We start from the raw sequence: 144179 nt of genomic DNA on the forward strand, positions 1-144179 counted from the left end.
TTCAATATTAAACTCTTTAATTTCACACACGAAAAGAACAGCTTACAATTACCCCTTAACACCACTACTCAGTTCCCCATAGGGGTGGTTTAGCACAGTGGGCTAAACAGCTACAATCAGCAGGGCATAGAGTAACACTTGCTTTGCAAAACAGATTTGGGCCCCGGTTAGAACCCCTGCAGACTCTGGCTGAATGACTTCAAATAGCTCCTTTAACTGGGTTGTTTCAGCCTTGTCTTCAAACAAGACAGTTTTGCTTTAAAATATTGTCACTCATTAAACTGACTTTATTTGTCGACTCTGTGGTAGCCAGATCAGACGTCAACTCTTCTCCCAAAAGCATTATCAACAATCCCTGAATTTCTTAGCTCCACTCAGCAATGACATTATCTGCCTAATCTGAAAAACAAATAAACTTTCCAGGGACAAAGAACACATTAACACTCCAGGAACTGTCCCCAGTCAAACCACAGTGCATTAGCATTCAGATTTCAGACACTCTTCTTCAATTGGATTGGTTAAAGAGACATTAAATTGTATTTTTTGATCCCCCAGGTCTGACATGCTAGGTAATTGGCCGTGTGTTGTTTGGATGTCCCACTGACAAACTCATGATGCAAAACCCCATCGAACATCTATGAGTAAAAGCAAGTCCAAATCTAAGAAACAACTGGCTCCATCCATCTGCCAAATTCAGCCGTAAATGAAGGGAGTATCAATGGTCCCACTTATAATAATAATAATTTTTATTAGTGTCACAAGTACGCTTATATTGACACTGCAATGAAGTTACTGTGAAAAGCCCCGAGTCGCCACAGTCCGGCGCCTGTTTGGGTCACAGAGGGAGAATTCAGAATGTCCAATTCACCTAACAGCACGTCGTTCGGGTCTTGTGGGAGGAAACCGGAGCACCCAAATTTGAGAGAATTTCACTCCTGTTCAGCTCTACAGTTACAATAAAAACTTAACTTGGAGAAACACTCACAGAGAAAGCCTATCAGTTGCGGAGGAGAAAGCAGAGGCTCCAACTGGGGTTTTCCAGAGAGAGAGACGCCTCCTTCAGGGAGAGAGCACTGTAAGTTTGCTTCAGCTCCGTCCGAAAAAGACAAAACAAAAACTAAACACACAGGGTGGGGTTCTCCGGTCTCCGACGCCGAAATCATGGCCGGGATTCTCCCCTACCCGGCGGCACGAGGGGTCCCGGCGGGATGGAGTGGCGGGAACCACTCCGGCGTCGGGCCGCCCCAAAGGTGCGGATTTCTCTGCACCTTTAGGGGCCAAGCCCTCACCTTGAGTGGCTAGGCCCACGCCAGAACCAAAGGCCTTTCCCGCCACACCAGCTGGGGCCGAAAGGACTTTGCCGGGCGGTGGAAGTCCGCGCATGCGCGGGAGCGTCAGCAACTGCTGACGTCATCCCCGCGCATGCGCAGGGCGGTGTCTCCTCCGCATCGGCCATGGTGAAGATTGTGGCCGCAGCGGAGGGAAAACAGTTCCCCTACGGCCAGGCCCGCCCGTGGATCAGTGGGCCCCGATCGCAGGCCAGGCCACCGTGGGGGCACCCCCCGGGGCATGATCGTCCCGCGCCCCCCCCCACTGGAGCCCACCCGCGCCGCCTCGTCCCGCCGGGAAGAGAGGTGGTTTGATTCTCGCCGGCGGGACTGGCATTCCAGCAGCGGGACTTCGGCCCATCGCGGGCTGGAGAATCGCCAGGGGGGGGGGCCCGCCGACCGGCACGGCGCGATTCCCGCCCCCGCCGAATATCCGGTGCCAGAGAATTTGGCAACCGGCAGGTGCAGGATTCACGCCAGCCCCCGGCGATACTCCGACCCGGCGGGGGTCAGAGAATCCCGCCCCATGTTCGGCAATCAGCCAGAGAATCCCCGTTGGCGGCAAAATCGGGAGCAGCGCCCCTTTTGCGATGCTCCACCCCCCTCCAAAACAGCGTACACGTAGAGTACTCCGCAAGCCTTCGGGACGGCCTGAGGACGTTGTGGTGTTGGGTGCTCTGGTGCACAGATGAGCCAACACAGTTGTATGTGGTACAACTCTATTTTATTTTAACTCTTGTATACAGTTCGTTCTGGATACTCAGCACCTGCTGTCTCCCTGAGTGTGTCGTGTAGCAGGTCTGTCCTTGTCCTTGTCTCCAGCTAATACTGACCACCAGGTGTCGTGTTTGTGCTTTTATATCTTTCTGTGATTGGTTGTGGTGTTGTGTGTTCTGATTTGTCTGTTGGTGTGTCTATCATGATGTGTGTGTTTGAATATCATGACAGACGTCACCTGTGGCCGTCGCCTGATGCTCCGCCTCCAATGGGCCGGGTTCCCGATGTCATCAGGCCCGTGTGCTTTTTTTTTCTGGGTACCCAGCATGGCGGCTGCGGACTGAGTCCAGTGACGCCACAGTCGGGAGGGAGCCGATCCGCGTGCAGGGGGGAGCTTTAGCTGTGGGCACTGGTGGGGGGGGGGGTGTCCAGGTGTGGCACGCCTGGCCAAAAGGGGGGCACTATTTGACAGGCTGGGTCCGCACGGGGCCAGTACCATGTTGCCCTGCGCGGCTGCTACAGGTGCCGCCTTGCGCATATGCGCCCAAGCACCAGGCAATTCTCCAGCCGTACCCGCATCTAGAACCAGGGGCTCTGCGCTGCGTGCCTGCTAGCCCCCCATCAGACAGAGGATCAGTGCAGCTTTTGCACCATTTTCTCGGGCGTGAAACATCACTGTTCCCACGCCGACATGAGCCCATGGTCTCTCAAACGGATAATCCAGCCCACAGAGTCACCCAGCAGGGTATGCCAGAATAAAAAGCACCAATCCGCAGCGAGGATCTGCTTAGCTCCAGGATTACAATGGAGTTGATTAGTTGCGAGCGAAGTCCATCAAAACGACATCACGGACTATGCCACAGGGCATCAAGGGGGAGGCCTGGGCCAGTACATTAGACCAGGAGTTTTCAGTTTGACCAAAATCTACAGTTTAAAAGTTATTTTAAAAGATAAAGCTTTTTGCTGGCAGTAATAAGTTAGAAAATTGTCACAATCTTGCTTCTTCTAAGAGTCTGGAGAAGATTCAAGTTCTCGATTTGGACCTGGAATATTCAATAGTTCCAATTCTCTGCCAGCCTATAATGAATGAAACACATTAATTATTTGCATTGATTAAACATTCACATACAAACAATGGAAACATAGACAAATGAAGACATGTGGATAGTACAACGAGACAGTAATAAACAGACAAAGAGAGACAGAGTAGCAGAGAGAGAAAAATGAGGGAGAAAAAAATTTAATTATGTGAATAGATCAAACAAACAATAATCTGCTGAGCCTGATACAAACTGGAAGAAAATGTCCTGATTATAGTAAACCCATAAGTTAAAGGGCTGACATGTCTTGGCGTAGAAACAATTAAACAATAATCAATACTACACACAAAAGAAATCCAACAAACATTTATGCAGCGGCACAAAAAAATAGCCCAGAGGCCAAATGTTACTTCAGGGGCGTCATCCTCCGACCCCCCGCCGGGTCGGAGAATCGCCGGGGGCTGGCGTGAATGCCGCCCCCGCCGGTTGACGAAGTCTCCGGCACCGGATATTCGGCGGGGGCGGGAATCGGGCCGTGCCGGTTGGCGGGCCCCCCCCCCCCGCTGGATTCTCCAGCCCGGATGGACCGAAGTCCCGCCGATAAATTGCCTGTCCCGCCGGCATGGATTAAACCACCTTTTGAACGGCGGGACAAGGCGGCGTGGGCGGGCTCCGGGGTCCTGGGGGAGGGCGCGGGGCGATCTGGCCCCGAGGGGTGGCCCCACGGTGGCCTGGCCCGCGATCGGGGCCCACCGATCCGCGGGTGGGCCTGTGCCGTGGGGGCACTCTTTCCCTTCCGCCTCTGCCACGGTCTCCACCATGGTGGAGGTGGAAGAGACTCCCTCCACTGCGCATGCGCGGGAAACTGTCAGCGGCCGCTGACGCTCCTGCGCATGCGCCGCCCCGAGATGTCATTTCCGCGCCAGCTGGCAGGGCAACAAAGGCCGTTTCCGCCAGCTGGCGGGGCGGAAGTTCCTCCGGCGCCGGCCTAGCCCCTCAATGTTGGGGCTCGGCCCCCAAAGATGCGGAGCATTCCGCACCTTTGGGGCAGCGCGATGCCCGTCTGATTGGTGCAGTTTTGGGCGCCAGTCGGCGGACATCGCGCCGTTTCGGGAGAATTTCGCCCCTCTGTGTATGTTTATGCCAATTACATCTTAAATAGTGGCCAGGATTTTTTGAATGGAGAGTTTCCCTTTCTACCATCCAAGTGTCAGTGTAGAACACATCCCTAACGTGGCTGGCTCCGCAGCCATTTAACACTCCAACAAGCATTAATTAGCTTGAGGCGGGCTTTTTACACTCCACTTGGCAGGAAGCCCTGCCTTAGAGAACTGCGGTCAATCTGATAGGCCAAGAACTCTCTTGTACCTGCAGTGCCGGAAGCTACAATGGCCAGGACTGGGACTGCAAGCAGTCCTCAGCGCCAAGGCCTTGGATTTCAGGGCCAGGTATGTACGGAGATCTTGGGGCAGGGATGGAAGGCAAGGCTGAGGGAAGTAGGCAGAGGGGGTGGGGTGTTGGCAGAGAGGCTGAGGTGGAGAGAGCCCCCTGGAGTCAGAACCTTTGAGGGGGCAGCCTATGTTAAAAGATGTACTGCTGGTGGAGGCCCCACCCCCTCATGTAGATACCTTGGAACATCACCACCTGTAGGTTCCCCCACAAGCCACTCACCATCCTGACATCCTGACTAGGAAATGTATCGCTGTTCCTTCAAACTCCTCTCACCAGCCTGAAAATGGAGACTGGGAGCAAAACTGCTCTAAGTGGTCAATGATTAGCCCCTTGAGGGCCACAATTGAGGCCAACCAGTTGAGGCCTCACCTGCCAATCATAAAGTTGAAGAGGTCACAGATGGGAGCCCAGTTGGAAGGCCATCCAAAAAATGTTCCAGTCAGCACCATTTTCCAAACTCACCGGTTGGAGATTGTGAATCTCTGCTCAGTGGGAAGACTTCCTCATTTTTAACAATAATAATCTTTATTGTCACAAATAGGCTTACAGTAACACTGCAATGAAGATACTGTGAAAAGCCCCTAGTCGCCATAATTCCGGCACCTGTTTGGGTACACAGAGGAGAATTCAGGAGCGAAATTCTCCTACCCGCCCCGCCACATTTCTGCCCCGACCCACCGGCGGGAGTCTCCGTTACACCGGCCGGTCAATGGGGTTTCCCATTGTGGGGCAGCCCCACGCCGTCGGGAAACCCCCGGGCGCTGGCAAAACGGAGACTCCCGCCGGCGGAGAATGACGCCCCAGAATGTCGAAATTACCAAACAGCATGGGCGGAATTCTCCGACCCCCCCCGCCGGGTCGGAGAATCGGGGTGGCGCCACGCGAATCGCGCCACGCCGCCCCGACACCAGGACGGAATTCTCCGCAGTGTGGAGAATCGGCGCCGGTCGGGGTATGCGGCGACTCTCCAGCCCGGGCCGGCACGAGCCGGCGCGCCGATTCTCCGGCCCGGATGGGCCGAGCTGCCCTCACCAAAAAGCCGAGTCCGAGTACCGCCGGCGCCGTTCTAACATCCTTGAGCTGGCGGGACTTTGGCGTTGAAGGGTCCGGGGGCGGCCTGTGGGGAGGGAGGGGGGTCCGACCCCGGGGGGGGGGGGGGCTCCATAGTGGCCTGGCCCGCGATCGGGGCCCACCGATCGGCGGGCCGGCCTCTCTGCCCTCCAGCCTCCTTTCCACCGCGCTGCCTACTCTAGCCCTTCTCCATTTGGCGTCGGGGCCGGCGCGGGGAAGGCCACTGCGCATGCGCTAATTGGCGCCGGCCCAACTGCGCCTGCGTGGAACCGGCGGTGCCAGGTTCAGGCCGGGCTCTCCAGCGCCGTCCTAGCCCCCTGTGGGCCGCAGAATGGGGTCCCGGAATGGGCGACGACGCCGGAGTAAAACACTCCCGTTTTTACTCCCGCGTCGGCACTTAGCCGCCCGATGGGAGAATCCCGCCCCATATCTTTCTGAACTTGTGGGAGCAAACCGGAGCACCCGGAGGAAACCCACGCAGACACAGGGAGAACGTGCAGACTCCACACAGACAGTGACCCAAGCCGGGAATCAAACCTGGGACCCTAGTGCTGTGAAGCAACAGTGCTAACCACTGTGCTACCGTGCTGCCCACATGTGTGTGTATCTGTGTGGTATATTTATTAAGAACATTGTAGAAATCTACATTGATAATAACATACTTGCTGTTCTTGATGGTTTTCGGCTCGACTGTTTCCATCTTTATTTCTGCCTGTAATGAATAAAATAATCCTTTGTAAAATCCAGACACCTGCCAGAATATTCTGAGACTTTCTGTCTGTTTCATCACCAGAACTGTTAAAAGTTACAATGGCCTCTGATTTGCCTCTGAAGCAGGTTTTGTGCATTTCTATGGGGCCCTGACAATGTGAAAAGACGAAGCCATCGATGGAGAACACAAATTTTCCCATCTGGTCCCTCAGGAATAACCGCAGGGGGACTTTCATTCAGTGCACATCAGGAAGCTGTGCAAACCTGGCCTGGGATTTTACCGGGATAGAACTCCCTGAGCTCAGAGGACGGAGTGTCCGGCTGCAGTCTTCAAATGTGCACTGGGAGTCAAAATGGAGAATCTGCTCACTCTTGACAAATCCGCTCACAAATGTTGAGTCTCCCTGGGAAAAGTCGTTGTGGGATTTAATTCATAAGAATTGTGCTCTGGGGCGAAAATCTCCGGAAACAGCGCGATGTCCGCCGACTGGCGCCAAAAACGGCGCAAATCAGTCGGGCATCGCGCCGCCCCAAAGGTGCGGAATGCTCCGCATCTTTGGGGGCCGAGCCCCAACCTTAAGGGGCTAGGTCGGCGCCGGACGAATTTCCGCCCCACCAGCTGGCGGGAAAGGCCTTTGGTGCCCCGCCAGCTGGCACGGAAATGACATCTCCGGGCGGCGCATGCGCGGGAGCGTCAGCGGACGCTGACGGCATTCCCGCGCATGCCCATTGGAGGGAGTCTCTTCCGCCTCCGCCATGGTGGAGACCGTGGCGAAGGCGGAAGGGAAAGAGTGCCCCCACGGCACAGGCCTGCCCGCGGATCGGTGGGCCCCGATCGCGGGCCAGGCCACCGTGGGGGCACCCCCCCTCGGGGCCAGATCGCCCCACGCCCCCCCCAGTACCCCGGAGCCCGCCCGCGCCGCCTTGTCCCGCCGGTAAGGTAGGTGGTTTAATCTACGCCGGCGGGACAGGCATTTTAGCGGCGGGACTTCGGCCCATCCGGGCCGGAGAATCGCGGGGGAATGCCCGCCAACCGGCGCGGCGCGATTCCCGCCCCCGCCGAATATCCGGTGGTGGAGAATTCGGCAACCGGCGGGGCGGGATTCACGCCAGCCCCCGGCGATTCTCCGACCTGGCGGAGGGTCGGAGAATCTTGCCCCTGAATCCAATCTTTCAACTGAGACTGATATTTCCACATTCCAGCAGACCTTGTTGATAATTTTCCAAATATTTAAAATGAACAAATGGGGAATCTTGTGAGGGCTCATTTTCCAAGTTCTGATAATTGCTCCCATCCATGTGGACCCCCCTCCGCTACACTAACCATTGTGTGTGCGTGTACTGTGCATGTCCGTGTACGCCTGCACACGTGTGTGCATCTGTTTCAGTGTTGTCACAAGAGAGGCTGTCTCGAAAAATCCTTCAGCACATTTCATCTCATTATCCCAGGATCCTACACCCCTACCACTTGCCCATTTGGGGGAATTTATTTACATAAACTGGCCATGCCCATCCTTCCCTTCCTGGTAATGTTTCCAAAGGTTGAACTTTGTTGCTCTTTTTAGCCTTAGTTTTATTACCTCTGATTATGTCACCTTTGCTCACGGGTCGCCGGGTATCTTTCTGATACCGCCACGTGGTTCAAGCTCGAGTTATGATTAATAAGTCAGCACACCGCTTAATAAGATTGAAATCAACGGTCATTTATTATATACAACAATTAATGCTTACACAATAAACCTACTATCTCGAAACCTACCACTACTGGCCAATACTTAACTTTAGGAAGGGCCCACCAGGTCAGGGAAACGAATGGCTTATCGAATCGGATCTGGCCCGCGGGATTCAAAAGGCTGATACGGGTCGATGGCTAGGAGTCTTTATCGGGTAGCGATCGCTGGAGTCAAACTTACGGTTCTTTGTTGAAGGTTCTTGCGAAGGTCGCGAGCAGGCGAAGAAGGGAGAGAGAGAGATCTGAACTTGGCCCCTCACTTTATAGGGCCCAGGGGCTTCCCGCCTCTCGGGGCGGCCCTTGACCCTGAGTCCCAAGTGATTGGACTTGTTCCCAATCACTGGGTTCGATATGCTCCAATAATGGGGCGATTCCTCGATCGGGGGGTGGTCGTTCACCTGTCTTTGTTTCGCCACTGCAGGCGCCGACAGGTCTGGCCCGGCATTCAATTGCTAATATGTTGCAATTGTTCCCGGGGATAACCGATTAAACTGCAGATGTCTAGGTTGATGGGCTGCTAATAGTCCTGAATGTAACTGCAGATGTCTGGGTTGATGTGCTGCTAATAGTCCTGAGTATCGATCTGGACCGACTTCCCCAGAGCCGAATACGCTATTCTGTCTGCAGCTGTCCGTTTGTGTCCTGTTGGCTGCTTTTCCCATCAGCCTTTTCCGTTAGCCATTTTAAATCGGGTTTTGGCCAAATTAATAGGGAATCAGCCATTTTAGGTGGCTACAACTTCCTGTGTGAATTAAATACTTCCTGACATCTCTTCTAAATCTTCTCTTCACAACACAGAACGTGCATCTTAAAGGAATGTTGCACGTTCACTACATTGGAATTCATGCAGCACAGTAGCAAAAGTGGATAGCACTGTGGCTTCACAGCGCCAGGGCCCCAGGTTCAATTCCCCACTGGGTCACTGTCTGTGCGGAGTCTGCACGTTCTTCCCTTGTCTGCGTGGGTTTCCTCCGGGTGCTCCGGTTTCCTCCCACAGTCCAAGGACGTGCAGGTTAGGTGGATTGGCCATGATAAATTGCCCTTAGTGACCAAAAAAAAAGGTTAGACGGGGTTATTGGGTTATGGGGATGGGGTGGAAGTGAGGGCTTAAGTGGGTCGGTGCAGATTCGATGGGCCGAATGGCCTCCTTCTGCACTGTATGTTCTATCAAGTCCCACCTAAGTCACCAGCTACTAGGCTGGCAGCCCCGTGAGACAATGCTGAGAGAACTGTTGACTAATCGCACCTTCAATCACTATCAGATTGTCCACAGCAGCCCCATACATGACATGAGGAAAACCCCAGTGGTGGAGAGATTTGGGAACCAGTTGGGAATCTCATTCACTTCAATCAGGTCCCCGGAGACATTTCTCCTTCAGGTTCTGCTCACTCACATTACTGCACACAACAGCATTACCCAAGTCAGTACAACCTGCCTATGCTTTCAGCCTTTACCTTATACACAAAGATGTGAAAACGAGTAATGTACTCATGAGGTTTCGTTTGCAATTGTTCCATTTGAAAAATTTCGGTGATTGCAAAAATCAATGGTTAAAGCTTTCATTATAAATGAACTCCTTAGAAAGTGACAAGACTAGTGAATCCTTGGATGGATTTGATACTCACAAAACCATGTTACAGAGGCCATCGACAGGATGATAACAAAGGTGACCAGTATTGCGCCTAGTATCCACCAAGTTAAATAGACAGCACGGCAACCTTGATCTGAAAATGTACAACAATGAATGCAATTAGTTAATTCACACTGTTATGGGCGAGGCGTTTTCAGAACCCCAAAATGTATCATGGAGTTCAACCAACCTCTCCCTTTAATGTATTTGTTGCTTTTCCTGGCGCACGGCTTTTCCCTAGGTGTGGAATTACAATCATGGACACGTGGTGTTTTAAACACAAAACACTGTTTATTCCATGAACTCAACTTAACATCTCAAATAAACATTGGATCTCTTGACACCCCTTACTTCAAAGATAACTCAGAAAATATTGCAACAGTAAATAATTCCTTAAAATGTTCTTTCAAACTTCCAAGAGACTTAACACCTTAAAACAAAATCACATCAGGTTAAAGGCTTTACTTTAAATCACCCAAATGATCCAGAGATGGTCTTTTATGGCAGACACCACAGCAAATCCAGCTCACTGCAAAACACAGACACTCACAAGCTCTTTTCAAACTAACTGCAGCTCTCTGGAAACACACAGACACACACCTGGGGCGTCATTCTCCGACCCCCCGCCGGGTCAGAGAATCGCCGGGGGCTGCCGTGAATCCCACCCCCGCCGGTTGCCGAAATCTCCGGCACCGGAGATTGGGCGGGGGCGGGAATCGCGCCGCGCCGTTTGGCGGGCCCCCCCCCGCTCGATTCTCCAGCCCGGATGGGCCGAAGTCCCGCCGATAAATTGCCTGTCCCACCGGCGTAAATTAAAGTACCGTCCTGAGGGGGGCGCGGGGCGATCTGACCCCGGGGGGTGCCCCCACGGTGGCCTGGCCCGCAATCGGGGCCCACCGATCCGCGGGCGGGCCTGTGCCATGGGGGCACTCTTTCCCTTCCGCCTCTGCCACGGTCTCCACCATGGCGGAGGCGGAAGAGACTCTCCCCACTGCGCATGCGAGGGAAACTGTCAGCGGCCGCTGACGCTCCCGCGCATGCGCCGCCCCGACATGTCATTTCCGCGCCAGCTGGCGGGGCAACAAAGGCCGTTTCCGCCAGCTGGCGGGGCAGAAATTCCTCCGGCGTCGGCCTAACCCCTCAATGTTGGAGCTCGGCCCCCAAAGATGCGGAGCATTCAGCACCTTTGGGGCGGTGCGATGCCCGTCTGATTGGCGCCGTTTTGGGCGGCAGTCGGCGGACATCGCGCCGTTTGGGGAGAATTTCGCCCCAGCTCTTTTTCAAAACTGCCAAAACTAAACTGCAAAACTAAACTGCAAAATGGCTGACCTGAGCTTTGCTCCACCCAGTCTATGACATCACTGTTTTCTTAAAGGTATATTGCTTAAAAATCCAGTTCTTAAAGGCACTCTCGCATGACAACACAGAGTATCCCCCTTTCCAATTTGCATTTATACAGAAACTTAAGCATAGTAAAACATCCCAAGATGTATAATAGGAGTGTTTCCACACAAATATTGTCACAGAGCTATAACAGCTACACAGAAAAACTAAGGTGAACAAAGCTATGAACCCTGCAGAAAATAACTCAACCCTGACTCCTGAATGCCTGACCACAATCTGCAAGATGGATGGTCAATTTTCTTTGGGATGTAAGTAGTAGAATAGATAGGGGTGAACCAGTGGTTATGGTGTATTTAGATTTTCAGAAAGCTTTTGATAAAGTCCTACAGAAGAGCTCAGTGTGCTAAATAAAAGTGCATGGGAGTGGGTAATATATTGTCATGGATTGAGAATTGGTTAGCAGACAGGAACCAGAGCGTAAGAGTAAATGTTTTTTTTCAAAGTGGCAGGCAGTGACTAGTGGGATCAGTGCTTGGGCCCCAGCTATTCACAAGATACATCAATAGAATAGACAGTGCAGACTGAGGCCATTCGGCACCGACCCTCCGAAAGAGCACTCTACCTAGGCCCACACCCCACCCTATCCCCATACCCCACCTAACCTTTTGGACACTAAGAGGCACCTAAACTTTGGACTGCGGGAGGCAACTGGAGCACCCGGAGGAAACCCATGTAGACACGGGGAGAATGTGCAAACTCCACACAGTCACCCAAGGACGGAATTGAGCCCAGTTCCCTCCCGCTGTGAGGTAGCAGTGCTAACCACTGTGCCGGGATGCTTTGGATGAGGGAACCAAAAGTATTTTAAAGTCTCCTAACAACATGAGACTTGATGGAAATGAGTGGTGAGGAGAATGTGAGGAGTCAATATGATTTAGAGTGAATGGGCAAATATATAGTACCTGCAGAATAATGTGGATAAATGTGGCATTTATCCACTTCAGATGGGGAAACATTATTTAAATGCTGATAGATTGGGATATTGTGACAAAGAGGTTGGGTGTCCTAGTAGTCCAGTCACTGAAAGCAAGCGTGCAAGTACAGCAAACAGTTAAAAAGGCAAATGGTCTATTGGCCTTCATTGCAAGGGTACTTGAGCACGGAGAGAGTGCAGGGGTATGGTGCTGTGATAGAGGATCAGGCATGGCCTTGCGGAATGGTGGAATAGGCTCGAAGGGCCGAATGGCTTACTCCTGCTCCTATTTTTTTTTAAACTTTTAAAAAAATTTAGAGTACCTAATTCATTTTTTCCAATTTAGCGTGGCCAATCCACCTACCCTGCACATCTTTGGGTTGTGGGGGCGAAACCCACGCAAACACAGAGAGAATGTGCAAACTCCACACGGATAGTGACCCAGAGCCGGGATTGAACCTGGGACCTCGGTGCCATGAGACAGCAGTGCTAACCACTGTGCCACCGTGCTGCCCCTGCTCCTATTTCTTTTAATGTTTCTGTGTGATGGAATACTCTCCACTTGCCTGGATGAGTGCAGCTCCAACAACACTCAAGAAGCTTGACACCATCCAGGACAAAGCAACCTGCTTGATTGGCACCCCATCCACAAACATTCACTTCCTCCACCACCTTCGCATAGTGGCAGCACTCTGTACCATCTACAATATACACTGCAGCACCTCATCAAGGTTCCTAAGGTAACATCCATGACCACTACCATGCAGAATATCAAGGGCAGTAGGTACATAGGAATGCCACCACCTGGACCTTTCACTCCAAGTCATTGACCATCCCGACTTGGAAATATATCGCTGTTCCTCCACTATCGCTGGGTCAAAATCCTGGAATTCCCTCCCTAACAGCACTGTGGTTGCACCTACACCTCATAGATTGCAGCAGTTCATGAAGACAGCTCCCGACCACCAAGGGTAATAAGGGATGGGCGATAAATGCCCACATCCCGTATATTTGAAAAAAGGTTTTAAAGGAGGTGGAGAGATGGGGAGGTTTAGGGAAAGAATTCCACAGCTAAGAATCCAGAAAACTGAAATCACGACGGACAATGGCGCCATTGACGCCAGCATGTTTGGCGCTGCGCTGGTCGCAGGCCGCTCTAAGCGGCTGGCCCGCCAGTTCTCGGCCCGGGATGGGCCAAGCGGCCGCAGTTAAAATGCTGAATCCCACCGGCACCATCCACACTTGCTCGCAGCCGGCAGGAACTCTGCGTGCAAGGTTCGGGTGGCGGCCTGTGGAGGGGGTGACTTCTACCCCAGGGCGGGGGGCCCTCCGATGCGGCCTGGCCCGCGATCGGGGCCCACCGATCGGTGGGCCGGCCTCTCGCTCTGCCGGCCTCTTTTCCTACGCGTCGGCCCCTGCACTCCTGCGCCATGTTGCGTCGGGGCCGGCGCGTTGAAGGAGGCCACCGCTCATGCACGCGTTGCCGCCGGCGCCACTGAGCATGTGCGCGTTGGGGCCGGCGCCACTGCGCATGCCCGGATCCCGCGGCGCACAGTTCGCGCCGGGATCAGCAGCTGGAGCGGCGTGGACCACTTCAGCACCGTGCTGGCCCCAACCTGCCAGCGGCCCATTCAGGCCGTCGTAAAACGTGATGCCATTTACGACGGCATGGACACTCTGCCGCGGGATGGGAGAATCCCAACCATGATCACCACAAATTCAGGCATCACTGTAGGGATTCTATTCTATGATTTAATGGTATATAAGAACTCCAAAAAAGGAATATTAAAGGATACAGGGAGCAAGCATGAGAATGGGACCAAACTAAATGAAGCACTGTTACTGATGTAAACTTGATGGGTCTTTTGTGCTGGGATATTCTACAATCTGACCAGCCCTAGGATGACTGAAGGCAAAATATATTTTTCCTGCACATCTTGCAAACAAAGCCAGTGTCAAACATAGTGTTATGGATTCCTTTGGACGCAAGTGGGGAAATGTAAGCTCAATTTGTGTTCCTGTGTTTGCGTGTTAAGAAAGGGTCGAGAACTTGGGGTATGGTTTCATTTCTAAAAAATGTTGCCTGTACGTCTGTGGGTCTGTTCAGCTGCATACATTCAGTGAGATTTTTACAAATACTAAAACAAGCACAGTGTATTTAAAAAAATTAGGCTGTTGCTAGGCACCAGGGCCTGCACAGAAACGCCAGAGCAGTTTAGTCAGCGGCGAGAAGATGGCCCAGGAGTAAGCAGTTCTCACAGAACCTGCTGTAACAGGCCAGGCATGAAAAGAAAATGTTGCAAGGACGTCCCAAGCTAAAGAACAGCAAGTCCAAGAAGCCAGGGAATAGATCAGAAGAGTGTTCCCGAAAGACTGTGAAGTCAAAGGAACAAAGAATAGGCTGGAAAAGGTGCTGTTCACTGAAGTTGAGTGAGGAGCAGTGAACCACTCATTAAAAGACAAAGCTGAGCTCAATAGCTTCACAATGAGGGCTGTCAAGAAACCGATAGCAGTGAATGAAATAACAGAGTTTTACTCCGCTCAATTTTATTCTCCATTGACTTCAATGCGCGATGAAATTATCTCTCCAGAACGTCACTGAATGGCCATCAGGATTGGGAATCCAGCCAATTTTACCCTTCCTAATTTGGGTTGGAAGATGGTGGAGTGGGAGAAGGGGGCACCGAAGTTTAATTGTATCCTCCCTGCTATTGCCCCAATTGAGACTTACTTCTTCAACACAAACCTGGGGCCTTCCTATTTATTCTACATGGTTCAGCCATTCAATGGACAAACTTACTGAAAACAGACAGGTAACACAGAAGAGAATTCAATTGGTTGAAATGTTAAGAAGAGTTGGGAAGCACTGTGGTTTGCACTGCTGCCTACAGCGCTAACGACCCGGTTTGATCCCGGCCCCGGATCACTGTCCGTGTGGAGTTTGCACAGTCTCCCGTGTCTGCGTGGGTTTCACCCCCACAACCCAAAGATGTGCAGGATAGGTAGATTGGCCTACCTAATTTGCCCCTTAATTGGAAAAAAAATAATTGGGTACTCTAAATTAAAAAAAGGGAACAAAGAAAAAAAAAAAATGTTATGAAGAGTAATGAAAAGTTTCCAGTAAACTCACTGTTTTGCTGAATTTCTTCTGCTAGGATGGCGATTGAGATGGCAATCACAATAAAGGGACATGTGGCACAACTTGTATCAAGTAAACCTCGAAAAGCTGTCAAGTGCAAACCACACAATGATTTAGGTGGTGCAGTTTTCATTTTTAGGATTGGAACTTTATCGGATATAGAAAGTGTTTTTTACCTGCACACTTCAGAAATGCTGTAACACATTGATGTTTCAAGCTCCAAAGTGATATGGTATATGTCAGAGCCAAAACTAGCAGGCTAACCACAAAGATTAAAGCCATCACCGACACAGAGGCAGCACCTGTACAATAGATTCAAAATAATGGTAGTTAGTCTCATCTAATGGCAGACTAAGAGGTGCACAAATGTTTTTGTCCAACACTGGCTCGTATATTAATTCCCCATTCATTTTTAAAAATACATTTACAGTACCCAATTCATTTTTTCCGATTAAGGGCCAATTTAGCCTGGCCAATCCACCTACCCTACACATCTTTGGGTTGTGGGGGCGAAACCCACGCAAACACGGGGAGAATGTGCAAACTCCACACGGATAGTGACCCAGAGCCGGGATCGAACCTGGGACCTCGGCGCCGTGAGGCAGCAGGGCTAACCCACTGCGCTACCGTGCTGCCTGAATTCCCATTCCTAATTGATATGAGAACATAGAGGTGGCTCTTCTACTAGAAATGCTGTTGCCTTGTTCTGATGGAGCTCTGTGTTGTTAGGTAGGGAATTCCAAGCTACGAACCCAGTGATGTGTCTGTGCTGTTATTGTGATATTGTTCTTATTAGGAATGTACATGCTGATATTGTGATATAATCGTTACTAGGAGTGTACATGTTGATATTGTGATAATATTGTTACTAGGAATGGATATGTTGACAAGTGTTCATGCTGATATTCTGATGTTACCATTATTAGGGGCAAATGTGTCGACACAATGACAGGAACTAAGGAGCCACAGACATCTCTGCTGGTGTATCTGATTATTCAGCATTGGGAAGACCAAGGCTACCACTAAAAACAGGGTCATCAGCCGACAGAACCCAAGATGTACCTGCACTTCACAGAGGGTTATGTGGGCCAGGACCACAGTAATCTGCTTTTTACAGACCACTATGTATTGACTAAGCTGCTCATTCTTTTTGAATTACCCTGCAGAATACTAGCTCGCTTCATCTTAACTGATTATTTTCACATAAATAAATCGTTTTTTCTGAACACATACCTTTAATTGCTATCCAGGAAGCGAGAGCAACAACAATGGCAACAAGTGACGAAATGTTACTAAACAACAGGATCCGAAACACTTGTCTGCCATAGTTCATCGGGGCTACAAGGAAAGGAATAATAATTAAAGCTATTTGCCATCCAGTTTAACCTACCTTATAACAATACTACATAAGAGAAAGTGAATTGTACACACAGCATCTGGACAATGCATAACTGGTAACAATGGTGATCTCTGGGTTGGACGTGCTGCAGGTGTTACCGGTATTACAGTCGTGGGGTAAACCAATCACTCATCAATGACCCACATTAGAGCAGTAGATTGAAGAAACTCAATGAGCTGACTTTCACCAGAGCCACCAATGAGAGCCCAAAACAACATATGTCGTTCAGAATTTCTGGACACAATTTACATTTCAGAGCCAATTTTGTAAGGTGCGCCACTAAGGACGCCCCTCGCCCAGAGAATGAAATGGAGGATATGCCATCAACCTTTCCCTATGTATGTCAGCATTGGATGAGGCTCCCTTTTAAGCAAAGTCCACTGCAGGTGCAGACCTGGCCTGCTATATTGACAAAACACAAATTTCTTTACCCGTCGGTCTGGCCTCAATAAAAGTCGAGATGGATTTGCAGGCACAGCATTAGTTATTTTATTTGACTTGCAAGCCTGATTCATTTCACAGAGGCACAGGACACAGGACTAGTCTCCTACACCCCGGGAAAGCGAATGAACAAGGAGACAAAGGGATTTCTGCAAATACATTCAAATGGGGCAGCACGGTAGCATGGTGGTTAGCACAATTGCTTCACAGCTCCAGGGTCCCAGGTTCGATTCTGGCTTGGGTCACTGTCTGCACGTCCTCCCCATGTGTGCGTGGGTTTCCTCCGGGTGCTCCGGTTTCCTCCCACAGTCCAAAGATGTGCAGGTTAGGTGAATTGGCCATGCTAAATTGTCCTTAGTGTCCAAAATTGCCCTTAGTGTTGGGTGGGGTTACTGGGTTATGGGGATAGGGTGGAGGTATTGACCTTGGATGGGGTGCTCTTTCCAAGAGCCGGTGCAGACTCGATGGGCCAAATGGCCTCCTTCTGCACTGTAAATTCTATGAAATGGTATCAAGTTTCACATACACGATTCCCATAGGTCATCCTATACCCCTCCTGACCTGGCCATACATCCTGATTGGCTCACTTCTCATCCCTTCCTCTGGCCGCTTTATTCCCCAGCATCCTTTTCTCCTCCTTTGCTGGACACACCTCCTCCTTGCTTTTCCATGCGGTCCGAAATCCTTTGTCTGTGAACTCGCCAGGATGAGACTGGCCTATCTCTACATTACAGTAACTAATATCTCTAAAGTAACCATTTTATATCACATTCATCAATATCACTCTACTGCTCGCGAGGCCTAATATTTATATCGTTGTGAATAATATGGGGCAAGTGTCTACAGTACTGGGCAGCACGGTAGCACAAGTGGCTAGCACTGTGGCTTCACAGCGCGAGGGTCCCAGGTTCAATTCCCCACTGGGTCACTGTCTGTGCGGAGTCTGCACGTTCTCCCCGTGTCTGCGTGGTGCTCCGTCCGGTTCCTCCCACAGTCCAAAGACGTGCAGGTTAGGTGGATTGGCCATGATAAATTGCCCTGAGGGACCAAAAAGGTTAGGAGGCGTTATTGGGTTACGGGGATAGGGTGGAAGTGAGGGCTTAAGTGGGTCGGTGCAGACTCGATGGGCCGAATGACCTCCTTCTACACTGTATGTTCTATGTTCAACACTGCAGCGTACAAGATTGTCCAAATGGTCAGAGCCTAAAACATATACGTTAGAAAGGAGCTCCAAATTCAAAAATTAAATATTACAGACACTGGAAATCTGAATGAAAACCAGAAACTATTGGTAACATTCGATAGGTCTGGCAGCATCTGTGGAGAGAGAAACTGAGTTAAGGCTTTGCATCCATAATTTCCACACTGGGAAGACAAAATGTAGACTGTGTGACCAGTTTATGTAACATCTCCACTGGGTGGAGTCATACCTGGCACAGAGGAAGATGTTCCAGGAAGTGGGGGCCAATTCATCTCGGATGCAGTAAATCGCTGCAGGAGTTCCACACTAGGATAGCGCCCTAGTTTAATAAGGACGTGGGGAGTCCACACAGAGTACAATAAGAAACAAAGTTTTATTTATACAAACAATATGTACACTAACCGGTAAATCCCTGCCAGTTTCTAACCTGCCTTACTGGCCGACCTTATATATAATGATTATTGAGATGCGCCACCCCTAGTGGGGGGGGTCGTAAGGAACACGAGGAAGACAAGCATCCCCACCCCGTAGGTCCGGTGTGGGATATTATATCTAGAGCCAACAATCTTCATCTGCTTTACCAATGATCTACATTCTGCCAAAAGGTCAGAAGTGGGGATGCTCGCTGATGATTGCACAATGTGCAACACTATTCGCGACTCCTCAGTTACTGAACCGGTCGATGTTCAACTGCAGCAAAACCCGGACAATATCCAAGCTTGGGCTGACACGTGGCAAGTTATATTCACGCCACACAAAGTGCCAGACAAGAACAATCTCCAACAAGAGAGAATCAAACCATCACCACTTGCCATTCAATGGCATTACCATCAGGGAATCCCACACTATCAACATCCTGGGAGTTACCATTAGGCTTGCCAAGTAGCACCAGCAGTGCCAGCGTACCATCCGGCCCAAATGGTACCTAGGGGCCTCTGATCCCCTGGGAGACCCCCAGAAGTTTTTTTTTCAAAAAATATACTTTATTCATAAAATTTATGATAAACATTGCAGAACATTTTGAATTGTCTTGACTGTACATTTCCATCAGAGTTAAACCTTCACCTGACTTTCTTCCATTCAATTGGGATGACATTACACACATATCGCTCTTTACATTACAATTCCTTCTTAAACATTTACATTGTCATGTTCTGCCCCAAGCTTGAGTGCGTCCCTCAGCACGTAGTCCTGGACCTTGGAATGTGCCAGTCTGCAACACTCGGTCGAGGGCAATTCTTTGCACTGGAAGATCAGCAAGTTTCGGGCAGACCAAAGAGCGTCTTTCACCGAGTTGATGACCTTCCAGCAGCAGTTGATGTTTGTCTCGGTGTGTCCCCCTGGAAACAGTCCGTAGAGCACAGAGTCCTGCGTCACAGGGCTGCTCGGGATGAACCTTGACAAATACCACTGCATCTCTCTCCAGACCTTCTTTGCAGAGGCACTTTCCACAAGGAGATGGGTGACCGTCTCATTTCCCCCACAGCCACTCCGAGGGCAGCGTGCAACGGCGCTGAGCCTCCGAGTGTACGTGAAGAATCTGACGGGGAGGGCCCTTCTCACCACCAGCCAAGCTAGGTCTTGGTGCTTGTTTGTAAGTTCTGGTGATGAGGCGTTCTGCCAGATGACTCTGACAGACTGCTCAGGGAACCATCCAAAGTCCTCTGCAGTCTCCTTTTACCTGAGGGCCCCGAGGACATTACGTGCTGACCACTGCTTCATTGCCTTGTGGTCAAAGGTATTTTTCTTCAAACATTTTTCCACGCGGGACAGGTGGTACGGCACGGTCCAAATACTTGGAGCGTTCCGCAGCAATGAGGCCAGGCCCATCCTTCGTAACACTGGGGTCAGGTAGAACCTCAGTATGTAGTGACACTTGGAGTTTGCATACTGGGGGTCCACACACAGTTTGATGCAGCTGCACACAAAGGTGGCCATCAGGATGAGGGAGACGTTGGGTACATTCCGCCCTCCCTTCTCCAGCGGTTTGTACATGGTGTCCCTTCGGATCTCCAGATGAATTTGAAGAAGGCTCGGGTGACTGCTGCGGCGTAGGGTTGGATAATGGGCCAGACCTGCTCTACGTACAGTAGCACCGAGAGTACCTCACACCTGATGACGAGGGTTTTGCCCGCAATGGAGAGGGAGCGTTGCACCCACCAGCCCAGTTTCTGTCTGACCTTGGCAAAGCGCTCCTCCCAGTTTTTGGTGCACGCCCCAGCTGCTCTGAACCATATCCCCAGCACCTTCAGGTAATCTGACCTGACAGTGAAGGGGACAAAGGACTGGTCGGCCCAGTTCCCAAAGAACATGGCCTCGCTCTTGCCGCGGTTTACCTTGGCTCCCGAGGCCAGTTCAAACTGGTCGCAGGTGGTCAAGAGCCTGCGTACAGACGCAGGATCCGAGCAGAAGACGGCAACGTCGTCCATATACAGGGAGACCTTAACTTGCACGCCTCCACTGCCTGGGATCGTCACTCCTCTTATACCCGGATCCTTCCTGATGGACTCGCAAAAGGTTCTATGCAGCACACAAACAGGGCCGAGGAGAGAGGGCAGCCCTGCCTGACTCCAGATTTGATCTGGAACTTTTCTGAATCCCACCCATTGATTAAGACTGCGCAATAGATGTCTGTTGTAGAGCAGTTTGATCCAGTTGCGAATTCCCTCCCCAAACCCCATTTTGGAGAGCACATCCATCATGTAGGTGTGCGATATTCTGTCAAACGCCTTCTCCTGGTCAAGGCTGATGAGGCAGGTGCCCACCTTCCTGTCCTGCATGTAGGCGATCGTATCCCTGAGTAGCGCGAGGCTATCGGAGATCTTCCTGCCGGGTACAGCACAGGTCTGGTCAGGGTGGATCACCGACTCCAGAGCAGGCTTGACCCGATTGGCGATGACCTTGGCTAGAATTTTGTAATCCACATTCAACAGTGAAATGGGTCGCCAATTTCAAATTTCTTCCCTTTCCCCCTTCTGCTTGTAGATGAGGGTGATGATGCCTTTCCTCATGGATTCTGACATGCTGCCTTCCAGGAGCATACTCTAGTACCCTTCCAGCAGGTCTGGGCCCATCCAGTCCCACAGAGCCGAATACAACTCAGCCGGTTAGCCGTCGTTTCCGGGAGTTTTACTCGTCTCAAAGGACCTGACGGCCTTTGTCAGCTCGTCCAGAGTTAGCGGTTTGTCCAGGTTTTCCCACTCACTGTCGCCCAAGACCTCTGTGATAGACGACAGGAAGGTCTGGGAAACAGTGTTACCTGTTGGCTTCAGGTCATACAGTCTGGAATAAAAGGATTGGCTGATCCTCAGGATGTCAGACTGCGATGACTTTACAGAGCCATCTTCTTCCTTCAGGCTGCTGATCACAGAGGTCTCTGTGCACCTTTTGGAAGAAGAAGCGTGAGCACTTTTCGTCCTGCTCCACGGAGCGGACTCTGGAACGGAAGATAACCTTGGAGGCCTCCGAGGTGTAGAGCGAGGCTTGCTGGCTCTTCACCTCTTGGAGATCCTCCTTGACATCAACCCCCATCGACTGCAGCTGGAGCAAATTCTGCATACATTAATGGAGCCTGGACATGGCCTCTCGCCCCTCTCTCGCCTTTTGAATGCCTTTGAGGATGAAAAACCTTTGGCTGTTCCCCTTGATTGCTTCTCACCAGAGATGTGGAGACTCAAGAGGGGTTTCACGGTTCTCCAACCTTTGTAATCCCGTTTAAGTTCCTCGAGGTTCTCTGGAGTCAACAGTTTTACATTCAGTTTCCATGTCCCCCTGCCCGCCCACTGGTTTTCCTGCAGGTGGCAGTCGGCCAGTAGGAGGCAGTGGTCAGAGAAGAACACCGGCTTAACGACGGTGGACCTGACCGTGAAAGCACGGGACACAAAGAAGAAGTCTATCCTGGAGCAGAGACCCACAGAAGTGCCGTTCCATCTGGTCCCCATTTGTGGAGACCAAGGTCTCCAAGGCAAATGAGCTTGATCCCACGCCTTGGTAACTCGGGAATCTGCACATTACAGTGAGACTAGCTATCTTGCTCTAATATGCAGATGTGCCGAAAAGTGATCCCTCCCACAATAGGTGGGATTTACATTGCAGGGGTGGACAATGGTGCAGTGGTTAGCACTGCTGCCACACGGCAACGAGGACCTGGTTTCAATCCCGGCCTTGGGACATTGTGTGCAGTTTGCACATTCTCCCCGTGTCTATGTGGGCCTCACCCCCACAACCCAAAAGATGTGCAGGGTAGGTGGATTGGCCATGCTAAATTGCCCCTTAATTGGAAAAAAAATGAATTGGGGACTCTAACTTTATAAAAATAAAAAATACGATTTACATTGCAACGTCTCTCAAGAGATAGCGTTAAATCTCACAAGGTGTTGCGACCCGGGTAGATCTCGGGAGCAGCGTCTCCCGGCTTCTATGGGCCGTGCTGCTGTGACGAGCTGCTTTTCCTTTTGGGTGCATGGCCGTTCGATCGCGCCCACAATCTACTGAGGAATCATAACGCGAGTGAGCGAAAACTGCCAGGAGTGGGTGTTTAACCCACACTCTCCCTTCACAGCCAGATCAGGGAAACCCCAGACTTAATCAGCTCTTTCTTTATTGTTAACTTGAAGTGAAAACCACACGACAAATTTTTTAAAAGTTGGATAATTGGGATAAAATGTTGCGCTTATAGGGCAGGGGAATGTGCCTAGGTAGGGCACTCGTTTTGGAGGGTCGGTGCAGACTCGATGGGCCGAACGGCCTCCTTATGCACTGTAGGAATTCTATGATAATTGCACTTTGCAGGGCAAAGGGATGGGGTGAAGTTGATTTGTCTCTTAATTTCGATTCAGTAAGCAGAATATTTGTTTAAAAATCACTTAGAGGAAACTATAAATTAATATTCATGTGCATTCTTAATGTTTATTAGATCTATTGACACATACCTTGACGCAACGGTTCCTTTGAGCAGCAAAGAAGCATTAATCCCAGCAAAGATACTGGAGAAAGCACCAATCCTGCGATGGCTGCAACAATGATTATGATCTGCTCTGGTGGAATGCCTAATGAAAAGAGCACATAATTAACAGCACAGCACACATGGAACCTCAGAACATGACATTAAAGCGATCAATTGTCGCAACCCAATATTTCACGGATGGCCTTCGGAAAAGGAAATCTGCCTCCCCCTACCTCAGTCTGGCCTGGCCTACATCGAGCCATACAAAGGTTTATGGTGCGATAAAAGGCCATTCTGCCCATTATGTTTGCACTGGCCAGAAAAAGAGAAAAAAGAAATGAACCACTCATTTTAATCTTAAGACCATTTTCAGCTCCTGGTCCGTAAACGTGCAGGCTTCAGATGCAGATTCAGGTACTTTATAAATGTACTTTATAAATGAATCGAGTATTTCAGCCTCAAGCACCAACTTAGGTGGTGAATTCCAGGTGCCCTCCACCCTCTGGGTGAAAAGATTTTTCCACATGTCCCCTCTAATCCTTCTACCAATCTGTGCCACCTGATACTTAACCCCTCGGGAAAGCCGGGGCGGGATTCTGCAGGAATCGGCGGGGCGGGTAACTCCGGCGCAAAGGAGTGGCGTGAATCACTCCGGCGTCGGGCTGCCCCAAAAGGTGAGGAATCCTCCGCACCTTCAGGGGCTAGGCCGGCGCCGGAGTGATTTGCGCCGCACCGGCAGGCGGGGAAGGGGCTTGGCGCCACGCCAACCGGTGCCGAAGGGTTTCCGCCAGCCAGCGCAAGTTGGCGCATGCACAGGAGCGGCAGCATGTGCTGGCGTCATCCCAGCACATGCGCAGAGGGGGGGGTCATCTGCGCATCGGCCATGGCGGAGGACCACAGTGGCCGACGCGGAAGAATAGGTTGCCCCACGGCACAGGCCCGCCCGCGGATCGGTGGGCCCCAATCACGGGTCAGGCCACCGTGGGGGCACTTCCCAGGGCCAGATCCCCCCCCCCCCCCGTGTCCCCCCGAGGACCCCGGAGGCCGCCCGCGCCGCCAGGTCCCGCCGGTAAGTACCTACTCTAATTTACGCCGGCGGGACGGGCTGAAAACGGGCGCCCACTCGTCCCATCGCGGGCCGGAGAATCGCCGGGGGGGCCGCTGCCGGCGGCCGCCAACCGGCGCAATTCCCGCCCCGGCCAAATCCCCTGCGCCGGAGAATTCGGCAGCCGGCGGGGGCGGGATTCACGCCGCCTCCCCCAGCGATTCTCCGACCCGGCGGGGGGGGGTCAGAGAATCCCGCCCCAGATCTTTCCTGTCTAGGCTCCTCAGTTTTGTACACCACAATGAGGCCGCTCCTTAACTTCTGCCGTTCTGAGGAAAACAATCCGAGTCTGTGCACTCTCTCTTCGTAGCTGCAATTTTCAAACCCTGGCAACATTCTTATCAATCTCCTCTGCACTCTCTCCAGAGAAATTATGTCCTTCCTGTAATATGGTGACGAGAACTGTACACAAAATCCCAGCTGCGGCCTAACCAGCATTTTGTACAGTTCCATTATTACATGCCTGCTTTTGTATTCAGTACCTCAACCAATAAAGGAAACCATTTATAAGCTTTATTGATCACCTTGTCGATTGGTCCTGCCATCTTCATGGACCTGTGGACATGCACTCAAAGGTCTCTCACTTCCTCTACCCCTCTCAGACTGACCACCATGTAGTTTTCTGGCCTGTCCCCTGCACCTATTTTACATAATGGTGCAATGTTTGTAGACCTCCAGTCTTCTGGTATCTCGTCTGTCTGTGAATATTGGAAAATGATCCTCGGAGCATTTGCTATTTCCTCCCTATTTCCTTCAATGGCCTGGGATATAATTCATCTGGTTCTGGTGATTTATTCACCTACAAGGATGCCAGTTACTCCAGTACTTCCCCTCTCTCTGTGCCTGCAGTATCTAATATTTTGCAATCCTCCTCTTTAACTAGAATTTCTGAATCATCCCTCTCCTTAGGGAACACAGAGACAAAATACTCATTGAGAACCCTGCCCACATCTTCTGAATCAACACACAAGTACATCTCTGATAGGCCTTGCCTTTCCCTTAGTTATTCTCCTGCTCTTCACGTATTGGTAAAACATCTTCAAATTTAACTTGATTTTACGTGCCAATCTTTTTTCATCTCCTCTCTTTGTTTTTCTAATTTCAATTTTTTCTTCATCCCATGCACTTTCTATACTCTGAGGCTTTCTACAGTATTAAGTCTTTCGTGACTGTCATAAGCTTTTTTTTCTGCTTTTAACTTGGCCTGTATTCTTCTGGATGACCGAGAAGCTCTAGATTTGGCAGTCTGCTTTCTGTGCCCTCAGCTCAATGGCTTTATTTACCATGCTCCTTGCATTTACATATACACCTATTAACACCACTGTGGTAATACCAGGTATTGCAGTACCTGAGAGGTGGATGCCCATTGGCTAGACCTAGGAGTCTACCATTGGCTAACATACATAGCTCCGCCCTGAGAGGCGGGGTATAAGAACCCATGCCGTCCCAGCAGCCTTCACTTTCTGTATCGAAGCTGCTGGGTACAGTCCTAGCTGATTAAAGCCGATTAGTATGACACTCCTTGTCTCACGAGTAATTGCTTGTCTTTCAGAACCACTCATTAATCCTCTATCTCCCATTCCCTGCTCTGAATTTGCCCTCAGCTTTCCTTCCCTCTGCTAAACTAGCTTAAACCCCGACAACAGCACCAGCAAATTTCCCTGTGGGATATTCGTCCCAGTTCTGTTCAGGTTATAGAGTCAGGAGTTTTTACAGCACAGAAAGAGGTCTTTCGGCCCATCAAATCCACGCCAGCACCGATTAACCCGAAACCCATTGTCCAGCACTTGGCCGGTAGCCTTGTAAGCTATGGCATTTTAAGCGCTTATCTAAATACTTCTTAAATATTGTGAGAGTGGTTCTTGCCTCTATCGCCCTTTCAGGCAGTGCATCCCAGATTCCCAGCGCCCTCTGGGTGGAAAGGCTTTTCCTCACATCGTCTATAAATCTCTGCCAATTACCTTAAATCTATTGACCCCCTCCACTAAGGGGAAAAGCTCCTTCCTAATCACCCTGCCGATGCCCCTCTTAATTTTATACACTTCAATCAGGTCCCTGCTCAGCCTTCTCTGCTCCAAGGAAAACAACCCCACCCTTTCCAGTCTCTCTTGATCGCTGAAATATTCCAGCCCAAACAACATCCTGGTGAATCTCCTCTGCACTCTCTCCAGTGCAATCAGTTCCCTCCTATCGAGTGGCAACCAGAACTGTACACAGTACTCTAGCTGTGGCCGATCCAGCATTTTATACTGCTCCATCATAACCTCCCTACTCTTAAGTGCTTTGGTTAATAAGTATCCAAAATTCCTTTTTAGCCACATTATCACCCTGTGCTGCTGTCTTCAGGAATCTATGAACATGCACACCAAGGTCCCTCGGATCCTCTGTACTTCCGAGAGTCCTGGCATTCATTGTATATTTTCTTGCCTAGTTAGTCCTCCCAAAATACAGACTATCCATCTTGCATTGGTCCCGCCTTCCCCATAACTGGTCCCAATACCTCAGAAATCTGAAGCCCACCCTCCTACACCAGGTTCCCAGCCACACGGTGCAGATACACACACACTGATGGACACACAGCGGGACCAATCAACACATACAACACCGCAGCCAATCACCAGTTAGAGCACACTCACTATAAAGACAGGGGGCATCAGAGTTCCCGCTCATTTGAGATGCAGCCTCCTAGTAGGACAGAGCTTACAGCTTGCAGCACAGATCTTCACCATGTTCTGAGTGCATAGACTGGTTAGGACAAGGCATAGGTCTTTAGTTTAATCTAACATTGTGTTAACCCACAGTGAAAGTATGTTCAACAGTTTTCGGCATTGGGGCAGTGCTCCTGCAACGTCATGTGGCCTCATCATGGGCCCCCGTTGCATATGCGTCATGCGCCATGACCCCCACGGAACAGCGCTATGTGCAGATAGAAAAGGAGTGCCTGGGCCTTCTGACCGGTGTCGTCAAGTTTCACGATTATGTGTACGGCCTTCCTCAATTCACCGTTGAGACCGACCATCGCCCGCTGGTCAATAAAATACAGAAAGACTTGAACGACATGATGCCTCGCCTCCAGCGTATTCTTCTCAAGCTCCGGCGATACGACTTCCAGCTGGTATACATCCCAGGCAAAGACCTCATCATTGCCGACGCTCTCTCCAGGGCAGTCAACACTCCGTCTGACCCAGCGGGATTTTTCTGCCAGGTTGGCGCCCATGTGGCCTTTGTGGCCTCCAATCTACCTGCCACGGATAAACGCCTCGTCCAAATTCGCCACGAGGCAGCGGCTGACCCCTTGCTACAGCGTGTCATGCGCCACCTAACAGACAGGTGGCTCAAGGGCCAATGCCTACAACGTCAGAGATGATCTGGCGGTAGTAGCTGGTGTTCTCCTCAAACTGGACCGCATTGTCATCCCGCACAGCATGCGCCAGCTCGTCTTGGAACAGTTACACGGGGGCCATCTTGGCGTGGAAAAGTGCTGCCGACGGACCCGAGAGGCAATGTACTGGCCCGGCATCAATGACGACATCGCCAACACAGTGCTCAACTGCCCCACTTGTCAACGCTTCCAGCCGGCCCAACCACGTGAGACCCTACAGCCCATGAATTGGTCACATCCCCTTGGACCAAGTGGGCATCGACCTGTTCCACCTGCTGAGCAGGGACTATGTCCTGATTGTAGACTACTTTTCAAACTACCCGGAGGTGGTACGTTTACACGACATCACATCGTCTGCAGTCATCCGTGCCTGTAAGGATACCTTTGCTCGACACGGCATCCCACTCACTGTGATGTCGGACAATGGCCCCTGCTTTGCGAGCCAGGAATGGTCCAACTTTGCCAGGAGGTACAATTTTGCCCATGTGACATCCAGTCCCCTGTACCCACAATCCAACGGCAAAGCGGAGAAGGGCGTCCACATAGTCAAACGGCTCCTCTGCAAGGCTGCCGCTGCTGGGTCCAATTTCTACCTCGCCTTGCTGACCTATCGCTCGGCCCCACTGTCCACTGGCCTGTCATCAGCCCAGCTGCTCATGGGTCGCACCCTGAGGACGATGGTGCCGTCCATTCACCCCAGAAATCGACCACGTTTCGGTCCTTCGCCGGATGCAGATGTCTCGTGACAGCACAAGGCGGCTCATGACTCCCGTGCAGCTGATCTCCCTGCTCTGGCTCCAGATGACAACGTCCGCATCCATCTTCCGGATGGTGGCTGGTCTGCAACCGCTGTTGTCCTTCGGCAGGTGGCCCCCCCGCTCGTTCCTGGTTCGTCCACCGGATGGCTCCATTCTGCGCCGCAATCGACGTGCCCTTCGTCTTGTTCTGCGCTCGCTACGTGATCCTCCACCATTGCCACGCCCTCCTGTTGATCCTAGCCTGGACTATGCAGAGATTCCGGTCACTATGCATCCTCCTCACTCTGACACAGTCCAGCCCGCTCCTCAGCCGGCGGCTCCCGACCCACCCTTGAGGCGGTGAACCAGAATTCGTCGCCCACCTCAGAGACTTAATTTGTGAACTTTGTGGACTCATGGACTTTCTGATTTGTTCTGTTCTTCTGTTTAATCGTTCAAGTGGTTTGTATATAGTGTTCATCTCATTATTCTTGTGACACACTGTTTTTCTGCACCAGGCACCTTCCCATGTAAATAGCTTAGTCTTCATGTACATAGTCCTGTACATATTTCGCACACACGTAGTCAGGAACATTCACCATACATTATTTATTGCCACGCAGGTACATATTTTATAAAAGGGGGTATGTCATAATATACACCAGTATATCATGGTGCAGACACACACTGATGGACACACAGTGGGACCATTCAACACACACAACACCGCAGCCAATCACCAGCTAGAGCACACGCACAGGGGGCATCAGAGTTCCCGCTCATTCGAGTTGCAGCTAGCTAGGAGGACAGAGCTCACAGCCTGCAACACATTCACCATGTGCTGAGTGCATCGACTGGTTAGGACAAGGCAAAGGTCTTTAGTTAAAGCTAGTATCGTATTAACCCACAGTCTGAGTATGTTTAAACAGTTAATGATTCAATAAAATAGTGTTTCACTATTTCAAGTGTTGGTGACCTGTATGTGATCCAGAACACCCAACACATCAGCCGGTGCTTCTGATAAGTTCCCTTTGGTTCCAATACTAAGTTCCAAATATCTGGAAGCAGAAAATATAATCATAGAATCATAGAATTTACAGTGTAGAAGGAGGCCATTCGGCCCATCGAGTCTGCACCAGCTCTTGGAAAGAGCACCCTACTCAAGCCCCACCATTTCCCTGTAGCCCAGTAACCCCATCTAACCTTTTTTTAAATAAATTTAGAGTACCCAATTATTTTTTTTCCAATTAAGGGGCAATTTAGTGTGGCAAATCCACCTAACCTGCGCCTCTTTGGGTTGTGGGGGTGAAACCCACGCAGACACGGGGAGAATGTGCAAACTCCACACGGACAGAGACCCAGGGCCGGGATACGAACCTGTGTCATCAGCGTCGCAGTCCCAGCGCTATCCACTACGCCACATGTCGCCCCTAACCCCATCTAACCTAAGGGCAATTTAGCATGGCCAATCCACCTATCCACGCACACACGGGGAGGACGTGCAGACTCCGCACAGAGAGCGACCCATAATGAATGGCTCGAATATAGAAGGCTGGAGCGATTAGTTGACAGGATGTGGATGTTGCAGTCTTCATTCTTTGACAAAGAGTCATCCAGGCTTGAAACGTCAACTCCGGTCTCTCTCCACAGAAGCTGTCACAACTGAGGCTGCCCAGCTTTATTTTTTACGCAGAGGGTGGTGAGTGCCCGGAACGTGTTGCCAGGGGAGGTGATGGACACAAGATACATTAACGGCGTTCAAAAGGCATCTTGACAAATACATGGATAGGATGAGTATATCGGGAATATGGCACAAGGAAGTGCTGAGGATTTTGGTCAAGGTTTGTATCTTGACCAGTCCAGGCTTGGAGGGCCGAAGGGTATTGTTCTTTGTTCTTTATACGGCCTACGAGCACTGAAATTCGTTTGTGATGGTTCTCAATTGTGTGGTATGCAGAACTTGTTTTTGGACCGACAGCAGCAGCCTATTTGTGGAAAATCAAAGTAACCACTGCATAGCTGCAGTGAAACAACTTTGCTCAAATTTCTAAAATACTATGCTTTTCTACGGTTATTTGAGATGCACATGGCCCTGTTCAGGGAGAATTGGGTAGGTGTATGGACCAATAGTTAATCAGCTTCCTGTTTTACACTGTGCCCCAAATTCTTTTCCATTTTGAAGTGCGGAAATGATCATTGGGTGGGTCCAAAATGGGCAGCAGACGCTCGTGATGCTGCCCAACATCAATTTTACCACTAATTTCGATCTGATTTGTGCTTTCTGGACATGCCTAAGCTAGAAATTTCCCAGACATTTCTTTCTTCAATGCGGCTTGTGTTCCATTGTTGAGAGAATGGTCGCGATTCTTCCAAACAAAATCAATGTCCCTGAGCGAGTGCGTTTAGCTGCGTGTTTCCCGATGCTCGCAATACTGAGAAACAAATGGCTATTCAACACGACTCGCGTCCAACACCCATGCCCGGTAACCACAGCCCGATCGTGCACGTGCAAAAAATGCCCACTTGGCACCTTGACAGTGCAAACCTGGCACCCCAGCAGTGCCCATGCCAGCTGTCAATGGCACCCGGGCACCGTGGCAGCAGTGCCAGGGTGGCACTCATGTGGCACTGCCCGGGTGCCAGGCTGGAACTACCAGGGAGCCCCGGTGGCACCGGCAGTGCCAGGGCAGGGCACCCTGTCCAAAGGGCATGCAGTTGGGAGCCTCTGGGAGACCCCCACGAGTGCCGTCTGGTCCCTGTCTCGACCAGTACAAACGGTGCTCACCCGATGTTTCCGAGGTGAAGGGATTGAATCCCAAAGCATCAAGTATCTCAGGAATCTGCACTTTCGAGGCTTACTGCCTCGCTTCAATATGCAGATTTGCCCAAAAAAGTGATGCCGCCCATTGTGGGCGGGATTCACATTGCAACGTCTCGCGGGATCGCGTTGAATCTCGCCAGGCGTTCCTAGCCGGGTGGATCTCGGGCAGCCTCTGCTGGGTTTCATGCTGAAGGGGAATGAGAGGCTCCCAGGAAGCCCGATTGCTTTTTGGAGGGCTGGCAAAGGGGTATTTTCGCTCCACGAGAAATGGGAAATGTTGGAAATGCTCCACGCATCATGAAACCCAGATCTCGGGCAGCTTCAGCTGGGTTTCATGATGTGAAAATGAATTTCGAAAAGAAAGCTGAGGTGGCAAGAAAGCATAAACAGCTCGCTGAGCCACGGAGAAACACAAAGCGGGATTTTCCAGTCGTTCCCCGCGGCAGGATCTGCAGGTTGGGCCGAGGGTGTGAACAATGGGAAACCACATTCACAGTGGCAGGATCAGCAGGTTCCCCCCCCCCTACCAGACAATGGCGTGCCAGCTCCACCACCGTATAACACGCCATGGGGGAGGAGGACGTGGCAGAACCTCCCACTCACAATGTCAAAGCAATAATTGATAACTTTTTTAAAAGAGTAAGTACGTCTAGAGATTTTATTGCTAAGGAGGAGCTCAGGATGGTTTTGAAGGGGGCAGGATCCTCCCCACCCTGTCAATCACTCCAGCTGCCCCAGCTTTCAGTCTTGCTTCCAACTGCTGCCAGCCTAGTCAGCCATCTTGACTCCTGGAGATCTTTAGTGGACCGTCAACTGCGCAGGAGGGCAACAGCCTGACCAAGGTCAGACTATATTGTCATGATATGCGGACACACACATAATGATATACAAACAAGCAGCTAATGGACACAGAGAACAGGACATGACCAATAAGCAGGCAGGACACTCAGGGGCGGGATCTGACTATAAAAGACACGAGGCACTCACACTCTGCCTCTTTCCACTGATGAACATCTGGAGCGTCAGTCAAGGGTGTTGTTACAATCTCACACCCCCACCAAGTGGCTAAGAGCTAGTCTGGTTCAGTCAGACAGAGTAACCACACTAAGTTAGCAGAGAGTCAAACTCACAGAGAACTGTGTTAACTGTGCAATTAATTCAATAAACCTGATAGAACTAACTTCAAGGTCTGGGGTATCTTTCTGATCTAAGTTGCATCCAGTTGCAGCCAGTGTTAGACCAGTGTACCTAACACGACTAATATAACCCAGAATGCACCCTGGCTGTCAAAACAAATGGCTGCTAGGATTTGGGCTCTCACGTCAGAAACCCAGAGCAAAGTGTCCACTGTGTACATGGGCATAAACACATTGAGGCATGAGGGAGTCACTTGAGATAGGGGTGATGTTGGTTGAATCCAGGCACCCCCTAGGCCTGCACCCTGATGTTTAGCATTATGTACACGCTCTGAGCCTGAGCCCTGAGCCCATGCCGCTCTGTTCCTGCATCCCTTTTGAATTCTACCCTTTGTTTTACATCACCCCTCACCCCTCTGTTCTTGTGAACAAAATTAATCACTTTACACTTCTTTACTTTAAATTTCATTTCCCGTTTCACCAGTGTTTTAGAAATTTTACACTATAACCCTCACATTTCACAATACACCCCAGCTTCATGTAATTTGCAAGTTTTGAAATAGTGTGCCAAACTAATACGAATCAAGAGCAGCAGAGGAACTCCATTACGAAACGTCCTCCATTCCAAAGAACAGCCTTTACCACGACTCTTGTTTTCTCTTCACTCCGGCAATTTCCTATTCATGCTGCCACTGGCCCATTTATTCCTTGAGCTATGACTTTGCTCACGAGTTTGTTGTGTGACACTTTATCAAATGCCGATTGGAAGTTCATATACACGACATCAACTACATTGCCTTCATCTAGCCTCTCTGTTACCTTGTCAAAAAACTCCAGCAAGGAGTTTGCGTGGGTTTCGTCCCCACAACCCAAAGGTCTGCAGGGTGGGTGGATTGGCCACGCTAAATTGCCCCTTAATTGGAAAAAAATGAATTGGGCACCCTTAATTTTTTTTTTCAACTCCAGCAAGTTATTTATTTATTTATTTTAAAAATAAATTTAGAGGATGACTTCCGGGTGCGGCTATGCAGAGCTAGGTCGCATATTCGGCAGCTCCTGCTTGGAACGGACTTTTGGGCTCGTTACAGGGCCCCCACGGCATTTGTTTGCCATTTCCCGGTGTGGGAAAAAGGCTGCAGCATTCCCCCGACAGTGTCCCCCAGGAAGGGTATGTCTCTTGGTTCCCAGACACGGCAGAAACAGTAAAAGATTTGGCTGCAACTGCAGGATAAACAGGGCCTCTTCCAGCATGCAGGCGGGGGAAGGGCAAGCTTAAAGCTGCAAACTGACCTGAGGGCCTGTATCAAAGGTGAATTCTAGCAGCAGAGGGAACAACTGTGAAAAGATCTCATCAAGGCCACTGAAGGGACTTCCGGTTGCGGTGATGCCTAGCTAGCCGCACGCTTCGGCGGCTCCAGCTCCGACGGACCTTCGGGCTCTTTTAAGAGCCCCAACGGGGAATTTTTCGACGACGCAACCCGGTGTGGGGTGTGTGAGAAGGGAGTCCCCCCCAAACGAAGGAGGAAAAAACCGACGGCGGCGGCTGCAGCGCGAGGAATCGTCGACCAAAGGGTCAGAAAGAGAGAAGTGCAAGATGGCGGCGGAGAAAGCGCAGGCGACATGGGGGCCTGAGCAGGATGAAATCGTGAGACGGTGCGTGGAGCTGCTGAAGAGGGAGGTGCTGACCCCGATGCTACAGGCAATTGAGGGGCTCAAGGAGACATTAAAGACCCAGGAGACTGAGCTCCGCGTGGTGGAGCAGAAGGTGACAGATATTGAGGACGAGATCCTGGGTCTGGCGGTTAAGACTCAGACGCACGAGGCACTTCATAAAAAGTGTACTGAAAGGATCGAGGCCCTAGAAAACGGAGCGCGAAGGAAGAACCTTCGGATACTAGGTCTCCCTGAGGGTGTGGAAGGAGTGGACTGTGGAGCGTACGCAAGTACGATGCTGAGCTCACTGATGGGTGCTGAGGCCCCTGCGGGCCCCATGGAGGTGGAGTGGGCAAATCGGATTCCGGCGAGAAGACCAAAAGCGGGAGAACCACCGAGGGCGATAATCGTGCGATTTTACCGCCTTAAGGTCAGAGAAGAGGTCCCGAGATGGGCTAAAAAGGTGCGGAGTAGCAGATGGGAGAATGCTGTGGTACGGATATACCAGGATTGGAGTGCGGAGGTGGCGAGAAGGAGGGCGAGCTTCAACCGAGCCAAAGAGGTGTTGCATAAAAGGAAGGTGAAGTTTGGGATGCTGCAGCCAGCAAGACTATGGGTCACGTATCAGGAGAGACACTATTATTTCGAGACGGCGGAGGAAGCATGGTCCTTCATCAAAGAAGAGAAATTGGACCGGAACTGAGGGACTGATGCTGCAGGAAATGTTATTGTTATTGTTTTTGTTAATGTTAAGGTGGAAGTTAATTGAGAAGTAAACAGGGAAGGGGGGAGACATTGGGGAAATGTAGGCGCCGGTGAGGGGGGAAAGACGGGACATAGTCGGAGAATGGGGAAGGAGAGGGGGAGGGGAAAGGGAGCTGCGCCATAAGAGGCGGGTCAGGTAAAGGGATGTTCCCGCGCCAGAAAGAATAAGGCGGGAAGACAGGCGCAAGGCGGATGGGAGTTCCCCCACACGGGGGGGGGGGGGGGGGGTCGAGGAGTGAGCAGGAGTAGCCGGGGTCAGTTGAAGTCAGCTGACTTACGGAAGTGATATGGGGGGAGCAGCCATGCTAGATAGGGATTGCTGCTGGGTTGCTGCTGCGGAAATCCAAAAGGAAATGGCTAAAGAGTGGGCGGGCGGGGATGGTGTGCGACGCTGGGGGAGCGAGCGGGAGAGCGGAGGCGGGATATGGGACTGGCCTAGAGAAGGTAATGGCTAGTCGACATGGGAGGGGGGCAGGTATCCCCCTAGTGAGGCTGATCACGTGGAACGTGAGAGGCCTGAACGGACCGATAAAAAGGGCCCGAGTGCTCGCGCATTTGAAAGGACTAAGGGCAGACGTGGTTATGCTCCAAGAGACGCACCTAAAGGTGGCGGACCAAGTTAGGCTAAGGAAAGGATGGGTGGGACAGGTGTTCCACTCAGGACTGGACGCAAAGAACAGAGGGGTGGCCATTTTGGTGGGGAAACGGGTAGCATTTGAAGCAAAGAACATCGTAGCAGATAGCGGAGGTAGATATGTAATGGTGGGTGATAGTCTGGAGGGAATGGAGGTCGTGTTGGTTAATGTGTATGCCCCAAATTGGGACGATGCGGGATTCATGAGACGGATGCTGGGGCGTATACCGGACCTGGAGGCAGGAAACTTGATTTTAGGAGGGGACTTTAATACGGTGCTGGACCCGGGGCTAGGTAGATCCAGCTCAAGGACCGGAAGAAGGTCGGCAGCGGCCAAGGTACTTAAGGGGTTTATGGACCAAATGGGGGGAGTGGATCCATGGCGATTTCTTAGACCTAGGGCGAGGGAGTTTTCCTTCTTCTCCCATGTCCATAAAGTGTACTCCCGGATAGATTTTTTTGTGTTGGGAAGGTCGTTGATCTCTAGGGTGGAAGAAGCTGAGTACTCAGCCATAGCGGTTTCGGATCATGCCCCACATTGGGTGGACCTGGAAGTAGGAGAGGACAGGGAGCAGAGAACACTCTGGCGATTAAATGTGGGACTGATGGCGGATGAGGGAGTGTGTGCAAGAGTGCGGGGGTGTATTGAGAGATACCTGGAGGTCAATGACGACGGCGAGGTCCCTGTGGGAGTGGTCTGGGAAGCATTAAAAGCGGTGGTCAGAGGAGAGCTGATCTCTATTGGGGCCCACAAAAGGAAAACAGAGGCCAAGAAAAGGGAAAGATTACTGGGGGAGATTTTAAGGGTGGACAGGGAATTTGCAGAGACCCCGGAGGAGGAATTGTACAGGGAGAGGAGACGACTCCAGGCGGAGTTTGACCTTCTGACCACCAGAAAGGCGGAGGTACTGTGGAGGAAGGCACAGGGGAGGAGATATGAATATGGGGAAAAGGCTAGTCGCCTGTTGGCACATCAATTGTGAAAGAGGGCAGCAGCGAGGAAGATAGGAGGAATTAGAGACGAAAGGGGAGACACGGTGCAAAGGGCAGGAAAGATAAATGAGGTGTTGAAGACCTTCTATGAGGAACTGTATAGGTCTCAACCCCCCAGAGGGCGAGGAGGGGATGCGGCAGTTCCTGGACCAATTGTGGTTCCCGAAAGTGGAGGAGCAGGCGGTGGCAGGCCTGGGGGCGCCGATTGAGGTGGACGAGGTTATTAAGGGACTGGGAAGCATGCAAGCAGGGAAGGCCCCGGGGCCAGATGGGTTCCCGGTGGAATATTACAGAAAATATGTGGACTTGTTGGCCCCGTTGATGGCGAGGACGTTCAATGAGGCCAGGGAAGGGGGGGACTCTACCCCCGACGATGTCAGAGGCGACGATATCGCTAATTTTGAAGAGGGACAAAGATCCGTTGCAGTGCGGGTCCTATAGACCTATTTCACTATTGAACGTGGACGCCAAATTGCTGGCAAAGGTACTGGCATCGAGGATAGAGGACTGTGTCCCGGGGGTGGTGCACGAAGACCAGACAGGGTTCGTAAAAGGGAGACAACTGAATGTTAACGTGCGACGACTATTAGGGGTGATAATGATGCCCCCAGTGGAGGGGAGGCAGAGATAGTGGCGGCAATGGACGCAGAGAAGGCATTTGATAGGGTGGAGTGGGAGTATTTATGGGAAGTGTTAAGGAGGTTTGGGTTTGGGAACGGGTTTATTAGCTGGGTTAGACTTCTTTATGGGGCTCCAACGGCAAGCATAGTTACAGGTCGACATAGATCGGAGTATTTCCGATTATATAGGGGAACAAGACAGGGATGCCCGCTGTCTCCATTGTTGTTCGCGATGGCAATTGAACCTCTGGCCATGGCGTTGAGAGACTCCAGGAAATGGAGAGGGGTGATTAAAGGGGGAGAAGAACACCGAGTCTCGTTATACGCGGATGACCTGTTGTTATACGTGTCGGACCCAGCGGGGGGGATGATAGAAGTTATGCGAATTTTGAGGGGGTTCGGGAAATTCTCGGGGTATAGGCTAAACATGGGGAAGAGTGAATTATTTGTGATACATCCAGGGGACCAGAGTAGAGAGATAGAAGGCTTACCACTAAGGAAAGTGGAAAGAAACTTCCGATACCTGGGGATTCAGATCGCTAGGAGCTGGGGAACCTTGCACAGACTTAATCTGACACGGCTGGCAGAACAAATGGAGGAGGACTTCAAGAGGTGGGACATGCAGCCTCTATCGCTGGCGGGCAGGGTGCAAGCAATTAAGATGATGGTCCTCCCGAGGTTCTTATTTGTATTTCAATGTCTCCCTATACTAATCACCAAGACCTTTTTTAATAAAATAGATAGGAGCATCACGAACTTCGTGTGGGCAGGGAAAGTTCCGAGAGTAAGGAGGGGGTTCCTTCAGCGTAGTAGGCACAGAGGAGGACTGGCACTTCCGAACTTGGGTGATTACTATTGGGCCGCCAATGTGGCAATGATACGTAGATGGATGATGGAGGGTGAGGGAGCGGCGTGGAAAAGACTGGAGAGAAAGTCCTGTAAAGGGACGAGTTTAGAGGCGCTGGTGACGGCGCCGCTACCGTTCTCACCTAAAAAGTTTACCACGAACCCGGTGGTGGCGGCAACACTGAATATCTGGGGACAGTGGAGGCGACAGAGAGGGGTGCGGGGAGCCCTGGTGGGGTCCCCTATCAGGAACAACCATAGGTTCGCCCCAGGAAGAATGGATGGAGGATTTCAGAGCTGGTACCAGTTGGGAATTAGGAAAGTGGGAGATTTATTTATAGATGGGACTTTTGCGAGCTTGGGAGCATTGGAGGAAAAGTATAAGTTGCCCAGGGGAAATTTCTTGCGATATATGCAGGTGAGGGCGTTTACTAGACAACAGGTGAGGGAATTTCCGTTGCTCCCGACACAGGGGATACAGGACAGGGTGCTTTCAGGGGTGTGGGTCGGAGAGGGCAAGGTGTCAGAGATTTATAGAGAGATGAGGGAAGAGGGGGAGGAGTCGGTGGGCGAACTAAAAGGAAAGTGGGAAGAAGAATTAGGGGAGGAGATAGAGGCGGGTATGTGGGCTGATGCCCTAAGCAGGGTAAATTCCTCTTCCTCATGCGCCAGGCTTAGCCTGATTCAATTTAAGGTGCTACATAGAGCACACATAACGGGGGCAAGATTGAGCAGGTTCTTTGGAGTGGAGGACAAATGTGGGAGGTGTGGCGGGAGCCCGGCAAACCACGCACATATGTTTTGGGCGTGCCCGGCACTGGAAGGGTATTGGAAGGGAGTGACGGGAGTGATTTTGCAGGTGGTGAAGGCCCGGGTCAAACCAGGCTGGGGGTTAGCTCTATTTGGAGTTGCGGAAGAGCCGGGAGTGCAGGAGGCGAAAGAGGCCGATGTCATGGCCTTTGCGTCCCTAGTAGCCCGGTGCAGGATCCTACTCATGTGGAAGGAGGCGAAACCCCCCGGACTGGAGGCCTGGGTAAATGATATGGCGGGGTTCATTAAACTGGAGCAGATAAAGTTTGCCCTGAGAGGATCGGCTCAAGGGTTCACCAGGCGGTGGCAGCCATTTCTCGACTACCTAGGGGAACGTTAGAGGGAAGATAGATGACCAGCAGCAGCAACCCAGGGGGAGGGGGGGGGAGGGTGGTTTAGTTTAGTTTAGGTCAATAGACAATGGGGTTTTGTTACCTGTGTATTGTTAAAAATTTGTTTTGTTATTGTTTCGTTTGCTTTGTAAGAGGGAAAAATTGTTGTTTGGAAAAAATTTTCAATAAAATATATTTTTAAAAAATAAAAAAATAAAAAAATAAATTTAGAGTACCCAATTCATTTTTTTCCAATCAAGGGGCAATTTAGCGTGGCCAATCCACCTACCCTGCACGTCTTTGGGTTGTGGGGGCGAAACCCACGCAAACACGGGGAGAATGCGCAAACTCCACACGGACAGTGACCCAGAGCCGGGATCGAACCTGGGACCTCGGCGCTGTGAGGCAGCAGTGCTAACCCATTGCGCCACCGTGCTTCCCCTCCAGCAAGTTATTAAACATGATTTGTCCTTCATAAATCCATGCTGGCTTTTCATAATTAACTCGCATTTTCCCAAGTCTCTATTAATTTTGTACCAAATTATAATTTCTAAAAGTGCCCACACCATTGAGGTTATATCCACTGGCTTATACTTTTTTTAAAAAATATTTTTATTAAGGTATTTGCAAAATTTTTATAACAATAACATTGACATGGTAAAAATAAACATTTCCCCACCCGACCCAATCTTCACACACCTCAACCATCAAACACCTATCTGCACCCCACCCCCCCTTCAAAATGCTGCTTCTGCTGACATTTTTAGTTTTCCCCGAGAAAGTCGAGGAACGGCTGCCACCTCCGAGCGAACCCCAGCATTGACCCTCTTAAGGCAAACTTTATTTTCTCGAGGCTGAGAAACCCAGCCATGTCGTTAACCCAAGTCTCTACACTCGGGGGCTTCGAGTCCCTCCACATTAATAAAATCCATCTCCAGGCTACTAGGGAGGCAAAGGCCAGGACGTCGGCCTCTTTCGCCCCCTGAGCTCCCGGATCTTCTGACACTCCAAAGATCGCTACCTCTGGACTCGGCACCACCCGTGCTTTGAGTACCGTGGACATTGCCTTTGCAAACCTCTGTCAAAACGCTCTAAGCTTCGGGCATGCCCAGAACATGTGGACATGGTTGCTGGGGTTCCCACGCACCTGTTAGGTTTCTACTTAACCTCTTTTCTGAACAAACCTGCAACCTTGCAGCTGTCTAGTCCTCTCTCACTGTATTAAAGGAGGTTCAGAAAATTATGGCCAGCACCTCCGTAATTCCCATCCTTAATTCCCTCAGTATTCTTGGATGCATCTCATCCGGTCCCTGTTATTTATCAGCTTTAAGTACAGCCAGCCTATCTAGTACTTCCTCATTATTAATTTTAAACCCAACAAATGTCTCAATTAATTCCACTTCCACCACAAATTGGACAACAGTCTAGAATCTTTACTCAGTTAACAGATCGCAGCCGTAGCAGGAGGTTAAGATGCAATAGTAGGTCTTAGTGCCTTAGTTATGCGGGGGGGGGGGGGAGGGAGAATCAGTCAGTCTTCTGGTCACTGTTGAATGAGCCACAGTGGAACAGAAGTGGCCATAACATCATCCATCCCAAAATATCAAACAAATACTCACTGTCAAGGCTGGACTCAGTATGAGTCAGCATTCTCAGGACAGAGGAGGAGATCAAATAAAGGAAATGAACGGGGCGATTCTCCCAAATGGAGCCCAAGTGTTCACGCCATCGTGAACGCCGTCGCGTTTCACGACAACGCGAAACGGGATTGGGTCGACCGATTCTGTCCCTCACACGCCGCTCCAGCCTCCGTTCCCGGCACCAAATGGGCGCCGCGCCGACCCGCGCACGCGTGGGGGACGTCTTTAGCGTGCCGGCCTTGACTCAACATGGCGTCGGTGTTCAGGGGCCAGCCACGCAGGGAAGTAGGCCCCGGGGGGTGGGGGGGGGACTCCGGGCCGCCGATCTGCGGGCCCCAATCGCGGGCAGACCCCATCGGAGGGCCCCTCGGGGATGGAGCGCCCCTCCACCGCCCCACAGGCCGCCCCCCTGACCGTTCGCGCAGAGTTCCCACCGGCAGCGACCAGGGGTGAACGGCGCCGGCGGGACTCTGTCGTATCCGCGCAGCGGCTCGGCCCATCCGGGCCGGAGAATTGGCGGCCCCGCCAATTCCAGCGGCCGGCACCACACCAAACGTGCCGGCGCAAATGGCACCGATTCTCCCCACCTCGGGGCATCACGGCGTGGTGGCTGCGAGTCTCCTGCTCGGTGCGGGGCTCAGAGAATCGCCCCCGAAGCGCAGGATTTTGTGGTTGGTGTGGTTTCCCACCGTGCCACTGAAAAGGTTCGCAGGGAACATATTCCCTATCATCACAGAAGTCCCACAGTTATATGACACATCATTTAATGCATGGGTATTCATTTGCTAACCTCACTCAGGATTGTCCAGCAACACTGCAGTCCTAGAAATGCCATTGAGAGCAGTGAGCACTGCTGTGGCTACAAGTAGTCTGCTGATTCTAAATGCTGGAACTCACAGAACAAGTCAAGTCCAGGGTTTTGCAGCGAGAATGGGTAGGATAGGCCTGGGGTTGGGAGGTAGATGAGGGGAGAGGTCAGGTTGGAAATGGCAGGGTGGGGGATCATGGGCTGGATTCTCCATTTTGGTTCCCACGCCGTCGTGAAAACGGTGATCTTTTACGCCAGGAAAACTGGCGTCATAAGGCCACCAATTGCAGAGGCCGTGCCGTGCTCCATGGCGGACTCAGCCCACGGACCCGGACCGCCAAAGTAGTGCCCCGCGTCGGCCGCTCGTGCGCCCCTCATCGGCCGCCCACGTTGCCCCCAGCCCCGAATGAAGCCTCCCCTGCCTGGCGACCGGCCCTCCCCTGACTGTGGTGGCCCCGGACTGAGTCCGCAGCCGCCACCCAAGATTCCCGAACGGCTGGAACCAGGAGAGTCTCACGCCGTGGGGAATTCGGCTGGTCGGGGACAGAGAGCATCATCGGGTGGGCCTCAGGCGGTGGATAATCGGCGCGGAGTACGCCGCTTTTCAGGGGGCAGAGAATTGAAAAGCTGGCGCCGCTCCCGATTTTGGTGCCAAAACGGATTCTCCGCCTCGTCGCCGAACGTGATTTCAGCGTTGGAGGCGCAGAGAATCCAGCCCCATGAGGGAGCGCCCATTCTGAAAAGAAGAATAGTGATGGAGGTGCAAGGGGGCCAAGATCAGCTACTTGGAGAAAGTTATGAGCTCTCTGCCTATATACCTGCCAGTGGAGAACCTATAAATCGGTCAGGGGAGCAGCTCGAACAACTTGGAAAGTTAATAGGTTACACTGTGTAAATATTTGAAAATAGTTACATTGTAAAATCAATTGGCTCTCCCTTAAAAGATGGTCTTTGTCTTAACAATTCCTTGGGGCAAAAGGTTTCAATAACTCCAGCAAGGGAATTGCTTCTAAATGAAATCCCATCTCTGAGTGGGAATTTAAAATGAAGATCCTTTCTCAGCCAAAGTTAATCACCTGCATTTCTTCACTCTTAACAACATCCTTTACAAATTATTTTAATATTGAAATTAATTCTGGTCTTAGCACTCTCTGCCCCAGCACTGACTTGCACCAGCTGATTTCAAAAGTTCACCAGTAGCAAAAGAGTTCCAAACTTTATCATAGAATCATAGAAGTTTACAGCATGGAAACAGGCCCTTCGGCCCAACCAGTCCATGCCGCCCAGTTTTTATCATTAAGCTAGTCCCATTTGCCCGCACTTGGCCCATAACCCTCTATACCCATCTTACCCATGTAACTATCTAAATGCTTTTTAAAAGACACAATTGTACCCGCCTCTACTACTACCTCTGGCAGCACATTCCAGACACTCACTACCCTCTGAGTGAAGAAATTGCCCCTCTGGGCCCTTCTGAATCTCTCCCCTCTCACCTTAAACCTATGCCCTCTAGTTTTAGACCCCTGCCTTTGGGAAAAGATGTTGACTATCTACCTTATCTATGCCCCTCATTATTTTATAGACCTCTATAAGATCACCCCTAAGCCTCCTACGCTCCAGGGAAAAAAGTCCCGGTCTATCCAGGCTCTCCTTATAACTCAAACCATCAAGTCCCGGCAACATCCTAATAAATCTTTTCTGCACTCTTTCTAGTTTAATAATATCCTTTCTATAATAGGGTGACCAGAACTGCACACAGTATTCCAAGTGTGGCCGTACCAATGTCTTGTACAACTTCAACAAGACATCCCAACTCCTGTATTCAATGTTCTGACCAATGAAACCAAGCATGCCGAATGCCTTCTTTACCACCCTGTCCACCTGCGACTCCACCTTCAAGGAGCTATGAACCTGTACTCCTAGATCTCTTTGTTCTATAACTCTCCCCAACGCCATACCATTAACTGAGTAGGTCCTGGCCTGATTCGATCTGCCAAAATGCATCACCTCACATTTATCTAAATTAAACTCCATCTGCCATTCGTCGGTCCACTGGCCTAATTGATCAAGATCCCGTTGCAATCCTAGCTAACCTTCTTCACTATCCACTGTGCCACCAATCTTGGTATCATCTGCAAACTTACTAACCATGCCTCCTAAATTCTCATCTAAATCATTAATATAAATCACAAATAACAGTGGACCCAGCACCGATCCCTGAGGCACACCACTGGTCACAGGCCTCCAGTTTGAAAAACAACCCTCTACAACCACCCTCTGTCTTCTGTCGTCCAGCCAATTTTGAATCCAATTGGCAACCTCACCCTGGATCCCGTGAGCTTTAACCTTCTGCAACTACCTACCATGCGGTACCTTGTCAAAGGCTTTGCTAAAGTCCATGTAGACAACGTCTACTGCACTGCCCTCATCTACCTTCTTGGTCACCCCCTCAAAAAACTCAATCAAATTTGTGAGACATGATTTTCCACGCACAAAGCCATGCTGACTGCCCCGAATCAGTCCTTGCCTCTCTAAATGCTTGTAGATCCTGACTCTCAGAATACCTTCTAGCAACTTACCTACTACAGACGTTAGGCTCACCGGTCTGTAGTTCCCAGGCTCTTCCCTGCTGCCCTTCTTAAACAAGGGCACAACATTCGCTACTCTCCAATCTTCAGGCACCTCACCTGTGGCTGCCGATGATTCAAATATCTCTGTTAGGGGACCCGCAATTTCCTCCCTAGCCTCCCACAACATCCTGGGATACATTTCATCAGGTCCCGGGGATTTATCTACCTTGATGCGCTTTAAGACTTCCAGCACCTCCTCCTCTGTAATATGCACACTTCTCAAGATATCACTATTTATTTCCCTTAGTTTCCTAACATCCATGCCTTTCTCCACCGTGAATACCGATGAGAAATATTCATTCAGGATCTCACCCAACTCTTGTGGCTCTGCACATAGATGTCCTTGTTGATCCTTAAGAGGCCCTACTCTGTCCCTAGTTACTCTTTTTCCCTTTATGTATCTGTAGAAGCTCTTTGGATTCTCCTTTGCATTATTTGCCAAAGCAATTTCATGTCCCCTTTTTGCCCTCCTGATTTCCCTCTTAACTCTATTTCGACAATCTCTATACTCTTCAAGGGATCCACTTGATCCCAGTTGTTTATGTACGTCATATGCCTCCTTCTTCTTTTTGACCAGAGTCTCAATATCTCGAGTCATCCAGGGTTCCCTACTTCTACCAGCCTTGCCCTTCACTCTAAAGGGAATGTGCTTACCCTGAACCCTGGTTAACACATTTTTAAAAGCCTCCCATTTACCAGCCGTCCCTTTGCCTGCCAACAGTCTCTCCCAATCTACCTCTGAAAGTTCCTGTCTGATACCATCAAAATTGGCCTTGCCCCAATTAAGAATTTTAACTCTTGGGCCAGACCTATCATTCTCCATAGCTATCTTAAAACTAATGGAGTTATGGTCACTTGTCCCAAAGTGATCCCTCACTAACACTTCTGTCACTTGCCCTTCCTTATTTCCCAAGACGAGGTCAAGTTTTGCCCCCTCTCTAGTCGGTCCATCCACATACTGAATGAGAAATTCCTCCTGAATACACTCAACAAATTTCCCTCCATCCAAGCCCCTAATGCTATGGCTGTCCCAGTCAATGTTGGGAAAGTTAAAGTCCCCTACTATTACTTCCCTATTTTTCTTGCAGCTATCTGTAATCTCCTTACATATTTGCTCCTCAATTTCCCGCTGACTATTTGGGGGCCTGTAGTACAGTCCTATCAAGGTGATCTCTCCCTTCTTATTTTTCAGTTCCACCCATATAGACTCAGTGGGCGAACCCTCGGATATATCCCCTCTAAGTACTGCCGTGATGTTCTCCCTAATCAAAAATGCCACTCCCCCTCCTCTCTTACCTCCTGTTCTATCCTTTCTATAGCATCTGTACACCGGAACATTGAGCTGCCAGTCCTGCCCCTCCCTTAGCCATGTTTCAGTCATAGGTATAATATCCCAGTCCCATGTGCCCATCCATGCCCTGAGTTCATCCGCTTTGCCCGTCAGGCCCCTTGCATTGAAATAAATGCCGTTTAATGTAGGCTTTCCTTGCTCTCTGCCCTGCTTTCTCTGGTCATGCTTTACACACTCTCCCTTCCTGCCTTTTGTTTCCGTCCCCACTGACTTCCTACATCGGTTCCCATCCCCCTGCCACATTAGTTTAAACCCTCCCCAACTGCACTAGCAAACACACCCCCGAGAACATTGGTTCCGGTCCCACTTTATCTTCAAAGTTTCATCTATAAATCAAGCTTACCATAAATGGTTAATATGTAGTCTGCCTGGATAGAGCTGATGGGATTGACTGCGATACAGGTATAGTTCCCACAGTCACTTTTCATAGAGCTCAGGATAATAAGGCTTCTGTTCCCATTGATTAGCCGGTGATGCTGCGAGATGTCCCCTCCGTCCTTCTGCCATTTATACCCCTGGGGTTCTCCAGAAACATCACAGGTCAGCGCAATGGTGGAAGCGAGAGAGCTGGAGTTGCTCAATATTGAAGCCTTTGCCAGTTCATCTGAAGAGAAAAAAATACTGATTAAAGAACTGTGATGTTAAAATCTTAATTTGCAATGAAATCTCTAAGTGCAACATAGCAGCAAAATGTCTGCAAGAGAATTTTAGACCATAAGGCCGTAAGACATAGGTGCTCAATTAGGCCACTCAGCCCATCGAGTCGCTCAGTGATTTGGCCTCCACAGCCTTCTGCGGCAGTGTTCCACAGATTCACCACCCTCTGGCTGAAGAAATTCCTCCTCATCTCTGTTTGAAAGGATCATCCCTTTAGTCTGAGATGGTGTCCTCTGGCTCGAGTATTTCCGACAAGTGGAAACATCCTCTCTATCCAGGCCCTGCGGTATCCTGTAAGTTTCAATAAGATCCCCCCTCATCCATCTAAACTCCAATGAGTACAGAGCCAGAGTCCTCAACCATCCTCGACAAGCTCTTCATTCCAGGGATCATTCTTGTGAACTTCCTCTGGACCTTTTCCAAGGCCAGCACATCCTTCCTTAGATATGGGGCTCAAAACTGCCCACAATACTCTAAATGGGGTCTGACCAGAGTCTTATACAGCCTCAGAAGTGCATTGCTGCTCTTGTATTCTAGCCCTCGCGACATGAATGCTAACATTGCATTTGCCTTCCTAACTGCCGACTGAACCTGCACGTTAAGCTTAAGAGAATCTTGAACAAGGACTCCTAAGTCCCTTTGTGCTTCTGATTTCCTAAGCCTTTTCCCATATAGAAAATAGTCTGTGCCTCCATTCCTCCTTCCAAAGTGCATAACCTCACACTTTTCCCTTTGTATTCCATCTGCCACTTCTTTGCCCACTCTCCTAGCCTGTGCAAGTCCTTCTGCAACCCCCCGGCTTCCTCAATACTACCTGTCCCTCTACCTATCTTTGTATCATCTGCAAACTTAGCAACAGTGCCTTCAGTTCCTTCCTCCAGATCGTTAATGTATATTGTGAAAAGTTGCCTCTATACAACACTTTATTACATACACAGTACATCCCCAAGTGTTTCACAGCTATTTTTAAAGTTGCAGTGTGGTGAACATGGTTGTGAATTTGACCACTGTTTTGTCACAAACAGGAATGGGATGAATGGTCAGTTAATGTGGTTTTAAAGGATTAACAAGAAAATGGAACAGACAAAAGGTGAAGTTTCAGGTCTTTGAAGAATAGAATCCCCACAGTGCAGAAGGAGGCCATTTGGCCCATCGAGTCTGCACCGACCCTCTGAAAGAGCTCCCCACCCAGGCCCACTTCCCCACAACCCCATCTAAACTTTGGCTGCTAAGGGGCAATTTAGCGTGGCCAATCTACCTAACCTGCACATTTTTGAACTGTGGAATGGAACCAGAGCACCCGGAGGAAACCCACGCGGACACGGGGAGGAAGTGCAAACTCCACACAGACAGTGACTCAAGAACGGAATTGAATCCGGGCCCCTAAAGCTGTGAGACAGCAGTGCTAACCTCTGTGTCACCGTGCCACTCCTGAAACAGGATCTTCAGTCTCCACTTGAATCATTGGAACAGGAAATCTAGACCTCAGTTTAAAGAGTCATCGGAGAAAAATGACACCTTCAACAATACAGCACTCCCTTAGTAATGCACTGAAATTTAACTATATTAGGTGCTTTGGAATCTGTTCACGTACAGTTCTTTCACCCTCAAGAAGGGGGTCAACGTTTACATTTTAGCAGGTTAGGTACGGTAGCACAGTGGTTAGCACTGTTACTTCACAGCGCCAGGGTCCCAGGTTCGATTCCCGGCTTGGGTCACTGTCTGTGTGGAGTCTGCACGTTCTCCCTGTGCCTGTGTGGGTTTCCTCCGGGTGCTTTGGTTTCTTCCCACAAGTTCCAAAAGACGTGCTGTTTGGTAATTTGGACATTGGTGACCCTGGCCCTGCCGCCTGTCCCGGCTGCCAGTGGTACCATCGGCTGGCGCTGCCCTTACCGGAGGTATGCTCCGTGGCCCATGCCCCCATAGGGGCTACAGTGGACGTTGCCCTGGGTGGCCTACCTGATGCCCCACCGGCGGGAGGCAGCCAGTTGTGGTGAGGGGTATGACGGATGGTGGGGTGGCGGGGGCACCCATATGGCCGGTGTCACTCTGCAGAACTAGCGGCCCATGTGGGTGGTCAGTGGGATGTGCAGCAAGATGGTTGTGCTTCAGGCCACGGCAATGGCGGTCCGTGCCTGGTCACCCTGACCACATGGCCCATTTCCCCCATCACCCCGCCCCCGTCCCCCCATCCCCCCACTCCCCAGCCCTGGCAGGGCTTCCGTCACCCGAGTCAACCTGGCCAGTGTCTGGCCGGCAGCCCACAGTCGCTCCTCTCCGTGTCCTAACTCCTCTCCCTCTCCCTCATCAGCCGCGACGGAGAATCCTGCCCCCCATTTGTCAGGCATGGATTCACATGGGAGATTTCCACATTCGTGAGTTTGGAGGAATGTCGATTCATTTTATAAATAAACAATTTTTCTTTTCACATGCGGCTCCAGCTGTATTTGTGCATTATTTCTATATGATGCGATGATTTTGAATTGGATTGACTAGTTGTGTTCATGTGGGTCTCTCTGCTCAGCTATATTTGGTGATTCCGTATTGACGGATGGCTCGGTAGCACATGGGCGGCACGGTGCACGGTAGTTAGCACTGTTGTTTCACAGCTCCAGGTTTGATTCCTGGCTTGGGTCACTCTCTGTGCGGAGTCTGCACATTCTTTCTATGTGTGCGTGGGTTTCTTCCGGGTGCTCTGGTTTCCTCCCACAGTCCAAAGATGTGCAGGTTAGGTGGATTGGCCATGCTAAATTACCCTTAGTGTCCCAAACATAAAGGGTAGGTGGGGTTACTGGGTTGCTGGGATAGGGTGGAGGTGTGGGCTTAAATAGGGTGCTCTTTCCAAGGACCGGTGCAGACTCGATGGGCCAAATGGCCTCCTTCTGCATTGTAAATTCTATGATTCTATTACTCTATGACTCTGTGATTCTATAATTCGATGATTCTATAATTCTGTGACTCTATGATTCTATGATTCTATGATTTTATGATTTTATGATTCTATGATTCTATGATTCTATGATTCTATGATTTTATGGTTCTATTACTCTATGATTCTATGCAGTCATGACCCTAATGTTCATGAGAAGGATGTAACAGGAAAAGTAGACAATGACCAATAAGGTCCCGATTGACTTTTGTTTATTTAACTGGTAGTTTAAAAATGCTAGTTCCGCCTCAACTGGAGTAATTATGTATAATTCTGCACACTACACTTTAAAAAAAAGGTGTGAAGGCTTCAGAGAGGATGCAGGGAAGATTTGCAAGATGGTTTTGGGGATGAGAGACTTCAGTTAAGTGGATAGATTGGCAAAGGCGTGTCTGTTTTCCTCAGAGAGGAGAATTGATAGATGTATTCAAAATCTAGATAGATCTGGGCAGCGTAGATTGAGAGAACAAGTTCCCATTTGAGTTGAGAACCAGAAGGTCAATGACGACTGAACCAATGGTGATACAGGGATTTTCTTTTGGCAATCAGTGTATAAGGTCTGGTTTGCATTGCCGAAGAGTGTGGTAGAGACAGATTCAAACATGGCTTTCTTGGGGGAATTGGATTATTATCTGAAGAGAACAAATTTGCAGGACTGCACAAAGGGCAGGGGACCTGAACCAACCGAGAGCTGCCAGAAACATGATGGGCAGAATGGCCTTCTTCCATGCTGCAACAATTCTATGATTCTTTGATCAGACTCACTCACCAATGTGTGATTACTGATAACTGACTGAATCACCAATATATTGTCAGTGATGAAAACCTTAATTTTTTTGCCATAATTCAAATTATTGCTACTGAAAAAAGAGGCAAAACGTACCTATTATCCAAAGCCAAACTTCTCGAACAGTGGTATTCTGTAAATTGATGAAAAGTATATAATGACCCTGATCTAAAAATGTTAAATTATGAAGGACAAATGATCCATTTGATGATCCATTTGATGATGGGAAGTCAACGCGACTGATGTACTTTTTCATTAAGGAAGGTTCTGTAGCTCCTGCATGAAATTGTAGCACTCCCATACTTGTTCCATTCTCCGTATTTCCATGGGATACTTTCCATTGGAATACCTTGGCCTGGTCCCTTTGATCTTCATTCACTCCAGGGAAGTGCACAGAGCTCCCAGGAGCACGGAAGACTTCAATTTCAGCCAGAGCTACGAAAAATAGAAAAAATTGTTATCTCAGCCTCCTGTGAAATGTAGAATGCATGTTTAATGTTGTTTCATGTGCTGAGCATTGATTTTGCTCTTCTGAATCATCACTATGTTATTTGCAATGATACAGCTGGTGAATATACAGAGTCACAGCCTGAGGAAGCTAGTAATGAAGACAGTATCCACAAGTTCACATTGCCAGTGTGAATTGCCTGAGTTGTCTATGGTGCATATTCCCAGGTGCTGCATCACTGGATGTGACTTCACAAACAGAGGACTGCGGATTTGAAAATCCTAGGAGCAGGATAATTTCCCATCCAACACTGGACAGTAATTTACAGGCGTAGTTTTCTGAAAAGCCACCCATAGTGTGAGAGGCTGAGAGTAACAGTGCAGGACCCATGAAAACTCAATCCACAAAGCTTTATTCTACATTGAAGGATAAATCCTGCTCAACTTATTAACATTGTAAATTTAATTTTGGTACCAACAAGTGACTTCAGATTTTAAGAAAACAGAAAGCAAGACGACCCGTGTTGTATATCGCATCCTTCATGACCTCAGGAATTCCTAAAGTGCTTGACAGCCAATTACTTGTGAAGTACAGTCACTGCCGTTATGTAGAAAACACAACAGGCAATTTTTGCCCAACAAGCCTCGATAAACAGCCACCTGATAATGAGCTGATAATCTCTTTACAGTGATGTGGATTGAGGGATAAATATCAGCCAACACACCAGACAAAACTCTTTTGCTCTTCTTCTAAATAGTGGCCAGGAGATTTTATTACTTCCTCCTGAGATGACAGTCAGGATCTTGGATAATGTTCCATCTGAAGGAGGAGGCCACAGAAGGCATTATGCAAATACAAGTTATTTTATTCTGTATAGCACGCACCTGGGAGAATTCCTGTCTCTGATCAGCTACCCTACTCGGTGGGGCGGGTTTGATTTTCTAAATCTAGAGTACCCAATTCATTTTTTCCAATTAAGGGGCCAATCCAGCTAACCTGCACATCTTTTGGGTTGTGAGGGCGAAACCCACGCAAACACGGGCAGAATGTGCAAACTCCATACGGACAGTGACCCACAGCCAGGATCGGACCTGGGACCTCGGCACCGTGAGGCAGCAGTGCTAACCCCTGCGCCACAGTGCTGCCCTCTTCCCATTTTGGTTATTAGTGATGTATTCATCTATGGCCTGTGATATTTTCTTGCAGAAAGCCTTATCAGCCAGGAGGGCCATGTGCATCCTCCAATTGGGAGTGTTGGGCACGGCCCATCTCCAACCTCACCCACATAATGCAGAGCATGGTCGGAGGTCTGTGTGGAGTCTGCACATTCTCTCCCTGGCCGTGTGGGCTTCCTCCGGGTGCTCCGGTTTCCTCCCACAAGTCATTAACGTGGGCGTTACTCCTTTGTGATTATGTTGTTGATTACTTCTGTCATAACCCCAACAGGGCCCATGGGGAAACCATTGTGTGTGGCACAGTAGCACAGTGGTTAGCACTGTTGCATCACAGCGCAGGGTCCCGGGTTCGATTCCTGCTTGCGTCACTGTCTGTGCAGACAGTTCTCCCAGTGTCTGCGCGGATTTCCTCCGGGTGCTCTGGTTTCCTCCCACAAGTCCCGAAAGACATGCTTGTTAGGTGAATTGGACATTCTGAATTCTCCCTCAGTGCACCCGAACAGGTGGTGACCAGAGGATTTTCACAGTGACATCATTGCAGTGTTAATGTAAGCCTACTTGTGACATGAATAAAAACTTTTATTACAATCGCGCAGTATTCCGCTCTTAATATCCCTGGAAGCACCGATTTCCCCACTACAAAGACGTCGATCCATGAACATACATTGTTTACCAGGGAGAAGGAGAACTCCTTCTCCGCTGGGTGGGTGAACCGCTATGGGTCCACTGCCCCATATCTGCTCCATGAATAGGCTGAGTGCTTTCGCCATTTTAGAGGTCTTCCCCGTTTTGGGATTCAGCCTGTCTGTCCGTGGGTCCTGTACACAGTTAAAGTCCCCTCCCATGATTAGTCGGTGTTTCGATGTTGGGAATTTCCGCCATGTCCTTCTTTATAAACTCCGTGTCATCTCAATTAGGCGCATACATGTTCACCAGGATTACCGGTGCCCCTAAAAGGACATTTGTGAACCAGATGGAATTTTACGACAATTGACAATAGTTTCATGGTCATCTTTAGACCTTTAATCCCAGATTTTTATTGAATTCAAATTTCACCAACTGCCATGGTAGGTTGAACCCTAGTACCCTGAATCTCTGGATTAATAGTCCAGTGACATTACCAGTCCAAAAGCCCTCTGAAATGGCCCAGCCAGCCACTCAGTTGTACTGCCACTGAAGTAAACAAAGGCAATGAAACCGGACAAACTACCCGGCATTAACCTAGATGCCGGAAACAACAACGGCAAACCCAGCCCTGTTGACCTTGCAGAGCCGTCTTTACTAACATCTGGGGGCTGTACAACACTAAAGAGGCTTGGCACCATCCAAGACAAAAGAGTCCCGCTTGATTGCTACTCCTTCCTCTAACATTCACTCCCTCCATGACCGACGCACAGTTGCAGCCATGTATACCATCTACAAGATGCACTGCAGGAACTCATCAAGGTTCCTCAGACAGCACCTTCCAAACCAACGACTACTATCTTCTTGAAGGACAACAGCAGCAAACACCAGAGGGACCAGTGTGACTTGGAAATATAATCTTCATTGTCGCTGGGCCAAATTCCTGGAACTCCCTCCCTAACGTGGAGATGCCGGCGTTGGACTGGGGTGAGCACAGTAAGAAGTCTTCCAATACCAGGTTAAAGTCCAACAGGTTTGTTTCAAACACTAGCTCTCGGAGCACTGCCCCTTCCTCAGATGAACCTGAGGAAAAAGCAGTGCTTCGAAAGCTAGTGATTTGAAACAAACCTGTTGGGACTTTAAACCTGGTGTTGTAAGACGTCTTACTGTGCTCCCTCTCTAACAGCACTGTGGGTGTACCGATAACTCATGGACCGCAGCGGGTCAGGAAGACAGCTCATCACCACATTCAAGGGCAACTATGGGTAGGCAATAAATGCTGGTCTAGTCAACATCACCCACATCACTTAAATTAATTTTTAAAAAGATGATGTGCTGAGGGGGCAATGCGATTATACCCGTTCCTTGGTATTCCCTGCCCCTGGTGGGAGTGGAAAATTCCAGCCTAAGTTTTGAGCTTGACAAGCATGGGTTTGTTGGGTACAGTTGGGTACTTTTGCCTGTTGCAAAGAGCTGCAGGGGTATGCAGTGAGACACAGTCCTCCAGTTGTTCGGCCTCTGTATCTGGCATTGCGCTGACACTAAAATCCATATGCCACATTACTCAATTGTAAGATGGGAAAAGCATCTTTTTGGCTTGATGTCAATATCTGTTTTATTCAATGTTTTGCCAAGCACCAACCCTGCATCCTTCAGAGAATAAAATTGTGGTGGTCTAAATAACTCCGAAAGCAAAACATTCACATTTATTCCAGGAAACACTACTTACCTGTGAAACGTACAAAATAATTCAGTGCAATCAATTGTAGGCAGTGCATTCTACCTCAGATGAGTCAGTCAAGATAGAAAAATCCTTGTGAAATTATTTAATTTGTAACCTGTAAAATTAGAATTTGAAATATATGTTTAAAAATCTTGCAATTAATCTTACATTTGATCTCAGAATGTCTCAAAGCATTTTACAGTCAATAAATTATATTTCACAATTGAAATGTATGCAATATAATAAGAAGTATTGTCGCAAGTAGGCTTACATTAACACTGCAATGAAGTTACTATGAAAACCCCTAGTCACCACATTCCGGCGCCTGTTCAGGTACACAGAGGAAGAATTCATAATGTCCAAATTACCTAACATCCTGTCTTTCGGGACTCGTGGGAGGAAACCAGAGCACACGGATGAAACCCAAACAGACACAGGGAGAACGTGCAGACTCCGCGCACACAGTGACCCAAGCCGGGACCCTGATGCTGTGAAGCAACAGTGCTACCCATGACAGCTAAGCTACCACAGACAGAAATGTGATAATGATCAAATTGCTTGTGGGATAAGCATTAACCAGAATCTGGTTCTTCTTCGAAACAGTGTCAGGAGGATTTCTGTTTTGTCCTCCTGAGAAAAACAGGGCCTGAGTTTAAAGTCTATCTGAAAAACAGCACTCTCAACAGCACAGCGCTCAGGTCAACACTGCGGTGGTCTGCCAACCTCAAGTCTGCCGTCATCCAGTATGGATCCTAAGCAAGTGTCCACAGATTGACATTGATTTATCATTGTACTTTGTACAAATACACAGAAGATTCAACACATTCACATAATTTCCTATTAAGGAAACTTGCCATCTGAAGTCTGATAATTTAACCAATGCTCTCAAGTACAGTGCATTAAACAGGGCCATTTCCACATGCAGATGGGAGTGCAGATCCACAGCAAAGTGGTTGACCTGTACGCGCCCTGTGAAATGGTCTAGCAAGCCAATCAGCTGTACAAAGCCATTACTGGAAAGTTGAAAAAGAATAAAATCAGGCAGAGAACTCTGTCTTGGACTGGGCACCAGAAGAGGGTGATGGCAGTGCAGTGGTACGCAATCAGGAGGGAGTGACCCTGAGTCCTCAACATTGACTCCATAACCCATGAAATCTCATCATGAGCAAGGAAACTTCCCGCTGATGATCGGTGTTGATCCTCCAGGTTGATGGGAGGACTGGGAGAATAAGCATGCAGGGTATACTTCAATGACCATCACCACAATGGGTTTGGTAGCACGACCACTAAGCCATTAACCGAGTTATTAAATTACCACGGTACTCTGTCAGCCCAATTCTTAAGGGCATATCTGCCAAATTCGGCATGTGGGAAGTGATATGAACCAACAAGAGGGAAGCCTCATCCTCACTAATTTACTGAGTACATGCACCTGTCCATGACAGCATTGCTAGGAGCAACCACCACACAGTCCTGGAGATGAGATCCTGCCTTCCCACAGAGGACACACTCCACTATGTTGCGTGGTGCTTCTACAGCCTTCCATCTTGTATTAGAATGGTGTGTCCCCTCTTTTTGACCAGCTGAACTTTCCGTTTCTGCTGGCCTTGTTCAATTCCTCCAAACAGTCAGCCTCCAGAGGTCAGGGCTATCGAAGATCATCTCCCAGTCCGCAGTCTCATTGGCCACCATTTTCCCTTGCAGTGTCCTTGCAGAGTAGGTTATGAACACCCATCAGGTCACGGCCCAGTGGCCAGTTCACTGTACAGCAGATCATTGGGTATATGGTCATCATCTATGTGATGAATGAGGCCATATCATTGCAGACATCGTTGCTTTACTAATGAGTTATTCCTAATGTAAACAAAGATAGGCTGGTTTAGCACAGGACTAAAGAGCTGGCTTTTAAAGCAGACCAAGGCAGGCCAGCAGCACGGTTCAATTCCCGTGCCAGCCTCCCCGAACAGGCGCCGGAATGTGGCGACTAGGGGCTTTTCACAGTAACTTCATTTTAAGCCTACTTGTGACAATAAGCGATTTTCATTTCATTTCATGGTTGTGATTATTAGAGGTTCAATCATTACAGACCCAGGACATCACTGCAGGAGCTCCTCATAGTGGTGTTCTAAACCCAACTAATGTTTCATCAATGACCTCCTCTCCATTATAAGGTCAGAAGTGGGGATGTTTGGGGTGGCACGGTTGTGCAGTGGTTAGCACTACTGCCTCACGGCGCTGAGGTCCCAGGTTTGATCCCAGCCCCGGGTCACTGTCCGTGTAGAATTTGTCCATTCTTCACATGTCTGCATGGGTCTCACCCCCACAACCCAAAGATGTGCAGGGTTGATGGATTGGCCACGCTAAATTGCCCCTTAATTGGAAAAAAATTAATGAATTGAGTACTCTAAATTTATAAAAAGAGGAAGTGGGGATGTTTACAGGTCATGTGTGGACACAGCGTGAGCTATATTTCTGCCTGGGGATGAGCTGAGTCCTGTGCTATGATAAATATCCTGTTGTCTCCCTGGAGGATGGGATGCTTTCTTGCTTGAATGAGCAGCCTGTTCTCTTCTTCATTGGTGGGTGCTTGGCGAGCGCCAATGAAATACGGAGCCTGGGTTGGGTCCTGATCCCTTGTTTTACTGTGGGATAATTCTAGGGGTTCTAGCTCATTCCCTATTCTTTTTTCTTCTTGGGAGGCCCTGAAGGTTTGACCATAATCCAAACATACTGTTGCCGGTCCTCTGTGCATAATTGTACAGAATGATGTGCAGGTTAGGCGGATTGGCCATGATAAATTGCCCTTAGTGTCCAAAATTGCCCTTAGTGTTGGGTGGGGTTACTGGGTTGTGGGGATAGGGTGGAGGTGTTGACCTTGGGTAGGGTGCTCTTTCCAAGAGCCCGTGCAGACTCGATGGGCCGAATGGCCTCCTTCTGCACTGTCAATTCTATGATAGTCTATGATGCTGGCTCTGTACTGGGCCTGAGATTGAGGTTAAGTTGGGTTGTGTAAGGGCAGCACGGTGGCGCAGTGGTTAGCACTGCTACCCCACGGCACCTAGGTCCCAGGTTCGATCCTGGCCCTAGGTCACTGTCCGTGTGGAGTTTGCATATTCTCCCCGTGTTTGTGTGGGTTTCTCCCCCACGACCCAAAAATGTGCAGGGTAGGTGGGTTGGTGACACTAAACTACCCCTGAATTGAAAAAAAAATGAATTGGGTACTCTAAATTTATTTTTTTTAAAGTTGGGTTGTGTAGTATATATGTAACTCCCTTGGAACTGGCGCTTTAGCATATTTTCTTTGTTTTTCATCAGGGTGGGTATGAAGAATCCGTATTTGACTCCTCGATGGGTGCAGGTGGGTCTAGTATCTGAGGAGACGAGGCTGTGGTGTGACTTTGGTGCTGCTAGAGTTGAGGGATTTACATGTTGGTACATGGCACTGAAAACTCATCTGGAAAATGTTGTGGTAATTGCAAGCTGACATGGCCTGGGAAGGTGTGCAGCACTTCATCGTGTTTTCATGGCTTCGCCCTCTTTTTCCCTTGGTGTCTGGTGGGGCTATGGAGGCATCTAGCTACGTCTAATGATTGCATGGAGCCAGTTGGGATGTTGCTCTCCTCTCCCTCTCTGTACTCAATGTATATTGAGATGTTTTTTTCTCTACAGTGATGTGCTATTTTGTAATATTGCGTGTTGTTTTCCAAAACGTAAACCCTCAATAAACATGTTTCAAAACAAAAGTGGGGATGTTCAATAATGATTTTCATAATGTTAAAAGCTCAGATACTGAAGCAGGATCTGGACAATATTTAGCTTGGGTTGGCAAATGACAAGTGACATTTGTGTTGCAGGTTCGGTCTAACTTCCCTGATTTTACACCTCTCTTTATGAAGCCCCAGATCGGCTTTGCTGACAACTTCCTCAACATGTCCTGCCAAAGATCTAGGCACACAAACTCATTTCTCCCTTGCAGGTTAGCTGTTTCCTGGTGGCAATTCTTGCCACCCTCACAAATCGGCCCATCTCCAACTTCGGTCCGTCCACAAATATTTAAATTGTATTTTACTTTCAACCTATGTATGCTGGGAATCTGAAATAAAAGAGAAAATGCTGGATAAACTCAGCGGGTCTGGCAGCATCTGTGCAAAGAGAGGCCATTCGGTCAAACACTGTTTCTCGCTCCACTGATTATGTCAGAACATTTAGCACCAGTCGTTTTAACTGTCCTAAAGCCTATTTTCAAATTCAAACTGACACTAACCTTTCTATTACAAAAGCAGCCTCAGCTTTGTCAGTCAGACTTTTCATAGCCACATGTCAACACTTTCACAAAACCCTTTAGATAATAACCATTGTATTCCTTCCATTAACCTCCACCCTTAATCCAAAATAACATTCAATCAGATTCGCAAGTACGAACTTTGCTTCCCTTAATCTTTTCTTGACCAAATCTAATTTTCAAAGCACCTGTTGATATTTTCCCGTTGAGACAGCGCCCCTCCCTCTGATACCAAACAGCCAGAGAATCATTTTCACATAAACTATTTGATGCATCGACTCAATAACTGCTCAAACATTTGTCTGGAACACGTGGTTAAACGCTAGTGCTGGGCCAGCCGTTCACAAGCGCTGGTGTCCGGTTGCTGGTGAAGAAGTTACTTACCCCAAAAGCTAGAGGAAGTTTCGAACCGACCAGCTCAGCTCCGCCGCTGCAGCAGACTGACAGAAAGAGCTCCAGCAAACGCTTTTATAGCCAGAAGACACCTCCCCACACCGTGGAAATATTTGAGTCAGCAGGAAGCTTGGCTGATCTGTGACTGACTTCTACCTCTCGCCTTTGTTCCTTCGCTCAGTTTCAGTATTCGAAATATTTCTAGTAATCTGTATAATAAGATTCAGGGTCGGTTTATTCGAGCTACATGTAACAGTCCGCCCTTTCTATTCATAGAAATCATAGCATTTAGAGTGCAGAAGGAGGCCATTCGGCCCGTCGACTCTGCACCGACCCTTGGAAAGAACACCTTCTTGAGCCCACACCTCCACTACCATAGGGTAGTAACCCCACTTAACCTTTTTTGGACACTAAGGGCAATTTAGCACGGCCAATCAACCTAACCTGCACATCTTTGGACTGTAGGAGGAAACCGGAGCTCCCGGAGGAAACCCACGCACACACGGGGAGAACGTGCAGACTCCGCACAGTCACCCGAAGCCGGAATTGAACGTGAAGCAACTGTGCCAACCACTGTGCTACGCTACCGTGCCGCCCGATTAGACAGACTCTGAATGTCAAACACTTTCTTAAAACCCTTTAGATAATAACCATTGTATTCCTTTCAGTAACCTCCACCCTTACTGCAAAAAACATTCAATCAGATTCACAAGCATGACCTTGCCTTTCCTTAATCCTTGATTAAATCTAATTTTCAAAGTACCTGTTGGTATTCATCCCGAATAGTCGGCGATGGGTCCAAGCGATGGAAAGTGCGATTAGAATAAATAGGTGTTTGCTGGCAGGCACAGACATAATGGGCCAAAAAACCTCTGTGTGCTGTTAACCCCCTGCTTTAGTTGCGTCTGCATCGCAGACGATGCCATCCCTTTTGCACCAACATTGTAATTAACATGGTGAATAAGGTGACCAGATACAGTCTTTGTGCTGTTTGTTTTATTACAATCATTGCTCTTTTCCAATGCACTGTGATTTTACCCAATGGTTTTCTCTCCACCTGTTTGCAATGTGCAAGTACACAGATTGCGGTGACAGCTGACCTCCACCCAGTAACTGGATAGCACTGGAAAGGGTGCAGAGGAGATTTACCAGGCTGGAGATTTTCAGCTAAGAAGAGTGGTTGGATAGACCGGGGTTGTTTTCCTTGGAGCAGAGCAGATTGAGCTATGATCGAGATGTGTGAAATTATGAGAGACTTGGAGAGAGTAGACAAGAAAAAACTTTTCCCCTTGGTGGAGGAGTCAATGACCAGGGGACTTTGATTTAAGGTGAGGAGAATGTGGGGAACACGGTAGCGAATGGGAACACTGCAGGTTCTCTGAGCATATATTTCAATGGTACCATCCTGCCAATCGATTCCTCCTGAGAACAGAGACTATCCTTCAAAATTATCTCATGAGCAAAGTGCTTTGGGGCATCCTGTGGACGGGCAAGGCGCTTTCTAAATGCCAATCATTTTCCTTTCTTTCCTTCCCTCGATGAATTCTTCCTCCTCCGCCCCCTTGCTGAGCCGAGGGTTCTCCTGCAATGTGAAGGGCGGTATTGGTCACATTTTCTGAGCCTCTCCCCATCATTCAATTCAATTAGCTTTCCTGTGTCACAGCACTTCGTCTGGACCCCCAGGGTCCCGAGGCTTGTTTTACTTACGGCAGAGGGAGGGAGGTGGAAAGTGGAGGAGGAGGGCGTCTGACGAGGGCTTTCTGCCCCTCCTGCTCTTTCATTTTGTTTAGTAAAATACCCCTGGTTGACAGATATTAAAACTCAGCTAAACATCATTCAGTGAAAGTAAAACAACAACATACAAAACATAAATATTCAAATTTCACGCCTATGATTAGCTTTTGCGAGTATGGAATTCTTAGTTATTGAGGCTAGGTTTACGTAAATAGTTACCAGATGGACCCTGACTCGATTTTTTTTGCTAAGGTTGCAAGAATTGTTAGTTGTTATGGGACACCCGAAAGCACCAGAAATGGTCACAACGCAGAGGTGGTGGGAGATGTCTTGAGGTGGTTTCTGAGTTCTTTCTTTAAGGTTTCTTTGAATTCAATTTTGTTTGTCGTCAGGGCTCAAGAAATGACGCGATGTTACATCGATGGCTCAATTACCTAACCGATAAACTGTTTAGGAAACAGTTAAAAAAAGACACACTGAAAAACAAATTATTTTTTAAAAACACCTCTTTTAAAATGCTAATTCGCTATTCGGGATGTCACACCATCCACCTCCGACCAATGAACTCATTATTTTGCCCAGGGATAGTCCACTTGCAATTTCTGGCGCTCATTCAGCCCCCACAAGCTACGAAAAAACAGGAAATACTGACAATCTCAGCAGGTCTGGCAGCGTCTGTGGAGAGAGAAGGGAGTTAACGTTTCGAATCTAGATGACTCTTTGTCAAAGCAAAACTAAAGTTATGTTTGGCACGAGTCAGAGAGGAACTTAGGAGAACAAATCAAATACATACCCGGGCCGCAAACAGAGCCATATAAACTGGAGTGTGTCCCGTGTGTGGGAAGCCAACGGTGGTCAGATCTGCCTGAAACTCGAGTGTAGCAGTGCCGGGTTCCTCAGGCTGGTACAGTGGTGGTGGGTTTCCAACGTACTGGGGTGCATACCAGCCTTGCCCCTGCCACTGTCCCGGGCAAAGAGTCTGCGAACTGGTGAAAAATGCACCCACCGACTCTTGTGGAACCCACCCAGGCTGCTCCTGTCACAGGGATGGACTCCCGAGAGAGCGCCCATAAAGCCTCATATCTATATATTGTTCAAATCCCAGCAGAGGGACTGGCTGAACCTCGCCTGTTTAGGGGTGGGATGCTAACTGGAGAGGAACGGGAACTGAAAGCTCCTCAGAGCGAGCTGGAAATTTTCCAAATTCAAATTCTGAATGAACTCTTCGCAGCTTTTGCTTCTCCACAGCCTGTATCTTTGTGGGTGTACGCGTGGGACTGATGTTGGTCAGTTCCCAGCCAGCAGGGTAAACACTGGACTGGAGACGCTTGAGTTCACAAGTTATTGAAGATAATGTGCAATCTCCAGGTGTCCTTTCACCATGGGGATTCAATCCCATTTGGGCGCCTCGGAGTTGCCATGACTATTTGTTTTTGATGTGGAGATTTTTTTGAACCGTAAACAATGTTCGCTTGTGCTCCACCCTGCGACTGAATCTTCGCCGATCCCAGTCTGTTTTATGCAGAACCCGCCCAACTGTCTGAACTCTTCGAGCTGTTCATTCTTCCTCACATCGTCCAAAATATATTTCTTTTTGCACTTCCTTCCATTCCCAGAGTTACTTGCTTCACTGTTCAAATCTTGCCCGACCCGTTCTGAATCCCCCAACAAGTTGGCAACGCGAATGCTTTATTTTTAAACTTTTACGGGGGTGTCAGTGACAAGTTCTTCCAGTTGAGCCAACCACAGATTGCTGAGAGTCCAGGTCCTTCCTGACATAGCTTTAATGATGCCTAGTTTCCAATTCCAGATGTTTTCAAATTCACATTCCACCAGCTTTGAACCAATGGCCCAATGGGCAATAGTCTAAATTTCAGGATTACTAGTCAGCGCACTTCCCATTACATGCAGCCTTCCCTGTGGGCACAGGGAATTCCACTGAAAATACCTATGTGAACCATTTTTTCCAAATTTTTTTGTCTGGGACCTATTTTTACCACCCAGCTATCCTTCGCGACCCATGTCCACCGACCTTCTCGACCCACCATTTTCACTTACCTTTAATGTGACAGGTGAGTCATGATGTCACTTGCGTTTTTATTCAATGTTGCATTTCTGACAATGACTTCAGCTGACTTAAGTACTCACTGTATGCATTGAAAAAAATTAAGAGATTTGTCCTCAAACTCGTCATGCTTAGTCTTCAAACGTCTTTGAAGTTTTGAGAGTTTTAAACTTTCATTTGCCAGTGCTTCCCTGCATATAACACACATGAACTTTGAATCCTGATTTGCAGTGGCTCAATTAATAAACCCACAACCTCAACTAATCATCGTTATGCTGCTTTGTTCCTGTTTTCAGCTTCCTCTTCATGGATTGTTCACCAGAGGCCCTGGAGTTCACACCGACACTGCTGGCAGCTGCAAAATGGAGGCAACGCTCTCATGCCCAGAACACGTGACGGCAGTGTGCATGCTCTGCGTGGTCTACTCTCCGCCGCAGCTCCACGCAGGAAGATTCCAGCGATTTAAAAGCAAATCTCTTCTTGGGTCAGCGCACTAACATCAAGAGGGGGCATTCTGCCCTGCTGGGCTCTGGGCCTGCGCACTGCTGAGGGGGCATGCGCGCGCGGAACAGCCGGCAGTCTGAAAGCCAGTCGCAGCCGGCAGTTTTAAAAGCTGGTCACGCCATTGGGCACTACTTGGGTGATCAGGAACGCTGCAACACATGGCCCCGCGATCGGGAATACCGCAATGCATGGCCCCGCAATCGGGAATACCACATGCATGGCCCCGCGATCGGGAATGCCGCAACGCATGGCCCCATGATCGGGAACGCCACAACACATGGCCCCGCGACCCTCCTGACACCCGCCCACGACCCACCCGCATGTCATGACCCTGGGTTTCAAAATGACTGATGTAAACCATATACTATCAGCTTATTATGTCTTGAACTGTGAGGCTGTGAATATTTATTTAAATATATTATACTCTGTTGTTTAAACAATTTTTGTTTATTGTCACTGGTTAATCTCAGAGTAAGGGGGCCTCCCATTTAAGACAGAGATGTGGAGGAATTTCTTCTCTCGGAAGGTAGTGAATCTGGGAAATTCTTTACCGCAGAGATCTGTCGAGGCTGGGTCATTAATGTTCAAGGCTGAGATAGACAGATTTTTAATCAGTAAGGGAATCAAGGGATAAGGCAGGAAAGTGGAGTTGAGGATTACATCAGTTCAGCGCTGAGCTCATTGAATGGCGAAGCAGACTCAATGGGCCGAATGGCCTACTTCTGCTCCGACAACTTATCATCTAGTGGTTATTGATTATTATCAATTATTATCTTCTCCTTTAGCTCTGTTGACACATTGTGCACCTGGTCAGTCTGAATGGAACCATTGGTCAGTATGTGCTCTTATCCACCTCTCTCATGGTCTCATACTTGGGCTGGAATTTTCAAGATGGCGACAATTCAGTGTCCGTCATCAGGATTCAGGGGAAAATGCATCTAATAGGCCTACTGTCATTTCACACTCAGTTGAGCATTGATTGGCAACAGGTGGGACTTCTGTCCACACTTGGAAGGAAGAGGGATGGCTGTGCAGTCCTGAGACTAAGTTCTAGGACCATAGTTCTGGTAACAAAGATGTGCGGGTTAGGTGGATTGGCCATGATAAATTGTCCTTAGTGTCCAAAATTGCCCTTAGTGGTGGGTGGGGTTACTGGGTTATGGGGATAGGGCGGAGGTGTTGACCTTGGGTAGGGTGCTCTTTACAAGAGCCGCTGCAGACTCGATGGGCCGAATGGCCTCCTTCTGCACTGTAAATTCTATGATAATCTATGATAATCTATGATAATCTATGAACTACCGTGGATTGTGGTGAGGGAAGGGGGATGCCCAAGTGGCTTGCGAGGTAAGCAATCTTGGTGTCCAGGTGTCTTGGAAGGGGAGGGAGGGTTGGAGTTCTCCAGGCCCTGAGGAAAGAGCACCCCAGATTAAGGGGCCAAGATCAAGGCTGAGAATTGTTTCTGTTTCCCACTCTCAGCCATTGGATAACCACCTAAAAATTGAGGCTGGGTGGGAAAAGGCCTTAAGGCAATTAGATAGCCACTTAAGGGCCTTAACATGGTTGGGTTCAGCCCCACACTCCAGATCTACAGCCACCTGGTGCGGTGGGAGCGGGGAAGGAGGAGGACTTCTGGGTCCTGCTCTTGGGCAGGACTATCAACCTGCTCTTGGGCAAGACTACCAACCTGCTCTTGGACAGGACTATCAACCTGCTCTTGGGCAAGACTACCAACCTGCTCTTGGGCATGACTGTCAACCTGCTCTTGGGCAGGACTACCAACCTGCTCTTGGACATGACTATCAACCTGCTCTTGGGCAAGACTACCAACCTGCTCTTGGGCATGACTGTCAACCTGCTCTTGGGCAGGACTATCAACAGGCCCAGGCCGTGGACAACCTGGGGATTGTCTGATCTGGCTGTCTGCCCCTCTTACGTGGCTTCGTTCATGGTTGGATGTCCCTGGAGAGGGAGCACACCCCAAGACCTTCCATGCCATTGGGCACCACATGGGCTGGGGTGGCTTACTGACCCCATTAATCACATTTTGGTTTAATGTTTTAAGTCTCAGTTCTCATTCATTTTTTGTTTAAGGCAGTTTCCCTGACCACTTCCGGTTGCGGCGATGACCAGCTAAGCCGCACGTTTCGGCGGCTCCAGCTCCAACGGACCTTCGGGCTCTTTTAAGAGCCCCAACGGGAAATTTTCGCGCGACGAAACCTGGTGTGGGGTGAGTGAATAGGGAGTTCCCCCCCCCCCAACGAAAGAGGAAAATATCGGCGGCGGCGGCTGCAGCGCGAGGAATCCTCGACGATAGGGACAGAAAGGAAAAAGAAACAAGATAGCAGCGGAGAAAGCCCAGGCGACATGGGGGCCCGACCAAGACAAATTCCTAAGACGGTGTGTGGAGCTACTAAAGAAGGAGGTGCTGACCCCGATGCTACAGGCAATTGAGGGGCTTAAGGAGGCACAAAGGACCCATGAGACAGAGCTCCGCGTGGTGGAGCAGAAGGTGACAGATAATGAGGACGAGATCCTGGGCCTGGCGGTCAAAACACAGACGCACGAGGCGCTCCACAAAACGTGCATTGAAAGGATTGAGGCCCTAGAAAACAGAGCACGAAGGAAGAACCTTCGGATACTGGGTCTCCCTGAGGGAGTGGAAGGAGCAGACTGTGGGGCTTATGTGAGCACGATGCTAAGCTCGTTGATGGGAGCTGAGGCCCCTTTGGGCCCCTTAGAAGTGGAGGGGGCTCATCGGACCCCGGCGAGGAGACCAAAAGCGGGAGAACCACCTAGGGCGACAATCGTGCGATTTCACCACTTTAAAGATAGAGAAATGGTTCTGAGATGGGCCAAAAAGGTACGGAGTAGCAGATGGGAGAATGCAGTGGTACGGGTGTACCAGGATTGGAGTGCGGAGGTGGCGAGAAGGAGGGCGAGTTTCAACCGAGCCAAGGAGGTGTTACACAAAAAGAAGGTGAAGTTCGGGATGCTGCAGCCGGCACGACTATGGGTCACGTACCACGAGAGACATCATTATTTCAAAACGGCGGAAGAAGCATGGACCTTTATTAAAGATGAGAAATTGGATCGGAACTGAGGGACTGATATTGCAGGAAATGTTACTGTCGATGTAAATAGAGAAGTAAATTGGGAAGGGGGGAGACACTAAGAAATGTGGACGCCGGTGGGGGGGGAAAGAAGGGACATAGGCGGAGGATGAGGAATGGGAGTGGGATGGGAAAGGGAGCTGCGCCACAAGAGGCGGGAAGATAATGGCGGGAAGATAGGCGCAAGGTAGATGGGAGTTCCCCACACGGGGGGGTCAAGGAGTGAGCAGGAGTAGCCGGGGTCAGTTGAAGTCAGCTGACTTGCGGAAGTAATATGGGGGGAGCAATCACGCTAGAGGGGGATCTAGCGGGGGGGGGGGAGGGGGGGGATAACTGGGTTGCTGCACGGAAATCAAAGAGGAAATGGCTAAAGAGTGGGTGGTCGGGGCGGGAATGCGACACCTGGGGAACGAGTGGGAGCGCGGAAGCGGGACGTGGGACTGGCCTAGAGAAGGTGATGGCTAGTCGACACGGGAAGGGGGCAGGTAGCCCCCGAGTGAGGCTGATCACGTGGAACGTGAGAGGCCTGAATGGACCGATTAAAAGGGCCCGAGTGCTCGCGCACTTGGAAGGACTAAGGGCAGACGTGGCTATGCTCCAGGAGACGCACCTGAAGGTGGCGGACCAAGTTAGGTTAAGGAAAGGATGGGTGGGACAGGTGTTCCATTCAGGGCTAGATGCAAAGAATAGAGGGGTGGCCATACTGGTGGGGAAACGGGTAGCATTCGAAGCAAGGAGCATTGTAGCAGATAGCGGAGGTAGATATGTAATGATGAGTGGCAGGCTGGAGGAATGGAGGTCGTGTTGATTAATGTATATGCCCCGAATTGGGACGATGCGGGATTTATGAGACGGATGTTGGGACGTATACCGGACCTGGAGGTAGGAAACTTGATATTGGGAGGGGACTTCAACACCGTGCTAGACCCAGGGTTAGATAGATCCAGATCTAAGACCGGAAGAAGGCCGGCAGCGGCCAAGGTGCTCAAGGGGTTTATGGACCAAATGGGGGGAGTGGATCCATGGCGATTTCTTAGACCGAGGGCCAGGGAGTTCTCCTTCTTCTCCCATGTTCATAAAGTGTACTCCCGGATAGTTTTTTTTTGTTTTGGGAAGGTCGTTAATCTCGAGGGTGGAAGTAGCTGAGTATTCAGCCATAGCTATTTCGGATCATGCCCCACATTGGGTGGACCTGGAACTAGGAGGAGAGGGAGCAGCGAGCACTCTGGCGATTAGATGTGGGATTGTTGGCGGATGAGGGAGTTTGTGGAAGAGTGTGGGGATGTACTGAGAGGCCAATGACGACGGGGAGGTCCAAGTGGGAGTGGTATGGGAAGCACTAAAAGCGGTGGTCAGAGGAGAGCTGATCTCCATCAGGGCCCACAAAGGGAAAACAGAGGCCAAGGAAAGGGAAAGACTACTAGGGGAGATTTTAAGGGTGGACAGGGAATTTGCGGAGACCCCGGAGGAGGGACTGTACAGGGAGAGGCGACGACTCCAGACGGAGTTCGACCTTCTGACCATCAGGAGGGCGGAGGTGCTGTGGAGGAAGGCACAGGGGGTGAGGTGTGAGTATGGGGAAAAAGCTAGTCGCCTGTTGGCCCATCAGCTGCGAAAGAGGACAGCGGCGAGGGAGATAGGGGGAATTAGAGACGAAAAGGGAGCTACGGTGCGGAGAGCAGGGAAGATAAACGAGGTGTTTAAGACCTTTTACGAAGGACTGTATAGGTCCCAACCCCCGGAGGGAAAAGAGGAGATGCGGCAGTTCCTGGATCAATTGAGGTTCCCGAGGGTGGAGGAGCAGGAGATGGAAGGCCTGGGGGCACCAATTGGGGTGGACGAGGTTATTAAGGGGCTGGGGAATATGAAAGCAGGGAAGGCTCTGGGACCAGATGGGTTCCCGGTGGAATTTTATAGAAAATATGTGGACCTGCTGGCCCTGCTGTTGGTGAGGACTTTTAACGAGGCCAGGGAAGGAGGGACTCTACCTCCGACAATGTCGGAGGCGACGATATCGCTAATTTTGAAGCGGGATAAAGATCCGCTGCAGTGCGGGTCCTATAGGCCTATATCACTATTGAATGTGGACGCCAAATTGCTGGCAAAGGTACTGGCATCGAGGATAGAGGACTGTGTCCTGGGGGTGGTGCACGAAGACCAGACAGGGTTCGTAAAGGGGAGACAACTGAATGTCAACGTGCAACGGCTATTAGGGGTGATAATGATGCCCCCAGTAGAGGGGGAGGCAGAGATAGTGGCGGCAATGGATGCAGAGAAGGCATTTGACAGGGTGGAGTGGGAGTACTTATGGGAGGTGCTAAGGAGGTTTGGGTTCGGGAACGGGTTTATTAGCTGGGTCAAACTCCTTTATGGGGCCCCAACGGCAAGTGTGGTCACGGGTCGGCAAAGATCGGAGTATTTCCGACTATACAGGGGAACAAGACAGGGATGCCCGCTATCTCCATTGCTGTTCGCGTTGGCAATTGAACCACTGGCCATGGCGCTGAGAGACTCCAGGAAATGGAGAGGGGTGATTAGAGGGGGAGAAGAACACCGAGTGTCGCTCTACGCGGATGACCTACTGTTGTATGTGACGGACCCAGTGGGGGGGATGACAGAGGTCATGCAGATTTTGAGGGAGTTCGGAGATTTCTCGGGATATAGGCTTAACATGGGGAAGAGTGAACTTTTCGTGATACACCCTGGGGACCAGAGTAGAGGGATAGAAGGCCTGCCTCTAAGGAAAGTGGAAAGAAACTTCCGATACCTGGGGATTCAGATCGCCAGGAGCTGGGGAAACTTGCACAGACTTAATCTGACACGATTGGTAGAACAAATGGAGGAGGACTTCAAGAGGTGGGACATGCAGCCACTGTCGTTGGCGGGCAGAGTGCAGGCAATTAAGATGATGGTCCTCCCGAGGTTCTTATTTGTATTCCAATGTCTCCCTATACTAATCACTAAGGCCTTTTTTTAAAAAATAGACAGGAGCATCACGAGCTTTGTGTGGGCAGGGAAAGTCCCGAGGGTAAGGAGGGGGTTCTTACAACGTAGCAGAGACAGAGGAGGATTGGCGCTGCCGAATTTGGGCGACTACTGTTGGGCCGCCAATGTGGCGATGATCCGTGGATGGATGATGGAGGAAGAGGGAGCGGCGTGGAAAAGACTGGAGAGAAAGTCCTGTAAAGGGACGAGTCTAGAGGCACTGGTGACGGCACCACTACCATTCTCACCAAAAAAATTTACCACGAACCCAGTGGTGGCAGCAACATCAAATATCTGGGGTCAATGGAGGCGACAGAGGGGTGTGCTGGGAGCCCTGGTGGGGTCCCCAATCAGGAACAACCACAGGTTTGCCCCAGGGAGGATGGACGGAGGATTCCAGAGCTGGCACCAGTTAGGAATTAGGAGGGTGGGAGATTTATTTATAGATGGGACGTTTGCGAGCTTGGGAGCATTGGAGGAAAAGTATAAGCTGCCCCGGGGAAACTTCCTTAGGTATATGCAGGTGAGGGTGTTCACAAGACAACAGGTGAGGGAATTTCCATTGCTCCCGACACAGGGGATCCAGGACAGAATGCTCTCGGGGGTGTGGGTCGGGGAGGGCAAGGTGTCAGAGATATACCGAGAAATGAGAGAAGAGGGGGAGGAGCTGGTGGATGAATTAAAAGGAAAGTGGGAAGAAGAGCTCGGGGAGGAGATAGAGGAGAGTATGTGGGCTGATGCCCTAAGCAGGGTAAATTCCTCTTCCTCGTGCGCCAGGCTTAGCCTGATTCAATTTAAGGTGCTACATAGAGCACACATAACGGGAGAAAGGTTGAGCAGGTTCTTCGGAGTGGAGGACAAGTGTGGGAGGTGCGGCGGAAGCCCGGCAAACCACGCACATATGTTTTGGTCGTGCCTGGCACTGGAAGGGAGTGACGGGAGTGATTTCGAAGGTGGTGAAGGTCCGGGTCAAACCAGGCTGGGGGTTAGCTTTATTTGGAGTTGCGGATGAGCCGGGAGTGCAGGAGGCGAAAGAGGCCGATGTCGTGGCCTTTGCATCCCTAGTAGCCCGGCGTAGGATTTTACTCATGTGGAAGGAGAGCGAAACCCCCCGGACTGGAGGCCTGGATAAACGATATGGCGGGGTTCATAAAACTGGAGCAGATGAAGTTTGCGCTGAGAGGATCGGCTCAAGGATTCACCAGGCGGTGGCAGCCATTCCTCGACTACCTAGGGGAACGTTAGAGGGAAGATAGATGACCAGCAGCAGCAACCCAGGGGGGAGGGGGGGGGGAAGTTTTATTTTATGTTAAATGATTAGTTTACCATGTTGGTTAGCTACTTGTTATTAGACTGTGGTTACTATGTTACATGCACTGTTAAATTTTCTTTTTCTTATGTTTGATGTGTAAGGGGAAAAAATTGTGATCGTAAAATTTTCAATACAATATATTGTTTTTAAAAAGGCAGTTTCCCTTTAAGGGACTGTTCCTTTAATTTGACCCTCAGTTTATTTGATTTTGTTTACTTGATTCTTTATGTTAAAGAACCAGAGGGCAGTAGAGTGGAGCTGCTGATTGGCTGTTGCGGAGGAAACTTGCATACCCCCTAACTTGAAGGTGGTTTGTGGAGGGGCTGTTGTCAAGTGACACTTAAACCCGAAACACTTCTTCAGTGTTTCTCTCCCTACCCCCTCCTCTAACCAAAAAAAAACCAACCGCTGTAAAGATCAAGAGGAAGGCTCGAGGGCAGGTAGAAGTAGAAAGAAGTTGAACCGTGACGTCACAGCCTGCAGGTAAGGGATTGACTGGTAAGTAGTTTTTATTTTATTTTCCCTCAGGTGTATCTTGCAGGGCGCAGAGGTTGCTGAGTGAGTGCTTGCTAAGAAGGGGAGTGAATAACAGGTAAGCTCTTTCTTTCTTTTTCTTTTATTATCTAGAGGGGATGGCAGGGAAGGTAGTGCAATGTTCCTCCTGCAGAATGTTTGAGGTGAGGGACGCCATCAGTGTCCCTGCTGATTTCATCTGTGGGAAGTGCACCCATCTCCATCTCCTCAGAAACCGCATTAGGGAACTGGAGCTGGAGCTGGATGAACTTCGGATCATTCGGGAGGCAGAGGTGGTCACTGATAGAAGCTTCAGGGACGTAGTTACTCAGAAGAATAAAGATAGATGAGTGACGGTGAGAGGGGCTGTGAGGAAACAGTCAGTACAGGGATACCCTGTGGTCGTTCCCCTTAGTAACAAGTATACCGCTTTGGATACTGTTGAGGGGGGGACTTACCAGGGGTAAGCCATGGGGTAGAGGTCCCTGGCACAGAGTCTGTCCCTGTTGCTCAGAAGGGAAGGGGGAGAGGAGTAGAGCATTAGTCATTGGAGACTCCATAGTTAGGGGGATAGATAGGAGATTCTGTGGGAACGAGAGAGACTCGTGGTTGGTGTGTTGCCTCCCAGGTGCTAGGGTGCGTGATGTCTCGGATCGTGTTTTCGGGATCCTTAAGGGGGAGGGGGAACAGCGCCAAGTCATGGACCACATAGGTATCAACGACACAGGTCGGAAAAGGGATACGGATGTAAGGCAGGAATTCAGGGAGCTAGGGTGGAAACTTAGATCTAGGACAAACAGAGTTATTATCTCTGTGTTGTTACCTGTGCCACGTGCCAGCGAGACGAGGAATAGGGAGAGGAGTTGAACACGTGGCTACAGGGATGGTACAGGAAGGAGGGTTTCAGATTTCTAGATAATTGGGGCTCATTCTGGGGTCGGTGGGACCTCTACAAACAGGATTGTCTACACCTGGACCAGAGGGGTACCAATATCCTGGGGGGGAATTTGCTATTGCTCTTTCGGAGGGTTTAAACTAGTTCAGCAGGGGCTTGGGAACCTGAATTGTAGCTCCAGTATACAGGAGGGTGAGAGCAGTGAGGTCATGAGTAAGGTTTCAAAGTTGCAGGAGTGTACCAGCAGGCAGGAAGGTGGTTTAAAGTGTGTCTTCTTCAACGCCAGGAGCATCCGGAATAAGGTGGGTGAACTTGCGACATGGGTTGGTACCTGGGACTTCGATGTTGTGGCCATTTCGGAGACATGGATAGAGCAGGGACAGGAATGGTTGTTGCAGGTGCCAGGGTTTAGATATTTCAGTAAGCTCAGGGAAGGTGGTAAAAGAGGGGGAAGGGTGGCATTGTTAGTCAAGGACAGTATTACGATGGCAGAAAGGACGCTTGATGAGGACCCGTCTATTGAGGTAGTATGGGCTGAGGTTAGAAACAGGAAAGGAGAGGTCACCCTGTTAGGGGTTTTCTATAGGCCTCCGAAAAGTTCCAGAGATGTAGAGGAAAGGATTGCAAAGATGATTCTGGATAGGAGCGAAAGCAACAGGGTAGTTGTTATGGGGGACTTTAACTTTCCAAATATTGACTGGAAACGCTATAGTTTGAGTACTTTAGATGGGTCCGTTTTTGTCCAATGTGTGCAGGAGGGTTTCCTGACACAGTATGCAGATAGGCCAATGAGAGGCAAGGCCATATTGGATTTGGTACTGGTTAATGAACCAGGACAGATGTTAGATTTGGAGGTAGGTGAGCACTTTGGTGATAGTGACCACAATTCGATTACGTTTACTTTAGTGATGGAAAGGGATAGATTATATACCGCAGGGCAAGAGTTATAACTGGGGAAGGCAATTATGATGCGATGAGGCAAGACCTAGGATGTATCGGATGGAGAGGAAAACTGCAGGGGATGGGCATAATGGAAATGTGGAGCTTGTTCAAGGAACAGCTACTGCGTGTCCTTGATAAGTATGTACCTGTCAGGCAGGGAGGAAGGGAACCGTGGTTTACTAAAGCAGTCGAAACGCTTGTCACGAGGAAGAAGGAGGCTTATGTAAAGATGAGACATGAAAGTTCAGTTAGGGCGCTCGAGAGTTACAAGTTAGTGAGGAAGGATCTAAAGAGAGATCTAAGAAGAGCCAGGAGGGGACATGAGAAGTCTTTGGCAGGTAGGATCAAGAATAACCCTAAACTTTTCTATAGATATGTCAGGAATAAAATAATGACTAGGGTAAGAGTAGGGCCAGTCAAGGACAGTAGTGGGAAGTTGTGTGGGGAGTCCGAGGTGCTGGGAGAGGTGCTAAATAAATATTTTTGTCAATATTCACATAGGAAAAAGACAATGTTGTTGAGGAGAATACTGAGTTTCAGGCTACTAGACTAGAAGGGCTTGAGGTTCATAAGGAGGAGGTGTTAGCAATTCTGGAAAGTGTGAAAATAGATAAGTCCCCTGGGCCGGATGGGATTTATCCTAGGATTCTCTGGGAAGCTAGGGAGGAGATTGCTGAGCCTTTGGCTTTGATCTTTAAGTCATCTTTGTCTACAGGAATAGTGCCAGAAGATTGGAGGATAGCAAATGTTGTCCCCTTGTTCAAGAAGGGGAGTAGAGACAACCCCGGTAACTATAGACCAGTGAGCCTTACTTCTGTTGTGGGCAAAATCTTGGAAAGGTTTATAAGAAATAGGATGTATAATCATCTGGAAAGGAATAATTTGATTAGATAGTCAACATGGTTTTGTGAAGGGTAGGTCGTGCCTCACAAACCTTATTGAGTTCTTTGAGAAGGTGACCAAACAGGTGGATGAGGGTAAAGCAGTTGATGTGGTGTATATGGATTTCAGCAAAGCATTTGATAAGGTTCCCCACAGTAGGCTACTGCAGAAAATACAGAGGCATGGGATTCAGGGTGATTTAGCAGTTTGGATCAGAAATTGGCTAGCTGGAAGAAGACAAAGGGTGGTGGTTGATGGGAAATTTTCAGACTGGAGTCCACTTACTAGTGGTGTACCACAAGGATCTGTTTTGGGGCCACTGCTGTGGGTCATTTTTATAAATGACCTGGAGGAGGGCGTAGAAGGATGGGTGAGTAAATTTGCAGATGACACTAAAGTCGGTGGACAGTGCGGAATGATGTTACAAGTTACAGAGGGACATAGATAAGCTGCAGCGCTGGGCTGAGAGGTGGCAAATGGAGTTTAATGCAGAAAAGTGTGAGGTGATTCATTTTGGAAGGAATAACAGGAAAACAGAGTACTGGGCTAATGGTAAGATTCTTGGTAGTGTGGATGAGCAGAGAGATCTCGGTGTCCATGTACATAGGTCCCTGAAAGTTGCCACCCAGGTTGAGAGGGTTGTTAAGAAGGCGTACGGTGTGTTAGCTTTTATTGGTAGAGGGATTGAGTTTCGGAGCCATGAGATCATGTTGCAGCTGTACAAAACTCTGGTGCGGCCGCATTTGGAGTATTGCGTGCAATTCTGGGCCCCATTATAGGAAGGACGTGGAAGCATTGGAAAGAGTGCAGAGGAGATTTACCAGAATGTTGCCTGGTATGGAGGGAAGATCTTATGAGGGAAGGCTGAGGGATTTGAGGCTGTTTTCGTTGGAGAGAAAAAGGTTAAGAGGTGACTTAATTGAGGCATACAAGATGATCAGAGGATTGGATAGGGTGGACAGTGAGAGCCTTTTTCCTCGGATGGTGATGTCTAGCACGAGGGGACATAGCTTTAAATTGAGGGGAGATAGATATAAGACAGATGTCAGAGGTAGGTTCTTTACTCAGAGAGTAGTAAGGGCGTGGAATGCCCTGCCTGCAACAGTAGTGGACTCGCCAACATCAACGGCATTCAAATGGTCATTGGATAGACATATGGACAATAAGGGAATAGTGTAGATGGGCTTTAGAGTGGTTTCACAGGTCGGCGCAACATCGAGGGCCGAAGGGCCTGTACTGCGCTGTAATGTTCTCTGTTCTATGTTCTATGTTTTGTCTTAGGCCCCGTACCACTCCACCATAAAACCACTTCCTGGTGTGGGCGGGTGGGAAATTGGAGAGAATCCTGTAATCTTGTCTCTGTTATTTTATACTCACCCAGAGGAAACCCAGGCACGGGGTACGGGGAGAAAGTACCACACAGTCACCCAAGGCAGGAATTGAACCCGGGTGCCTGGCGCTGTGAGGCAGCAGTGCTAACCATTGTGCCACCGTGGCGCCCTTGAGAAACTGGAAAGGTTGGCGGGCTGATTGTCAACTTGTTGAGCCATATTATGAGCATGTCTTTCTTGTCTTGGTGCCACGATTACTGAGCCACAAATTCTGCACCGGAAATGAGGAAGACAAGGGAACATGATGCATAAGCTTGGCTGCAAATAAAGCAGAGCTTCAGACTACTACAGAGCCAGACATGTATTTTCTATGTCGCTCCCACAGCTCTGGTTTGATGGGCTTTGTGCCACTCTAGAATCCTGAACACAAAATTCAGGTTGACACTTAAGCGGGATTAAGAGGGATTGTTGAATTGTCACGGGTGCCACATTCTGGATGCGTTATGAACCTAGCCAGAGAACTCTCGAACAAGATTAGGGAAGATTTATCTTTAACCAATGTCACTTAAAAAAAAAGGCCGCAATCTACCGGCCATGCCGCGGCCGAAAAGAAGCAAGCTAGTCTCACTTTAATATGCAGGTCCCTGGCGTAAAGGCATTGGGATCTATCCACTTCACTTTGGAGACCTCGGGTGAGTGCCATTCTGTACTGGTCTCCACAAATGGGATAGAACGGCACTTGTGGGGTCTCCCCGGGGGAAAGAAGCCCCTAGGTGCTTTCCCTCTGGGCAGGATGGCACCCTGACACTGCTGGTGCCTCCCAGGCTTTGCTAATGGCACACTGGCAGGAGCACTGCCAGCATGCCATGCTGGCATTTCTGCTATGGGTGGGGTGATGGATGATCTCCCTTGTGAGTTGGGGCTTAGGGAAGCTTGGGGGTCGGGTCGGGAGTTCAAGAGATCGGGATGCCGTTTAAAAGGCGTCCAATCTCTCGCTGCACTGAGCTGCTCCGGCGAGCAGAGCTCTTCAATCAGAAAACTGGGCTGACTGTGGCCTCGTGCACACGTTCCCTGCTGAGGCCCCATATCTAACGGGTGGCCGTTAGATAGCAGGGTGTTAAGCACGGCGAAACATGCAGCTAAACGCGCTCGCTATGGGACCCGTTCCCATTTGGTTAGATTGGGCCCAGATTGGGCCCAAAGATTACCTGATTATTATCACATTGTTGTTTGTGGAAGCTTTCTACTGGTAAATTAGCTTGTGTTTTCTTTTTTAAAATATTTGTATTAGGGTATTTGCAATTTTTATAATAATAACAGCGACATAAACATGACACAATAAACATTTCCACCCCCATCACAATCTTCCCACCCCCCAACAATAAAACAACAGAATTGGCCCTCCCCCGCCCTTTTTGGAATACTGCATCTGCTGACATTTTAATTTCCCCCGAGAAAGTCGAGGAACGGCTGCCACCTCCGAGCGAACCCCAGCATTGACCCTCTTAAGGCAAACTTTATTTTCTCGAGGCTGAGAAACCCAGCCATGTCGTTAACCCAAGTCTCTACACTCGGGGGCTTCGAGTCCCTCCACATTAATAAAATCCGTCTCCAGGCTACTAGGAGGCAAAGGCCAAGACGTCGGCCTCTTTCGCCCCCTGAACTCCCGGGTCTTCTGACACTCCAAAGATCGCTACCTCCGGACTCGGCACCACCCGTGCTTTGAGTACCGTGGACATTGCCTTCGCGAAACCTTGCCCAAACCCTCTAAGCTCATGATTTGCTGGACTTCCTGCTCACCTTGCACACCTGTCCTCTACCCCGGAAAATTTGCTCATCCTAGCCACTGTCATGTGTGCCACGTGGACTACCTTGAATTGTATCAGGCTAAGCCTGGCACATGATGAAGATGTGTTAATCCTGTTTAGGGCATCTGCCCACAGATCTGCCTCTATCTCTCCCCCTAGCTCGTCTTCCCACTTTCGCCCTTTAGCTCCTCCACCGGAGTTTCCTCCTATTCCATAAGTTCTTGGTAGATGTCTTTTACCTTCCCCTCTCCCACCCATGTACTGGAGACCACTCTGGCCTGCATCCGCCGTGGCGGCAGCAGTGAGAAGGCCGGAACCTGCCTTCTCAAAAAGTCTCGTACCTGCAGATACCTAAACCCATTCCCTGCTGGCAATTCAAATTTATCCTCCAAGGCTTTCAAGCTGGGGAAGCTACCGTCTACAAATATATCCCCCATCTTCCTATTAGCTTGTGTTTTCTAAACGTTCACTTCACTTTCAAAGTGTTCGCAGTATGCTTTGGCAGTCCCTGATGTGAAAACTGCTTCAAACATGCAAATCTTTCATAGAATTTACAGTGCAGAAGGAGGCCAATTCAGCCCATCGAGTCTGCACCGGCTCTTGGAAAGAGCACCCCACCCAATCCCACACTTCCACCCTATCCCCATAACCCAGTAACCCCACCCAGCACAAAGGGCAATTTTGGACACTAAGGGCAATTTATCATTGCCAATCCACCTAACCTGCACATCTTTGGACTTTGGGAGGAAACCGGAGCACCCGGAGGAAACCCACGCACACACGGGAAGGATGTGCAGACGCCGCATAGACAGTGACCCAAGCCGGGAGTCGAACCTGGGACCCTGGAGCTGTGAAGCAATTGTGCTAACCACTATGCTACCGTGCTGCCCTTTTCCTTTTTATTATTCACGGGATTAGTGTGTCATTGGGTAGGCTAGCACTTATTGCCCAACCCTAACTGGCAAAAGGTTTCTAAATTCCATGTGGACTTCTTTATTCCGTTATCTGAATCATCTCAAGGAATTCTGTGAAGTTTTCCAAGCAGTCATATCGCTTTAAAGTCTGCATTTTCTACTTCTGATGTTGTCTCTTGATGTAGATATTTTGTGCTCAATTAAAGGCTCTAAAATTGTCCTTTCCACAGAATGTAAATCTAATTGGCTTTTTCCCCTTCTTTAACGTGATCCCATCTCAGTTCACTCTCCAGTTCTCAGAGACATTAGTGCCCTGGAAATATTTTAACCAAATGCACACCCACTGAAGGGTCAGTTACCCGTTTTATATCTGTCTGGCTTCATGTTGCTTAAAGATAATGAAAAGTGAATTTGAGCAAAGTGTACAATTGGCTTTCTGCCCCATCGGTGTCAAACTGTGAGGTTGGCTCAAATTAATGCCATCTTTTCCAGGACCTCAGACATTTATTCCTTCATCTTCTTCAGGATCCTGTGAGCTCTGGCATTTTGTCTTCCTGGCTTTCTCTGACTCTTCTTAAGTCCCTCTCAATCTCTTGTCCCCTACTGTCTGTCTTATCCTCTCACTCAGACTAACTCCTTTTCAGTTGTACTCTCTCTCTGTCTCTCTGACCTTTTTCTCCACTCCACCTCGCTGATTTTCCTCACACATCCCCTGCCTTTCTTCCGCTTCCCCATCTTTCTCTTTATTTCCCACTTTCTCTTTTTCTGGCTCAGAATGCAGAAAATAAATCAAGAAAGTGAAACTGATCATAAAGGATCGGTGGAGACCGAAGAAATGGCCAAGACACAGTGAGAGTGACAGAGCATCGGTGGAGAATCACAAAGCTTCAATACAGCATTGCTAGCCACATTTAAAATGCTCTTCATGCTGCTGGCCTTGCTCGTGTACTTTTCAGGAGAATACTGTCCCCTTGTGATTCGACAGATTTATGATCAACAAAACAGTTGAAGCATGTGGAAAACGGAGAGAAAATTGGAACTAAGGCCATGATCAGATCAGCTATGATTTTATGGGATCAGAGCAGGCTCGATGGACCAAATGGCTTACTCCTACTCCTATTTCGTATCATCACCACGAGTGTCATTCCATCTGATCCCGCTTGTAGAGACCAGTACCGAACCTCGCTCGCCCAAAGTCTCCAAAGCGAAGGGGATAGATCCCAATTCCTCGGGTGCCTTGGAAACAGCATATTAAAGTGAGACTAGCTGTCTCGCTCTAATATGCCAAAAAGATATGCCCACAATGAGCAGGATTCACATCGCAACGTCTCGAGTCCCACCTCGCGAGGTGTTGTGAGCCGAGTAGATCCCAGGAGCGGGGTCTCCCGTTTTCACATTGTGCCCAGCGCGCTGCCTTTTAGGCGCAACATGGCCATTCGATCACGCCCCATATAATGTCTCCCCGACCTTATCCAAATCTGCCATAATCTTGTACAGCTCCATCAAATTTCCCCTCAATCTCCAAGAACAAACCTGACTTCTCCCATCTAACTTTGAAGTGAAAATCCCAATCCATGACTAAAGATCCTCTGTATCCTTGCAGGGACCCTTAGAGAGAATAGTGGCAATATCACTGAACTAGTAATTCAGAGGCCCTGTCCTTGGAGACATGAATTTGAATCCCCCTATTGCACTGCTGGGATTCGAACTGGACTCACTAATGCCCCTTAAGCTCTAGCTTACATGATGTGACTCCAGACCCACAGCAATGTGGTTGACTCTTAACTGCCCTCAGACATGAACTGAAGAGCCACTCGTCCCATAAAGGAATGAAGAAAAAAAAATCCTTCCAAACGTATGGTCACCAGAATAGAATGTAATGCTCTTCGTGTGGCCTTAACCAGAGCTTTATAAAGATTCAACATAACTTCCCTGTATTGTGCCAAATACCTTTACTAATGAAGCCCCGGGTTGCATATGCTTTACTAATTAAGTCCAAACACCTTCAAAGATCTATGCACATGAACTCCCAGCTCCCTCTCTCCCTGCACCCTCTTTAGATTTGAGTTAAAATATATCATCTCAAATTACTGTATTAAATTCCATCAGCCACTTGTCTGCCTTTTCTGCTGACCTATACCCTGCTGCTGTTAACTTGTATTATCCTCACAATTTGTCACACCTCCAAGTCGGCTATCATCCACAAATATTGAAATTCAACACAATATCAAAATTGTTCATTTACCTCAGAAAACAAAAGTGGTCGCTGCACTGACCCTCCGGGAACAGGGCAGCACGGTAGCCTTGTGGATAGCACAATTGCTTCACAGAGCCAGGGTCCCAGGTTCGATTCCGGCTTGGGTCTCTGTCTGTGCGGAGTCTGCACATCCTCCCCGTGTGTGCGTGGGTTTCCTCCGGGTGCTCCGGTTCCCTCCCACAGTCCAAAGATGTGCAGGTTAGGCGGATTGGCCATGATAAATTGCCCTTAGTGTCCAAAATTGCCCTTAGTGTTGGGTGGGGTTTACTGGGTTATGGGGATAGGGTGGAGGTGTTGACCTTGGGAAGGGCGCTCTTTCCAAGAGCCGGTGCAGACTCGATGGGCCGAATGGCCTCCTGCACTGTAAATCCTATGAAAACGCCGCTGTCCCCATCCTCAAGTCAGAGACAAACCACTTACCACCATTCGTTTTCCATTATTCTTAAACTAATTTTTTATCCAAGCTGATACTGACCCCCACCTATTCCATGAGCTTCAATCTGGTTAGCCAGACTGTTGTGATAAACTTTATTGAATACCATCTTCAAACCCATATAGATATTTATTCCATTCCTTTCTTCAATCTTCTTTTCTTTTTGTTTATAAATTTAGAGTATCCAATTATTTTTTTTCCAATTGAGGGGCAATTTATCGTGGTCAATCCACCTAATCTGCACATCTTTGGGTTGTGGGGGCGAAACCCACGCAGACACGGGGAGAATGTGCAAACTCCACACGGACAGTGACTTAGAGCCGGGATCGAACCCGGGACCTCGGTTCAATCCTCTTTTCGACTTTGTCAAAAAAAAACTCAGTCAGATTAGCAAGCATGACCTAGCTTTTACAAATTCATGCCAGCTCTCCTTAATTAATTTAAACCTATCGCCTCTCGGCCTTTTGGCTAAGGTGAGCGTGAGGTCAGGTGCGATGCCTGGATCTGGTACGTCCCTCTTGTGGGGTCCATGAATTGGATTCAATCTGAATTGGTTTTTGGAGCAGGCAAGGAGCTGGATTAGGGATTTGTCCCTGTCCACACTCTTGAGCTCTGTCTTTGTAACTCTGATAAAGTAGTAAAAAAACATTAATTCAAACCTCCCCAAATAGCCAGTTGATATTTTCTCTGATTATTTCTTTTAGTTGTTTCAATTAGTTGAGGTGGCATACTTTACCATTAACTAAGGTCCTACTAAACTGTACACTCACACACCAGTCCATCAGATACTTTGCCCTTGATTATTAGCACCAGGCACATGGCATGTGGAGAGTATTCTGCTTCTCGCCCACCTGTTGCTTTGCAAAGCTGTGACACCATGCATGACTGTATTTCCATTGGATCCCGCTGGATACGGCCAGCCAGCCATCCAGGGGGAGGCAGGGGTGGAGTGGCATTGTCACTGAATTAGTAATCCAAAAACACTGGGTAATACTCTGGGGACCCAGGTTTGAAAGTCACCACGGCAGATTTAATTTGAAAATAGAAATATGGAATTAAATATGGATAACCAAAACCATTGTTGATTTCGTGCAAATCTATCAGGTTGACTAATGTCCTTTAGGACCAATATGTAACTCCAGACTCACAACAACGTAGTTGACTCTTTTTTTTAAAGTGGCAATTTAAAGTGGCCAATCTACCTACCCTGCAAATCTTTGGATTGTGGGAGTGAGACCCGCGCAGACACGGAGAGAATGTGCAAACTCCACATGGACAGTAACCCGGGCTGCGATCGAACCCGGGTCCTAGGCGCTGTGAGCAGCAGTGCACACACTGTGCCACCTTGCCACCCCCAATGTAGTTGACTCTTAAATGTCCTCAGGGATGGGCAATAAATGCTGGTGCAGCCAACGATGCCTAAATCCCATTTAAAGGCTATGGAGCAACAGCTAGTTGTTTGACTGTGAAGTGCAGGAAGAGGGAGAGGGCTCCAACAGCAGGGGATTGTGGGAAAAGGAGCTGTCATTTGAGGAGTTGTGGAGTTTGTCGGACTTGCTGTTTTCGAGAGCATAAACATTGCTTTTGAACACGAGCTTCATCAAAAAGACCATGGCAGGAATCCCCGACATAGCGATGCACCGACTAATCATGGGGGGGGGGGACTTCAACTGTGCACAGGATCCAACAACTGACAGATGAAGCTCCAAAATGGTGAAAACCTCAAGCATGGCAAGGGAACTCGGTCACTTTATGGAACAGATAGGGGCGGTGGACCCCTGGAGGTTCACCCAACCAGGGGAGAAGGAGTTCTCCTTCTTCTCCCCAGGACACAACGTATACATCAGAATTGAATTTGTTGTGGTGGGGAAAACGGTGCTTCCGGGGCTAGACGAAGTGGAACACTCCGCAATTGTGATATCCGACCACGCGCCACACTACATGGACGGGAGGCTGGAGACGGGCAGGGCACAATGCCCCACATGGAGGTTGGACACTGTCCTACTTGCTGGAAAAGATATCTCAGGCCATAGCAGAGTACACGGAGAACAACCAGAACGGGGAGGTCTGGGGCAGCACTGTGGCGCAGTGGTTATCATTGCTGCCTCACGGCGCCGAGGTCCCAGGTTCGATCCCGGCTCTGGGTCACTGTCCATGTGGAGTTTGTACATTCGTCCCGTGTTTGCGTGGGTTTCACCCCCATAACCCAAAGATGTACAGGGTAGGTGGATTGGCCACGCTAAATTGCCCCCTAATTGGAAAAAATGAATTGGGTACTCTAAATTTGTAAAAAATTAAAAAATTAAAACGGGGCGGTCTCATCCTCCACGTTCTGGGAAGCGCTTAAGGCCGTAGTAAGAGGGGAAATTATCACTTACAAAGCACGAAGAGTTAGGGAGGGAAAGGCAGCTAAGCAGCAGCTGGTCGACTCCATACTGGAGGTAGACCATAAATACTCCAAGGCCCCGAATGTAGAGCTCCTGACGGAGGGGAAAGAGCTACAAAGGAACTTTGATCTGCTCTCCACCAGGAAAGCAGTGCACCAACTCCGCCAGCCACGGGGGACCCTATAAGACACGGACAAAGCCAGCCGCCTGCTGGCACACCAGCTGAGAAAGCAGGCAGCCACCAGAGAAATTGCACAAATCAGGAATACCAGAGGCAAATTAGAAACAGAAGCAGAAAAGATCAACAAAACCTTCAAGGCCTTCTATCAAGGGCTGTACACCTCAGAGCCCCCAATGGGGGAGTCCGGGATGAAACGGTTCCTTGATGGACTGGACATTCAAGTCGTGGGAGAGGGCAGAAAACGGAGCCTGGAAGCACCACTAACACTGGGAGAGATCATAGACAGCATTAGCTCCATGTAGGCGGGAAAGGCGCCGGGACCAGACGGGTTCCCAGCGGACTTCTACAAAAAATGTGCGACAGCACTGGGCCCCGCACCTGCGGGAGATGTTCACAGACTCGCTAGCTAGGGGCACACTGCCACCCACGCTAGCACAGGCCTCAATCTCGCTGATACCTAAGAAAGATAAATACCCAACGGAATGTGGGTCATGCAGACCCATCTCACTGCTGAACGCAGATCCCAAAATACTGGCCAAAATCCTAGCTAAAAGGCGAGAAGACTGCGTACCAGAGGTAGTCGCAGAGGACCAGACGGGCTCTGTCAAAAGTAGACGGCTAACCGCGAACATCAGGGGTGAGAACACCTGAGGTAATCGTCTCCCCAGATGCAGAAAAGGCCTTCGACAGGGTCGAATGTAAATACCTCATTGAGGTACTGGAGCGGTTCGGGCTTGGAACAGGGTTCACCTCCTGGGTAAAGCTCCTATACAACGCTCCCATGGCGAGCGTACAGACCAATGATACCAACTCCCAATACTTCCAGCTGCACAGGGCAACCAGACAAGGATGCCCACTGTCCCTGCTACTGTTCACTCTAGCGAGCGAGCCATCAGCAATTGCTCTCATAGCAATAAAAAGCTGGAGGGGGATCCGAAGGGCAGCAGAGAGCACAGAGTCTCACTCTATGCCGATGACCTGCTCCTCTACATTTCGGACACACAAAGCAGCATGGACGGAATCATCGCGCTCCTGAATGAGTTTGGTGCCTTCTCGGGCTACAAACTCAACATGAGCAAAAGCGAGATCTTCCCGGTACACCCACAAGTAGGGGGGCAGCACTAATGGGACTGCCATTTAAACAAGCCAGACACAAATTCCTCTACCTGGGGATAAGTCTAGACGATCAAAATGAACGTACTGCCCAGGTACCTCTCCCTGTTCAGATCCATCCTGATCGACATCCCCAAGGCCATTTTCAAAGCACTAGACAAACTAATCATGGTGTTCGTATGGGGGGGGGAAAGAATGCTAGGATCCCAAAGAAGGTCCGACAAAAGAAAATCCAGGAGGGGGTGTCTAGCCCTCCCAAACCTACAATTCTACCACTGGGCGGCGACAGCCGAGCGAATAAGGGGATGGATCAAGGCGCCAGAAGCTGAGTGGGTGCGCGCGGAAGAGGCCTCCTGTAAGGGGACCTCCCTCCGGGCCCGCGTCACGGCGGCACTCCCATCCCCACCCAACCCAAAAAACACTCCAATCTCCACCCCACCCAAAAAAACACTCCAGCAGCCCGGTCGGTGGTGATAGCCACCTTCCAGTCCTGGACCAAAATGTGGCACAAAGCTCCCATCTGCAACAACCATAGGTTCACACCAGCGCTGACTGACGCCACCTTTAAAAATTGAGGACGACACGACGGAGGGACACTGATAGTCAGGGACCTATATACAGACGGCAGGATCGCAACACTGGGCGAACTGACGGAGAAATTCCAGCTCGCCAGGGGGAACAAGCTAAGGTACCTGAAACTCAAAAACTTCCTGCCAAAGGAGACAAGGACGTATCACAGCAGCCACGACAGACATTACTGGAAGAGATACTGGACGCAAACATCCTAGATAAAGGGATCTGTAGCGACATGTATGAACGACTGGTAGAGAGGGCCCACACCGTACTGGACGCAACAAGAAAGAAATGGGAGGAAGACCTGGGGATTGAAATAAGGTGGGGACTCTGGAGCGAAGCACTGCATAGGGTCAACTTCACCTCCACGGCCGCAAGGCTCAACCTGACGCAACTAAAAGTGGTACATAGAGCCCACTCAACAAGGACCCGAATGAGCAGGTTCTTCCCGAAAGTGGAGGATAGATGTGAACGGTGCCAAGGAGGCCCGACCAACCACGCCCACATGTTCTGGTCTTGCCCCAGACTTGCAGGGTACTGGACAGCCTTCTTCGAGGCAATGTCCAAAGTGGTGGGGATGAGGGTGGAGCCATGCCCGAAAGTGGCAGTCTTCGGGGTTTCAGACCAGCCAGATCTATTCCTGGGGAGGAGGGCGGGCGCCCTTGCCTTTGCCTCCCTGAATGCCCGCCGTAGAATCCTGTTCGGCTGGTGGTCAGCAGCACCACCCAAAGCTGCAGACTGGCTGTCCGACCTCTCAGAATCTCTCCAAATGGAGAAAATCAAATTCGCCATCCGAGGGTCAGACGCCGGCTTCCACAGAACGTGGGAGCCATTCACCCAACTGTTCCGGGACCTGTTTGTGGCCAACGAACAAGCAGAAGACGAGCCAAGTAGCCAAGAATCAGGGGAACGTAGCCAAGGTGTGAGAGGGAGGGAATGGGGGGAGGGGACAGCTAAACCTAAGAGAAAAGAAAGGCGAACCACAGGAGAAGGGGAGGAGGGAAGGGGAGGAGGGGGGGAAGAGGAAGGAGACGGAACAATAGAGGGGAACCAGAGAGGGGGGTAGACAAGGGAATGATAGCCGGAAGGAAAGCACGGGAAACAACAACAAACTTGACAAATACAGGAACAGAGAGCAAGGAAATCCGGGCGAAAGACGGGCCGAATGGCTGAAGCGGAGGTGAATGCGAGGCGGCGACGGCAGCGAAAACCGTCCGGGAGAAGCAAGAAACACCAACACCAGATCTATTCTCGTATTGCCCTCTCTGTATTGGACATAACCAATGTAATTGTTTCTCCGGCACCCAAATGTATATGTACCTCCCCAGGTCCGCACCACAAACAGGTGCCTACTCATGTGTTAAAAATAATATTGCTAACTGTACAGAGTTGCTGTTGTTGAGCTAGTGCACAATATCGTACCAGTTTTGGTTTTTTTTCTTCTCTTCTATACATATTTTTATTCTGTGTACATAACTGTAAATATACTTTGTTCAAAAATCCAATAAATTTTGCTTTGAGATGGGTGTTAAATTGTTAATCGTTCAGAGGGTTAAGTTGTTTTGTTGGCCTGTTGCCCTGTTTTCTTTGTGTTATTTTCCTTTTTGGAGTGTTTTGTAAAAAATATTGAAAAACCTTGAATAAAACATTTTTTTAAAACCCCAATAAAAAACATTTATAAAAAAAAACATTGTTTTTGAGACATATTGTGATCTGGGAATATGGGCTTTTGGAGAATTATCTGTGCCCTTTAATACTGACTACTAATACAGTGATATGTTAATGCAGTGGTTCCATTACCTGCTGTCCTGCTGCTAATTTCATTGCATATTCCACCACCAATGCCCCCGCCCCGTCCCCCGCCCCACCCCTGCCCCCCGCTCCACCAAAACAGTGGGACAGATGAAATAGTTGCTTTTAGTGCAACCAATTTTTTTTTTCCAATTAAGGGGCAATTTAGCATGGTCACTCCACCTGCCCTGCACATCTTTGGGTTGCGGGGGTGAGACCCACAAAGACACAGGGAGAATGTGTAAACTCCACACGGACAGTGACCCAGAGCCGGAATCGAACCGGGTCCTCGGCGCTTTGAGGCAGCAGTGCTAACCACTGCACCACCGTGCTGCCTGACAGATGAAATAAGTTTTCCATCCAATCAACCCTGGGAAATAAACTGTGATCAAAAGTTAGAGAATGGATGCCCCTATCCAGACCCAAACTCAGCTCATGTCTTGTGTCATGTGAGAGTACCTTTAAGAACTGGGTGTTTATAAATGGGGGGGGTGTATAAATATCTGTAGAGAGAGTACCTTTAAGAAATGGGTGTTTACTACTGCAGTGATGTCAGAGCATGGGTGGAGCTGGGCTGTCTGTCAACTTTTTACTTTCATTTTAGGCTGTTTGCTGCAGGGTGTGTTTTAGTTTCATTTTCAGAGTTGGATAGCTGCAGTCACAGCCAGAAGGTGTATTAGAGTCTCTCTCTGTAATCTAAAGACTGTAAATCGATCCTGGTGACTTAAAACTAATAACAGTAGTGGCTTTAACCTGATGTGCTTCTGGTAAAAGGTGTTTTAAGTTTTATCGATGTTAAAAGGAAAGCTTAAAGAATTACTTAGTGTTGTATTCTTTGGGGGTTGTATTTGAATTAATGGTTGCTAAGATGTTCACTGTCTGTTTTAAAAAGGTTAACTTGAGTTCATAGAATAAACATTGTTTTGCTTTAAAAAATACTTTTCCATTTCTGCTGTACCACACCTGCAGAGTGGGCCGTGCGCTCCCCATACCACAATCTACTAAAAGTTGTGGGGCAGGTGAACTCCATGATACACTTTGGGGTTCTCTAAACCCTGGTCTAGAGCTAGATCTTTACAAATATCAGAGAAAAACCACAGTGGATCAATACAGTCGACCTGCTCCCCAAATTTTTGAATGGGAGAGGTTTTTTATAAAACTCAATATCTATTGACTGTCAGTTATAATTTCTAAGAATTATTGAATGAGTAGTTAACAGTCTTTCCTGAACATCTCACTCACCAGGCGAATCGCCTGCTCTCTCTGGTGGCAGGTTTAGAGGAGGGAAGGGCATTCAATTAGTTGGGCTGGTGTCCCTTAATCCTGTTGCCTGGCTGCCTCTGACAGAATTAATTTCTGGGTGGAAAGGTCCATGGTGAAACATCCTTTCCTGCTGCCAATTGAGTCCCTTAATTAATGACCAACTTATCTGCCTCCGCCTGCCATACCATCAGGGCACACAGCAGTCTCTTACTTCCCTCTGAGAGGTAAGTCTGGCGTTAAGTTCATCCAACTTGTTTTCGATCGCTTGGACGTTTGCCAGGAGTATGCTGGGGAGAGGGGTCTTGAAACCGCGTTGCTTCAGTCTAACCTGCAGACCGCCACGTTTCCCTCGCTTCCTCGGTCGGCGGCTGCTGCTGGATGATCCTGGGATCCGATGGCAGATGTCAGCTCTTGTGGAAGGTAGGTGGTCGCGTCTGGCGGGGTCCAGGGCGCTGGCGGGGAACAGGGCGCCATTTACGTATCTGTTTACGTTGCAGGCGGGCCTGCAGTCATGTGGCATGTATGGCAACTTCAACCATTTGGGCACCTTATCACTTACATCAAAGGCACTCTGTGCCTGATCGGGCGACTGGACATTGGGAAGGGGTTGCCCGTTGACAGGTATGAACCCTGCATCCGCCGTTCCACCGGTCTCCACCTAGAGGAACCCCTGGATTAACTTCCTCATTACTTACCTGTGACCTGGTTGATCTGAATTACTGGGATTCAAGTGCCTGTACTTCCAGCAGCAGCCAGACTTGTCTCAGTAGCACTGCTGAACACAAGAGCTGCCAGCCTCTGACTGGCTGGTTGCTCTTGCTGGTCACGACCCTCCCTCCCTTGGGGTCTTGATTCCAGGGGAAGGGCATACTGATGGCCTCACCACTGCCTGATTGGTTTGCTGTTTGGCAGGTTTTACCAAGAAGAGGCATTATGTGCCTCTTTCTGGCTCTCCGCCAGCTGGGGAGTCTTCTAGAACACTCCACCCAACAAATTTATTCAGTTCTGTATAAATCTGAGCTCATCTTTTATATAGACTGCGTTGCAGGAAGTGCTCATATCATCAAAATGCTGCATTCCTCCTGTTCTGCCATTTTCCACAGGATACCCAGCCTTACATAACTGACAGCCGTTCAAGATAGGCATTTTTTAAACTAAAGTGGGCTCTAACAGACAGTCAACTGATGAGCTAATCGGTAGATTTGAATTCAATTTGGTTTGCATGTGTTTCAGTTGGGTGTGGAGTGATTTTGTTGGTTTAAGTAGCTGTAGTCTTTTAACAGCCACGTTTAATTGAACGCCAACTATCAACCTCCCACAAGTCCTGAAAGACGTGCTGTAATTTGTGATGTGTCGGATGCTCGGGATCCGTGGAACACATACAGGCCACTAAAATAGTGCAACACTATTTTATTAAGTCAGAAACTGTTGAACATACTTTCACTGTGGGTTAACACGATGTTAGATTAAACTAAAGACCTATGCCTTGTCCTAACCAGTCTATGCACTCAGCACATGGTGAAGTTCTGTGCTGTAAGCTGTAAGCTCTGTCCTACTAGGAGGCTGCATCTCGAATGAGCGGGAACTCTGATGCCCCCTGTCTTTATAGTGAGTGTGCTCTAACTGGTGATTGGCTGTGGTGTTGTGTGTGTTGATTGGTCTTGCTGTGTGCCCATCAGTGTGTGTGTATCTGCACCATGATATACTGGTGTATATTATGACATCCCCCCTTTTATAAAAGAATGTATGTGTGTGGCAATAAATAATGTATGGTGAGAATGTTCCTAACTACGTGTGGGGTGCGAAGACATATTTACAGGACTACGTACATGAGAACTAAGCTATTTACATGGGAAGGTGCCTGGTGCAGAGAAGCAGTATGCAACAAGAATAACGAGATGAACACTATATACAAACCACGGAAACGATCAAACAAAACAACAAAACAATTCAGAAAGTCTATAAGTCCGCAAAGTTCATAAATTAAGTCTCTGAGGTGGGTGACAAATTCTGGTTGACCGCCTCAAGGATGGGTCGAGAGCCGCCGATTCAGGATCGGACTGGACTACATCAGAGTCAGGGGGATGCAGAGTGACAGGGAGTTCTGCATAGTCCGTGGCAGGGTCAGCAGGAGGGCGAGGCGACAGTGGAGGATCACGTAGCAAGCGTGGAACGAGACGAAGGCCGCAGAATGGAGCCATCCGGTAGACGAACCAGGAACGAGCGGGGGACCACCTGCCGAAGGACAACAACGGTTGCAGACCAGCCACCATCCGGAAGATGGACGCGGACGTTGTCATCTGGAACCAGAGGAGGGAGATCAGCTGCACGGGAGTCATGAGCCGCCTTGTGCTGTGCACGAGGCAGCTGCATCTGGCGAAGGACCGGAACGTGGTCGAGGTCTGGGACATGAATGGACGGCACCGTCGTCCTCAGGGTACGACCCATGAGCAACTGGGCTGGCGACAGGCCAGTGGACAGTGGGGCGGAGCGATAGGCCAGCAAGGCGAGGTAGAAATCGGACCCAGCATCGGCAGCCTTGCAAAGGAGCCATTTGACTATACGTACTCCCTTCTCCGCTTTGCCGTTGGATTGGGAGTACAGGGGACTGGATGTCACATGGGCAAAATTGTACCGCCTGGCAAAGTTGGACCATTCCTGGCTGGCGAAGCAGGGGCCATGGTCTGACATAACTGTGAGCGGGATGCCGTGTCGAGCAAAGGTTTCTTTACAGACACGAATGACCGCAGACGAGGTGATGTCGTGCAACCGTATCACCTCCGGGTAATTCGAAAAGTAGTCCACGATCAGGACATAGTCTCTACCCAGGCCGTGGAACAGGTCGATGCCCATCTTGGTCCATGGTGACTTGACCAACTCATGGGGCTGCAGGGTCTCACGTGGTTGGGCCGGCTGGCAGCGCTGACAAGTGGGGTAGTTGAGCACTGTGTTGGTTATGTCCTCATTAATGCTGGGCCAGTACACTGACTCTCGGGCCCGTCGGCGGCACTTTTCCACACCAAGGTGGCCCTCATGTAGTTGTTCCAGGACAAGCTGGCGCATGCTGTGCGGGATGACAATGCGGTCCACTTTTAGAAGAACCCCGTCTACTACCGCCAGATCATCTCTGACATTATAGAACTGAGGGCATTGGCCCTTGAGTCACCCGTCTGTTAGGTGGCGCATGCCACACTGTAGCAAAGGGTCAGCCACCGTCTCGCGGCGAATTTGGACGAGGCGTTCATCCGTGGTAGGTAGATTGGAGGCCACGAATGCCACATGGGCGTCAACCTGGCAGACAAATCCCGCTGGGTCACATGGAGTGTTGACTGCCCTGGAGAGAGCATCAGCAATGATGAGGTCTTTGCCTGGGGTGTATACCAACTGGAAGTCATATCGCCAGAGCTTGAGAAGAATACGCTTGGAGGCGAGGCGTCACGTCGTTCAGGTCTTTCTGTATTATATTGACCAGCGGGCGATGGTCGGTCTCGACGGTGAATTGAGGAAGACCTGAGACATAATCGTGAAACTTAACCACACCGGTCAGAAGGCCCAGGCACTCCTTTTTTATCTGCGCATAGCACTGCTCTGTGGGGGTCATGGCACGTAACGCATATGCAACGGGGGCCCATGATGAGGCCTCATCACGTTGAAGGAACACTGTCCCAATGCCGGATTGGCTGGCCTCGGTCGAAATTTTGGTCTCCTTTGCTGGATCAAAGAAAGCTAAGACTGGGGCCGTGGTCAGTTTCGTTTTGAGTTCTCTCCATTCGCGCTCGTGGGCAAGGAGCCATTGGAAGTCTGTCGTCTTTCTGACCAGGTTCCTGAGAGCCGTGGTATGAGAGGCGAGGTTAGGGATAAATTTCCCTAAAAAATTGACCATGCCCAGAAATCGGAGGACCGCCTTTTTGTCCTCTGTTGTTTTCATAGCTGTGATGGCAGCTACCTTGTCCGCATCCAGCTGCACATCCAATTGGGAGATGTGGTCCCCGAGGAACTTGAGTTCCGTCTGACCAAAATAGCATTTGGCCCTGTTGAGGCGTAGGCCATGCTCATGTATACATTTGAATACATGCTGGAGGCGACTAACATGCTCCTGCGGGCTGGTAGACCAAATGATTATGTCGTCGACATAGACGTGAACACCTTCAATGCCTTCCATCATTTGTTCCATAATCCTATGGAACACTTCTGAAGCAGAAATGATTCCAAATGGCATCCTGTTGTAACAATATCTGCCAAAGGGGGGATTAAATGTGCAAAGTTTCCTGCTGGATTTGTTGAGCTGGATTTGCCAGAATCCTTTTGAGGCGTCGAGTTTGGTAAAGAGCTTGGCGCGAGCCATCTCACATGTGAGCTCTTCGTGCTTGGAAATTGGATAATGCTCTCTCATAATATTGCGATTTAGATCCTTGGGATCAATGCAAATTCTCAATTCGGCGGAAGGCTTTTTTACACATACCATGGAACTGACCCAGTCAGTCTAATCCGTGACTTTGGAAATCACTCATTGGTTCTGGAGGTCCTGCAGCTGCTGCTTGAGGCGGTCCTTAAGGGGTGCTGGGACCCTGCAAATGCGTGCACCATAGGCGTGGCATTCTGTTTTAATAAGATCTTGTAGGTGTATGGGAGCGTGCCCATGCCCTCGAAGACGTTATGGTACTGGTTGATAATGGCATCGAGCTGTGCCCCGAAGTCGGTGTCCTGAAAGGCAGACGTGTCAGCAGGAGAGAGAGAGTGAACTCTCTGAACTAGGTTTAACAGCTTGCATGCCTGCGCGCCAAGCAGGGAGGCTTTCGAGGAGCCCACGATTTGAAAGGGAAGGATGGCTTTGTGTGACCTGCGCGTCACTTCAAGTTGGCACGAGCCGCTGTCAGCAATGGCATTGCCATTGTAATCTAATAGCTGGCAGGCTGATGGAAGGATAGCTGGTCTGACACGAAGGGTTTGGAGGTCAGACCGCGCAGTGAGATTGGTGGAGGCACCAGTGTCCAGGCGAAATTGTATTTGGGACCGGTTGACCGTCAGGGTGGCACACCACTCATTGTCTGGATCGCTGCTGTGTACCGATAGAGGCTGGGTTCTTTGCTTCGGGGACACGCTGTTTTTTGTCACGAAACCGACTCGAAAATGCGCCTTCGGGTCCTCGGTGTCAATATCGGGTAGTAGGTCCGCATCGGATTCGGTGACCGTGGGTTGAATGGCCCGGACATTCCTGCGAGGCTGGCTGGAGCGATATGAGTTGGCAGGCTGAGCTGCTCTGCATAAAGCAGCATAGTGGCCAAGTTTGCCACATCTCAGGCATCGTCGGGATTTAGCAGGACATTGACGCTTTATACAGGTTCCCATAGAAATCCCTGAATACTTCAATTATTTTAGCCAAACTCCGCACCGTGTTCCCCCCTCTGTCCCTGATTCATCCAATTTCCCTCGCCGCCTCCCTCTTGCATAGCTGATGCGCCAGCATCTTGCTCGCCTTCTCCCCATATTCGTATACTGCCCCCTGCACCTTCCTCCACTGGGTCTCAGCTTTCCCCGTGGTCATCAAATCAAATTCCATTTGGAGGCTCCGTCGCTCCTTCAGGGGAATCCACATACCTTCTATCCACCCTGAATATCTCCCCCACCAACCTCTCCGTCCTCTCTCTCTTCTCCCTGTGAGCCCTAATTGAGATTAACTCTCCCGTAACCACCGCTTTCAGAGCCTCCCAAACCACACCAACCGGTACTTCCCCATTATCATTGGCCTCTATGTATCTCTGATTGCACCCCCGGGCCCGCTCACAAACCTCCTCATCCTCCAACAGTCCCACGTTCAAGAGCCACTGCGAGCGCTGATCCCTTTCCTCCCGCAACTCCAACTCCACCCAGTGGGGGGGGGGGGGTCCGAAATCGCTATGGCCGAATATTCCGTTCCCTCCACTCTTGGAATCAGTGCCCTGCTCCCCCCAAAAAGTCTATCCGTGAATAGGCCTTGTGCACGTGGGAGAAAAAAGAGAGCTCTCTGGCCGCCGGCCTAGCAAACCTCCACGGATCCACTCCCCCCATCTGATCCATAAACCCCCTGAGAACCTTGGCCTCTTGCCCGACTTCGACCTGGATCGGTCCAGCACTGGGTCCAGTACCGTATTAAAGTCCCCCCCCCCCCATTATCAAGCTCCCAGCTTCCAGATCCGGGATCCGACTCAGCATGCTCTCCCCAAACAGGCGCCGGAATATGGCGACTGGGGCTTTTCACAGTAACTTCATTTGAAGCCTACTTGTGACAATAAGCGATTTTCATTTTTCATGAACCCTGCATCGTCCCAATTTGGGGCATACACATTCACAGCACCACCCGGGTCCCCTGCAGCCTACCACTCACCATCACATATCGACCCCCATTATCAGCCACAATGTTCAGCGCCTCGAACGACACCCGCTTACTCACCAGGATTGCAACCCCTCTATTCTTCGCATCCAGCCCCGAATGAAAGACCTGCCCCATCCATCCCTTTCTCATCCTGATCTGATCCGCCACTTTCAAGGGCGTCTCCTGCAACATAGCAACGTCTGCCTTCAGTCCCTTTAAGTGCGTGACCACCGGCCCATTCAGGCCCCTCACATTCCATGTGATCAGCCGGATCGGGGACTGTGATCATCCAGATCGGGGACTGTGATCAGCCGGATCGGGGACTGTGATCAGCCGGATCGGGGACTGTGATCAGCCGGATCGGGGACTGTGATCAGCCGGATCGGGGACTGTGATCAGCCGGATCGGGGGACTGTGATCAGCCGGATTGGAGGACTGTGATCAGTCGAATCGGGGGGACTGCACCCCACCTCCCTCCCCTGCCGACGAGCCATCTCCTTTCTTAGGCCAGCCACGTGCCGCACTCTCCAGTCCCCCAGACGGAGGACCCCGCCCCGACTCTCCCTCTTACCTCCAGCTCCCCTTCGGTCAATGCAGCAGCAACCCAGTCCCCCCCCCCCCCCCCCCCCCCCCCCCCCCCCCCCCCCCCACCCCCCCGCCCCCCCCCCCCCCCCCCTCCCCTCCCCGCGCCCCCCCGCCCCGGCTAGAAAACTGTCTAGCCTCCTTGCTCCCCCCCATTGCACTCCCGTAAGTCAGCTGACTCCAGCCACTCCCGCCTCTGCCAACGATCCCCTGTTTAGATTCCCCGTCAAAGTCCCCCTCCTCCCCCTTCAAGTAGATACGGACACCCCTCTGGCACCGCCCCTCCCGTCGGGCCACTCCCCCCCCTCCTTTAGCGCGGGAAAAAAGCCCCAGATTAATGGCCTTTAATCATGATGGAGAAGTACAATGTCCTTGAACCAGTTAAGTGACGATAAGTACACAATTGCAAAGAAGTAAAGTTGTTGACACATTTTCAAGAGAGCTGGATTCTCCGCACCCTCACACCAAAATCGCGGCTGGCGCGGGGCAGAGAATCCACGATGCCGCAAGAAATCGGGACCGGCGTTGGTTCACCGATTCTGCAGGCCCCGAAAGGCGTCGTACTCGGGGACCTGGGGTCACTGCCACAGGCCCGCTCAGCCGTTCTCCGCCCCCGACCCAGCCAAAGTCCCGACGGCGTGGAACGGATGTGCTCCAGCCAGTCGGGACACTCGTTTGGCGGCTGCGGACTTAGTCCGTGGCTGCCCTGGTTTGGGGCGGGCGGATCGGAGGCCGGGGGGGGGGGGGGGGGGGGGGGGGGGGGGGGGGCTTGTATTCATAAACACTGAAAGTGTGGTTAAGACAAAAGAGTAAAAAGATACCTGATCCAGATCATCGAGACCACAACCGTGCAAAAAACCCGAGTCCACCAGTTCCTCCAGTACTGACTTACCAACTCAAAAAAATCAATCCACGAGTAGACCTCATTCACATAGAACATACAGTGCAGAAGGAGGCCATTCGGCCCATCGAGTCTGCACGACCCACTTAAGCCCTCACCTCCACCCTATCCCCGTAACCCAATAACCCCTCCTAACCTTTTTGGTCACTAAGGGCAATTTATCAAGGCCAATCCTCCTAACCTGCACGTCTTTGGACTGTGGGAGGAAACCGGAGCACCCGGAGGAAACCCACGCAGACACGGGGGGAGAACGTGCAGACTCCGCACAGACAGTGGCCCAGCGGGGAATCAAACCTGGGACCCTGGCGCTGTGAAGTCACAGTGCTATCCACTTGTGCTACCGTGAAGTATGAAAATTCCTTCGCCGTCGGCCTCCCAAACGGGTCCACTCCCCTCATGCGCTCCCTAAATCCCTTCAGCTCCTTCACCACCGCCGACACCCTCCCCGATCTTGAGCTCGACTGGTCCATCCCCGGGTCAATGATGTGTTAAAGCCGTCGTCCCCCGCCGCCCCCCTCCGCATAATCAGCCGGTGCTAGTCCAGGTCCGGGATCTTCCCCAATACTCGCCTTATAAACTCCCGATTTGGGGCATAAACATTAACCAGGACCACTTGCATCCCCTTCATTTTCCCGCTTACCATCACAAACCTCCCCCCGAATCCGCTACGATATTCCCCACCTCAAAGACCCGCTTATTGACCAGCACCGCCACTCCACGCGTCTTCATATCCAATCCCGAATGGAAAACCTACCTTACCCACCCTTTCCTTAGCTTGACTGGTCCCCAATCTTGTGATGTGTCTCTTGCAAAATGGCCAAATCCACCTTCAAACGCCTCAGATACTCGATTAGCACAGGGCCAAATCGCTGGCTTTTAAAGCAGACCGAGCAGGCCAGCAGCACGGTTCAATTCCCGTGCCAGACTCCCCGAACAGGTGCCGGAATGTGGCGACTAGGGGCTTTTCACAGTAACTTCATTTGAAGCCTACTTGTGACAATAAGCGATTTTCATTCATTTCAAAACACTCGCCCGTTTGACTGGCCTGTTCATCCCCCTCATGTTCCATGTGACCAGCCTGGTCGGGGGGGCTTCCCGTCCCCACCCCACCCTGCCAATCAACCATACCCCTTGGACGGCCAGCCCCCTGCCTGTGCCACACAACCCTCCAGGTCCACCCCCGGATGTCCACTGTCCCCACTCCCTCCCATATAACGCCACAGCAGCAACACCTTCATCAGCAGTCCCGCCCTCCCCTCTTCCCCTTCCCTTAAACAAAACAACTCCATCGCCCTCTCCTACACTACCCATCTGATCAGCCCCCACTGCGCTCCCGCTAACCCAGCTAGCCCGGCAGCCCCCGCCCAAGGCACCACCACCTCCTATCCCCCACTGAATCCCCTACCCCTCCCCCCCCCACCACTCGCTCTCCTCACAACAGTTCAACAATAAACAACAAAAGAAAAACAAAAAACCCCAACAGTGAAAATGGTGCACTCACCCCCCTCATTGCCGTGAAACATCTCAGAGGAGAACCACCCAGCCATCCACCAAACTGAAAAAATACAAGAATTACCAAAAGGACCAGGACTAAAGAAACCACATTCCTCTCTGCACCCCTCCTCCACAGTTCAATGTCCTCCGTCCCTTAAGTCCATTGTCCCTTAAAAATTCCATCGCCTCCTCTGGTGTTCTAAAGCCAACGTGGTGATGTTGGCAAGAGACCCGCCTGAAGGTGAAGGACCAGGTGAGGCTTCGAAAGGGCTGGGTGAGTCTGGCGTTCAACTCTGGCTTTGTTAGTAGGGCCCGGGATGTTGCGATTCTGGTGGGAAGAGAGTGAGGTTCCAGATGGAAAAGGTGGTGGCTGATCAGGGGGGTAGGTACGTTATAGCAACAGGTGCTTTAGAGGCGAGGTTGGTGGTGTTGGTTAGCACATACACCCCGAATTGGGACGGCATAGGATTTATGAGGAAGATGTTGGCTGCCATAGAGTTTGGATACCCAGTATCCAAATGTGTATTCAAATAGAATTTACAGTGCAGAAGGAGGCCATTCGGCCCATCGAGTCTGCACCGGCTCTTGGAAAGAGCACCCTACTCAAGTTCCACACCTCCACCCTATCCCCATAACCCAGTAACCCCACCCAACACTAAGGGCAATTTTGGACACTAAGGGCAATTAATCATGGCCAATCCACCTAACCTGCACATCTTTGAACTGTGGGAGGAAACCGGAGCACCCGGAGGAAACCCACGCACACACGGGGAGGATGTGCAGACTCCGCACAGACAGTGACCCAAGCCGGAATCGAACCTGGGACCCTGGAGCTGTGAAGCAATTGTGCTATCCACAATGCTACCGTGCTGCCCTAAGGCGCAGCAGTATTCAAGGATTGATTTTTTTTTGTTATGGGAAAGGCGCTGTTGGCCGGGATGAGGAAGGCAGAATATTGTGTAATTGTTATCTCGGACCATGCTCCACATTGGGTGGATGGGGTCCAGGAGAAGGGGCCAGCTCAGAGGCCTACATGGAGCTAGGATGTGGTGTTGCTGGCAGACCCAAGTTTCTGTACCAAAATGGGAACGGTGATTGAGGTTTACATAGGGTCCAATAGGAAAGGGGAGGTTTCGCTGTCAGTGGTTTGGGAAACGTTGAAAGCAGTGGTGAGGGGTGAGGTCATCTCGTTTGAGGCTCAGGTGGACAAAGAGGCAAGAGAGGAGTGGCAGTGGTTGGCAGAGGAGATTTTGGAGCTGGATGGAATGTATATGGACAGCACAGCAGCACAGTGGTTAGCACAGTTGCTTCACAGCTCCGGGGTCCCAGGTTCGATTTCCGGCTTGGGTCGCTCTCTGTGCGGAGTCTGCATGTTCTCCCCATGTCTGTGTGGATTTCTTCCGGGTTCTCCGGTTTCCTCTCATCGTCCAAAGATGTGGGTTAGGTGGATTGGCCCTTCATGTCCAAAAAGGTTAGGTGGGGTTACTGGGTTACGGGGATAGGGTGGAGGTGTGGGCTCAAGTGGGGTGCTCTTTCCAAAGACCAGTGCAGACTCAATGGGCCGGATGACTTGCTTCTGCGCTGTAAATTCTATGATTCTATGATTACATGGTACCAGGGTTGGAAGGTATTTAACACGGAGAAAAAAACTATCAGCCTGCCACACAGATTTGAAGGTTTTGCAGTCTGCAAGAATTTAACACATGGAGTTGTTGAAGCCACCAAAGAGTCTCAGCTTTCACAGTAATGTGGACAGCAACTGCTAAGTGTTTAAACAACAGTTTAATCGGTTACTTATTGCAGTAAATGTAGAAGTTCAATCAGATTCATGTAATGATGTGGAGATGCCGGCGTTGGACTGGGGTGAGCACAATACGAAGTCTTACAATACCAGGTTAAAGTCCAACAGGTTTGTTTCGATGTCACTAGCTTTCGGAGCGCTGCTCCTTCCTCAGGTAAATGAAGAGGTCTGTTCCAGAAACATATATATAGACAAATTCAAAGATGCCAGACAATGCTTGATTCATGTAAGATAGCGATGCTCCTAACTACGGCAGGGCCAGAAGCAATTTCTATGTTTAATACATTTAAATTTGCAAGCGATGAAGATAGTAAAAGTTTAACAAAGTGATTTGATGCCCATTGCAGCCCCAGAAAAAAATAACTGTGTGAACGCTATGGGCGGGACTCTCCCAACAGGAGTCTAAGTGCCGACGCTGGAGTAAAAACCGGAGTGTTCCCAGACACCTATTCTCCGCCCTCCGTGGGGCTGGCAGGCGTGTCGTGAGATTTATGGGGGCGGGGCCTCGGCGCAGCGTCGGTGACCCGGCGCCGCTTAAAGGACGCGGCGCCTTAGGTTCCGCGCATGCACAGTTGGGCCGGCACCAACTAGCGCATGCGCGGTGGCCGTCCTCCCCCAGGCCGCCCCGCACAAAAATAGCGCCGGCGGAAGAAAGGAGGCTCCCCGACAGAGAGGCCGGCCCGCCGAACGGTGGGTCCCTATCGCGGGCCAGGCCACTCCGGAGGGTCTCCCCGAGGTTGGAATCCCCCTTCCCCCCTCCCTCCCCCCCCACTTCCCCACAGGCCGTTCCCGGCCCTTGATGCCCCAGGTCCCGCCGGCCCGAGAGCAGGTTAGAACGGCACCGGCGGGACTGTCATTTTATTCGCCGGGCTCTCGGCCCATCCGGACTGGAGAATCGACGCTCGCCGTCTGCGGCGATTCTCCGAGCGGCCCGGCGCGATTCGTGCGCCGCCCCGGCGATTCTGCCACCCGGCGGAGGGGGGAGAATCCCGCCCTATGTGTTTCGATCACGTTTACAAAAGGCAGGAGAGTCCATAAATCAGTTCATTACTGATTTAAAGTTAAACGCTAAAATCTGTAATTTTTCTGCGGTGGAATCTTCAACGATTCGGGATCAGATTGTCTTTGGTGTGAATGAAATTAAGCTGAGGGAACATTTGCTGAGGGAGTTGGAGCTGTCTTTGGAACAAATAGTTAAGGTTTGGCAGGCTCACGAGCTAGCAGCCCAGCATTCTGAACTGGTTCTCAGTCATGGCCCCGTCTTCTTGGAGGAGAAAACTCCGGTTGCTGCCCGTTTTCCAAAGAGGCGGGAAACATTTTTAAAAAGCGGGAACATGCCTGCAGCTCCTCGCAAGCCAACAAACAGGTTAAAGATCAGGATGAGGTGTTTCTGTGTGAAAGATGTGGGCAAAGGAACAAATCAAGGCACTGTCCAGCGTTTGGGAAGCTTTGTTCCAGATGCAAAGGGAAAAAAATCACTTTGCTCAGAATTGTTACTAGTTCTTCTGCAACTTGAGCATGACGATTGGAAACCAATCGTGTTTGCATCACAATCCATGATGACAACAAGCAGAGCTACACCTCAAATCGAAACAAGAATGCCTGGGTTTAGTTGTAGACTTAGAGAAATTCCATGTCTACGTCTATGGGCTTCCAACTTTAAGAGTTGAGACAGATCATCGTCCTTTGTTTAACATCATCAAGAAGAATCTCAACCTGATGTCTCCATGCATTCAAAGGTTGATGATGAAGTTACAACACTATGACTTCAATCTCATCGACACGGTAGGCAAATATTAGTTCTTAGCAGATGCATTATCAAGAGCACCCGATACAAAATATTGGTGGTGAGATTACTGAGGATGCAGATTTGCATGTCAATCTTATTTCCACACTATTACCAGTGTCAGATGTGAAACTACTTGAGATCCAAGAAGAGACCATAAGGATCAAACTCTTCAAGAGGTTATGAGGAACATCAACTCACATTGGCTCAAAGGCCAATGTATGGAGTTCGACAATGTAAGATCTGAAATCCGTATCATTAATGGAGTGGGACTTCGTTTGAACACTATAGTTATACCGCAATCTCTTCACTAGGATGTACTAAAGAGGATACACGAAGAACATCTTGGGATTGAAAAATGTAAGTGGAGAGCCTTGTGGCTCTGTTTACTGGAGGTATAAACCAGGACATTGACAGGATGATCAGTTATTGTGACACATGCCAGACACATTGTTAGAAGCAATCAAGAGAACCTATGTAAATATCTGGTTTACCTACAGAACCATGGCAGAACGTAGCTATTGATCTCTTTCCCCGATGAGGGAAAGATTATTTGCATATCACACTTCCATACTTGGAAAAGGAGGGGAATGCAGTGGTATGCAGGAAATGCAAAACATTAAAGAGAAACAAAAGCAGTTCTATTGTAGAGCGTCTAGAACTTTGCCACCTCGGAGTAGTGATGACATTGTGAAAGTAGAAGATTCAGGCAATTGGTCGAAAAAAGCCATTGTACTTGAAGAGGTAGCACCTCATTCCTACATTGTGCAGATAGAGGATGGGTTAGTTTTAACAATAAATCATTGCGCGCTCTTGAAAACCAGAGAAGACTTTCACAACAACCTGATGGATGGCGAATCAAGGTCAGAATCAACATCAGCCGCAGTGTTCGATAGTTCAGCAGAATTCCATGGAGAACATTGAATCTACAAGTTCTGAGCAGCAACGTCAAGCAGAATCAGAAGAAAACCTGATCGACTGAATTTGTAGATTTAGACTATTTGTACATACTATGCTTGCTGTGCTTGTGTGTAAATATATATATATGTATATATATGATATATATAGTTGCTAAATCAGTTTTAATGATTAATACTGTTAGACTCAGAGACTCATGATACCACATGTAAATATACTGATGATAATGTATTAATTTATTCTGCAAAGAAAAGGGGATGTAGTGATATCATGGTTGTGTTGTAATTCACCGGCTGACCACTAGGACTTGCAATAGTACATAAGATTCTTTATGCAAAGAGTAGTGAGGCCGTGGAATGCCCTACCTGCTACAGTGGTGAACTCGCCAACATTGAGGGCATTTAAAAGTTTATTGGATAAACATATGGATGATAATGGCATAGTGTAGGTTGGATGGCTTTTGTTTCGGTGCAACATCGTGGGCCGAAGGGCCTGTACTGCGCTGTATTGTTCTATGTTCTATGTTCAATGTTATAAGTGAATGTTAGTCAGCTGACCCTTCAGACTGGCTCGAGGAAGTCAAAGAGAGAGGTGCTTGTGCATGATTTTACTGTTTTTCATTGGTTATTTTGAAGATAGTTTAAAGTAAATAAATCATTTACAACTTTAGCTACAAGTGTTCTTGCAATAAATGAAGCCATCCGACAAGAACGTTACACTCGTGTGCAAGGCTGGGGTTGATACAGCTGAAGGTAGTGCACAGATTGCACCTGCCGAAGTCGAGAATGAGCCGGCTGTTTGAAGGGTGGAGGGTATTTGTGAGCAGTGTGGGAGGGGCCCAGCCAATCACGTACATATGTTCTGGTCCTGCCCAAAGTTGGAGAAATTTTGGAGGTCATTCTTCAGCACCATGTCAGTGATCTTGCAGGTGGGGTTTAGAGACCAGTCCCCTGGGGGCCACATTTGGGGTGTCAGACTTGCCCGAGTTGCAGGCGGGGAAGATGTTTTCATCTTCGGCTTGTTGATCACTGGTAGGCTGGTCCTGTTGGGGTGGAGGTCAGCTACTCCACCCTGTATCTCGGTCAGGCGAGGGATTTAATGGAGCTCTTGCGCTGAGAAAAGGTGAATTTTGTTCTGAGAGTGCTGAATGAGGGATTCCATAAAAGATGGGGTTTGTTTATATTACATTTCGGGGAGCTGGTTACTGTCAACTGCTGGGGGGGGGGGGGGGGGGGGTTGGTTGGGTGTTGGGTTTATTTTGTTTGTAATGTTATGTTTTTAATTGTAAAAATGTTAAAATTTGAATTAAAATACTTTTAAAAAACACTATACCCTAATTAATATTGTTTTTTATCCCATACATTGCCATTTCTTTCAAATATTAAAATTAGATTTTTTTTTTCCAGCTCGATACTGTTGGACGTGGATTGGGGAAAATAATAGACCAAGCATTTGCCCATTAATGAGTTTAAACCCACGGAAGTCTCTTCCTGCATATCATTTAAAATTCCATCAGTTAGTTCATACAACAGAGGGATGAGGCTGGTGGCCCTGCCACACATATAAACACCTCATCCTCGAATTATTTGGAGGGGCTAAACGATTAATCTCTGCCTTTGGAATCACCAGGGGTTGGAACTCGGGAGTGCTGGTGGCCACCGTCGCTGCCCATGGGTCGGGCCCGGGTTGGCACTCAGTGCCCCCTCACTCCGGTTGCTGCCCATGAGGTTCACATTGGGATGGACGGGCAGCTGGTCCGGGCCCCGGCTGCCTCTGCATCTGCTATGCCTGGCGTTTCCCCATGGTCCGCACCATCGTGTCGACCGCCTCGGCGATGCTCGTCAGTGACTCGGACACATCTCCCAGTGACCGGGCCATGCTCTACAGTGCCTCAGCCATGTTCACCTGCGACTGGGCCAAGCTCCGCAGCGCCACGGCTATTCCCATTTGAGAGCGGCACCACACTAAGGTCGGCCTGGTACTGGGTGACATCCCCCAGTGAGACCCTCAGCCATGGCCGCAACGACTGCACGGCACCTTGGACACTTTCACTCATGGTGCCGGCATCGTGCACCAGGCTGTCCACTGCGGTCGCCACCCCAGCACTGCCGACCTCGGTGCCAGCGCATTGCCAGCGCCATCTCCTGCGCCAGTACTTCTGGGACTCCTCCAATCGGCTACGGATCTGCTGGAGTGACGCTGACACCTCCCTATGAACATCCCGGCGGCTCACTGTCCGCTCCATCAGCTCCGGGTAAATCCGTGCCGGGGGCGCAGAATCAAGCTGGGACCCAGCTGGGTCCAGGGATCCAGCAGACCTCCGACCGCTGCCTCGCCTGGGGGTTCCTGCCTCCACCTGATGTGCATCAGCAGCAGTGTGGTGCTCACCAGATGGTGCCCCAGAAGCCTGCTCACTAACATTTTCCACCGAGCTGTGTGGCTGGTGGAGGGTGAGGATGACAGCTGTGCCACGACTGTAACACTTGCATCCTCGGCGGCATTTTAATTTGCAAGATGCTGCTGGGAATGAACAGCAGAGTTTTCCCAATAGAGGGAAAGAGAGGGCAGGAGACAGAAAGATCGGCTGGAAGCCCAACATTGGCAGACACTTGATTTGAGAAGAATCAGTAACAGAATGAAAAGTGAGATACCAAACACAGGCAGAGGTCCCACAAAAACAACATAGAAACATGGATATAAAAATATATAGTGGACAGGGTGAACATCTCTTTAGCAGCCCAGATTAGTGAAGATGTGGAGATGCCGGCGTTGGACTTGGGTGAGCACAGTAAGAAGTCTTACAACACCAGGTTAAAGTCCAACAGGTTTGTTTCGATGTCACTAGCTTTCGGAGCGCTGCTCAGGTGAATGAAGAGGAATGTTCCAGAAACATATATATAGACAGATTCAAAGATGCCAGACAATGTTTGGAATGCGAGCATTAGCAGGTGATGAAATCTTTACAGATCCAGAGATGGGGTAACCCCAGGTTAAAGAGGTGTGAATTGTGTCAAGCCAGGACAGTTGGTAGGATTAGTGAAGGCCTAGAAGGAGGAGGAAACTTTTAAAGCATTTTGAAACTACCTCATACAAGCAAAATTAAAAATATACCGAGTGAAGCTGTTTAAACATTTTGCCTGGTGTTGAATTGGAGATGGGAGTTGAGGGCAAGAAATTGCTGAGAGAGTTGGCTCACAGAGCCACCTAGTGGCTAGATTGTGTTGTTACAGATTAGGTGAAAATCTGTAAGAATGAATCTTGTTATTAGTTGTAAGATTTCCCGAGTTATGATCAGATCACGAGAATGGAATTACAATATTCCTTCGTCAGGCACTTTTACCTAATTATTGACCAATTCACTTTAGCTGCGGGACAAACGAGCATAGCTACAAACTGACAAGATGTGAGTTCATATCTGATATCAAGAAGGGCTTCCTCATGTGAGAGTGATTCAACTGAAGCTGTCTTGGATCATGGAAGAAAAATTCTTGAGTTATTCAAGGGCCAGATAGATTCTGTGCACCCTTTAAATGATACCTGAAAATAATGCGTGATTCTAAACTAAATGAAGCAGTCGCAGAGTTTTGCACAATCGGGCTTTCCCTGATCCTGCACTCGGTGGCACAAATTAAAGGCGGTGAGCTCAAACAGGCTGCGCCGAGCTAAATGCTGGAGCAGCGTTTGACAGAACCTCACACATCAAGCGGTATGTTCAGTCTTTGTAATAGGTACTTACCCCAATTCCGCAAACCCGGAGTCTGTGAAGCCTGAACTACCAGTACTGATCGGCCGTTGTTGCAAGCGGCGCGGAGGAGCTGTTATATATTGTGTTCTGCTGACTCCTCCCACGATTTGAAAACAGAAGTAGGCTATTTGGCCCCGGGGTCTGCTCGGCCGTGCAATATGATCAAACTTCGCCAGATTGCGGCTGGCTCTCCTGCATGCCCTTCCCTTAAACTTTGACTGCCTTGTAAATTAAAATTATGTCTTCCTTGAGTAGATTCCAAAGATGAACCTCCCTCTGAGAGAAGACATTTCTTCTCATCACCATCAGCCCTCCTTATTCTTAAATTGTGCCCAGTTTTGGATTGGATTGGATTTGTTTATTGTCACGTGTACCGAGGTACAGTGAAAAGTATTTTTCTGCGAGCAGCTCAACAGATCATTAAGTACATGAGAAGAAAAGGGAATAAAATAAATTACATAATAGGGCAACACAAGGTAAACAATGTAACTACATAAACACTGGCATTGGGTGAAGCATACAGGGTGTAGTGTTAATGAAATCAGTCCATAAGAGGGCCATTTAGGAGTCTGGTGACAGTGGGGAAGAAGCTGTTTTTGAGTCTGTTCGTGCGTGTTCTCAGACTTCTGTATCTCCTGCCCAATGGAAGAAGTTGGAAGAGTGAGTAAGCCGGGTGGGAGGGATCTTTGATTATGCTGCCTGCTTTCCCCAGGCAGCGGGAGGTGTAGATGGAGTCAATTGATGGGAGGCAGGTTCGTGTGATGGACTGGGCGGTGTTCACGACTCTCTGAAGTTTCTTGCGGTCCTGGGGCGAGCAGTTGCAATACCAGGCTGTGATGCAGCCCGATAGGATGCTTTCTATGGTATTCCAGATTCTCCCATGGGGAACATGGGGCGGGATTCTCTCATCCCACGGCAGAGTGTTGACACCATTGTAAACGCCATCGCGTACGACGGCGTAAATGGGCCGCCATGAGGAGCGATTCTGGCCCACAAATGGGGCCATCACGGGACTGGAACGGCCCACGCCGCTCCAGCTGCCAATACCGCCGTCAAATGGGCGCTGCAGGTCTGCGTATGCGCACTGCGACCGGCGCGAACTCGCGCATGCGCAGTAGCTTCCTTCTCCGCGCCGGCCCCGATGCAACCTGGCGTAGGGCTACAGCGGCCGGCGCAGAGCAAAAGAGGCCACCACCAGGAGAGGCCGGCCCGCCGATCGGTAGGCCCCGGATGCAGGCCAGGCCACGGTGGAGGCCTCCCCTGCGGTCAGACCACCCCCTCCCCTCAAACAGGCAGCCCCCCCCCCTGCAGGGTGGATGCCAAGGTCCCGCCGGGTAAGACTAGGTGTGAAAGGCGCCGGCGGGATTCGGGCTTTGTTGGGCGGCCACTCGTCCCCATCTCGGGCGGAGAATCGTCAGGGCCGCCCCAGCACGCCAGCGCCAATGGTGCCGATTCTCTGGTCACCAATTTGGCAAATCACACCCCGGCCCGGCGATTCTCCGAGCCGGCGTGGGCTGAGGGAATCCCGCCCATCCTTTCAGCATCCATCCTGTTCAGCCCCATCAGACTCTTGTATGTCCCAATAACCTCTCAGTATCATAAACTCCAATGTGTTGCTTAACCTTGCATTACAAGACAACCCATTCATCCTAGGAATGGACTGAATTAACAATATCTGAACTTTATCCAAGGCAAGTATATCCCTCTTTCAATCAAGGAAGGCAAACTGTACACAGAGGCCGGAATTCTTTGGGCGTGGTGATTCATTTTTCCCGCAAGCAGCACACCCCCACACATGGGTTTCCTGGTGGTTTGGGATGATTTCAGTGGACATCTCATTACCAAGCGGAGGGAATAGACAATCCCGCCGCGAGCGAATGGCACACAGCCGAGAAACAGGCGATGGGGGAGCTGGAGAATCCAGTCCTGTAATGCAGCTTGGCTTTCACCAATGGCCTGTAGAGTTGTGACAAGATTTCCCCATCTTTGTGCTCCATCCAGTTTGCCGACACTCCATATTCTATGGAACCCCAACCACCACCTCCAACACCCACTCCCTCCTCCAGCAGTGCACAGTGGCAGCAATGTCTACTAGGACATTGACAGGATGGTCAGTTGTTGTGACACATGCCAGACGCATTGTTAGAAGCAATCAAGAGAACCTATGTAAATATCTGATTTACCTACAGAACCATGGCAGAAAGTAGCTATTGATCTCTTTCGCCGATGAGGGAAAGATTATTTACTTAAAATAGACTATTTTTCAAACTATCCCGAAATGGCTCTACTGTCAAGCATAACAGCAAGCAGTGTAATACTGCAAACGCAAGTCACGTTTTTGCTCGACACAGAATTCCGCATGTCGTCGTGAGTGACAACGGTCCTTGTTTTAATTGTAAAGAGTGGCAACAATTTGCAGTCACCGTATGATTTCAATCATGTCACATTGAGTCCATTGCACCCGCAAGCCAATGAACAAGCCAAGAAAGGTGCACATATTGTTGAGCAATTGTTGAAGAAAGCAATGGACAGCCAATCTGATCCATATCTTGCGAGTTACAGAGCGTTACCATTGTCGCCAGCAGAGTTACTCATGAATAGTAGGTTGCATATCACACTTCCATACTTGGAAAAGAAGGAGGGGAATGCAGTGGTATGCAGGAAATGCAAAACATTAAAGAGAAACAAAAGCAGTTCTATTGTAGAGCGTCTAGAACTTTGCCACCTCGGAGTAGTGATGACATTGTGAGAGTAGAAGATTCAGGCAATTGGTCGAAAAAAGCCATTGTACTTGAAGAGGTAGCACCTCATTCCTACATTGTGCAGATAGAGGATGGGTTAGTTTTAACAATAAATCATTGTGCGCTCTTGAAAACCAGAGAAGACTTTCACAACAACCTGATGGATGGCGAATCAAGGTCAGAATCAACATCAGCCGCAGTGTCCGATAGTTCAGCAGAATTCCATGGAGAACATTGAATCTACAGGTTCTGAGCAGCAACGTCAAGCAGAATCAGAAGAAAACCTGATCGACTGAATTTGCAGATTTAGACTATTTGTACATACTATGCTTGCTGTGCTTGTGTGTAAATATATATATATGTATATATATGATATATATAGTTGCTAAATCAGTTTTAATGATTAATACTGTTAGACTCAGAGACTCATGATATCACATGTAAATATACTGATGATAATGTATTAATTTATTCTGCAAAGAAAAGGGGATGTAGTGATATCATGGTTGTGTTGTAATTCACCGGCTGACCACTAGGACTCGCAATAGTACATAAGTGAATGTTAGTCAGCTGACCCTTCAGACTGGCTCGAGGAAGTCAAAGAGAGAGGTGCTTGTGCATGATTTTACTGTTTTTCATTGGTTATTTTGAAGATAGTTTAAAGTAAATAAATCATTTACAACTTTAGCTACAAGTGTTCTTGCAATAAATTAAGCCATCCGACAAGAACGTTACACACGTGTGCAAGGCTGGGGTTTACACAACTGAAGGTAGTGCACAGATTGCACCTGCCGAAGTCGAGAATGAGCCGGCTGTTTGAAGGGTGGAGGGTATTTGTGAGCAGTGTGGGAGGGGCCCAGCCAATCACGTACATATGTTCTGGTCCTGCCCAAAGTTGGAGAAATTTTGGAGGTCATTCTTCAGCACCATGTCGGAGATCTTGCAGGTGGGGTTTGGAGACCAGTCCCCTGGGGGCCACATTTGGGGTGTCAGACTTGCCCGAGTTGCAGGCGGGGAAGATGTTTTCGCCTTCGGCTTGTTGATCACTGGTAGGCTGGTCCTGTTGGGGTGGAGGTCAGCTGCTCCACCCTGTATCTCGGTCAGGCGAGGGATTTAATGGAGCTCTTGCGCTGAGAAAAGGTGAATTTTGTTCTGAGAGTGCTGAATGAGGGATTCCATAAAAGATGGGGTTTGTTTATAATACATTTCGGGGAGCTGGTTACTGTCAACTGCTGGGGGGGGGGGGGGGGGTTGGGTGTTGGGTTTATTTTGTTTGTAATGTTATGTTTTTAATTGTAAAAATGTTAAAATTTGAATTAAAATACTTTTAAAAAACACCATACCCTAATTAATATTGTTTTTTATCCCATACATTGCCATTTCTTTCAAATATTAAAATTAGATTTTTTTTTTCCAGCTCGATACTGTTGGACGTGGATAGGGGAAAATAATAGACCAAGCATTTGCCCATTAATGAGTTTAAACCCACGGAAGTCTCTTCCTGCATATCATTTAAAATTCCATCAGTTAGTTCATACAACAGAGGGATGAGGCTGATGGCCCTGCCACACATATAAACACCTCATCCTCGAATTATTTTGGGGGGGCTAAACGATTAATCTCTGCCTTTGGAATCTCCAGGGGTTGGAACTCGGGAGTGCTGGTGGCCACCGTCGCTGCCCATGAGTCGGGCCCGGGTTGGTACTCAGTGCCCCCTCACTCCGGTCGCTGCCCATGGGGTTCACATTGGGATGGACGGGCAGCTGGTCCGGGCCCCGGCTGCCCCTGCATCTGCTATGCCTGGCGTTTCCCCATGGTCCGCACCATCGTGTCGACCGCCTCGGCGATGCTCGTCAGTGACTCGGACACATCTCCCAGTGACCGGGCCATGCTCTACAGTGCCTCAGCCATGTTCACCTGCGACTGGGCCAAGCTCCGCAGCGCCACGGCCATTCCCATTTGAGAGCGGCACCACACCAAGGTCGGCCTGGTACTGGGTGACATCCCCCAGTGAGACCCTCAGCCATGGCCGCCACCGACTGCACGGCACCTTGGACACTTTCACTCATGGTGCCGGCATCGTGCACCAGGCTGTCCACTGCGGTCGCCACCCCAGCACTGCCGGCCTCGGTGCCAGCGCATTGCCAGCACCATCTCCTGCGCCAGTACTTCTGGGACTCCTCCAATCGGCCACGGACCTGCTGGAGTGACGCTGACACCTCCCTTTGAACATCCCGGCGGCTCACTGTCCGCTCCATCAGCTCCGGGTAAATCCGTGCCGGGGGCGCAGAATCAAGCTGGGACCCAGCTGGGTCCAGGGATCCAGCAGACCTCCGACCGCTGCCTCGCCTGGGGGTTCCTGCCTCCACCTGATGTGCATCAGCAGCCGTGTGGTGCTCACCAGATGGTGCCCCAGAAACCTGCTCACTAACATTTTCCGCCGAGCTGTGTGTATCTGCGGCTGGTGGAGGGTGAGGATGACAGCTGTGCCACGACTGTAACACTTGCATCCTCGGCGGCATTTTAATTTGCAAGATGCTGCTGGGAATGAACAGCAGAGTTTTCCCAATAGAGGGAAAGAGAGGGCAGGGGACAGAAAGAGCAGCTGGAAGCCCAACATTGGCAGACACTTGATTTGAGAAGAATCAGTAACAGAATCAAAAGTGAGATACCAAACACAGGCAGAGGTCCCACAAAAACAACATAGAAACATGGATATAAAAATATATAGTGGACAGGGTGAACATCTCTTTAGCAGCCCAGATTAGTGAAGATGTGGAGATGCCGGCGTTGGACTGGGGTGGGTTCAGATCTGATATCAAGAAGTGCTTCCTCATGTGAGAGTGATTCAACTGAAGTTGTCTTGAATCATGGAAGAAAAATTCTTGAGTTATTCAAGGGCCAGATAGATTCTGTGCACCCTGTAAATGATACCTGAAAATAATGCGTGATTCTAAACTAAATGAAGCAGTCGCACAGTTTTGCACAATCGGGCTTTCCCTGATGCTGCACTCGGTGGCACAAATTGAAGGCTGCGGTTCAAACAGGCTGCGCCGAGCTAAGTGTTGGAGCAGCGTTTGACAGAACCTCACACATCAAGCGGTATGTTCAGTCTTTGTAATAGGTACTTACCCCAATTCCGCAAACCCGGAGTCGTGAAGCCTGAACTACCAGTACTGATCAGCTGTTGTTGCAAGCGGCGCGGAGGAGCTGTTATATATTGTGTTCTGCTGACTCCTCCCACGATTTGAAAACAGAAGTAGGCTATTTGGCCCCGGGGTCTGCTCGGCCGTGCAATATGATCAAACTTCGCCAGATTGTGCTGGCTCTCCTGCATGCCCTTCCCTTAATCTTTGACTGCCTTGTCAATTAAAATTATGTCTTCCTTGAGTAGATTCCAAAGATGAACCTCCCTCTGAGAGAAGACATTTCTTCTCATCACCATCAGCCCTCCTTATTCTTAAATTGTGCCCAGTATTGGATTGGATTGGATTTGTTTATTGTCACGTGTACCGAGGTACAGTGAAAAGTATTTTTCTGCGAGCAGCTCAACAGATCATTAAGTCCATGAGAAGAAAAGGGAATAAAATAAATTACATAATAGGGCAACACAAGGTACACAATGTAACTACATAAACACTGGCATTGGGTGAAGCATACAGGGTGTAGTGTTAATGAAATCAGTCCATCAGAGGGCCATTGAGGAGTCTGGTGACAGTGGGGAAGAAGCTGTTTTTGAGTCTGCTCGTGCGTGTTCTCAGACTTCTGTATCTCCTGCCCGATGGAAGAAGTTGGAAGAGTGAGTAAGCCGGGTGGGAGGGATCTTTGATTATGCTGCCCGCTTTCCCCAGGCAGCGGGAGGTGTAGATGGAGTCAATTGATGGGAGGCAGGTTCGTGTGATGGACTGGGCGGTGTTCACGACTCTCTGAAGTTTCTTGCGGTCCTGGGGCGAGCAGTTGCAATACCAGGCTGTGATGCAGCCCGATAGGATGCTTTCTATGGTATTCCAGATTCTCCCATGGGGAACATGGGGCGGGATTCTCTCATCCCACGGCAGAGTGTTGACACCATTGTAAACGCCATCGCGTTTTACGACGGCGTAAATGGGCCGCCATGAGGAGCGATTCTGGCCCACAAATGGGGCCATCACGGGACTGGAACGGCCCACGCCGCTCCAGCTGCCAATACCGCCGTCAAATGGGCGCTGCAGGTCTGCGTATGCGCACTGCGACCGGCGCGAACACGCGCATGCGCGGTAGCTTCCTTCTCCGCGCCGGCGCCGATGCAACCTGGCGTAGGGCTACAGCGGCCGGCGCGGAGCAAAAGAGGCCACCACCAGGAGAGGCCGGCCCGCCGATCGGTAGGCCCCGGACACAGGCCAGGCCACGGTGGAGGCCTCCCCTGCGGTCAGACCACCCCCTCCCCTCAAACAGGCAGCCCCCCCCCCTGCAGGATGGATGCCAAGGTCCCGCAGGGTAAGACTAGGTGTGAAAGGCGCCGGCGGGATTCGGGCTTTGTTGGGCGGCCACTCGTCCCCATCTCGGGCGGAGAATCGTCAGGGCCGCCCCAGCACGCCAGCGCCAATGGTGCCGATTCTCTGGTCACCAATTTGGCAAATCACACCCCGGCCCGGCGATTCTCCGAGACGGCGTGGGCTGAGGGAATCCCGCCCATCCTTTCAGCATCCATCCTGTTCAGCCCCATCAGACTCTTGTATGTCCCAATAACATCTCAGTATCATAAACTCCAATGTGTTGCTTAACCTTGCATTACAAGACAACCCATTCATCCTAGGAATGGACTGAATTAACAATATCTGAACTTTATCCAAGGCAAGTATATCCCTCATTCAATCAAGGAAGGCAAACTGTACACAGAGGCCGGAATTCTTTGGGCGTGGTGATTCATTTTTCCCGCAAGCAGCACACCCCCACACATGGGTTTCCTGGTGGTTTGGGATGATTTCAGTGGACATCTCATTACCAAGCGGAGGGAATAGACAATCCCGCCGCGAGCGAATGGCACACAGCCGAGAAACAGGCGATGGGGGAGCTGGAGAATCCAGTCCTGTAATGCAGCTTGGCTTTCACCAATGGCCTGTAGAGTTGTGACAAGATTTCCCCATCTTTGTGCTCCATCCAGTTTGCCGACACTCCATATTCTATGGAACCCCAACCACCACCTCCAACACCCACTCCCTCCTCCAGCAGTGCACAGTGGCAACAATGTCTACTAGGACATTGACAGGATGGTCAGTTGTTGTGACACATGCCAGACGCATTGGTAGAAGCAATCAAGAGAACCTATGTAAATATCTGATTTACCTACAGAACCATGGCAGAAAGTAGCTATTGATCTCTTTCGCCGATGAGGGAAAGATTATTTACTTAAAATAGACTATTTTTCAAACTATCCCGAAATGGCTCTACTGTCAAGCATAACAGCAAGCAGTGTAATACTGCAAACGCAAGTCACGTTTTTGCTCGACACAGAATTCCGCATGTCGTCGTGAGTGACAACGGTCCTTGTTTTAATTGTAAAGAGTGGCAACAATTTGCAGTCACCGTATGATTTCAATCATGTCACATTGAGTCCATTGCACCCGCAAGCCAATGAACAAGCCAAGAAAGGTGCACATATTGTTGAGCAATTGTTGAAGAAAGCAATGGACAGCCAATCTGATCCATATCTTGCGAGTTACAGAGCGTTACCATTGTCGCCAGCAGAGTTACTCATGAATAGTAGGTTGCATATCACACTTCCATACTTGGAAAAGAAGGAGGGGAATGCAGTGGTATGCAGGAAATGCAAAACATTAAAGAGAAACAAAAGCAGTTCTATTGTAGAGCGTCTAGAACTTTGCCACCTCGGAGTAGTGATGACATTGTGAGAGTAGAAGATTCAGGCAATTGGTCGAAAAAAGCCATTGTACTTGAAGAGGTAGCACCTCATTCCTACATTGTGCAGATAGAGGATGGGTTAGTTTTAACAATAAATCATTGTGCGCTCTTGAAAACCAGAGAAGACTTTCACAACAACCTGATGGATGGCGAATCAAGGTCAGAATCAACATCAGCCGCAGTGTCCGATAGTTCAGCAGAATTCCATGGAGAACATTGAATCTACAAGTTCTGAGCAGCAACGTCAAGCAGAATCAGAAGAAAACCTGATCGACTGAATTTGCAGATTTAGACTATTTGTACATACTATGCTTGCTGTGCTTGTGTGTAAATATATATATATGTATATATATGATATATATAGTTGCTAAATCAGTTTTAATGATTAATACTGTTAGACTCAGAGACTCATGATATCACATGTAAATATACTGATGATAATGTATTAATTTATTCTGCAAAGAAAAGGGGATGTAGTGATATCATGGTTGTGTTGTAATTCACCGGCTGACCACTAGGACTCGCAATAGTACATAAGTGAATGTTAGTCAGCTGACCCTTCAGACTGGCTCGAGGAAGTCAAAGAGAGAGGTGTTTGTGCATGATTTTACTGTTTTTCATTGGTTATTTTGTAGATAGTTTAAAGTAAATAAATCATTTACAACTTTAGCTACAAGTGTTCTTGCAATAAATGAAGCCATCCGACAAGAACGTTACACACGTGTGCAAGGCTGGGGTTTATACAACTGAAGGTAGTGCACAGATTGCACCTGCCGAAGTCGAGAATGAGCCGGCTGTTTGAAGGGTGGAGGGTATTTGTGAGCAGTGTGGGAGGGGCCCAGCCAATCACGTACATATGTTCTGGTCCTGCCCAAAGTTGGAGAAATTTTGGAGGTCATTCTTCAGCACCATGTCGGTGATCTTGCAGGTGGGGTTTAGAGACCAGTCCCCTGGGGGCCACATTTGGGGTGTCAGACTTGCCCGAGTTGCAGGCGGGGAAGATGTTTTCATCTTCGGCTTGTTGATCACTGGTAGGCTGGTCCTGTTGGGGTGGAGGTCAGCTACTCCACCCTGTATCTCGGTCAGGCGAGGGATTTAATGGAGCTCTTGCGCTGAGAAAAGGTGAATTTTGTTCTGAGAGTGCTGAATGAGGGATTCCATAAAAGATGGGGTTTGTTTATATTACATTTCGGGGAGCTGGTTACTGTCAACTGCTGGGGGGGGGGGTTGGTTGGGTGTTGGGTTTATTTTGTTTGTAATGTTATGTTTTTAATTGTAAAAATGTTAAAATTTGAATTAAAATACTTTTTAAAAAAACTATACCCTAATTAATATTGTTTTTTATCCCATACATTGCCATTTCTTTCAAATATTAAAATTAGATTTTTTTTTTCCAGCTCGATACTGTTGGACGTGGATAGGGGAAAATAATAGACCAAGCATTTGCCCATTAATGAGTTTAAACCCACGGAAGTCTCTTCCTGCATATCAATTAAAATTCCATCAGTTAGTTCATACAACAGAGGGATGAGGCTGATGGCCCTGCCACAGAAAAAACACCTCATCCTCGAATTATTTGGGGGGGCTAAACGATTAATCTCTGCCTTTGGAATCACCAGGGGTTGGAACTCGGGAGTGCTGGTGGCCACCGTCGCTGCCCATGGGTCGGGCCCGGGTTGGCACTCAGTGCCCCCTCACTCCGGTCGCTGCCCATGGGGTTCACATTGGGATGGACGGGCAGCTGGTCCGGGCCCCGGCTGCCCCTGCATCTGCTATCCCTGGCGTTTCCCCATGGTCCGCACCATCGTGTCGACCGCCTCGGCGATGCTCGTCAGTGACTCGGACACATCTCCCAGTGACCGGGCCATGCTCTACAGTGCCTCAGCCATGTTCACCTGCGACTGGGCCAAGCTCCGCAGCGCCACGGCTATTCCCATTTGAGAGCGGTACCACACCAAGGTCGGCCTGGTACTGGGTGACATCCCCCAGTGAGACCCTCAGCCATGGCCGCCACCGACTGCACGGCGCCTTGGACACTTTCACTCATGGTGCCGGCATCGTGCACCAGGCTGTCCACTGCGGTCGCCACCCCAGCACTGCCGGCCTCGGTGCCAGCGCATTGCCAGCGCCATCTCCTGCGCCAGTACTTCTGGGACTCCTCCAATCGGCCACGGACCTGCTGGAGTGACGCTGACACCTCCCTCTGAACATCCCGGCGGCTCACTGTCCGCTCCATCAGCTCCGGGTAAATCCGTGCCGGGGGCGCAGAATCAAGCTGGGACCCAGCTGGGTCCAGGGATCCAGCAGACCTCCGACCGCTGCCTCGCCTGGGGGTTCCTGCCTCCACCTGATGTGCATCAGCAGCAGTGTGGTGCTCACCAGATGGTGCCCCAGAAGCCTGCTCACTAACATTTTCCACCGAGCTGTGTGGCTGGTGGAGGGTGAGGATGACAGCTGTGCCACGACTGTAACACTTGCATCCTCGGCGGCATTTTAATTTGCAAGATGCTGCTGGGAATGAACAGCAGAGTTTTCCCAATAGAGTGAAAGAGAGGGCAGGAGACAGAAAGAGCAGCTGGAAGCCCAACATTGGCAGACACTTGATTTGAGAAGAATCAGTAACAGAATGAAAAGTGAGATACCAAACACAGGCAGAGGTCCCACAAAAACAACATAGAAACATGGATATAAAAATATATAGTGGACAGGGTGAACATCTCTTTAGCAGCCCAGATTAGTGAAGATGTGGAGATGCCGGCGTTGGACTGGGGTGAGCACAGTAAGAAGTCTTACAACACCAGGTTAAAGTCCAACAGGTTTGTTTCGATGTCACTAGCTTTCGGAGCGCTGCTCCTTCCTCAGGTGAATGAAGAGGAATGTTCCAGAAACATATATATAGACAGATTCAAAGATGCCAGACAATGTTTGGAATGCGAGCATTAGCAGGTGATGAAATCTTTACAGATCCAGAGATGGGGTAACCCCAGGTTAAAGAGGTGTGAATTGTGTCAAGCCAGGACAGTTGGTAGGATTAGTGAAGGCCTAGAAGGAGGAGGAAACTTTTAAAGCATTTTGAAACTACCTCATACAAGCAAAATTAAAAATATACCGAGTGAAGCTGTTTAAACATTTTGCCTGGTGTTGAATTGGAGATGGGAGTTGAGGGCAAGAAATTGCTCAGAGAGTTGGCTCACAGAGCCACCTAGTGGCTAGATTGTGTTGTTACAGATTAGGTGAAAATCTGTAAGAATGAATCTTGTTATTAGTTGTAAGATTTCCCTAGTTATGATCAGATCACGAGAATGGAATTACAATATTCCTTCGTCAGGCACTTTTACCTAATTATTGACCAATTCACTTTAGTTGCGGGACAAACGAGCATAGCTACAAACTGACAAGATGTGAGTTCAGATCTGATATCAAGAAGGGCTTCCTCATGTGAGAGTGATTCAACTGAAGCTGTCTTGGATCATGGAAGAAAAATTCTTGAGTTATTCAAGGGCCAGATAGATTCTGTGCACCCTTTAAATGATACCTGAAAATAATGCGTGATTCTAAACTAAATGAAGCAGTCGCACAGTTTTGCACAATCGGGCTTTCCCTGATCCTGCACTCGGTGGCACAAATTAAAGGCGGTGAGCTCAAACAGGCTGCGCCGAGCTAAATGCTGGAGCAGCGTTTGACAGAACCTCACACATCAAGCGGTATGTTCAGTCTTTGTAATAGGTACTTACCCCAATTCCGCAAACCCGGAGTCTGTGAAGCCTGAACTACCAGTACTGATCAGTTGTTGCTGCAAACGGCGCGGAGGAGCTGTTATATATTGTGTTCTGCTGACTCCTCCCACGATTTGAAAACAGAAGTAGGCTATTTGGCCCCGGGGTCTGCTCGGCCGTGCAATATGATCAAACTTCGCCAGATTGTGCTGGCTCTCCTGCATGCCCTTCCCTTAAACTTTGACTGCCTTGTCAATTAAAATTATGTCTTCCTTGAGTAGATTCCAAAGATGAACCTCCCTCTGAGAGAAGACATTTCTTCTCATCACCATCAGCCCTCCTTATTCTTAAATTGTGCCCAGTATTGAATTGGATTGGATTTGTTTATTGTCACGTGTACCGAGGTACAGTGAAAAGTATTTTTCTGCGAGCAGCTCAACAGATCATTAAGTACATGAGAAGAAAAGGGAATAAAAGAAATTACATAATAGGGCAACACAACATATACAATGTAACTACATAAACACTGGCATTGGATGAAGCATACAGGGTGTAGTGTTAATGAAATCAGTCCATGAGAGGGCCATTGAGGAGTCTGGTGACAGTGCGGAAGAAGCTGTTTTTGAGTCTGTTCGTGCGTGTTCTCAGACTTCTGTATCTCCTGCCCGATGGAAGAAGTTGGAAGAGTGAGTAAGCCGGGTGGGAGGGATCTTTGATTATGCTGCCTGCTTTCCCCAGGCAGTGGGAGGTGTAGATGGAGTCAATGGATGGGAGGCAGGTTCGTGTGATGGACTGGGCGGTGTTCACGACTCTCTGAAGTTTCTTGCGGTCCTGGGGCGAGCAGTTGCAATGCCAGGCTGTGATGCAGCCCGTTAGGATGCTTTCTATGGTATTCCAGATTCTCCCATGGGGAACATGGGGCGGGATTCTCTCATCCCACGGCAGAGTGTTGACACCATTGTAAACGCCATCGCGTTTTACGACGGCGTAAATGGGCCGCCATGAGGAGCGATTCTGGCCCACAAATGGGGCCATCACGGGACTGGAACGGCCCACGCCGCTCAAGCTGCCAATACCGCCGTCAAATGGGCGCTGCAGGTCTGCGTATGCGCACTGCGACCGGCGCGAACTCGCGCATGCGCGGTAGCTTCCTTCTCCGCGCCGGCCCCGATGCAACCTGGCGTAGGGCTACAGCGGCCGGCGCGGAGCAAAAGAGGCCACCACCAGGAGAGGCCGGCCCGCCGATCGGTAGGCCCCGGACGCAGGCCAGGCCACGGTGGAGGCCTCCCCTGCGGTCAGACCACCCCCTCCCCTCAAACAGGCAGCCCCCCCCCCCCCTGCAGGATGGATGCCAAGGTCCCGCCGGGTAAGACTAGGTGTGAAAGGCGCCGGCGGGATTCGGGCTTTGTTGGGCGGCCACTCGTCCCCATCTCGGGCGGAGAATCGTCAGGGCCGCCCCAGCACGCCAGCGCCAATGGTGCCGATTCTCTGGTCACCAATTTGGCAAATCACACCCCGGCCCGGCGATTCTCCGAGCCGGCGTGGGCTGAGGGAATCCCGCCCATCCTTTCAGCATCCATCCTGTTCAGCCCCATCAGACTCTTGTATGTCCCAATAACCTCTCAGTATCATAAACTCCAATGTGTTACTTAACCTTGCATTACAAGACAACCCATTCATCCTAGGAATGGACTGAATTAACAATATCTGAACTTTATCCAAGGCAAGTATATCCCTCTTTCAATCAAGGAAGGCAAACTGTACACAGAGGCCGGAATTCTTTGGGCGTGGTGATTCATTTTTCCCGCAAGCAGCACACCCCCACACATGGGTTTCCTGGTAGTTTGGGATGATTTCAGTGGACATCTCATTACCAAGCGGAGGGAATAGACAATCCCGCCGCGAGCGAATGGCACACAGCCGGGAAACAGGCGATGGGGGAGCTGGAGAATCCAGTCCTGTAATGCAGCTTGGCTTTCACCAATGGCCTGTAGAGTTGTGACAAGATTTCCCCATCTTTGTGCTCCATCCAGTTTGCCGACACTCCATATTCTATGGAACCCCAACCACCACCTCCAACACCCACTCCCTCCTCCAGCAGTGCACAGTGGCAGCAGTGTCTACTAGGACATTGACAGGATGGTCAGTTGTTGTGACACATGCCAGACGCATTGGTAGAAGCAATCAAGAGAACCTATGTAAATATCTGATTTACCTACAGAACCATGGCAGAAAGTAGCTATTGATCTCTTTCACCGATGAGGGAAAGATTATTTACTTAAAATAGACTATTTTTCAAACTATCCCGAAATGGCTCTACTGTCAAGCATAACAGCAAGCAGTGTAATACTGCAAACGCAAGTCACGTTTTTGCTCGACACAGAATTCCGCATGTCGTCGTGAGTGACAACGGTCCTTGTTTTAATTGTAAAGAGTGGCAACAATTTGCAGTCACCGTATGATTTCAATCATGTCACATTGAGTCCATTGCACCCGCAAGCCAATGAACAAGCCAAGAAAGGTGCACATATTGTTGAGCAATTGTTGAAGAAAGCAATGGACAGCCAATCTGATCCATATCTTGCGAGTTACAGAGCGTTACCATTGTCGCCAGCAGAGTTACTCATGAATAGTAGGTTGCATATCACACTTCCATACTTGGAAAAGAAGGAGGGGAATGCAGTGGTATGCAGGAAATGCAAAACATTAAAGAGAAACAAAAGCAGTTCTATTGTAGAGCGTCTAGAACTTTGCCACCTCGGAGTAGTGATGACATTGTGAGAGTAGAAGATTCAGGCAATTGGTCGAAAAAAGCCATTGTACTTGAAGAGGTAGCACCTCATTCCTACATTGTGCAGATAGAGGATGGGTTAGTTTTAACAATAAATCATTGCGCGCTCTTGAAAACCAGAGAAGACTTTCACAACAACCTGATGGATGGCGAATCAAGGTCAGAATCAACGTCAGCCGCAGTGTCCGATAGTTCAGCAGAATTCCATGGAGAACATTGAATCTACAAGTTCTGAGCAGCAACGTCAAGCAGAATCAGAAGAAAACCTGATCGACTGAATTTGCAGATTTAGACTATTTGTACATACTATGCTTGCTGTGCTTGTGTGTAAATATATATATATGTATATATATGATATATATAGTTGCTAAATCAGTTTTAATGATTAATACTGTTAGACTCAGAGACTCATGATATCATATGTAAATATACTGATGATAATGTATTAATTTATTCTGCAAAGAAAAGGGGATGTAGTGATATCATGGTTGTGTTGTAATTCACCGGCTGACCACTAGGACTCGCAATAGTACATAAGTGAATGTTAGTCAGCTGACCCTTCAGACTGGCTCGAGGAAGTCAAAGAGAGAGGTGCTTGTGCATGATTTTACTGTTTTTCATTGGTTATTTTGTAGATAGTTTAAAGTAAATAAATCATTTACAACTTTAGCTACAAGTGTTCTTGCAATAAATGAAGCCATCCGACAAGAACGTTACACACGTGTGCAAGGCTGGGGTTTATACAACTGAAGGTAGTGCACAGATTGCACCTGCCGAAGTCGAGAATGAGCCGGCTGTTTGAAGGGTGGAGGATATTTGTGAGCAGTGTGGGAGGGGCCCAGCCAATCACGTACATATGTTCTGGTCCTGCCCAAAGTTGGAGAAATTTTGGAGGTCATTCTTCAGCACCATGTCGGTGATCTTGCAGGTGGGGTTTAGAGACCTGTCCCCTGGGGGCCACATTTGGGGTGTCAGACTTGCCCGAGTTGCAGGCGGGGAAGATGTTTTCGCCTTCGGCTTGTTGATCACTGGCAGGCTGGTCCTGTTGGGATGGAGGTCAGCTGCTCCACCCTGTATCTCGGTGTGGCGAGGGATTTAATGGACCTCTTGCGCTTAGAAAAGGTGAATTTTGTTCTGAGAGTGCTGAATGAGGGGTTCCATAAAAGATGGGGTTTGTTTATAATACATTTCGGGGAGCTGGTTACTGTCAACTGCTGGGGGGGGGGGGGGGGTTGGTTGGGTGTTGGGTTTATTTTGTTTGTAATGTTATGTTTTTAATTGTAAAAATGTTAAAATTTGAATTAAAATGCTTTAAAAAAACACTATACCCTAATTAATATTGGTTTTTATCCCATACATTGCCATTTCTTTCAAATATTAAAAGTAGATTTTTTTTTCCAGCTCGATACTGTTGGACGTGGATTGGGGAAAATAATAGACCAAGCATTTGCCCATTAATGAGTTTATACCCACGGAAGTCTCTTCCTGCATATCATTTAAAATTCCATCAGTTAGTTCATACAACAGAGGGATGAGGCTGGTGGCCCTGCCACACATATAAACACCTCATCCTCGAATTATTTGGGGGGGCTAAACGATTAATCTCTGCCTTTGGAATCACCAGGGGTTGGAACTCGGGAGTGGTGGTGGCGACCGTCGCTGCCCATGGGTCGGGCCCGGGTTGGCACTCAGTGCCCCCTCACTCCGGTCGCTGCCCATGGGGTTCACATTGGGATGGACGGGCAGCTGGTCCGGGCCCCGGCTGCCCCTGCATCTGCTATGCCTGGCGTTTCCCCATGGTCCGCACCATCGTGTCGACCGCCTCGGCGATGCTTGTCAGTGACTCGGACACATCTCCCAGTGACCGGGCCATGCTCTACAGTGCCTCAGCCATGTTCACCTGCGACTGGGCCAAGCTCCGCAGCGCCACGGCCATTCCCATTTGAGAGCGGCACCACACCAAGGTCGGCCTGGTACTGGGTGACATCCCCCAGTGAGACCCTCAGCCATGGCCGCCACCGACTGCACGGCGCCTTGGACACTTTCACTCATGGTGCCGGCATCGTGCACCAGGCTGTCCACTGCGGTCGCCACCCCAGCACTGCATGCCTCGGTGCCAGCGCATTGCCAGCGCCATCTCCTGCGCCAGTACTTCTGGGACTCCTCCAATCGGCCACGGATCTGCTGGAGTGACGCTGACACCTCCCTCTGAACATCCCGGCGGCTCACTGTCCGCTCCATCAGCTCCGGGTAAATCCGTGCCGGGGGCGCAGAATCAAGCTGGGACCCAGCTGGGTCCAGGGATCCAGCAGACCTCCGACCGCTGCCTCGCCTGGGGGTTCCTGCCTCCACCTGATGTGCATCAGCAGCAGTGTGGTGCTCACCAGATGGTGCCCCAGAAGCCTGCTCACTAACATTTTCCACCGAGCTGTGTGTATCTGTGGCTGGTGGAGGGTGAGGATGACAGCTGTGCCACGACTGTAACACTTGCATCCTCGGCGGCATTTTAATTTGCAAGATGCTGCTGGGAATGAACAGCAGAGTTTTCCCAATAGAGGGAAAGAGAGGGCAGGAGACAGAAAGATCGGCTGGAAGCCCAACATTGGCAGACACTTGATTTGAGAAGAATCAGTAACAGAATGAAAAGTGAGATACCAAACACAGGCAGAGGTCCCACAAAAACAACATAGAAACATGGATATAAAAATATATAGTGGACAGGGTGAACATCTCTTTAGCAACCCAGATTAGTGAAGATGTGGAGATGCCGGCGTTGGACTGGGGTGGGTTCAGATCTGATATCAAGAAGGGCTTCCTCATGTGAGAGTGATTCAACTGAAGTTGTCTTGAATCATGGAAGAAAAATTCTTGAGTTATTCAAGGGCCAGATAGATTCTGTGCACCCTGTAAATGATACCTGAAAATAATGCGTGATTCTAAACTAAATGAAGCAGTCGCACAGTTTTGCACAATCGGGCTTTCCCTGATCCTGCACTCGGTGGCACAAATTGAAGGCTGCGGCTCAAACAGGCTGCGCCGAGCTAAGTGCTGGAGCAGCGTTTGACAGAACCTCACACATCAAGCGGTATGTTCAGTCTTTGTAATAGGTACTTACCCCAATTCCGCAAACCCGGAGTCGTGAAGCCTGAACTACCAGTACTGATCGGCCGTTGTTGCAAGCGGAGCGGAGGAGCTGTTATATATTTGTATTGATGCTGACTCCTCCCACGATTTGAAAACAGAAGGAGGCTATTTGGCCCCGGGGTCTGCTCGGCCGTGCAATATGATCAAACTTCGCCAGATTGTGCTGGCTCTCCTGCATGCCCTTTCCTTAATCTTTGACTGCCTTGTCAATTAAAATTATGTCTTCCTTGAGTAGATTCCAAAGACGAACCTCCCTCTGAGAGAAGACATTTCTTCTCATCACCATCAGCCCTCCTTATTCTTAAATTGTGCCCAGTATTGGATTGGATTGGATTTGTTTATTGTCACGTGTACCGAGGTACAGTGAAAAGTATTTTTCTGCGAGCAGCTCAACAGATCATTAAGTACATGAGAAGAAAAGGGAATAAAATAAATTACATAATAGGGCAACACAACATATACAATGTAACTACATAAACACTGGCATTGGGTGAAGCATACAGGGTGTAGTGTTAATGAAATCAGTCCATGAGAGGGCCATTGAGGAGTCTGGTGACAGTGGGGAAGACGCTGTTTTTGAGTCTGTTCGTGCGTGTTCTCAGACTTCTGTATCTCCTGCCCGATGGAAGAAGTTGGAAGAGTGAGTAAGCCGGGTGGGAGGGATCTTTGATTATGCTGCCCGCTTTCCCCAGGCAGCGGGAGGTGTAGATGGAGTCAATGGATGGGAGGCAGGTTCGTGTGATGGACTGGGCGGTGTTCACGACTCTCTGAAGTTTCTTGCGGTCCTGGGGCGAGCAGTTGCAATACCAGGCTGTGATGCAGCCCGATAGGATGCTTTCTATGGTATTCCAGATTCTCCCATGGGGAACATGGGGCGGGATTCTCTCATCCCACGGCAGAGTGTTGACACCATTGTAAACGCCATCGCGTTTTACGACGGCGTAAATGGGCCGCCATGAGGAGCGATTCTGGCCCACAAATGGGGCCATCACGGGACTGGAACGGCCCACGCCGCACCAGCTGCCAATACCGCCGTCAAATGGGCATTGCAGGTCTGCGTATGCGCACTGCGACCGGCGCGAACTCGCGCATGCGCAGTAGCTTCCTTCTCCGCGCCGGCCCCGATGCAACCTGGCGTAGGGCTCCAGCGGCCGGCGCGGAGCAAAAGAGGCCACCACCAGGAGAGGCCGGCCCGCCGATCGGTAGGCCCCGGACGCAGGCCAGGCCACGGTGGAGGCCTCCCCTGCGGTCAGACCACCCCCTCCCCTCAAACAGGCAGCCCCCCCCCCATGCAGGATGGATGCCAAGGTCCCGCCGGGTAAGACTAGGTGTGAAAGGCGCCGGCGGGATTCGGGCTTTGTTGGGCGGCCACTCGTCCCCATCTCGGGCGGAGAATCGTCAGGGCCGCCCCAGCACGCCAGCGCCAATGGTGCCGATTCTCTGGTCACCAATTTGGCAAATCACACCCCGGCCCGGCGATTCTCCGAGCCGGCGTGGGCTGAGGGAATCCCGCCCATCCTTTCAGCATCCATCCTGTTCAGCCCCATCAGACTCTTGTATGTCCCAATAACCTCTCAGTATCATAAACTCAAATGTGTTGCTTAACCTTGCATTACAAGACAACCCATTCATCCTAGGAATGGACTGAATTAACAATATCTGAACTTTATCCAAGGCAAGTATATCCCTCTTTCAATCAAGGAAGGCAAACTGTACACAGAGGCCGGAATTCTTTGGGCGTGGTGATTCATTTTTCCCGCAAGCAGCACACCCCCACACATGGGTTTCCTGGTGGTTTGGGATGATTTCAGTGGACATCTCATTACCAAGCGGAGGGAATAGACAATCCCGCCGCGAGCGAATGGCACACAGCCGAGAAACAGGCGATGGGGGAGCTGGAGAATCCAGTCCTGTAATGCAGCTTGGCTTTCACCAATGGCCTGTAGAGTTGTGACAAGATTTCCCCATCTTTGTGCTCCATCCAGTTTGCCGACACTCCATATTCTATGGAACCCCAACCACCACCTCCAACACCCACTCCCTCCTCCAGCAGTGCACAGTGGCAGCAGTGTCTACTAGGACATTGACCGGATGGTCAGTTGTTGTGACACATGCCAGACGCATTGTTAGAAGCAATCAAGAGAACCTATGTAAATATCTGATTTACCTACAGAACCATGGCAGAGAGTAGCTATTGATCTCTTTCACCGATGAGGGAAAGATTATTTACTTAAAATAGACTATTTTTCAAACTATCCCAAAATGGCTCTACTGTCAAGCATAACAGCAAGCAGTGTAATACTGCAAACGCAAGTCACGTTTTTGCTCGACACAGAATTCCGCATGTCGTCGTGAGTGACAACGGTCCTTGTTTTAATTGTAAAGAGTGGCAACACTTTGCAGTCACCGTATGATTTCAATCATGTCACATTGAGTCCATTGCACCCTCAAGCCAATGAACAAGCCAAGAAAGGTGCACATATTGTTGAGCAATTGTTGAAGAAAGCAATGGACAGCCAATCTGATCCATATCTTGCGAGTTACAGAGCGTTACCATTGTCGCCAGCAGAGTTACTCATGAATAGTAGGTTGCATATCACACTTCCATACTTGGAAAAAAAGGAGGGGAATGCAGTGGTATGCAGGAAATGCAAAACATTAAAGAGAAACAAAAGCAGTTCTATTGTAGAGCGTCTAGAACTTTGCCACCTCGGAGTAGTGATGACATTGTGAGAGTAGAAGATTCAGGCAATTGGTCGAAAAAAGCCATTGTACTTGAAGAGGTAGCACCTCATTCCTACATTGTGCAGATAGAGGATGGGTTAGTTTTAACAATAAATCATTGCGCGCTCTTGAAAACCAGAGAAGACTTTCACAACAACCTGATGGATGGCGAATCAAGGTCAGAATCAACGTCAGCCGCAGTGTCCGATAGTTCAGCAGAATTCCATGGAGAACATTGAATCTACAAGTTCTGAGCAGCAACGTCAAGCAGAATCAGAAGAAAACCTGATCGACTGAATTTGCAGATTTAGACTATTTGTACATACTATGCTTGCTGTGCTTGTGTGTAAATATATATATATGTATATATATGATATATATAGTTGCTAAATCAGTTTTAATGATTAATACTGTTAGACTCAGAGACTCATGATATCATATGTAAATATACTGATGATAATGTATTAATTTATTCTGCAAAGAAAAGGGGATGTAGTGATAGCATGGTTGTGTTGTAATTCACCGGCTGACCACTAGGACTCGCAATAGTACATAAGTGAATGTTAGTCAGCTGACCCTTCAGACTGGCTCGAGGAAGTCAAAGAGAGAGGTGCTTGTGCATGATTTTACTGTTTTTCATTGGTTATTTTGTAGATAGTTTAAAGTAAATAAATCATTTACAACTTTAGCTACAAGTGTTCTTGCAATAAATGAAGCCATCCGACAAGAACGTTACACACGTGTGCAAGGCTGGGGTTTATACAACTGAAGGTAGTGCACAGATTGCACCTGCCGAAGTCGAGAATGAGCCGGCTGTTTGAAGGGTGGAGGATATTTGTGAGCAGTGTGGGAGGGGCCCAGCCAATCACGTACATATGTTCTGGTCCTGCCCAAAGTTGGAGAAATTTTGGAGGTCATTCTTCAGCACCATGTCGGTGATCTTGCAGGTGGGGTTTGGAGACCTGTCCCCTGGGGGCCACATTTGGGGTGTCAGACTTGCCCGAGTTGCAGGCGGGGAAGATGTTTTCATCTTCGGCTTGTTGATCACTGGCAGGCTGGTCCTGTTGGGGTGGAGGTCAGCTACTCCACCCTGTATCTCGGTCAGGCGAGGGATTTAATGGAGCTCTTGCGCTGAGAAAAGGTGAATTTTGTTCTGAGAGTGCTGAATGAGGGATTCCATAAAAGATGGGGTTTGTTTATATTACATTTCGGGGAGCTGGTTACTGTCAACTGCTGGAGGGGGGGGGGTTGGTTGGGTGTTGGGTTTATTTTGTTTGTAATGTTATGTTTTTAATTGTAAAAATGTTAAAATTTGAATTAAAATACTTTAAAAAAACACCATACCCTAATTAATATTGTTTTTTATCCCATACATTGCCATTTCTTTCAAATATTAAAATTAGATTTTTTTTTCCAGCTCGATACTGTTGGACGTGGATTGGGGAAAATACTAGACCAAGCATTTGCCCATTAATGAGTTTATACCCACGGAAGTCTCTTCCTGCATATCATTTAAAATTCCATCAGTTAGTTCATACAACAGAGGGATGAGGCTGGTGGCCCTGCCACACATAAACACCTCATCCTCGAATTATTTGGGGGGGGGCTAAACGATTAATCTCTGCCTTTGGAATCTCCAGGGGTTGGAACTCGGGAGTGCTGGTGGCCACCGTCGCTGCCCATGAGTCGGGCCCGGGTTGGCACTCAGTGCCCCCTCACTCCGGTCGCTGCCCATGGGGTTCACATTGGGATGGACGGGCAGCTGGTCCGGGCCCCGGCTGCCCCTGCATCTGCTATGCCTGGCGTTTCCCCATGGTCCGCACCATCGTGTCGACCGCCTCGGCGATGCTCGTCAGTGACTCGGACACATCTCCCAGTGACCGGGCCATGCTCTACAGTGCCTCAGCCATGTTCACCTGCGACTGGGCCAAGCTCCGCAGCGCCACGGCCATTCCCATTTGAGAGCGGTACCACACCAAGGTCGGCCTGGTACTGGGTGACATCCCCCAGTGAGACCCTCAGCCATGGCCGCCACCGACTGCACGGCGCCTTGGACACTTTCACTCATGGTGCCGGCATCGTGCACCAGGCTGTCCACTGTGGTCGCCACCCCAGCACTGCCGGCCTCGGTGCCAGCGCATTGCCAGCGCCATCTCCTGCGCCAGTACTTCTGGGACTCCTCCAATCGGCCACGGATCTGCTGGAGTGACGCTGACACCTCCCTCTGAACATCCCGGCGGCTCACTGTCCGCTCCATCAGCTCCGGGTAAATCCGTGCCGGGGGCGCAGAATCAAGCTGGGACCCAGCTGGCCGCTGCCTCGCCTGGGGGTTCCTGCCTCCACCTGATGTGCATCAGCAGCAGTGTGGTGCTCACCAGATGGTGCCCCAGAAGCCTGCTCACTAACATTTTCCACCGAGCTGTGTGTATCTGCAGCTGGTGGAGGGTGAGGATGACAGCTGTGCCACGACTGTAACACTTGCATCCTCGGCGGCATTTTAATTTGCAAGATGCTGCTGGGAATGAACAGCAGAGTTTTCCCAATAGAGGGAAAGAGAGGGCAGGGGACAGAAAGATCGGCTGGAAGCCCAACATTGGCAGACACTTGATTTGAGAAGAATCAGTAACAGAATCAAAAGTGAGATACCAAACACAGGCAGAGGTCCCACAAAAACAACATAGAAACATGGATATAAAAATATATAGTGGACAGGGTGAACATCTCTTTAGCAGCCCAGATTAGTGAAGATGTGGAGATGCCGGCGTTGGACTGGGGTGGGTTCAGATCTGATATCAAGAAGTGCTTCCTCATGTGAGAGTGATTCAACTGAAGTTGTCTTGAATCATGGAAGAAAAATTCTTGAGTTATTCAAGGGCCAGATAGATTCTGTGCACCCTGTAAATGATACCTGAAAATAATGCGTGATTCTAAACTAAATGAAGCAGTCGCACAGTTTTGCACAATCGGGCTTTCCCTGATGCTGCACTCGGTGGCACAAATTGAAGGCTGCGGTTCAAACAGGCTGCGCCGAGCTAAGTGCTGGAGCAGCGTTTGACAGAACCTCACACATCAAGCGGTATGTTCAGTCTTTGTAATAGGTACTTACCCCAATTCCGCAAACCCGGAGTCGTGAAGCCTGAACTACCAGTACTGATCAGCTGTTGTTGCAAGCGGCGCGGAGGAGCTGTTATATATTGTGTTCTGCTGACTCCTCCCACGATTTGAAAACAGAAGTAGGCTATTTGGCCCCGGGGTCTGCTCGGCCGTGCAATATGATCAAACTTCGCCAGATTGTGCTGGCTCTCCTGCATGCCCTTTCCTTAATCTTTGACTGCCTTGTCAATTAAAATTATGTCTTCCTTGAGTAGATTCCAAAGATGAACCTCCCTCTGAGAGAAGACATTTCTTCTCATCACCATCAGCCCTCCTTATTCTTAAATTGTGCCCAGTATTGGATTGGATTGGATTTGTTTATTGTCACGTGTACCGAGGTACAGTAAAAAGTATTTTTCTGCGAGCAGCTCAACAGATCATTAAGTCCATGAGAAGAAAAGGGAATAAAATAAATTACATAATAGGGCAACACAAGGTACACAATGTAACTACATAAACACTGGCATTGGGTGAAGCATACAGGGTGTAGTGTTAATGAAATCAGTCCATAAGAGGGCCATTGAGGAGTCTGGTGACAGTGGGGAAGAAGCTGTTTTTGAGTCTGTTCGTGCGTGTTCTCAGACTTCTGTATCTCCTGCCCGATGGAAGAAGTTGGAAGAGTGAGTAAGCCGGGTGGGAGGGATCTTTGATTATGCTGCCCGCTTTCCCCAGGCAGCGGGAGGTGTAGATGGAGTCAATTGATGGGAGGCAGGTTCGTGTGATGGACTGGGCGGTGTTCACGACTCTCTGAAGTTTCTTGCGGTCCTGGGGCGAGCAGTTGCAATACCAGGCTGTGATGCAGCCCGATAGGATGCTTTCTATGGTATTCCAGATTCTCCCATGGGGAACATGGGGCGGGATTCTCTCATCCCACGGCAGAGTGTTGACACCATTGTAAACGCCATCGCGTTTTACGACGGCGTAAATGGGCCGCCATGAGGAGCGATTCTGGCCCACAAATGGGGCCATCACGGGACTGGAACGGCCCACGCCGCTCCAGCTGCCAATACCGCCGTCAAATGGGCGCTGCAGGTCTGCGTATGCGCACTGCGACCGGCGCGAACACGCGCATGCGCGGTAGCTTCCTTCTCCGCGCCGGCGCCGATGCAACCTGGCGTAGGGCTACAGCGGCCGGCGCGGAGCAAAAGAGGCCACCACCAGGAGAGGCCGGCCCGCCGATCGGTAGGCCCCGGACACAGGCCAGGCCACGGTGGAGGCCTCCCCTGCGGTCAGACCACCCCCTCCCCTCAAACAGGCAGCCCCCCCCCCTGCAGGATGGATGCCAAGGTCCCGCAGGGTAAGACTAGGTGTGAAAGGCGCCGGCGGGATTCGGGCTTTGTTGGGCGGCCACTCGTCCCCATCTCGGGCGGAGAATCGTCAGGGCCGCCCCAGCACGCCAGCGCCAATGGTGCCGATTCTCTGGTCACCAATTTGGCAAATCACACCCCGGCCCGGCGATTCTCCGAGCCGGCGTGGGCTGAGGGAATCCCGCCCATCCTTTCAGCATCCATCCTGTTCAGCCCCATCAGACTCTTGTATGTCCCAATAACCTCTCAGTATCATAAACTCAAATGTGTTGCTTAACCTTGCATTACAAGACAACCCATTCATCCTAGGAATGGACTGAATTAACAATATCTGAACTTTATCCAAGGCAAGTATATCCCTCTTTCAATCAAGGAAGGCAAACTGTACACAGAGGCCGGAATTCTTTGGGCGTGGTGATTCATTTTTCCCGCAAGCAGCACACCCCCACACATGGGTTTCCTGGTGGTTTGGGATGATTTCAGTGGACATCTCATTACCAAGCGGAGGGAATAGACAATCCCGCCGCGAGCGAATGGCACACAGCCGAGAAACAGGCGATGGGGGAGCTGGAGAATCCAGTCCTGTAATGCAGCTTGGCTTTCACCAATGGCCTGTAGAGTTGTGACAAGATTTCCCCATCTTTGTGCTCCATCCAGTTTGCCGACACTCCATATTCTATGGAACCCCAACCACCACCTCCAACACCCACTCCCTCCTCCAGCAGTGCACAGTGGCAGCAATGTCTACTAGGACATTGACAGGATGGTCAGTTGTTGTGACACATGCCAGACGCATTGTTAGAAGCAATCAAGAGAACCTATGTAAATATCTGATTTACCTACAGAACCATGGCAGAAAGTAGCTATTGATCTCTTTCACCGATGAGGAAAAGATTATTTACTTAAAATAGACTATTTTTCAAACTATCCCGAAATGGCTCTACTGTCAAGCATAACAGCAAGCAGTGTAATACTGCAAACGCAAGTCACGTTTTTGCTCGACACAGAATTCCGCATGTCGTCGTGAGTGACAACGGTCCTTGTTTTAATTGTAAAGAGTGGCAACACTTTGCAGTCACCGTATGATTTCAATCATGTCACATTGAGTCCATTGCACCCTCAAGCCAATGAACAAGCCAAGAAAGGTGCACATATTGTTGAGCAATTGTTGAAGAAAGCAATGGACAGCCAATCTGATCCATATCTTGCGAGTTACAGAGCGTTACCATTGTCGCCAGCAGAGTTACTCATGAATAGTAGGTTGCATATCACACTTCCATACTTGGAAAAGAAGGAGGGGAATGCAGTGGTATGCAGGAAATGCAAAACATTAAAGAGAAACAAAAGCAGTTCTATTGTAGAGCGTCTAGAACTTTGCCACCTCGGAGTAGTGATGACATTGTGAGAGTAGAAGATTCAGGCAATTGGTCGAAAAAAGCCATTGTACTTGAAGAGGTAGCACCTCATTCCTACATTGTGCAGATAGAGGATGGGTTAGTTTTAACAATAAATCATTGCGCGCTCTTGAAAACCAGAGAAGACTTTCACAACAACCTGATGGATGGCGAATCAAGGTCAGAATCAACGTCAGCCGCAGTGTCCGATAGTTCAGCAGAATTCCATGGAGAACATTGAATCTACAAGTTCTGAGCAGCAACGTCAAGCAGAATCAGAAGAAAACCTGATCGACTGAATTTGCAGATTTAGACTATTTGTACATACTATGCTTGCTGTGCTTGTGTGTAAATATATATATATGTATATATATGATATATATAGTTGCTAAATCAGTTTTAATGATTAATACTGTTAGACTCAGAGACTCATGATATCACATGTAAATATACTGATGATAATGTATTAATTTATTCTGCAAAGAAAAGGGGATGTAGTGATATCATGGTTGTGTTGTAATTCACCGGCTGACCACTAGGACTCGCAATAGTACATAAGTGAATGTTAGTCAGCTGACCCTTCAGACTGGCTCGAGGAAGTCAAAGAGAGAGGTGCTTGTGCATGATTTTACTGTTTTTCATTGGTTATTTTGAAGATAGTTTAAAGTAAATAAATCATTTACAACTTTAGCTACAAGTGTTCTTGCAATAAATGAAGCCATCCGACAAGAACGTTACACTCGTGTGCAAGGCTGGGGTTGATACAGCTGAAGGTAGTGCACAGATTGCACCTGCCGAAGTCGAGAATGAGCCGGCTGTTTGAAGGGTGGAGGATATTTGTGAGCAGTGTGGGAGGGGCCCAGCCAATCATGTACATATGTTCTGGTCCTGCCCAAAGTTGGAGAAATTTTGGAGGTCATTCTTCAGCACCATGTCAGTGATCTTGCAGGTGGGGTTTAGAGACCAGTCCCCTGGGGGCCACATTTGGGGTGTCAGACTTGCCCGAGTTGCAGGCGGGGAAGATGTTTTCGCCTTCGGCTTGTTGATCACTGGTAGGCTGGTCCTGTTGGGGTGGAGGTCAGCTACTCCACCCTGTATCTCGGTCAGGCGAGGGATTTAATGGAGCTCTTGCGCTGAGAAAAGGTGAAATTTGTTCTGAGAGTGCTGAATGAGGGATTCCATAAAAGATGGGGTTTGTTTATATTACATTTCGGGGAGCTGGTTACTGTCAACTGCTGAGGGGGGGGGGGGGCAAAGGTTGGTTGGGTGTTGGGTTTATTTTGTTTGTAATGTTATGTTTTTAATTGTAAAAATGTTAAAATTTGAATTAAAATACTTTTAAAAAACACCATACCCTAATTAATATTGTTTTTTATCCCATACATTGCCATTTCTTTCAAATATTAAAATTAGATTTTTTTTTCCAGCTCGATACTGTTGGACGTGGATAGGGGAAAATAATAGACCACGCATTTGCCCATTAATGAGTTTAAACCCACGGAAGTCTCTTCCTGCATATCATTTAAAATTCCATCAGTTAGTTCATACAACAGAGGGATGAGGCTGGTGGCCCTGCCACACATATAAACACCTCATCCTCGAATTATTTGGGGGGGGCTAAACGATTAATCTCTGCCTTTGGAATCTCCAGGGGTTGGAACTCGGGAGTGCTGGTGGCCACCGTCGCTGCCCATGAGTCGGGCCCGGGTTGGCACTCAGTGCCCCCTCACTCCGGTCGCTGCCCATGGGGATGGACGGGCAGCTGGTCCGGGCCCCGGCTGCCCCTGCATCTGCTATGCCTGGCGTTTCCCCATGGTCCGCACCATCGTGTCGACCGCCTCGGCGATGCTCGTCAGTGACTCGGACACATCTCCCAGTGACCGGGCCATGCTCTACAGTGCCTCAGCCATGTTCACCTGCGACTGGGCCAAGCTCCGCAGCGCCACGGCCATTCCCATTTGAGAGCGGCACCACACCAAGGTCGGCCTGGTACTGGGTGACATCCCCCAGTGAGACCCTCAGCCATGGCCGCCACCGACTGCACGGCGCCTTGGACACTTTCACTCATGGTGCCGGCATCGTGCACCAGGCTGTCCACTGCGGTCGCCACCCCAGCACTGCCGGCCTCGGTGCCAGCGCATTGCCAGCGCCATCTCCTGCGCCATTACTTCTGGGACTCCCGGCCACGGACCTGCTGGAGTGACGCTGACACCTCCCTCTGAACATCCCGGCGGCTCACTGTCCGCTCCATCAGCTCCGGGTAAATCCGTGCCGGGGGCGCAGAATCAAGCTGGGACCCAGCTGGGTCCAGGGATCCAGCAGACCTCTGACCGCTGCCTCGCCTGGGGGTTCCTGCCTCCACCTGATGTGCATCAGCAGCCGTGTGGTGCTCACCAGATGGTGCCCCAGAAGCCTGCTCACTAACATTTTCCACCGAGCTGTGTGTATCTGCGGCTGGTGGAGGGTGAGGATGACAGCTGTGCCACGACTGTAACACTTGCATCCTTGGCGGCATTTTAATTTGCAAGATGCTGCTGGGAATGAACAGCAGAGTTTTCCCAATAGAGGGAAAGAGAGGGCAGGGGACAGAAAGAGCAGCTGGAAGCCCAACATTGGCAGACACTTGATTTGAGAAGAATCAGTAACAGAATAAAAAGTGAGATACCAAACACAGGCAGAGGTCCCACAAAAACAACATAGAAACATGGATATAAAAATATATAGTGGACAGGGTGAACATCTCTTTAGCAGCCCAGATTAGTGAAGATGTGGAGATGCCGGCATTGGACTGGGGTGAGCACAGTAAGAAGTCTTACAACACCAGGTTAAAGTCCAACAGGTTTGTTTCGATGTCACTAGCTTTCGGAGCGCTGCTCAGGTGAATGAAGAGGAATGTTCCAGAAACATATATATAGACAGATTCAAAGATGCCAGACAATGCTTGGAATGCGAGCATTAGCAGGTGATGAAATCTTTACAGATCCAGAGATGGGGTAACCCCAGGTTAAAGAGGTGTGAATTGTGTCAAGCCAGGACAGTTGGTAGGATTAGTGAAGGCCTAGAAGGAGGAGGAAACTTTTAAAGCATTTTGAAACTACCTCATACAAGCAAAATTAAAAATATACCGAGTGAAGCTGTTTAAACATTTTGCCTGGTGTTGAATTGGAGATGGGAGTTGAGGGCAAGAAATTGCTCAGAGAGTTGGCTCACAGAGCCACCTAGTGGCTAGATTGTGTTGTTACAGATTAGGTGAAAATCTGTAAGAATGAATCTTGTTATTAGTTGTAAGATTTCCCTAGTTATGATCAGATCACGAGAATGGAATTACAATATTCCTTCGTCAGGCACTTTTACCTAATTATTGACCAATTCACTTTAGCTGCGGGACAAACGAGCATAGCTACAAACTGACAAGATGTGAGTTCAGATCTGATATCAAGAAGGGCTTCCTCATGTGAGAGTGATTCAACTGAAGCTGTCTTGGATCGTGGAAGAAAAATTCTTGAGTTATTCAAGGGCCAGATAGATTCTGTGCACCCTGTAAATGATACCTGAAAATAATGCGTGATTCTAAACTAAATGAAGCAGTCGCACAGTTTTGCACAATCGGGCTTTCCCTGATCCTGCACTCGGTGGCACAAATTAAAGGCGGTGAGCTCAAACAGGCTGCGCCGAGCTAAATGCTGGAGCAGCGTTTGACAGAACCTCACACATCAAGCGGTATGTTCAGTCTTTGTAATAGGTACTTACCCCAATTCCGCAAACCCGGAGTCTGTGAAGCCTGAACTACCAGTACTGATCGGCCGTTGTTGCAAGCGGCGCGGAGGAGCTGTTATATATTTGTATTGATGCTGACTCCTCCCACGATTTGAAAACAGAAGCGGGCTATTTGGCCCCGGGGTCTGCTCGGCCGTGCAATATGATCAAACTTCGCCAGATTGTGCTGGCCCACCTGCATGCCCTTTCCTTAATCTTTGACTGCCTTGTCAATTAAAATTATGTCTTCCTTGAGTAGATTCCAAAGATGAACCTCCCATGAGAGAAGACATTTCTTCTCATCACCATCAGCCCTCCTTATTCTTAAATTGTGCCCAGTATTGAATTGGATTGGATTTGTTTATTGTCACGTGTACCGAGGTACAGTGAAACGTATTTTTCTGCGAGCAGCTCAACAGATCATTAAGTACATGAGAAGAAAAGGGAATAAAATAAATTACAAAATAGGGCAACACAACATATACAATGTAACTACATAAACACTGGCATTGGGTGAAGCATACAGGGTGTAGTGTTAATGAAATCAGTCCATAAGAGGGCCATTGAGGAGTCTGGTGACAGTGGGGAAGAAGCTGTTTTTGGGTCTGTTCGTGAGTGTTCTCAGACTTCTGTATCTCCTGCCCGATGGAAGAAGTTGGAAGAGTGAGTAAGCCGGGTGGGAGGGATCTTTGATTATGCTGCCCGCTTTCCCCAGGCAGCGGGAGGTGTAGATGGAGTCAATGGATGGGAGGCAGGTTCGTGTGATGGACTGGGCGGTGTTCACGACTCTCTGAAGTTTCTTGCGGTCCTGGGGCGAGCAGTTGCAATACCAGGCTGTGATGCAGCCCGATAGGATGCTTTCTATGGTATTCCAGATTCTCCCATGGGGAACATGGGGCGGGATTCTCTCATCCCACGGCAGAGTGTTGACACCATTGTAAACGCCATCGCGTTTTACGACGGCGTAAATGGGCCGCCATGAGGAGCGATTCTGGCCCACAAATGGGGCCATCACGGGACTGGAACGGCCCACGCCGCTCCAGCTGCCAATACCGCCGTCAAATGGGCGCTGCAGGTCTGCGTATGCGCACTGCGACCGGCGCGAACTCGCGCATGCGCGGTAGCTTCCTTCTCCGCGCCGGCCCCGATGCAACCTGGCGTAGGGCTACAGCGGCAGGCGCGGAGCAAAAGAGGCCACCACCAGGAGAGGCCGGCCCGCCGATCGGTAGGCCCCGGACGCAGGCCAGGCCACGGTGGAGGCCTCCCCTGCGGTCAGACCACCCCCTCCCCTCAAACAGGCAGCCCCCCCCCCCTGCAGGATGGATGCCAAGGTCCCGCCGGGTAAGACTAGGTGTGAAAGGCGCCGGCGGGATTCGGCCTTTGTTGGGCGGCCACTCGTCCCCATCTCGGGCGGAGAATCGTCAGGGCCGCCCCAGCACGCCAGCGCCAATGGTGCCGATTCTCTGGTCACCAATTTGGCAAATCACACCCCGGCCCGGCGATTCTCCGAGACGGCGTGGGCTGAGGGAATCCCGCCCATCCTTTCAGCATCCATCCTGTTCAGCCCCATCAGACTCTTGTATGTCCCAATAACCTCTCAGTATCATAAACTCCAATGTGTTGCTTAACCTTGCATTACAAGACAACCCATTCATCCTAGGAATGGACTGAATTAACAATATCTGAACTTTATCCAAGGCAAGTATATCCCTCTTTCAATCAAGGAAGGCAAACTGTACACAGATGCCGGAATTCTTTGGGCGTGGTGATTCATTTTTCCCGCAAGTAGCACACCCCCATACATGGGTTTCCTGGTGGTTTGGGATGATTTCAGTGGACATCTCATTACCAAGCGGAGGGAATAGACAATCCCGCCGCTAGCGAATGGCACACAGCCGGGAAACAGGCGATGGGGGAGCTGGAGAATCCAGTCCTGTAATGCAGCTTGGCTTTCACCAATGGCCTGTAGAGTTGTGACAAGATTTCCCCATCTTTGTGCTCCATCCAGTTTGCCGACACTCCATATTCTATGGAACCCAAACCACCACCTCCAATACCCACTCCCTCCTCCAGCAGTGCACAGTGGCAGCAATGTCTACTAGGACATTGACAGGATGGTCAGTTGTTGTGACACATGCCAGACGCATTGTTAGAAGCAATCAAGAGAACCTATGTAAATATCTGATTTACCTACAGAACCATGGCAGAAAGTAGCTATTGATCTCTTTCACCGATGAGGAAAAGATTATTTACTTAAAATAGACTATTTTTCAAACTATCCCGAAATGGCTCTACTGTCAAGCATAACAGCAAGCAGTGTAATACTGCAAACGCAAGTCACGTTTTTGCTCGACACAGAATTCCGCATGTCGTCGTGAGTGACAACGGTCCTTGTTTTAATTGTAAAGAGTGGCAACACTTTGCAGTCACCGTATGATTTCAATCATGTCACATTGAGTCCATTGCACCCTCAAGCCAATGAACAAGCCAAGAAAGGTGCACATATTGTTGAGCAATTGTTGAAGAAAGCAATGGACAGCCAATCTGATCCATATCTTGCGAGTTACAGAGCGTTACCATTGTCGCCAGCAGAGTTACTCATGAATAGTAGGTTGCATATCACACTTCCATACTTGGAAAAGAAGGAGGGGAATGCAGTGGTATGCAGGAAATGCAAAACATTAAAGAGAAACAAAAGCAGTTCTATTGTAGAGCGTCTAGAACTTTGCCACCTCGGAGTAGTGATGACATTGTGAGAGTAGAAGATTCAGGCAATTGGTCGAAAAAAGCCATTGTACTTGAAGAGGTAGCATCTCATTCCTACATTGTGCAGATAGAGGATGGGTTAGTTTTAACAATAAATCATTGCGCGCTCTTGAAAACCAGAGAAGACTTTCACAACAACCTGATGGATGGCGAATCAAGGTCAGAATCAACGTCAGCCGCAGTGTCCGATAGTTCAGCAGAATTCCATGGAGAACATTGAATCTACAAGTTCTGAGCAGCAACGTCAAGCAGAATCAGAAGAAAACCTGATCGACTGAATTTGCAGATTTAGACTATTTGTACATACTATGCTTGCTGTGCTTGTGTGTAAATATATATATATGTATATATATGATATATATAGTTGCTAAATCAGTTTTAATGATTAATACTGTTAGACTCAGAGACTCATGATATCACATGTAAATATACTGATGATAATGTATTAATTTATTCTGCAAAGAAAAGGGGATGTAGTGATATCATGGTTGTGTTGTAATTCACCGGCTGACCACTAGGACTCGCAATAGTACATAAGTGAATGTTAGTCAGCTGACCCTTCAGACTGGCTCGAGGAAGTCAAAGAGAGAGGTGCTTGTGCATGATTTTACTGTTTTTCATTGGTTATTTTGAAGATAGTTTAAAGTAAATGAATCATTTACAACTTTAGCTACAAGTGTTCTTGCAATAAATGAAGCCATCCGACAAGAACGTTACACACGTGTGCAAGGCTGGGGTTTATACAACTGAAGGTAGTGCACAGATTGCACCTGCCGAAGTCGAGAATGAGCCGGCTGTTTGAAGGGTGGAGGATATTTGTGAGCAGTGTGGGAGGGGCCCAGCCAATCAAGTACATATGTTCTGGTCCTGCCCAAAGTTGGAGAAATTTTGGAGGTCATTCTTCAGCACCATGTCAGTGATCTTGCAGGTGGGGTTTAGAGACCAGTCCCCTGGGGGCCACATTTGGGGTGTCAGACTTGCCCGAGTTGCAGGCGGGGAAGATGTTTTCGCCTTCGGCTTGTTGATCACTGGTAGGCTGGTCCTGTTGGGGTGGATGTCAGCTACTCCACCCTGTATCTCGGTCAGGCGAGGGATTTAATGGAGCTCTTGCGCTGAGAAAAGGTGAAATTTGTTCTGAGAGTGCTGAATGAGGGATTCCATAAAAGATGGGGTTTGTTTATATTACATTTCGGGGAGCTGGTTACTGTCAACTGCTGGGGGGGGGGGGGGTTGGTTGGGTGTTGGGTTTATTTTGTTTGTAATGTTATGTTTTTAATTGTAAAAATGTTAAAATTTGAATTAAAATACTTTTAAAAAACACTATACCCTAATTAATATTGTTTTTTATCCCATACATTGCCATTTCTTTCAAATATTAAAATAGATTTTTTTTTTCCAGCTCGATACTGTTGGACGTGGATAGGGGAAAATAATAGACCACGCATTTGCCCATTAATGAGTTTAAACCCACGGAAGTCTCTTACTGCATATCATTTAAAATTCCATCAGTTAGTTCATACAACAGAGGGATGAGGCTGATGGCCCTGCCACACATATAAACACCTCATCCTCGAATTATTTGGGGGGGCTAAACGATTAATCTCTGCCTTTGGAATCACCAGGGGTTGGAACTCGGGAGTGCTGGTGGCCACCGTCGCTGCCCATGGGTCGGGCCCGGGTTGGCACTCAGTGCCCCCTCACTCCGGTCGCTGCCCATGGGGTTCACATTGGGATGGACGGGCAGCTGGTCCGGGCCCCGGCTGCCCCTGCATCTGCTATGCCTGGCGTTTCCCCATGGTCCGCACCATCGTATCGACCGCCTCGGCGATGCTCGTCAGTGACTCGGACACATCTCCCAGTGACCGGGCCATGCTCTACAGTGCCTCAGCCATGTTCACCTGCGACTGGGCCAAGCTCCGCAGCGCCACGGCCATTCCCATTTGAGAGCGGTACCACACCAAGGTCGGCCTGGTACTGGGTGACATCCCCCAGTGAGACCCTCAGCCATGGCCGCCACCGACTGCACGGCGCCTTGGACACTTTCACTCATGGTGCCGGCATCGTGCACCAGGCTGTCCACTGCGGTCGCCACCCCAGCACTGCCGACCTCGGTGCCAGCGCATTGCCAGCGCCATCTCCTGCGCCAGTACTTCTGGGACTCCTCCAATCGGCCACGGACCTGCTGGAGTGACGCTGACACCTCCCTCTGAACATCCCGGCGGCTCACTGTCCGCTCCATCAGCTCCGGGTAAATCCGTGCCGGGGGTACAGAATCAAGCTGGGACCCAGCTGGGTCCAGGGATCCAGCAGACCTCCGACCGCTGCCTCGCCTGGGGGTTCCTGCCTCCACCTGATGTGCATCAGCAGCAGTGTGGTGCTCACCAGATGGTGCCCCAGAAGCCTGCTCACTAACATTTTCCGCCGAGCTGTGTGTATCTGCGGCTGGTGGAGGGTGAGGATGACAGCTGTGCCACGACTGTAACACTTGCATCCTCGGCGGCATTTTAATTTGCAAGATGCTGCTGGGAATGAACAGCAGAGTTTTCCCAATAGAGGGAAAGAGAGGGCAGGAGACAGAAAGATCGGCTGGAAGCCCAACATTGGCAGACACTTGATTTGAGAAGAATCAGTAACAGAATGAAAAGTGAGATACCAAACACAGGCAGAGGTCCCACAAAAACAACATAGAAACATGGATATAAAAATATATAGTGGACAGGGTGAACATCTCTTTAGCAGCCCAGATTAGTGAAGATGTGGAGATGCCGGCGTTGGACTGGGGTGGGTTCAGATCTGATATCAAGAAGTGCTTCCTCATGTGAGAGTGATTCAACTGAAGTTGTCTTGAATCATGGAAGAAAAATTCTTGAGTTATTCAAGGGCCAGATAGATTCTGTGCACCCTGTAAATGATACCTGAAAATAATGCGTGATTCTAAACTCAATGAAGCAGTCGCACAGTTTTGCACAATCGGGCTTTCCCAAATGCTGCACTCGGTGGCACAAATTGAAGGCTGCGGCTCAAACAGGCTGCGCCGAGCTAAGTGCTGGAGCAGCGTTTGACAGAACCTCACACATCAAGCGGTATGTTCAGTCTTTGTAATAGGTACTTACCCCAATTCCGCAAACCCGGAGTCGTGAAGCCTGAACTACCAGTACTGATCGGCCGTTGTTGCAAGCGGCGCGGAGGAGCTGTTATATATTTGTATTGATGCTGACTCCTCCCACGATTTGAAAACAGAAGTCGGCTATTTGGCCCCGGGGTCTGCTCGGCCGTGCAATATGATCAAACTTCGCCAGATTGCGGCTGGCTCTCCTGCATGCCCTTTCCTTAATCTTTGACTGCCTTGTCAATTAAAATTATGCCTTCCTTGAGTAGATTCCAAAGATGAACCTCCCTCTGAGAGAAGAAATTTCTTCTCATCACCATCAGCCCTCCTTATTCTTAAATTGTGCCCAGTATTGGATTTGTTTATTGTCACGTTTACCGAGGTACAGTGAAAAGTATTTTTCTGCGAGCAGCTCAACAGATCATTAAGTACATGAGAAGAAAAGGGAATAAAAGAAAATACATAATAGGGCAACACAACATATACAATGTAACTACAATGTAACATCGTACGAAGCATACAGGGTGTAGTGTTAATGAAATCAGTCCATAAGAGGGCCGTTTAGGAGTCTGGTGACCGCTACGGTGTATCCCCAGGATGCACATCAGAGGTGGAGGCAGCCTGCTGCTTATCGCCTCGTATCGCCATAGATGTCCCTGGCGGGCATCCTCTGGGGGCTCTGGGGCCAGAGAGCCCTCGCGCACCTACCAGCAGCACATGCACTGTCGTGCGCCTTGTTCCAGATGCTGGTTGCGAGACACCGCCTCGTCAGAGGGGTGGAACTCGGGGAGCTGGTAGCCACCGTCGCCATTCCATAGGATGGGTGTGGGTTGGCATCCAGCACCCCGTCCTCCCAGGCAGTGCCCATAGGGTTCACCTCGGAAAGGAGGGGCAGGTGGATTGAGCCCCGGTTGTTCCTGCGTCATGGGCTCTGCCAACCCTGTCTGCTCCCCATTGTCTGCACCATAGTCCCGTGTCCCCCGGCGATACTCCTCAGTGACTGGGCATGCTATGCTGCACCTCAGCAATGCCCACCTGTGATTGGGACAAGATCCGCAGTGCTTCAACAATGCCCACGTGCGACTGGGGCAAGCTCCATACCACCTTGGCCATTCCCATCTGAGAGCGGGTCACGTCCCTCAGAGCCTCATCAAGGTCCAAGGTCGCGTTCCCCCATTGAGACGGACAGTCGACCGAGGCCCTCAGCCACGGCCGTCACCAAGTGCGTCGCACCTTGGACACCTCCACTCATGCTGCCGGAGGTGTGCACCAGGCTCTCCACTGCGTTCGCCATCCTAGCAGTATTGGCCTCAGTGCCACACATTGCCAGAACCATATCATGGACCATAGCCTCTGGGACTCCTCCAATCTGCTCTGGACCTGCTGGAGGGTCGCCGACATCGCCCTGTAAATATCACGGCCGTCATCCTATCGTCTGCAGCAGCTACGGGTAAACTCAGTATTTGACTGGCACCCAGCTGGGTCCTGGGAACGCGCAGACCTCGGACTGCTGTCCCGCCTGGGTGTTCCTGCCCACCACCTGATGTGCATCAGCAACTGTGTGGTGCTCACCACAGAAGCCTGACCCCTCAGGTTGCCCACTGAGGTGCGTGTCTGTCCGCTGGTGGAGGGGGGAGGGGGGGGTTGACAGCTGTGACACGTCTATGGTGGCATCCTCAGAGCTCTCCTCCGAGGTGTTCCCATGGGAGGCTGTGAGAGGGGGGGGCCACTCCAGATTGGCTGGCACTATCGGGTGGAGGTCCTGCGGGAGAATGAACAGGAAGTCAGTGGGAGGGATGAGTCAGTCTGTGTGGCATTATCGACTCACCTGTGCCAGGCCATCTGGGTGGGGCCTAGCGGACCTGCAGCATGCGGCGCCCTCTACATTGGTGGCCGCTCTGCCCTTGGTCAGCCCCGCATCCTCCAAGGTCCATTCTTCGAATGTGGTGAGGATTCTGATGTCCAGCACACCGCCGCCAGTCTGGGCCCTCTCTCGATGGTTGTGGGGCAACTTTTCCTGCAGAGAGGCAGAGGGGGCACTGTGATCCGCATGCATGGTACATCGTATGTGTGTGAGGGGCGGGGGTGATGGCAGGAAGGGTTGAGGTGGTCTACGTGGGGGTGGGAAGATTTTGGGGGTGAGGGGGGTCCAGTGCCAGCGTACACGTACGGCTCAGTGTAGGCCGTTGATCTTCTTTGGAGGCCTGTGTTCCTCATTACGCTGTGAGAGCATCTGGGCGCTGCCACTTCATCCCAGGCGGCACCAGCTGTCCTGTGGCTCATCCTCCTGGACCCTCATGGGAAAACAGGACATCCCTCCTGGCCTCGACAACCTTTAAGAGCCTCCCCAGGTGTGTGTCTCTAAATGCGGGGCCGGTTGCCTCGGCACCATGGCTGCGAGCTGAGTGGGTTGGCTGTGCAAGAGCTGTTTGAGTGCTGCTCTACCTTGTTAGCGGAGTGGTTGGTCAGCCATGATTTGCGGGATAAAGCCCGTGGGGCCTCCTTAATTGGACCAATTAACGTTGCATTTCGGTGCCGGCCTTGCCAAGCACCGGGAAGCTCGTGGCAATTCCTTCTCGCTACCACACTTAGAAACGTTCTCATTGAATCGCAGCTATAACTGTACTCTGCAACTAAAATATTGAAATGTTTGCAATGTTCTCATTACTGAATTGAAGCATCTCAGAGTGCATCTTGATC

At 49.7% G+C, this 144179-nt stretch overlaps 1 protein-coding gene across 1 annotated transcript; it reads right to left on the reverse strand.

Annotated features, from left to right (window-relative positions):
* Positions 1–2030: 2030 nt before the first annotated feature.
* Positions 2031–105052, reverse strand: LOC140390329 (uncharacterized). The gene is made up of 13 exons (XM_072475394.1): positions 104969–105052; positions 58397–58614; positions 53737–53845; positions 49857–50195; positions 45731–45991; positions 23111–23227; positions 18409–18498; positions 16372–16476; positions 15315–15440; positions 15130–15225; positions 9678–9776; positions 6271–6320; positions 2031–3122 (listed from the first exon to the last, which is right to left on the reverse strand). The coding sequence occupies exons 3-13, from the start codon at positions 53783–53785 to the stop codon at positions 3051–3053; spliced, it is 1404 nt and encodes a 467-aa protein (XP_072331495.1). The 5' UTR covers positions 53786–53845; positions 58397–58614; positions 104969–105052; the 3' UTR covers positions 2031–3050.
* Between the last annotated feature and the right edge of the window lie 39127 nt (positions 105053–144179).

This window comes from Scyliorhinus torazame, chromosome 14, assembly GCF_047496885.1.
Source record: "Scyliorhinus torazame isolate Kashiwa2021f chromosome 14, sScyTor2.1, whole genome shotgun sequence".
NCBI classification, from domain to species: Eukaryota; Metazoa; Chordata; class Chondrichthyes; order Carcharhiniformes; family Scyliorhinidae; genus Scyliorhinus; species Scyliorhinus torazame.

Bases quoted from the DNA above. Each gene is read 5' to 3' on its own strand.
- LOC140390329 (XM_072475394.1), bottom strand. From the start codon at position 53,785: ATGCACTGCCTACAATTGATTGCACTGAATTATTTTGTACGTTTCACA. The intron at 15,441-16,371 runs GTATGTGTTCAG...TCTATTGTACAG, and splicing joins TTCCTGGATAGCAATTAAAG to GTGCTGCCTCTGTGTCGGTG. The intron at 6,321-9,677 runs GTGAGTATCAAA...TATTCATTACAG, and splicing joins GGCCTCTGTAACATGGTTTT to GCAGAAATAAAGATGGAAAC.